General features: G+C 40.1%; 3 protein-coding genes and 1 long non-coding RNA gene across 8 annotated transcripts; 3 read left to right on the top strand and 1 right to left on the bottom strand.

The window, feature by feature from the left end:
* Positions 1 to 27,113: 27,113 nt before the first annotated feature.
* On the top strand, positions 27,114 to 89,685 carry npr3 (natriuretic peptide receptor 3). The gene is made up of 8 exons (XM_023344021.1): positions 27,114 to 27,414; positions 55,363 to 55,485; positions 65,792 to 65,967; positions 74,018 to 74,153; positions 78,870 to 78,964; positions 79,073 to 79,199; positions 79,297 to 79,381; positions 89,060 to 89,685. Exons 1-8 carry the CDS (start codon positions 27,114 to 27,116, stop codon positions 89,169 to 89,171), a joined length of 1,155 nt encoding a protein of 384 aa, XP_023199789.1. The 3' UTR covers positions 89,172 to 89,685.
* On the top strand, positions 67,723 to 68,934 carry LOC111610278. The gene is made up of 5 exons (XR_002753565.1): positions 67,723 to 67,738; positions 68,031 to 68,228; positions 68,353 to 68,489; positions 68,611 to 68,683; positions 68,775 to 68,934. It is a non-coding gene; the product is annotated as an uncharacterized LOC111610278 (long non-coding RNA).
* Positions 89,686 to 96,950: 7,265 nt separating the features above from the next.
* LOC111610312 lies at positions 96,951 to 108,377 on the top strand. 4 transcript variants are annotated; one of them, XM_023343812.1, is made up of 11 exons: positions 96,951 to 97,885; positions 99,556 to 99,862; positions 100,152 to 100,234; positions 100,366 to 100,418; positions 100,998 to 101,040; positions 101,176 to 101,249; positions 101,465 to 101,566; positions 101,680 to 101,990; positions 102,607 to 102,776; positions 103,520 to 103,734; positions 105,743 to 108,377. In XM_023343812.1, the coding sequence occupies exons 2-9, from the start codon at positions 99,571 to 99,573 to the stop codon at positions 102,618 to 102,620; spliced, it is 972 nt and encodes a 323-aa protein (XP_023199580.1). In that variant the 5' UTR covers positions 96,951 to 97,885; positions 99,556 to 99,570; the 3' UTR covers positions 102,621 to 102,776; positions 103,520 to 103,734; positions 105,743 to 108,377. The 4 variants fall into 4 exon arrangements, with proteins under 4 accessions (XP_023199580.1, XP_023199577.1, XP_023199578.1 ...); XM_023343809.1 differs by having other exon boundaries at positions 102,146 to 102,776; XM_023343810.1 differs by lacking the exons at positions 103,520 to 103,734; positions 105,743 to 108,377 and having other exon boundaries at positions 102,146 to 103,145.
* A 22,793-nt stretch (positions 108,378 to 131,170) lies between these two features.
* Positions 131,171 to 134,814, bottom strand: sub1 (SUB1 homolog, transcriptional regulator). Of its 2 annotated transcripts, none has more exons than XM_023343142.1 (5): positions 134,719 to 134,814; positions 133,823 to 133,895; positions 133,429 to 133,545; positions 131,633 to 131,741; positions 131,171 to 131,521 (listed from the first exon to the last, which is right to left on the bottom strand). In XM_023343142.1, exons 2-5 carry the CDS (start codon positions 133,889 to 133,891, stop codon positions 131,442 to 131,444), a joined length of 375 nt encoding a protein of 124 aa, XP_023198910.1. In that variant the 5' UTR covers positions 133,892 to 133,895; positions 134,719 to 134,814; the 3' UTR covers positions 131,171 to 131,441. The 2 variants fall into 2 exon arrangements, with proteins under 2 accessions (XP_023198910.1, XP_005813526.1); XM_005813469.2 differs by having other exon boundaries at positions 133,823 to 133,892; positions 134,719 to 134,805.
* Between the last annotated feature and the right edge of the window lie 6,727 nt (positions 134,815 to 141,541).

The raw sequence follows: 141,541 nt of genomic DNA, 5'->3' as shown, positions 1-141,541 counted from the left end.
TTTATTATTTTATTTGGAAATATATGTTACATTAACAAATTTTATATTCAAAATCCCCAAAAGGTAAAAAAAAATAAACAAACAAAACCTACTTAAACTTAAGTTAGTTTCTTAAAATGGAGTCAACATGGAGGTAGTGAAAATGTAACAGGTACAATAAACTAAGTCTGAAGTATTCACCAGTCTATGTTACCACTTTAAGCAACAGTCTGAAAAATTTTGTGCTATCTGGTTTTATAAGTCTCACATTATTGAGAGGGCATTTTACCCTGCACTTCTTTCCCAAAATAGTTTAATTTCTTTGAGAGTTGCAGAGATTTATCTACAAGTTTACTCCTGAGGTCCCAAAGTGTTTCAATCAGGGCTTTTATTTAGCCATACTAACATTCATTATTTTTATTTCGAGCCATTCTGTTGCAGATTTGCTGCTGTGTTCTCGGTCACTGACCTGTTGCTGAGAGAGCTAAAGCCAATATTTAGCTGTTGGACTGCCTTAGAAATACAGGCGGATAGAATGAAAGTTGACTCTGACTGCAAGATGCCCAGGTTCTGTGGTTGCAAAACAAGACCAAATCATCATCCTTGCAGCAAGTTTCACTGTTGGGATGAGGTGTGTCTGGTTAATTATTAATTATGGATAAACATCTCAATATTTGTGTCATTTACAAATCAACATTCTTCCAGTCATTTTGTAGTTACTTTAAATCAGTCTTTCTCAAACTGTGGTCCACGAGGTACTGCATGTAAACGACAGTTTATTTGCCATGATGTGAGCTCATAGTGTGATGCTAGCTTACCAAAGGATTGTTTGAGAATAATGATGGAAAACTGGCTTAAAACCGGGTTACTCAAAAAAAAAAAAAACTCCAGGTACCAGTGGAAAGAAAACGACTTCAGGACTGTATATCGTCAGGGAAAGCTAAGTCATAGCTGCTGAGTGTTGATGTGCCCTTCACTAGCGACTGGATTACTTTGAATGCTTAGTGGTAGGAATCACTCCAGTTAGTTAGAACTGTTCTTTGTTTTTTACCACTTTGCTTGGTAATGAATGCTGCTCTGCTAACAATTCAACAGCTATTGATAGGCAATTGATAGAAAGGGGTAGGTTACATGATATATTAAGATGTGCTGTCATGGGGGCAATTTCAGGTTAGGTGGTCCATGACTGTTTGTTAAATGAGTTAAATGGTCCTCAGGCTGAAAAAGTTTGAGGAACACTGCTATAGGACAAACCCTAAATAACTTTAAATCGCAGACTGGATAGCCTGGGTAGCAAACAGCTTAAACTCTGATGTAATATTTGCTGAAATAAACTACAGCCCCCTTTTACTATGAACAGAACTGTGTGGAGCCAGAAAAAGAGTGTGTTTCATTATAAGATGTCAATCTCACAGTAGAACAGCACAGTGCAACATCATTAACATGGAGCAGTGGCACAAAGCCATGATAGCACAGCCATGATGATTATTTAATAAGACATCATCTCAGCTAACCTCTGCCTGTGTGTTGAGATCAAACAAACTGCTGCCAGCAGAAATCAAATCAGGGGGGACCAGACAGACTCTGTCATGCTCTTTTATGTTTTAAAGCTCAAGGAAACCAGGAATCTGTATGAGCTTTTATAGAGATTTCGAGACATGTTTGTTGAAGTATTATATAATTAAAAGCCCCCAAACTTCCTACTGTCAACAAAATGCAACAGTTTTTTTTTGTTGTTTTTTGTTTTTAAACAGCTGTAATATCCTACAGGTAGTCACTTGGTGCCCTGGAGAACCAATTAAATCACCCACAGGTCATATTCTAAAAATAGAATCTGTTGCCATGGAGCTCTGTGGGAAAAATATTTTATGTGAGATGTAATTTGAAGCAACAGTTTTTGTAACACTAGTACAGCTCATAACATTAGAATATTGTGGGAAAATTTTAGGTTAACTTCAAAAAGTGAACATGAAATATTTTTAGTCTTTGTGTTATGTAATATTGATAATTATGGTTTAAAGATGAAAACAAAATTCTCTCAGAAAATAGTATTGTTAAAATTTTATATCATGTTCATATAAAGTTGAATGGAAGGAAAAAGTGTGGCATAAAAAGGTGCAGCAGAAACAGGGATAACTGCAGCCTTGAGAGGATTCTCAAGAAAAGTCCATTCAGCTTCGAGGGAGCTTCACCAGGAGTGAACTAGGGTAGTCAGCGAATCAAAAGCCATTATGGGCAACAAATATCAGATTCCTTGTGTCAAGCCACAGAGAAAACATCAGAAGAAGCTTACCTGAGTTGAGGAGAAAAAAAACTAGACAGTTGCTCAATGGTCCAAAGTCCTCTTTTCAGAAAAGGTTCAAGTTGGCATTTCATTTGGAATTCAAGGTTCCAAGGTGTGAAGCAAGACCTGAGAGCACTGAATCCATGTTGCTGTATGTCCAGTGTGAAGTTTTCACACACTGATGATTTGGGGTGCCATGTCACCTGCTGGTGTTGGTCCACCAGGTTTTCTGAAGTTAACAGTTTATAAAGATGAAAACAGAACTGTTACAATGACGTTAACAGTTTATACTGTTAACTTCAGTGTTACAGTTGAAACAGTTGATTACGTATTTTAAACCCAGATTCTATAGAGTATAGGTGCAGCCAGGAACCTAGGGGCCCATGACAAAAAATTAGATTGTGGCCCCCTCGCGCAGCTGGTGTTACAGTTTTTTGAGTCTATTTGACCCATGAAATCGTCAAAATTTTAAAGGATTGCAACTGCCTTGCTTTCTTTGGTTCAAGACTGATAACTAGCACAATATTTACTGCTCATGAACAGTGAGCTGTATGCAACAGTCCGCATACAGTATGCAAATAGGTTGGTTAATTTTTTCTATTAGTTTTAATAGAAAACTTAGTGAAATGTCTCTCCACACGAGCAACAGTCATAGGCAACGTGCAAAATATGCACGAAGCAATCCAGTTTTTTCAAAAATGCTATGTAGTTGCATTTTATTCAAGCTGCAGAATATAGATTTAATAAAAAATATGTTTTCTCCATATTTGTTAAAGTTGTCAGCATGTCGTGCCAGTTTGCTATGAGACAGATAGTCTGTGTAAACAATCAATCTCCTCCACCTCCTCCCTGAGCTACTATTGCTGGCTAAAGTAATGCAACGTTCCAGCCTAAACAACTAATCAGAACCAGTAGGACGCTCTTAGCAGTATCAATCAACTTCATTCTAATGGTGGAGAAACAACTTATTATTACAGGAAAAATGTTTATCTGCTGTCATTGGTAGATATGCTAACTATACTGAACATTCACAACAGGCTGCGCTAACTACAGAATAGCACAGAGTAAGGGGAGGGAGGATGAGCAGCCACATGAGATTGTGATTGACAGCACTAAAACTCTCCTGCCTCTGATTGGTTGTTTCTAAATAGCACTAGGAGAAGGAAGAGGAAATAGATTTTTCACAGATTATCTCTCGTGCCATACTGTGACAACATAATGACAGTTTTAACAAATATGTAATATACACAGTACTGTATATATATATATATATATATATAAAAAAAAATAATAATAAAATTCCCTTCTCACCCACCGCGGGTGGTTCTTATCCTCTGAGCTCGGGTCCTCTACCAGAGGCCTGGGAGCTTGAGGGTCCTGTGCAGTATCTTGGCTGTGCAAAGGACTGCACATTTCTGGACTGAGATGTCTGATGTTGTTCCTGGGATCTGTTGTAGCCATTGGTCCAGTTTGGGGGTGACTGCCCCGAGGGCCCCGATGACCACAGGCACCACTGTGGTCTTCACCTTCCAGGCCCTCTCCAGTTCCTCCCTGAGGCCCTGGTATTTCTCTAGTTTCTCGTGCTCCTTTTTCCTGATGTTGCAGTCGCTTGGTATTGCTACATCTACCACAACGGCTTTCCTCTGTTGTTTATCCACTACGACAATGTCTGGTTGGTTCGCCATTACCATTTTGTCTGTCTGGATCTGGAAGACCCACAGGATCTTAGCTCTGGCGTTCTCCGTCACCTTTGGGGGTGTTTCCCACTTTGATCTCGGGGTTTCCAGTCCATATTCTGCACAGATGTTTCTGTACACTATGCCTGCAACTTGGTTATGTCGTTCCATGTACGCTTTCCCTGCCAGTATCTTGCACCCTGCTGTTATGTGCTGGACTGTCTCAGGGGCCTCTTTGCACAACCTACACCTTGGGTCTTGTCTGGTGTGGTAGATCTGGGTCTGTGCTGTCCTTGCTACTCAGGAGTAGGGAGCCAAGATGGCGGCTGGCGTTTAGACGTTATTCGGAACTTTCCTCCAACTTTATTCTTCTCCTGTGGGAACAGATATATTTGTAATGTCTTCATCCTCTACAACAAAACGCAAAACTGAAGGTCATCTAGTACTTACTCCTACGAAGTCACTGTCTACCAAGAAAGGTAAAATGGAGCAAGCCACAGCAGAGAACGTGATAGCGGTGCTAAAGCTAGCTATCGAGGAGCAAGGGACATCTGTTGGGAAATCCATCGATGACTTGAAGTCTACTATTAATTTTCTCTCCGCTGACATACAAGATATTAAAAGCACACAAGCACACCACGGTCAGCCGAGTCAGCAAAGCTGAGGAAAGATTCAAGCATTGGAAAACAAAGTCCTGGAGCTAACACGCGAGAAGAAGCGGTGGAATCTGCGGCTCCGCGGCATGCCCGAAGAAGGGACGGAGGATGTAAGGCTCAAGGTGGTGGAGGTATGTCAGAAAATAATCCCAAACTACAAAGAGAAGATTCTGGAGGTGATTGATTCAGTATATCGGCTAGGTAGAAAACATCCAACCAAGTCACACCCTAGATATATCGTCATCCAATTCTCTATGCAGCATTTCCGCAACATGATCTGGAAAATGGCAAATAATTCTGGCTACTTGAAGCAAAGAAATCTCCTGTTCAAAGAAGATCTTTCTGTGGAAGACCGCGAGAAACGGAGCCGGCTGTGGCCAGTAATCCAACAAGTCCGCAAGGATAAGAAGATTGCGTACTTTGTAGGAGGACGAGCTTTTGTGAACGGCAAGGAAATTGAATAACTGTTTCGTCGGATCCCATTCAACCTATTAAGGAGGAAAAGTTCTATGTTCGCAGTTAAGTTCGACTAAAACTCAGACACTTATCTTATTTGTTTTTTTTACTATGTTAAAGTTCTTCTCAGTTAATGCTCGAGGACTGAGGGATATCACTAAAAGAAAAGCCTTATTTCTATTTGCAAAAAATTGTGGTGCTGATTTTTGTTTGCTTCAAGAGACTCATTCCATTGATAGTGACTATAAACTATGGAAAGCTCAGTGGGGAGAAGATTTGTGGATGGCCCATGGAACTCACCGTGCAGCAGGTACATTAACTTTGAAACACAAATTTAATAGCAGCATCATCTTTACCGAAACCGACCCAGCTGGACACTATATTCTCACAGTTATCAAATGTGATAATTCTTTCTTTCTTATTGGTAACATTTATGGTTATAACAACGCCAAGGAAAATGTCATGCTGTGTGAAACTTTGAACTCCAGTATTGATGCTCTTGTTAAAAAATTTAATGATATTAAGATAATTTTAGGAGGAGATTTCAACATTACTGTGAATGATGAGGTTGACCGATGGCCTAGCAGGCAAAGAATACATTCTCAGATTGTTGATTTTATGAATGAACAAAGTTTAATAGATATTTGGAGGCTAAATAATCCAAACACAAAAATCTTTACATGGAAAAACAATGCTGGTTCGCAACACTCAAGAATTGATTTTTGGCTAATATCTGACTCCTTACAACATTCAAATTGCAAAGCTGAGATTATTCAAGCACCTCTTACTGATCATAAAGGCATTTTGTTAGAGGTTTGTATTTCCCCTAATAAAACTACTACCCTGCATATTGGAAGATGAATAACTCCCTTCTTAACGACAAATTTGTCTGTTTATCAATTAAAAACAAAATTGCAGAGCTCTTAAAACTAGCACAATTTGAAAATAATTATGGACGTTACTGGAAGCTTTTAAAATATGAATTAAGAAAGATCTTAAGTAAAGCTGGAGCAAATAGAATAAAAAATAGCATAAAGGAGGAAACATGCTTGGTCGCTGAGTTGATTTCATTATCATCTACTCTTCCTGAAAATCTATCTGAACAACAGAGTTACGAACCCTTCAGCTTAAACTTGATCAAATTTATATTAATAAAGCAAAAGGAGCTTTTATACGTTCATGGGCCAAATGGTTAGAAGAGGGGGAACAAAACTCTAGCTATTTTTCAAACTTGAAAAGCAAAGACAAGCAAAAAATGGAATTACTAAACTTAATTCAAATGGCACAATTATTGATGACCCCAAAATGATTGCCAATATATGTGAAACTTTTTACAAATCATTGTACGAGTCTAGACATTCTCCTGAGGAACATGATTATTTCTTTAACTCCGTAAGTGGTATAGAAACAATTGGTGACCAAAACAAAATATTATGTGACTCTCCAATCACACCTGATGAAACTAAAGAAGCTATTCATAGTCTTAAATCAAATAAATCCCCTGGTACAGATGGACTTACATCAGAACTTTATAAGACGTTCTCAGAAGAACTCACTCCATTTTTACATTCTGTATTTATTGAAAGCATTAGGAATGAAAGACTCCCCCCATCACTTTCTCAAAGTCTAATTACTCTAATCCCAAAACCTCAGAAGGGTGCATTAATTTTGGATAAGTGGCGTCCTATTTCTTTACTTAACAGTGATTACAAAATCTTAGCCAGTTGTTTGGCAAAAAAAATTAAAACAGTTCTTAGTGGTATTATAGAGGAATCTCAGAATGGCTTTATGACTGGAAGGCATATTATTGATAATATAAGATTGGTTCTTGATATCTTAGACTATCCAGAAATGGTTTCAGCTAACAGCTTTATTTTATTTTTAGATTTTCAAAAAGCATTTGACTCGATAGAACATGAGTTCATCATCTTCAAAGCCCTCAGCTTATTTGGCTTTGGAGAGAATTTTCAACAATCAATCCGCACTCTTTATGCTTATGGAAATAGCTCAATAAAATTACCCCATGGAACTACCAAAAGATTTAAAGTGGAACGTGGGATTCGTCAGGGATGCCCTGTATCACCCTTTTTGTTTCTTCTCCCTATGCAAATTCTAGCTACTTTTATTAAAAATAGAGATCTCAAAGGCATCTCAGTTGCAGGAAAAACTATACTATTGAGTCAACTAGCTGATGATACGACTTTGTTCTTACAAGATAAGTTTCAAATTGATGTTGCACTTAAACTTTAAAATACATTTTCTGTAGCCTCTGGTCTTAAACTTAACTTCTCTAAATGTGAACTTCTTCCAATCAATAGTTGTAATGAATTATCTTTGTCAGGAATTCTTGTGAAGTCTGAAGTTAAATCTCTTGGGATAACTATAGTTAAAGAGAAAACAGCAAGAATTAATAAAAACTTTGATCCAATTATACCCTCTTGCCAACAAAGATTTAATCTATGGTTACAGAGAGACCTGACCATCACTGGTCGAGTCCCGCTGGCCAAAACCGAAGGTCTTTCTCGTCTTGTCTATGCCAGTTCAGCTCTTAATGTCCCAAACAGCCTTTGCACTAAAATTGATAAATACTCTTTGATTTCATTTGAGAAAAAAAGCCCCATCTTATTAAGAAGAATGTTATGATAAATAGACTAAGTTCGGGTGGTTTCAATGTTCTGGACTTTAATACCCTACATTCTACATTCAAAGTTAGGTGCATCCAAAGATATGTGAAAAATCCTAACTCAATGTGGCATTGAATTCCTACACAAGTCTTTAAATCCTTGGGTGGCCTAGACTTTTTAATAAGATGTAACTACAAAAAAGAAAAAAAACATGTTTATTTATCTAGCTTCCACAAACAATTACTTTTATCCTGGACATTGGTTTATAAACATAACTTTTCCCCTCACAACTGTTTTATTTGGAATAACCAAAATATTTGCTTCAAGCATAAATCCCTATTTCTTAAGAACTGGGTGGATAATGATATTCTATCTGTAAAACAATTGTTTAATGAGGATGGTCAACTGTTTAATTATGGTGAATTTCTTTGTAAATATAAATTCCCTGTGACCCCTAAAGAATGTGCTGTTGTTTTTGATGCTATTCCAGCAGGTTTGAAATTTCTTATATCAACCTCAGGTACAGCCCATGTCCAATATCCCAGATTTCCAGAGTTATTTATTGGTAATTCAGATCCTTTCCGTAGTATTAAAACTGGAAATAAACATATTAGAGAAATAATCCAGATGAATACTATTGGCAAACCTGCTTCAATCTTTTTTTGGAACAATCTCTATACAGATACTGATTGGGAACAAACATGGTTATTGCCAAGAAAGTTTTTTGTCTCAAATAAAGTACGAGAGGTGTCTCTTAAAATTCCCTGTGCAAGTGTACACAGGGAAGCTGCCGAGTAGAGTGCCAGAAAAGGACCAGGGGATCAGGGTTGTGCTTGAATTGACAGTTGGACTGAGGGGGCACAATGTCACGTGACAGTTTTTTCACCTCCTATGAACTTGGCTACAGGCTCCTAAAAAGGAAGATGCCAATGGTTGGCACTGTTAGGAAGAATAAGTCTGAACTCCCCCCTGCACTCCTTGCAACAAGAGGCAGAGAGGTTGTCTCATCAAATTTTGCCTTCACTCCCACCACCACTCTTGTTTCTTATATTCCAAAAGGGAACAGGAATGTGACCCTGCTGAGCACACTGCACAAGATGGTTGAAATCAGTGATCGTAAGGACTGGCCATCATCCTTGATTATAACTGCAATAAAGGAGCCATGGACAACCTTGACAATGTTATTGGAACATGATCCTGCAGAAGGATGACTGCAGGGTTCTAAAATCCCATTTAGAGTTTTCCAGACAACAATGGAAAACACCAAAACACGCAAAAATTACTGTTTTTTCCCCTCTTTTTTTGGACTGTTGTAACAAACAATCTTCCCTTCAGTTCAACCTTATAAGTGGAGATACATACTTGATGTTACCATTGTAAAATAACTTGCAGTTAAGCAAGAATTGGCAAAGCTCAATGTAATTTCTATATTGAAGTGGGGGGGAGGGGGTTGTCAGCAGCTACTGAAAGTAACTAAAAGTTACTTGTCTAACTTAGTTACTTTCCAAACCAAATCAGGAATCTAGGTTAGCTTTTCAAGGAGTAATCAGTACTCTTATTAAAGTTACTTTTTCAAAGTAACTATGCCATCACTGATCAAGGCAGACTGAAATCATGACACTCATGCCTTTGTTTTTTATATAGATCAAATGTGTCCTCTTTTACGCAACTGCCATAATATAAGACCTATGCAGTTTATTTGTGATTGTAGAGACATACACTTTCATATTACAGTTTTTCTCGATTGCTTTGAGTGAATGCTTAAAAGAACTGTGTGATGGACCGATTTAAAAACAGGAGGAGTCACAGGATATATTAGAAAAATAGGGTTTCTTTTATTTTAACTCAAAGATTATAAATGGCAAGATTAACTGAGCTCTTAAGAGGTCAAAGAAACAAAACTGAACTCAGGTAAAAAAAATGTAAACAAACTGGCTGCACAAACAAACTGTCAGGTCTAAATACCTATTAAACAAACACAGGAAAGACAAGAGAGTTAGATTCTTTGTTTCTCGTGAGGAGAGCAGACAGAGATGTGCTTTCAGTTACAAATCTCCAACCTGCTCTGAAACACATCTGTCTGTTCCTCTCTTTTATTGCTCTTGGGAACCCTCTCACACTGAGCACTGCAACTCTATGGGGTGGGGTCAAAGCATTTTAGTTGCAGTGCTAAAAGACAATCACTAAACTAAACATATGTTATCTACAATCTAAATCCTTCTTGCTCCAGGCACGGCGTCGAATAGGACACGTTGTATAGCTTCAAAGCTGGCACAGAGCAGAGTTTATTGCAGGACTGTAAAACTCTGCTGGGAGCAACTAACACCTCTGTCTTGTAGGAAGTCCTGCAGGGCAACAGCTGCTGAGAGTAGCTGTCACCTCTATTTCCCAGGGAAGTCTCAAGAAAGAATCAAAGTTATTTAACACACAGAAACATTATCTAAATGTAACTACAAGGCTACATGATACAACAAATATTTGATAATTACTAATAATACAATTTACCCAACACAAACATAACTGACCTAACAAAGAAATGGCAAACAGGGGTATATATACTGGCTGATCAGACTAATTAAGACACAATAAGGGTAACTAAACAGAATACAATTACAAATAACACAAAAACAAATAACAGTACAGCTAAGTTTGGCTAAACTAAAGGTCCAAAAATGAAAATCAAAAATATTAAACTTTAAATACTAATATTTACTTAAATACAAAATTTATCTAAACAAATAAACTACAAATTCCCCCTGCCAGCAGGAACTAGTGGTGCAGTCCAATCACCACTTAAGCCTGCTGAGCCCTGGCCCCCACCTTTTGTCTGGCAACTCCAAGGCAGGTAAGTACTGGCAGGAAAAAACAAAGAGTTAATCTTAAGCAAACAAAATGAACTTTAAGTTAATATAAATACATATGTTTTTTGTAACCAAATGTGCGCACTAACAAATAGTTGATTTGGATGCATTTGTTCTAATAAATGCTTTTATTGAAACTCAAGTGTTGTGTTTGTATGAAAAAATTAATTATGCATAAAAAGAGTTACCGACATAGGCCATGGATTTGGCCATCACAAACTGGCATCCACTCAGTTCAGTTGTCATTATCACTTATTATTATAAGACACCTCTTCCAAGTGTATGAAGCAATTTTCATTGGTATGACATGTTTTTCTTGCAATTTAAGCAGACCAATCTCCATTGTTAACTACAATCACTGAACAAAAATCAGATGTTCCTGACTGTCAGAAATCTACATCAGTACGAATCTACTGAAGCATCTGTTTCACTCTTCTTCCCGAAAATCTTAACTTGGCTATCAGTCTGCTCCGATTTTCCCCTGTACGACAATCTTAGAATGTTCAGTTCAGAGTTCTAAGATTGTCGCTTGCCAACCGGTCATCCTGTCTGTGTGGTGTGTTATGACTGATCAGGTCCAGTCAGTAAAATGCCAGCATCGCTCCGATCTAAAATCGGGGATATTCAACATGTTGGTTTGTCTTGGCCCGATTGTCACAGCGTGTGGGGTTTTCCCTGACTAGGAGCGATAAGGCAGCCCGTTGAATGTGACAGGCTGGCCAATCGGAAAGCATGGTGACGTAATCACTGAGGGGAATCCCAAACAGTTAGCATGGCGCATGAGATTCCAGTGGACATCGGGGATGATATGTGGAAACAACTTCAATGTTTATTCAACACTTTGCACAATAAATATCAACAGAAGTGATGACGAGTGGAACTGGAGCAAAATTGCTACCCCAATTGATATACCCAGTAACTTTTCAGCTATCACTAACCTAATATAAGATGATTATAATAAATGTATTCATTCAGACAGGGCTTGACGCTGACACAACATGCATTGCAGATAGATTGTAGTTATGACTAGTAAAACACATTATTTTGTACTAAAGCCTGGTTACACGGTGGGATTTTGAAATTAGTTATCCGTTATTTTGTGGTCATTGTTTTATATGTAAACATCAAAACAGTAAAAACTTAATCATTTAACTAGAAAGTGTGGATTTCCTATGAAAATGCAAGTGTGAATGCTGAATGCTAAATGCTTTTGGTGAAAATGGCAAAAGCGTTTGAAGCCAACTGCTGAAGACTTGCAGAAAGGTAAGAAATAGTCCATGCAGTGTAAAAAACCCAGGTAAAAGCCAAAATTAGCTAAAATACTAATGATAGCATCTAGGCGTACAGAGTCCTCCAGGGCACATGGGGAATATTTTTCTTTTGTGTTACCTTGCAAAACCTTTTCGTTCCCTCACATAACTTTTGCATTCCCTCGCAAAAGGTCTTGCGTTCTCTCGCAATAATACTGATTTTCAGTCAGTTTTTTTGCACCAAAGAGTTAATGATAAACATGTTTTATTATTATAAAACACGGCAAACTAATGGTGGTAGAGGGTTGCACTGTGTAATGGTTCACTAGAGGGACCCAGAAAATCAGCCACGACACAGGAGTGAGCAGAAAACTCTGATATTTATTAAAAGGCAGCTTAAACCGGGCACGCAGGATCGTCCGCTGCAGCACTGCGAAGGGGGGCGGAGAGGAGAGATCGGTGACTGGACAAATAGCAACAAAAGGATCTGTTACTGCGTGTGTGTGAAGGGAAAACTAACCTGGCTTGGCGATCAGCAACTGAAGTGATCGGCTGAGGAACCAGGAGGAGCGCGGATGCTGCGCTGACGCAGAGCTCGGCAGGAAGTGCCTGGGGAGGGAAGCGCTGATGCAGGGCAGCGTACAAACTAGTTAGGCAGCAGATCCGAATCCTTAGTCAGACGGGCCGAGGTCATGCACGATCGGGGCTAGGGGTCGAATCCGTGGGAGTGGGCGAGAGCGGTGTAACTGAAACAGGCGTGGGTCGAGATCCAGAAGGGCGATAGTAACAGTCCGACAAGGGCAAGGCAAAAGGGGCAGGTCCGAGGAACAAAGCGTGGTCGTAGCTATGAGGGCGAGGTAAGAGTGCTGGAAAACTACTTGCTGAAAGCGTTCGATAATCTGGCAGTGTGGTTGCGACTGAGAGAGGCTTAAGAAGGGAGACAATCAGGAAGCAACACAGGTGCGAGGAATAACGGAAATGAGGGGCGTGACTAGGATTGGCTCAAACAGAAAACAGTACAATGTGAACATCACAGTACCCCCTCCTCAAGGTCCGGCCCCTGAAGGACCACCAGGCTGGTCGGGGTGATCACGATGGAAATCCCTGATGAGGGTCTTGTCCACAATGTGGCGGGACGGAACCCATGAGCGCTCCTCCGGCCCATAACCCTCCCAGTCCACCAGATAATGGGTGGCACGGCCCCACCTTCTGGATCGGAGGAGACGTCTCACAGTGTAGACGGGACCCCCAGCGAAGAATCGGGCGGGAGGAGGGGGTTTGGAGGGGGGCACGAGTCTGGAAGTGGCGACAGGCTTGACGCGTGAGACATGGAAAGTGGGATGGACCCTCAGAGAAGCAGGCAGCTGGAGGCGGACGGCCACAGGATTCACCACCTTGGAGATGGGGAACGGTCCAACAAAGCGTGGAGCCAATTTCTTGTTCTCTACCCGAAGGGGAAGGTCCCTGGTTGACAGCCACACCCTCTGACCTACAAGGTAAGCAGGAGCCGGGATCCTGTGTCGGTTGGCTGACCTGGAATACATGGCAGACGTAGTTAAAAGAGCCCTGCGGGCTTTTCTCCATACCCTGAGGCACCTCCTGGCTGAGGCATGGGCAGAGGGAACCATGGCAGACCGCTCCTGCAAGGAGAAAACAGGTGGCTGGAAACCATAAACAGTATGGAAGGGAGACAACCCAGTGGCACTGGAGGGAAGTGAGTTGATGGCATGCTCCACCCAAGGCAGATTTTGCACCCACTTGGTTGGATCTTGTTCACAGAGCATGCGAAGCTTGATCTCCACTTCCTGATTGAGACGCTCAGATTGGCCATCCGTCTGCGGATGGAAACCTGAGGAGAGGCTCACCTGGATCCCTAGCTGCCTACAAAACTCTTTCCAAAAACAAGAGACGAATTGAGGACCACGGTCAGAGACTATGTCCATGGGAAGTCCATGAAGTCTGAACACCTCCCTGGTGAGAATCACACCCAATTCCTTAGAGGAGGGCAATTTCATCAGGGGAACCAAGTGAGTCATTTTGGAGAAGCGATCGACTATCGTGAGTATGGTAGTGTACCCGTTGGAGGCGGGTAATCCCGTGATGAAATCCATCGAAATATGTGACCAAGGCCGGTGGGGAACAGGTAGAGGGTGGAGAAGCCCTGCTGGGGGTCGGCGAGAAGGCTTAGCCTGGGAGCAGACCCGGCAGGCAGAGACAAACTCCTTGACATCCTTGGCCATGTTCCTCCACCAGAAGCGTGACTGGACCACTTTTAGGGTCTTGACTACACCGGGGTGACAAAACAATTTAGACACATGGCAAAGTTCGAGTACCTCAGGGATAAGACGGTCAGGTACGAAGAGGCGGTGGGGAGGACAGCCCGGGGGGGGGCGTTGCTGTTGGTTGGCCTCCCTGACCCGGTTCTCGACCTCTAGCCGAGTAACAGCCAGCCGAACAGACCTTGGAAGAATAAATTCTTCTGAAGAAGTCACTGGTTTGTTCAGGGGTTCATGAATCCTGGACAATGCATCAGGCTTCACATTTTTGGAGCCAGGCCTGTAGGACAAAGTGAACACAAAGCGAGAGAAAAAAAGGGCCCACCTGGCTTGCCTGGTGTTGAGTCTTTTGGCTGACTTGAGGTACTGGAGGTTCTTGTGGTCAGTCCACACTAGGAAGGGTTCCTTAGCTCCCTCCAGCCAATGTCTCCATTCCTCCAATGCTAGTTTAACCGCTAGCAACTCTCGGTCCCCCACATCGTAGTTGCACTCAGCAGAGGAGAGGCTTCTAGAAAAGAAGGCGCATGGATGAATCTTATCATCCTCATACCTCTGGCTAAGAATCGCGCCAACACCAGACTCCGAGGCGTCGACCTCCACAATGAACTGTCTATTCAGGTCGGGAGAATGGAGAACTGGTGCAGTAGAGAACAGGTGTTTAAGTCTTTGAAAAGCCTCATCTGCTTTAGGGTTCCACTGAAAACGAGACTTGGGAGAGGTTAGAGCATGAAGGGGTGAGGCAATAGAACTGTAATTGCAAATGAACCGCCGATAGAAATTAGCAAACCCCAGGAACCGCTGGAGCTGCTTACGGTCCTGAGGAGTTGGCCAACTCAGCACAGCAGAAACCTTGCGGTCCTCCATGGATAGCTGGTTGGGGGAGACTAGAAAGCCTAAGAAGGAAGTCTGGGACACATGAAATTCACATTTCTCAGGTTTAACAAACAGGTTATTCTGTAGTAAACGAAGAAGTACCGAACGAACATGGTTGATGTGTGAGGATAGATCCTTAGAGAAAACCAGGATGTCATCTAGATAGACAAAGACATGAAGACCAATCATGTCCCTAAGGACATCATTCACGAGGGCCTGGAAGACTGCTGGAGCATTGGTCAACCCAAATGGCATCACTAAATATTCATAATGCCCAGTAGGGGTATTGAAGGCAGTCTTCCATTCGTCCCCCTCCCGAATACGCACCAGATGGTACGCATTCCTTAGATCTAATTTAGTAAAGATGGTAGAGCCTTGGATGCGTTCAAATGCAGTGTTTGTGAGTGGGAGGGGATAACGGTTCTTGATGGTGATGTCATTGAGTGCTCTGTAGTCGATGCAGGGGCGCAGTGAACCATCCTTCTTTCCTACAAAGAAAAATCCTGCGCCAGCAGGGGATGAGGAAGGACGAATGATTCCTGCTTGGAGGGCCTCCTTTATGTAGTCTCGCATGGCTTGGTCTTCAGGGACTGAGAGTGAAAATAGACGACCCTTGGGTGGGCAGGTGCCAGGAAGCAGGTTGATGGCACAATCATAGGGGCGGTGTGGAGGGAGAGAAGTGGCACGATGTTTACTGAAAACCTCCTTGAGGTCATGGTAGTCCTTGGGGATCCCTGAAAGGTCAGGGTCCTGAACTGGGGGACCCAAAGGGACTGGCCCCGGATGATTAGCAGCTTGAAGACAGGTGGACAGACAATGAGTGCTCCAGCCGAGGACCAAACCATGGACCCAGTCAATATGTGGGTTGTGTAGTCTCAACCAGGTGGCACCCAGAATTACCGGGATGTTAGGTGAGTTGATGATAAGAAAGGAGATGGATTCCTGATGATTCCCTCCCACGATCAGTCGGACTGGCTCTGTCTCCAGCTTGACCTGGTGTAAAACATGACCGTCAATAGCCTGGACTTCAGTCTTCCGAGTACTTTCTTTTAATTTCAAGTGGAGTGAGCGGGCTAGCTCAGCATCCATAAATTCAGTGTCGGCTCCAGAATCAACAAAAGCCGCTAGAGAGTGGGAGCGACCACGCATAGAAATCTGAGCACTAATGGTAATTAATGAAGATTTGGTAGTAGTATGTTGGTTAAGTAGAGCACTACAGACTGAAGGAACTAACCTCTTTGAGGGACATTGGCGAAGTTGATGGTCCTCACTGCCACAGTAGAAACACAGGCCCTTCTTGAGCCTGCGCTCCCTCTCCTCGGGCGTCAGCCTGGAGCGACCAATCTGCATTGGTTCTGGTTGGTCCTGGGGGGGGAAGGAAGGTGGTTTGGGCAAAGGTGACCTCATTGTGAGCCTGGAGGGGACCCCCAAGGATGTAGTCGGGTATAGTCGGTCAGAAGCCTTCTCTAGCCTTCTTTCATGCATCCGTTGGTCAATCCGCGATGCCATGGTTTCTAAGTCAGCCAAATCCTTAGGGGGGTCACGAGTTGAGAGTTCATCTTTAATATTTTCACTCAGACCTTGGTAAAAGGCGTCACACAAGGCTTCATCATTCCAATCACTGTCAGCAGAAAGGGTATGAAAGTCAATGATATATTCATTAATGCGTCTCTTGCCCTGTTTAATTCTCCAGAGCCCTCGAGCTGCCTCTCTCTCAGGGAGGCAGGGATCAAAAACACGAATTAGCTCTTTGGAGAAATCATTAAAACTGTAACAGATGAGCGAGTCCTTCTGCCATTCAGCTGTACCCCAAATCTTAGCCTTGCCCAATAGTAGAGAAATCAGGTAAGCGACCTTAGCTCGCTCGGAGGGAAAAGAGCTGGGCTGAAGCTCAAAATGAATTTCACACTGGGTAATAAAGGGCCGACATTGGCTAGGCTCACCACAGAAAACCTCAGGAGGGGACAGACGGGGCTCCTGGGGAAGAGGTAACCGCACCTGCTGAGGAGGAGCTTGTCCTGGCGCAGCCGAGGCACTGGGAGGCGCTGTGGGGACTGTCAACTTGGAAAGCATAGACATCATTTCCTGCATATTGACCTCCAATTTGGAAATGGATTTCTCTACAGCAGTGCGCCATTCCTGTGCGTGCGATGGGTCCATAGTGGCCAGATTATACTGTAATGGTTCACTAGAGGGACCCAGAAAATCAGCCACGACACAGGAGTGAGCAGAAAACTCTGATATTTATTAAAAGGCAGCTTAAACCGGGCACGCAGGATCGTCCGCTGCAGCACTGCGAAGGGGGGCGGAGAGGAGAGATCGGTGACTGGACAAATAGCAACAAAAGGATCTGTTACTGCGTGTGTGTGAAGGGAAAACTAACCTGGCTTGGCGATCAGCAACTGAAGTGATCGGCTGAGGAACCAGGAGGAGCGCGGATGCTGCGCTGACGCAGAGCTCGGCAGGAAGTGCCTGGGGAGGGAAGCGCTGATGCAGGGCAGCGTACAAACTAGTTAGGCAGCAGATCCGAATCCTTAGTCAGACGGGCCGAGGTCATGCACGATCGGGGCTAGGGGTCGAATCCGTGGGAGTGGGCGAGAGCGGTGTAACTGAAACAGGCGTGGGTCGAGATCCAGAAGGGCGATAGTAACAGTCCGACAAGGGCAAGGCAAAAGGGGCAGGTCCGAGGAACAAAGCGTGGTCGTAGCTATGAGGGCGAGGTAAGAGTGCTGGAAAACTACTTGCTGAAAGCGTTCGATAATCTGGCAGTGTGGTTGCGACTGAGAGAGGCTTAAGAAGGGAGACAATCAGGAAGCAACACAGGTGCGAGGAATAACGGAAATGAGGGGCGTGACTAGGATTGGCTCAAACAGAAAACAGTACAATGTGAACATCACACACTGGGTTAACTCTGGGAATCTCATCTGTCCGTGTATCAATCAACTCCAGATCACTTCTTTGTTCTGTCACAATTATCAATTTAATTCATTTTGATTATCATGCTCCAAACTTTGCAAGGACTGACCACCCTCAAAGCCAGCATGCCAGTAACCTTCCCATTCATACTTAGCGACAGTGACGCACACATCGACACACTCACCACCCAAGTGTCAAAGCCTCGTGCTTCTGTCATAATTACTTATTTCATCCATATGACTTTTACAGAGCCTCAGTGAAAATGTCCATCCATCCATCCATCCATCCATCCATCCATCCATCCATCCATCTTCTTCTGCTTATCCGGGGTCGGGTCGTGGGGGTAGCACCTTCAGAAGGGAGCCCCAGACTTCCCTCTCCTCGGCCACTTCTTCCAGCTCTTCCAGGGGAATCCCGAGGCGTTCCCAGGCCAGCCGAGAGACATAGTCCCTCCAGCGTGTCCTGGGTCTTCCCCGGGGCCTCCTCCCAGGGGGACGTGCCCGGAAGACCTCACCAGGGAGGCGTCCAGGAGGCATCCTGACCAGATGCCCGAGCCACCTCAACTGGCTCCTCTCGATGTGAAGGAGCAAGCGGCTCTACTCTAAGTCCCTCCCGGATGACTGAGCTTCTCACCCTATCTCTAAGGGAGAGCCCAGCCACCCTACGGAGAAAACCCATTTTGGCCGCTTGTATCTGCGATCTTGTTCTTTCGGTCATGACCCAAAGCTCATGACCATAGATGAGGGTGGGAACGTACTGTAGATCGACTGGTAAATCGAGAGCTTCGCTTTTTGGCTCAGCTCTCTCTTCACCACGACGGCCCGGTACACCGCCCGCTTGACGGCAGACACTGCACCAATCCGCCTGTCGATCTCCCGCTCCCTTCTTCCCTCATTCGTCAAGAAGATCCCGAGATACTTGAACTCCTTCACTTGGGGCAGGACACCCCCCTGACCCGGAGAAGGCACTCTACCCTTTTCAGGCTCAAGACCATAGCCTCGGATTTGGAGGCACTGATCCTCATCCCGGCCGCTTCACACTCGGCTGCGAACCGCTCCAGCGAGAGCTGCAGATCATGACCTGGTGAAGCCAAAAGGACCACATCGTCTGCAAAAAGCAGAGATGAGATCCCAAGGCCACCAAATCGGATCCCCTCAACACCTTGGCTGCGCCTACAAATTCTGTCCATCAAAGTGATGAACAGAATCGGTGACAAAGGGCAGCCCTGGCGGAGTCCAACTCTCACCGGAAACGAGCCCGACTTACTGCCGGCAATGCGGACCAGACTCTGACACCGGTCATACAGGGACCTGACAGCCCGTATCAAAAAGCCCGGTACCCCATACTCCCAGAGAACCCCCCACAGAGCTCCCCGAGGGACACGGTCGAACGCCTTCTCCAAGTCCACCATACACTGATGTCCATGCGATATTGCAGAGTCGCGTCAGCCAACACAACCCTACAACATCCAGAGCCTTAAGGAACTCTGGGCGCATCTCATCCACCCCTAGAGCCTTGCCATCGAGGAGCTTTTTAACCACCTCGGCGACCTCGTCCCCAGAGATTGGCGAGCCCAACCCAGAGTCCCCAGGCTCAGCTTCCTCAATGGAAGGCATGTTGGTGGGATTGAGGAGGTCTTCGAAGTACTCTGCCCACCGGCCCACAACGTCCCGAGTAGAGGTCAGCAGCACACCATCCCCACTATAAACAGTGTTGGTGCCGTACTGCTTCCCCCCCCGAGACGCTGGATGGTGGAACAGAATTGCCTCGAAGCCGTACGGAAGTCTTTCTCCATGGCCACTCCAAACTCCTCCCACGCCCGAGTTTCTGCCTCAGCAACCACCCAAGCAGCATGCCGCTTCGCCGCCAGTACCCATCAGCTGCTTCTGGAGTCCCACAGGCCAAAAAGGCCCGATAGGACTCCTTCAGACTGACGGCATCCCTCACCGAAGGTGTCCCCCAACGGGTTCGAGGGTTGCTGCCGCGACAGGCACCGACAACCTTGAGGCCACAGCTCCGATCAGCCGCCTCGACAATGGAGGCATGGAACACAGTCCACTCAGACTCCATGTCCCCCACCTCCCCCGGGACGTGTTCGAAGTTTTGCCGGAGATGGGAGTTAAAGCTCCGTCTCACAGGGGATTCCGCCAGACGTTCCCAGCAGACCCTCACAACACGTTTGGGCCTGCCAGGTCTGACCGGCTTCCTCCCCCACCACCGGAGCCAACTCACCACCAGGTAGTGGTCAGTGGACAGCTCCGCACCTCTCTTCACCCGAGTGTCCAAGACATACGGCCGCAGATCCGATGAAACGATGACAAAGTCGATTATCGAACTGCGGCCTAGGGTGTCCTGGTGCCAAGGGCACATATGGACACCCTTATGCTTGAACATGGTGTTCGTTATGGACAATCCATGACGAGCACAGAAGTCCAACAACAGAACACCGCTCAAGTTCAGATCGGGGGGGCCATTCCTCCCAACCACGCCCCTCCAGGTCTCACTGTCATTGCCCACGTGAGCGTTGAAGTCCCCCAGCAGAACAAGGGAGTCCTCAGGAGGAGCACTCTCCAGTGCCCCCTCTAAGGACTCCAAAAAGGGTGGGTAATCTGAACTGTCGTTCGGTCCGTAAGCACAAACAACAGTAAGGACCCGTCCCCCCACCCGTAGGCGGCGGGAGGCTACCCTCTCGTTCACCGGGGTAAACCCCAATGTACAGGCGCCGAGATGGGGAGCAACAAGTATGCCCACTCCTGCCCGACGCCTCTCACCTTGGGCAACTCCAGAGTGGAAGTATGTCCAGCACCTCTCAAGGAGACTGGTTCCAGAACCAGACCCATGCGTCGAGGTGAGACCAACTATTTCTAGCTGGAACCTCTCGACCTCACACACTAGCTCCGGCTCCTTCCCCACCAGAGAGGTGACATTCCACGTCCCAAGAGCCAGCTTCTGCAACCGAGGATCGGACCGCCAGGGTCCCCTCCCTCGGCTGCCACCCATCACACAATGCACCCGACCCCTTTGGCCCCTCTCACGGGTGGTGGGCCCATGGGAGGGGGGGGCCCATGTTCCCTCTTCGGGCTGAGCCCGGCCGGGCTCCATGGGTAAAAGCCCGCTCGTCATTGTGTCCCCCCTCCAGGCCTGGCTCCAGAGTGGGGCCCCGGTGACCCGCGTCCAGGCGAGGGAACACGAAGTCCAATGGTGCCGTTCATCATTGGGGTCTTCGGGCTGCGCTTTGTCTGGTCCCTCACCTAGGACCTGTCTGCCTTGGGTGACCCTACTAGGGGCATGAAGCCCCAGACAGCATAGCTCCTAGGATCATTGGGGCACTCAAACCCCTCCACCACGATAAGGTGGCAGCCCAAGGAGAGGCAGTGAAAATGTGTTTATTATTATTAACTCTTTGGTGCAAAAAACTGATTGAAACTCTAGTTAACTGCATGTTTATGTCTATGTAAGGCTGAGATGGAACTGCACATGAAAACGGCCCTGTAGACCAGGTTCAAACCAGAGACACAATTAAAACTTGGTAATAACTCAGAAATAGTCCAAATGGTTTAGATGTATTTTTATTTATTTCCTACTTAGGGCAAGTGTCTGTTTATACCATAGATTTGTGGTGCATTTCTATACTAAAGAAAAATATATAAAACTTAAGATATTCCATAACGAGATATTAACATTCATGGAAAAACCTTACATAACCTTGTATTAAGGCAGAAACTTTGGCGGCCCCATAAGAAAGACTTACAGTATTCAATTATACCGCATGAACTGATCAGTACAGTGTTGCGAGAGAACGCAAAACCGTTTGCGAGGGAATGCGAAAGTGAAATAGTAATAAAGTTTAATAATAGTAATGATAAAAATAATGAAGAATAAAGAGAAACATTAGTGTGGAAAATGTAGGAACTAAGTAGGAAGTAAGTTTATGAATGCTATGGGCATTCACACTAACTAGAAAGGGTGTATTTCCTTGGAAAATGCAAGTGTGAATGCTAAATACTTTTGGTGAAAATGGCAAAAGCGTTTGAAGCCCACCTGAGACATGAACTGAAACAGAACGAATATTGAATGCTGCAAGCATTCACACTAATGCTGTAAGCATTCACACTATTGAGTTCCACTTTTCTGGTTGCTCTGTAAATTTTGCCGCGCTTCTTCTCCTGCATACTTTGTGCTATTTTCACTGTTCAACTTTTATACTATTCAGCTTGCTCTCCTAATGCCTGCTATATCTCTTGGTATTCGTAACCTTCATACATTTTATAATCAGCTTTTTATGAATTTTTCACCCAATAGGGGAAACCGCTCCATCTTGTGGTAGAATTGAGAATTACAATTCTCAAAATTGAGAACTACAATTCTCAATTCTGAAAAAAGAGAAACAGGAACTCAAGAGTGTAATAAAGAGAAACAGGAAAACAGTGTGCCTACAGCATTCACATTAATTAAGCGGTGATGCTAAATGAAATGGCAGAACAGAAAACAATCCAAACAGGGTAAAGAAAATTATTAACTACGAAAAAACAGAGTAACTTGCATCCTATCATAATGCAGCAATTAGAGCCGCTCCTGCTGTGTTCTCCGATATTTATATTTAATAAAATCTTGAGGCTACATAGAAGCATGCGTGAGACATCTCCATCTTAGCAGGTACTCTTTTATTCTGCCCCGCCCCCAAACACAATACAGCACAAAGGTTCCTATCCACCGATAGCCTGATACTACATCCCCCTTTCTAAATGGGATTCGTTATGAGGGTCTATATAAGAACATGTAGAAATGTAAACTTAAATAACACACCAGAAAGATGCATCCCGTGGAATACCCAAGATTAATTCAGTATCTTACTAGTACTTTTTCACAGTACAATGTGCTAGAACTTTAACTTATTACTTTATCTATTTTACACCAACAGTGCACAAACTTAAATCTCTTTCCAGTCACAGTTCAGCATTAGAACTGAACTGTGAGTCCAGTACAAATGCTGAACATATATAATATATATATCTCAGAATATATATAATGTTCTTAGATATATATAAATCTCAGAACATTAAAGTAATCTATAACATTTACCTTTAGCTATTAAGAGGAAGGGGTGGACCAAATCCTCTATCTTAGGTGTGGGGATTATTCTGCCCCATGCAGGAAACTCACTCAGTTCCTATAAACAAATATAATCATCCAGATAGGCTGGGGGTCTCCTGCTACTCAGTGAAACTCAACTCTCAGGTGGCGGAGTCTGATGGCTAACCTTCTGCTGGTCTTCATCTGGAACAGGTGTGTGTGGAGAATTGTGAAGATTTTCTTCTGGTAATGTCTCATGTGGAACAGCAGAAGTTTCAGGTGGAACAGCAAATGTTTCAGTTGCTCCAGGAGTGTGTAAAAGGTGGTAGCTATTCCTTCTCAGCATCCCTCTGGGTGTTTCGATGACATAGGATCGAGGTGACCCTGCTCCAGACAATACTGTTCCTCTGGTTTGCATATCTGTCACCCACACCTTCTCACCTGGATGTAGAAGTGACATGTTGCGGGCCTGGTGCCTCCGGTTTTAGTTTTCTTTGTTTCTGCGTATAGTTGTTTTCTGCATTCCTCAGCCTTCCATATCAATATTCTTTGGCGCTAGCTGCGACTGAGTAACAGGAACAGTTGTCCTTATCCTCTTTCCCATGAGAAGCTCAGTCAGACAGAATCCATTTGCTAATGGAGTGGAACGGTAGGCCATAAGAGCAAGATATGGATCCCCGCCTTTTTAAGTAGAGTCTTGATAGTTCTGACAGCTCTCTCAGCCTCCCCTCGGCGTTAAGAGAGAAAGGCTGCGCATCTGGTGACAGAACAATGTTTTACTCGCCCTCCATCAGTCCTGGTCCTGTGAAAAGTTTAGGAAATTCCTGCTTCACAGCATCAATCAAGTCCAAACCTATTTGGTTTACCCTGGCAACCAATTTTAATGCCATTGCAGAACGCCCACTCAGCAATGATGTACATAAATCCTTCACAACATAAATGTCCTCCTCAGTACTAACACTGTTGTTGCTGAGTGTTCCTGTAAACATGCCTCTCACTTTTAATCCGCTGCCTTCTGGTCCCTGCAGAATTTTTTTTGGTTCATCTAATTTGCGAAATTGGTATTGAGAATACCATGTTTGTGGGACAGCAGTGACATCAGCTCCTGTCTCTATTTTAAATACAGTCTTATCCACCAGTATGTCCGTCATCCACAGATTGTCTTTAACTTCTGCAGAAAGTGATCCCAGAAAAGCAACATCATTGTCTGTATCTGTGCTTTCTATTGCAAACCCAGCGTTCACTTCACATATTTTTTTGTTTCTGCAGACCCTAGCAAAATGTCCCTTTTTCCCCACAATAATTGCAGGCTCCTTGAGAAGCAGCCTGCAATTATTGTGTCTGTGTCCTTTTGTGTCCCCGCATTTTCTGCACTGTGCCTTTTTATTCTGTGTTGCTTTTGTGACGACATATTTGTGCGGCACCTTCAGTTGTCTGGAGCGCACGCTCCCACTTGCGTGAATGCGGTCCAACTGTGCGCCAGCACTGTCTGACTTGAAGTTAGCATGAAGCATTTCCTATTGCTTTTTCACTAGCTTGCTCTGACGGGCTCTGTTTTAATGCTTTCTCTAGCGTCAGTTCAGCATATTTTGGCGCTGTGGGAGACGGCTGCCTCTCCAGTAGCTCTACAGTTTTTAGTTTTTAGCTTTTTTCTTAAACTTCTTAAGTTGCTGTGTGTGCTCTTTATTTATCCCATGGATAATTTCAAACCAAATACGCAACCAGGAGACTTTTTTCTCACTTATTCAAGAGAGGAACTGCTGGACTGGAGAATAATGGGACAAGCCGGCATAAGGCACAACATTCCGGTGGAGCTGAGGAGGAGACCGAGGGGCTGCAAGGCTGGGGCTAAACTGAAGGCCAAGCTAGCGGACAATAGGAGGCTATACAAGCCATCGATTCCCACTGTGATCATGGGGAATGTGAACTCGCTGCCGAACAAGGTCAATGAGCTGTCTGCACTGAACAACCAGCGGATCTACAGAGAGAGCAGCTTGTTCATCTTTACAGAGACATGGCTAAACCACCTCATGCTGGATGCTAACGTGGACCTGCCAGGATTCACCGCTGTGAGGGCTGATAGGGACACGAAAGCGAGCGGTAAAAGAAAAGGTGGGGGACTCATCATGTATGTGAACAACCGATGGTGTAACCCAGGACATATCACTGTAAAGACTGTTTGGTGTTGCCGGGACCTCGAGCTATTAGCCGTTAGCCTGCGGCCATACTACCTGCCGAGGGAGTTTAGTCACGTGATCTCCATCTGCGTTTACATCCCACCGAGAGCGGACGCTACCACTGCATGTGAAAAAATCCACTCTGTCACAGCAAGGCTACAGACACAACATCCTGACGCTTTTATTATAATTTCTGGGGACTTCAATCATGTGACTTTGGACTCTACTTTGGCCACTTTCCACCAAGCTGTTGACTGCCACACTAGGAATAACAGGACAATCGACCTCCTGTATGCCAATGTGAGGGATGCATACAGAGCAACACCCCTGCCCCCACAAGGGAAGTCAGATCACAACCTCATTCACTTACAGCCACTGTACACCCCCCTGGTCCAAAAGCAGCCTATAACATCCCGCTCCATCAGGAGGTGGTCCCCTGAGATGGAGAGTGCTCTGAGAGACTGTTATAACACCACGGACTGGGATGCACTGTTCAGCCCGCATAGCAAGGACATAGAGGGGCTGACACACTGCCTGACGGACTATCTGAACTTCTGTGCAGATGTGGTATCCCCTGCCAAGACTGTCCGCTGTTACCCTAATAACAAGCCATGGGTAACGCGGGAAGTCAAAACTGTCCTCAATAAGAAGAAGGCTGCCTTCAGGAGAGGAGACAGGGAGGCTATGAAGGCACCACAGCAGGAGGTGAAACAGTGTGTGAGGGAAGCAAAAGACAGTTACAGGAGAAAGGTGGAGCAGAAGCTGAGAGAGAACAACATGAAGGAGGTCTGGGAAGGTGTGAGGACCATCACTGACCTCAACACAAAGACCAGAGTCGTTGGGGGAACAATGGAGAGGGCAAACGAACTGAACAACTTCTTCAACAGGTTCAACCAGTCCATGGCCCCCCAACCCCCTCTCTCACTGCAGCCACCCCTGCTCCTTACCACACACCTCCCCCCAGACAACACTACACTGACAACCCCCCCACACACCTCAGCACAACCCCCGCCCCACTTCACTACAGACCAGGTCAGAGAACAGCTGAGGAAGCTCAAGCCCAGGAAAGCAGCAGGGCCGGACCAGGTGTGTCCAAGGCTGCTGAAGACCTGCGCTACTGAACTGGGAGAGCCACTACAGCGGATCTTCAACCTCAGCCTGCAGCTAAGGGAAGTGCCCACCCTCTGGAAGACATCCTGCATCGTCCCAGTGCCCAAGAAGAACAGGCCCAGCGAGCTGAATGACTTTCGGCCCGTGGCACTTACGTCACACCTGATGAAGACGTTGGAGCGGCTCTTCCTCGGCCTCCTCAGACCCCAGGTGGAACATGCCCAGGATCTCCTGCAATTCGCCTACCAGTCAGATGTTGGTGTGGAGGATGCCATCCTCTACCTGCTGCACCGGGCCCACTCCCACCTGGATAAGGGCAGCGGCACGGTGAGGATCCTTTTTTTGGACTTCTCCAGTGCCTTTAATACAATCCAGCCCCTTCTGCTCCAGGATAAACTAAACAGCATGGGAGTAGACCCGCACCTGGTCACCTGGATCCATAGTTACCTCACCAACAGGCCGCAGTATGTCAGGCTGAAGGACACCGTGTCTGACACTGTGGTCAGCAACACAGGAGCCCCCCAGGGCACAGTGCTGGCCCCTCTTCTCTTCACCCTGTACTCCTCTGACTTCCACTACAACTCGGAGCTGTGTCACATACAGAAGTATGCTGATGACACAGCCATAGTCGGATGTATCAGGGACGACAGAGAGGAGGAGTATCGCTGTCTGGTGAGGGACTTTGCTCTCTGGTGCCACACAAACCACCTGGAACTCAACACTGCTAAGACGAAGGAGCTGGTTATAGACTTTGGGAGGTCCAGACCAAAGCCGAGACCAGTCGCATAGAGGGAACTGAGGTTGAGGTCGTGGACTCCTACAAATATCTTGGGGTGTGGCTGGACAGTAAACTGGATTGGTCAAAACACACTAGCCACCTGTATGGGAAAGTGCAGAGCAGGATGTACTTCCTGAGGAGACTGCGGTCCTTTAACATCTGCAGCAAACTGCTCTGGATGTTCTACCAGTCTGTGATTGCCAGTGTCCTCTTCTACATTGTGGTGTGCTGGGGAGGCAGCATATCCAAGAAGGACACGTCCAGACTGGACAAACTGACCAGGCGTGCCGGCTCTGTGGTCGGCATGAAGCTGGACTCTCTGGTGACGGTGGCAGAGGCGAGGACACTGAACAAACTGCTGGACATCATGAACGATAGCAGCCACCCTCTACACGTCGTCATCAGCAGCCAGAGGAGCCGGTTCAGTAACAGACTGCTGCTTCCCAAGTGCCGGACCAATAGATTTAAGAACTCTTTTGTCCCCCATGCCTTCAGACTGTACAATTCCTCATTGGGGGGGGGAGGTGACACAGGACAGAGGGTGGAAGGAGTAGTGACCCCTTGTATTTTTCTCCATACTTATCAGGTCAAACCACATAGTGCAATACGATATCACTGGTCAATCTATCCGTCAAATTCTTATATTTTTTTTGTGTTGTATTTATATTTACTTATATTCTTATATTCTATATTCTTATTCCTTGTTTCTTGCATAATTTAAGGTTTTTCTTGCATAATTTAAGGTTTTGGTTACTCACATTTGGTGTGTACCTTAGTATTTAATTTGTATTTTGTATTCTTTTGCACTTTTGCTTACTGTGTGTTAACTTTGTGTTTTGCCTGGGAGCTGCTGGTAACTTCAATTTCCTGAGGGAGTCTTCCCAAAGGATCAATAAAGTACAAGTCTAAGTCTAAGTCTAAGTCCATTTGTAGCTGTTCTGATAGTCTTTTATCTCGCAGACCCACGACGAATCTGTCCCGCACCATCTCATCATGCAAAGTCCCATATCCACAGTATTCAGCCAAACAGTGTAACGCGGTGTGAAAGCTGTCAATGGACTCACCCGTCTCCTGTTGGCACTGATTGAATTTCACCCGCTCAAGTACAACATTCCCGCGGACTATGAAGTGAGCATCCAGCCGTCCCTTAACAGTCTTGTACTCACTTGCTTCTTGCGGAGTTAGATCTAGGGAAACCAGTATATCTTCTGCCTCGTCCCTCTGGTGTATATCAGTGTATTTACTTGGTTTTCTTCCGCTTGTGTCACCAAACCAGAAGCGATATGAAACCTCTCGAAACACTTTATCCATTTTGTCCAGTCTTCAACTCTGAAAGTGAACTTTTCTGGTGGGGCAACTTGAAACTGGTTCATAATGTTGTCGTTCAAATTTTTTTGAGCCGCCAGTTCTCACTTGTTCTCTCTCTCTCTTCGCTAAGTAGTCTATACTTCTGACACCATGTTCTGTTCTCCAATATGTATATTTAATAAAATTTTGAGGCTACACAGAAGTACGTGTGAGACATCTCCATCTTAGCAGGTACTCTTATTCTGCCCTACCCCCAAACACAATACAGCACAAAGGTTCCTATCCACCGATAGCCTGATACTACACCTGCCGTCCTTTATCTAATGCCTTTTCTTTTTGTTACGTCTTTTATCACCTAAAATATGAGACCACAAGCTATCACTATTGTTTCCACATCGTGGAACATGTTTGTTTACTCTAAATTTAATTATGCTATATTTGTGGTTTACAGGATTTTCTTCTGGAATCGGGATGTTCTTGAGTGAAATTGGTTCATGTGTGGTGTGTTGCTCCTTTCATGTGGCTGGGCACACGAACCAATCGAAAATGGTACCCTTAAAAATTTTTATCAGCTCATGTGTGGTCTTCGGGTTTTGAAAATTGACCGACAATTCTAAAATCATAATCATAAGACTCTTCTCTCGTCTTGACCACTGCCCGAACGCTCTCTGAATCTGTACACTATGGTAACATTTAATCATCCCTTCAGAATAACTTACAGATACGCCACAAAAACAAACATTTTATTTTCATTAAAAATTTAATTCAATGACAACAAATCAATGGGAGCCTGAGCTTTTTTTTCTGTAACGAGACGGTCCCACCTGGGAGTGATGGGAGACAATGACACCCGAAGTGTGTTGCTTATGCACAGGGTGAAACAGTTTTGAAGGCTTCATTGTCTCATTAGCGACCGACGGCAGCCATTTGGAATGTGGGAAGCACTTACCGGGTGAAATCAATTCTCCTGTCTCTTCACAGGGCCTTTTCCCCGTCGCAAAGAAACTTTCCAAAGACATCTGTTTCTTCCTCATTTTGATCTCTTGTAGGCTCACTGTTGGCGCGCAAGACGAAATCGAGAGAATCCGCTTAAAGGATTTTCAAAATAAAAGATCCTTCAGACTCAGACAATACATAAAATGGAAATATTTAATTATTTCTTCTGCGGCCCGGTACCAATTGGTCCATGGACCGGTACCGGTACATGGCCTGGGGGTTGGAGATGACTGCTGTAAATGACAAAGCATCATATGTTGTGGTGATACAAATTGTAAGAGCTAAAGTAATGGACATCAGTAAAACATGTATAAATGGAACAGTAAGTACAGCAACAACTAAAAGTTAACAGAAATATAGCAACTACACCAGTGATCCCCAACCTTTTTATCACCGCGGACCGGTCAAGGCTTGGCAATGTTACTGCGGCCCGGGCAGACGGGTGGGGAGGAGGTCACATGACACAATTTTTTGCCCCGATTTTCCCCTAATGGCAATCTTAGAACATTCCGAGTTCTAAGATTGTCGCTTGTGATAATCGTACGATTATCCTGTCTGTGTGATGTATTGCGTGGTTCATCAGACCGCTCCCATCTAAAATCGGGCATATTCAGCATGTTTGATTGTCTTGGCCCTTTTATCGCAGCCTGTGGGGTTTTCCCTGACTGGGACCGAGAACGCAGCCTGTTGAATGTGACAGGTAGCCAATCAGAAAGTGTGGTGATGTAAGAACGGAGGGGAATCCCAAACAGTTGACATTGCCAACTGAGAGTCTGGTTTAGTGCATAGTGCAGCAAATAGAGCGGCTGCTCCCGCAGTCTTTTATCCAACGTTTTTTTTCTTCTTTTTGTTTCATCTTTTATCGCTTAAAATGAGTCCACAAACTATCACTATTGCTTCTACATTGTCGGGCATGTTTGTTACTCTAAATTCACGTATGGTATGTTGGGGTTTTTATGGGATTTTCTTCTGGAATCGGGATGTTTGTGAGTGGAGTCGGTTCATGTGTGGTGTTTTGCTCCTGCCGTGTTGTGTGTGGTCACAGAGGTTTGGAAAATCGGCCGAAAATTCTTAAATCGTGCCGTGGGAACCAGACCTAAAACTCACAAACCCTCTCCTCTCGTCTTGACCACTGCCCTAACACTCTCTGACTCTGGTCGCTATGGTAACGTTTGCATATCCCTTCAAAATAAGATACAGATGTGCCACAGAAACTGTTTGACGGTCATAAAACAGAAATATGTAATTATTTCTTGTGCGACCCGGCACCAATTGGTCCACGGACCGGTACCAGTCCGCAGCCCAGGGGTTGGGGACCACTGAACTACACCACAAGTGTCATACTCCAGTCCTCAAGGGCCGGTGTCCTGCAACTTTTGGATGTGCCTCTGCTGCACCACACCTGAATAGAATAATTAGTTCATTAGCCATGCTCTGGAGAACTTACCTACACAAGGAGGTAATTAATCCATTTCATTCCAGTGTTTTGTACCTGTGGCACATCTAAAAACTGCAGGACAGCGACCCTTGAGGACTGGAGTTTGACATCCCTGAACTACACTACACTATTGTGGAAAGATGTTTCTCACATATTGAAAAATGTCATGTTTCTTTAAAAGAAAAAAAATCAATAAATCAAGAAAACACCGAAAAGAACCAAAATAATAAGTCATTATAATATTATACACCCAGGCAGCCATGGCTGCTTGTATCCAAATCATACTACGGACTAATAAACAGTTTATGGCTAAAATATGGGGACAAGAAGGCATTTTTTTTCCCCAACAGCAAACACAGCTTTTGGGGGATAGGGGAGTACTAAATTCTAATGGTGTGGCGGTGAGACACAATCAAGTACTTGTCCATGAAACCCATTAAAGTTTATTGAAATTTGTTTAAACACACATTGAGCTGAAATGAAAAACAGTTTGTGTCCGATTTTACACATTTCTAGGCCAGAGAATGTGTATTTGGCTCCATCATGGGCCAAATGGGATGACTACACTGGCAGGATGGTTCTCTTTGGTTAAATGGATTTGTATATGGGCAAACATTCAAAAGGTTTCTAAAATGTGGTAATTTGCACTAAAAGTCTGAAAATTTTACCAAATAATCAAACTTGCATCTCATTTGGGGCCGAAACAGTCTGATAATCAACTTCTTTACTATTTTTAAATTGCATTTTTATTTGGAGCTATAAAAGTGTCATAATCTCCAAAGAACCCTTCTGAAAACCAAGAATAAAAGGTGGATTCTCCTTACCAGATTTCAAACTATATTACTGGGCTTCCCATTTATCCATTCTGGCATGATGGAAGAAAGGTCCACTCTTATTCCATGGTTCCTGCTCTGCCTGGTTACCTTTGGTTATCTTATTGTATTATGTCCCTGACTGCCCTCCTTAACAGTCCCATTAAAGTCAATAAATCAATTTATGATAATAGTTTTGTCATTGGCAGCACTATAAGAATTTGGAAGCAGATATATATAAAAGCCCCAGAGGTTTATTTGATGCTCCTATTTATGAAAATCACTCTTTTGCTCTGGGTCTCAGTGACGCTGTCTTCTGGATGTGGAGAATGAAGGGCATCTGTATGATAGATGATTTATGTATTGACAGAACCTTTGCATCTTTTGCACAGTTATGCTATGAATGTAAGAAGAACTGTCTCCCGTCAGACCTGCTGTAGGCCTTCTATCACTGCTCCATAGAGAGTGTGCTCACGTACAGTCTGTGTGTCTGGTATGGCAGTAGCACATCCGCGGACAAGAAGGCGCCCCAGAGGGTTGTTAGGGCAGCAGAGAGAACCATATTCTGCCCCCTCCCCACTATGGAACAGATTTACACTTCCAGGCTCCACAAGAAAGTTTTGGACATTTTAAATGACTCTTCACACCCTGGCCATGGCCTCTTCCAGCTGCTGCCATCAGGCAAGAGATACAGAGCAACAAAAACCAGGACAAATCGCCTAAAAAACAGTTTTTACCCGATGGCAATCATAGCACTAAATTCAAAGGCATAAGAACTTCTGCTCTTGACACCACTTTGTTATAAATGTAAATTCTGTTGCGACACCTCCAGGTGCTGCAACCATCTTCTGATGTCTATTTATTTCTCATTTTGTACTATTTATTTCGTTATCTTTTTTATGTATGTATATGTATATTGTATATTATGTATATATACATAACCTGCATTTTTAACTCGAGTCAAGCAAATCTCAATCTCGTTGTAATCTGTTGATGACAATGACAAATAAATCTTATCTTATCTTATGTTCCCCTGTCAAGTTTTTTTCCATTTTCTACAGACCTGGGACTATGATAGGAAAAATTTATTTTTGAAGCTTTAACCAAGCACAAAACTGTAGAGGCAATAAATAAATTCAATTCTATCAATCAGGGGGCAGTGTATTATTTTTATAAGATCTTCAACAAAATGCATGTAGAAACAACCAAAATAAAGAAAGCATGGGAACAATACCTTTCTGGTTGAGAACCAATCAGGCTCCACTACTTGATGGAGAAGCTGAACACTTTCTATGCAAATATGTCTCCAATTTGTAATTGTTGTAAAGCTGCTGTTGGCAACTTGATGCAATCATTTTGGTCATGTGTTCAGCTTCACCCATTTTGGAAGAAAACCTCCCACTATTTTTTAACAACTTTTGAAAACAGTGAAACCTAGAACCACTTATTGCCGTTATCGGACCTTCTAATTCTTTGCCGTTAGCCAATAAAGTGAGAAAATGGCTATTTTGTTTAGCATGGTGATTGCTTCAAGATTGATTTTGAGATTTTGGAAGAAGGACTTCTTCATTTGATCTGTGGTTGGGGGAACTGGTAAATACGCTGCACCTGGAAAGACTGAATTATTACAATGAAGGCAGAGTCAATGTGTGAGAAGATATGGGACACTGTACTAAAATTTCTTAAGCGAAAAGACGACTGACCTGCCAATGCTTAGTAGTACATGTGCCTTTTTTCTTGATATGCTTGTGGAAAGACGTGGCTCAATTTGGGGTGTGTTTATCCCATGTTGTCTTGACTGTGTAGCTCTTGTTTAATGATTTGCTGATTTTGTGTGGTTAATGGAGGGGTGGTAATTTGATCTATGATGTTAATGTCTGCTAAAATGAAAACTATACAATAAAAAAAGATCCCACTTGGCAAAATAGAATTTTGAATAATTTAATATTGCAGCTACATGCAAAGCGATGTTTAAAAATCAACTGCAATAATTTTTTTTGTTTCTTCTTTAGCGTATATAGTGATTGGTCAGAGTTAATCCGAGGGGGCAAGATTGGTTTTGTCTAATGCAATCTTATTAGCATAATAGCTCTCCGGTGATAAATAATCGAGGCCAAAGACTTTTGCAGAGCAGCTCATCTAAATCTTTCTAGGAAACCTTGCCGATATCAGTTTTGTTAATGGGACTTCAAGTTTTAGAGTTATAAGTTGAAACACAAATTTTCTACCATAGTACCACCCACCTACCAAATAACAGTTGTAATACACATATTTTTGTAAAAGTTACATACTGCAGCTTAGCTGACATAATGACATGATGTCCTCATGAACCCATTAGCTCACATGTGAGCATTTCAGTTCAGATGTAAATATTCTAAATAAAAATGTTTCCAATATGTGCATCTCATGTGATGCACATTTGAGAATTGTCATCTGGGAATCATTCTAGAGCTGTCATAATTTTGTTTCATGTTTATCCAGCTAATAAAATTAATAAAGGCAACTAGTGCCCCAAACCCTTAAGAAAAATTTGAATACTACATTTAGCATGACCATATTTGCATCAAAAAATGCTTATTATGGAATTCTATATCACAAAAATAGTGCAAACCTAAGTGCTAGAGCATTTTGGCATACTGTCGCCATTAAGCCAAGATTTGACATGGGACATTGTTTGACATGTGTACTGATTAGTAATTTTTTATCATTTGTGTTCTTAAAATATCTAAATAAGTAACCATCTTCCTTAAATAGACATTAGCAGAGGTGGGAACTCGAGTCACATGACTTGGACTCGAGTCAGACTCAAGTCGTTAAAATCACGACTAGAGACTTGACTTGAAAAAATGCTCAAAGACTCGGACTTGACTTTGACTTTCATGCCATTGACTTGGGACTTGACTCGACTTGAAGCTGTTTACTTGAAAAGACTTGATATTTTTTACTCAAAGTCTTAAAATTTAAAACACATTATTTATAAAGTGGCGTCATTAATTAATGTCACTCATTCCGTATGAATATTCGCAGACCGTCACTATGGTTTTCTTCTCTCCTTATGTATGTATGTGTACGTAGCTGCAGCACAACCAATCAAATTAACAGGATTTGGACGTTTAAAAAAACGCGGCAAAGCTACAGAGCTCAGGGAACGAAATACGAAATAACCGCTCGAATATGCTTCTGCGAGTAATTTCTTTTGGCTACGTAGGTTATGAACTTTCGACTAAAAAACGAACTGCAACTTGTAAAACATGCAAGAAGAGAATATCGGATGGAGATGCCACGACGTCCAACTTTGTCCGGCATTTGAAGCTTCACAAAGATCGCTAGGTGGCACTTTTCTTTTGCTGTAAGATAGTTGACTTTAGCTAACTTCGTGTTAGCATGTGTACTCCGGGTTAAATTGGTGATTATTTACCATAAATCCGGTCCTTCAAATGCCTCCACAAATAATGTGCACCGTGTTAGCTCAGGAAGCCGGTGGATAGTGAGCGGGGCTCCGGAACAGAAAGCAGATTCTGGACCTGAACACAGGGAACAGAGTCTCTCTGTCCCATCATGATGATGAGCCGGGTCTAGTATCATCTAAGGATGGTTGGTGTATTTGAAGACATCTACGTTGGGAAATTATATTGACAATATATTGTTTTGACAGGTCAGAGAAAAGAGGAAAAACTGCTGTTATGGTTCTTTGTATTGTGCTGTGGAAATGTCAGCATTTTCGTCTTTTTTTATTGAATATCAAGTTTAACAGAACTGGGCAATAAAGTGGTCCAATTTAAAAATGTTTTTTATACTTTGTGTTCAGCTACACATGTTCTATCATTTGAGATAAATACATATTTTAAAACGAACAAATGGTCTATTATTTGAATTTTATGTATAATTGCAAATTATTAAAAAAAATAAATAAATGAAAACGACTCGAAATGACTTGAAATTAAAGGTTCCTGACTTGAGACTTGACTCGACTTTTGCCTGTCTTTACTTGAGACTTGACTCGGACTTGAGGACAAAGACTTGAGACTTACTTGAGACTTGCAACACAGTGACTTGGTCACACCTCTGGACATTAGTATTCTGCATGGGTCAAGACTCTCCAGCACAAACATCCATTTCAAGACACACTCCATAGACAAACTCACACACAATTATTCTTCTGTTCTCCACCAGAAGCTCCCTTATCTCAAATCCACGTCATTTGTCTTTGCTGTTGTAAGTCTGAGTATATGTTACTTTGTGCGTCAGTGTGTACTACTTTTTCAGAATAGCAGTTCTAAACCCTCGGGTTGGTACCAGGGAAACTCATAGCATCTGTCTTTAATTAGTACACACATGCATACACATGCACACACGTATGTATAGATGCCTGGAGGGATGAATGAATGAATGAATGAATGAATGAATGAATGAATGAATGAATGAATGAATGAATGAATGATGCCACTTGTGCAACAGATCCAGTCATGAAATTTCCTTGCTCCTAAGTATTCCACAGTTAACTGTCAGCTGTATAATCAGAAAACAGAAGTGTTTGGGAACGACAGCAAGTCAGCCATGAAATGATAGGCCATGTAAACTGACGGAATGGTGTCGGAGGATGCTGAATAGCATATTGGGAAGAGGTCACCAAATTCATTGTCCTTATCTGTTAAAAACCAATAAAAAGGCAGATTAGAAATTGTTTTTGTAAGGGTTGTAAAGATTTGCAGGTCTTCTTGGGGATAAAATAACCCTTTAGTTGAAACTGGTAATTTTATTCCTTGTGAGGAAAAAGTAAAATAAATAAGTAACAGTGCTGCAATGACAAAAACAGCATGCACCTGAAGGAAAACCAGAGGTGGGTAGAGTACCCAAAAAATGTACTCAAGTAAGAGTAACACTAATTCAACATATTTTTACTTGAGTGAAAGTAAAAAGTAGCCTTCCAAGAAATTACTTAAGTAAGAGTAAAGTATTTGGGGAAAAGTCTACTCAAGTACTGAGTAACTGATCAAATTATCAATTGTTGAATAATTTAAAAATTACATCATCAGATGGACCAAAATGCAAATTTAAGTGGAAATGTTGGTGTTGAAACCAAAATGACCATAATTCATGCAAGTAAAAAAAAAAAAATCAGGTAAAAGAAAATTTTCCCAAATCAGTTTCTTTATATATGAAACTTAGGAAACTTTAGCAAAAACTGCAGGTGTGTGTCTTTGTCTTTTGAATTTCTGTTTAAAACATATTTGTTTTTCATTCACTGGGTAGGGAATCCAGAAATTTTATTCAAGTAAGAGTCGCAATACTTCATAATAAAATTGCTGAAGTAAAAGTAAAATGTACAGTGCAATGAAAATACTCCTAAAAGTAAATTTTTTCAAAAAGATAATTGAGTAAATGTAACTAAATACTACCCAATGCTGAGGAAAGCCATGGTCTTTCTACTTTTTCCTCCAAGTTTTGGACTTAGGTTAAAAAATGTTCCTTAGTTTGTAGCTCAGCTTGTAAATTGTAAATAATTGCTGACATTTTCTTCATTAATGGTAGTTATTCAGGTGAATCAGGAACAGCTGTTAAACAGTAGTTCTAAGGATCATTTTTCCAATATTGCAATCCCCAATTGCAATATTGAGGATTTTATTCTTTGCGCCATGTCAGACTATTGCCAATGTATATCCTATTGTGCTTACTAGTATATGATATATGAATAGCTAGAATCAAAAGCAAAAATGTGTTTGTGTGAATATGTAAAATACAAAGTTGGTGTGAAATGTTGACACTGAATATGGGCTAGATAAGTATGGAGAAGTTACCTTTAAAACAAAGTACAAAAAGTTGAAAGAATCTCTCCCCGGTCTAAAAGAGCACCATTTGCCCCACCATTTTTGAATTAATTTCTTACTTACATCAGAGCAGCAGCAAAAGGATAATTTAAACTTTTTGAAATATTACTGGCTGTAAGCACTGCCTCATGGAACTACCTGCAGAGCACACAAGCTAGTAGTGTGTGCAGAGTCCAGTGTAATTAAAGGGTGCTATAGTGCTGGCAGGACTGAGGTGAAGTTTGTCCCACTCACTTGAGGGATATTTCAGGAAGCATGTTTAAGTGACAGAGTTATGAGGAATGTTCCAGTGAGACTCTGAATCTTCCTTATTAACAGGAACTCTGGTTACTGTTTGTTCAATTGCGGTCTAAGTTTGTGCAGTTACTTGTTTGTTGGTTTGTTTTTAATCTATAAGCAAAGAGCTTACATCTATCTATCTATCTACTCATCTACTCAATTCACTAACTGAATCACATGGATAAATTTGACAGAAAATGCTTTTTCAAGCTTGTATTTCTTTTAATTATGATTCTTTTTTCTGTTTCACCTAATGAAAAACATTTAGGATATTACATCAAACCAATAAAAAAAACTATCTTAAATACAGAAATACATGCTTAATACATTTAATACCTGCTTGTAAGTTGTTGTTTTTTAAAAGAACTCTTGACAAACTAATCTAATCAGAATGCAGAATTTTTTAAACTCACAGAAAATGACTGTATATGGGTTGTGTGTGGCTTCAATTGAATTCACTTTATTTTTGCCTATAAATTTAATGTGTTTGTCTCCTAAAGAGTTTTGGTGCCATTTGTTGTAAACTGATGCCATAAAAATAAAATGTCTGTGATTGACTGGCAAGCAGGCAAGGGTGTTTGTCTCTGAGGTCTGGGTTCTAAATGGCTGTTTTTGACTAATTTTGAATTTACCTTTATATTTTCACCTTAAAAACTATTTACCTTGCCTTGTTAGGTATCATTACTTTCATCAGAACCTCAGCTTTCTGATTTTATAGTGTTTGTTTCATTTTGACAAAATGTATTATCACAGTGGACCAAAATAAATCACACAAAAAACTAAATCCGAGTAGAAAAATATTTATATTTTTAATATAAAATTCAAAAAATGTTGAACAAATCATTTATCTAACCTATAATGAAAATTTATAATGTAAATTTTAAAAACATGTGTAAAAAATTTAGCAAAAAACTAATTTAAATACATGTTTTACATGTATGTTTGTGTGCAATTTCCCAGGTTTTTTGTACAGCTATTTACAAAATGTGTCACAATGTCTCCACCACAAATTTCCACCAACATCACAATGTCTCATGTGTTTGTATTTTTCTTTTCTTACAACTATCTACAAAATGGGTGTCCCAATAGGTCTGCACACAAATCATTTGTGCCACTCATCACAGCAGTTTCTGTCAAGGAGAAGGCACAGTGACCCCTACAAACTTTGCTGCAACCTCAGCTGCGAAAAACAACAACAAAAAAAGGTCCCATTTGGTTTGTAGGGTTTCATAAGATTTACGTGGTGTTCTCCTGGGCTGAAAACGGTTTCCAACAGGGGCTGTCAGCGTCCTCTTCCATGTTCCACTGCCCATCGTGCGTTTCTGCTGCCTTAGCCAACGGGGTTCTTGATCTGAGCACTCTGTGGTGCCTTTTGTGGAGTGGGCCACACCCGGTCACTGAGGGTGGGATCTCATCTTTCTCCTTTTCATTCTCCTCTTCCCTGAAGAAAATGGAGTATCATCTACCTGGAGATGGAATTTAGCTTGAATAATCTGGTGCAGTGTGCATCTATTCTGATTAAAATATTTCACTGTACACATTCCATGCCAAATAAACAAATAAATAAAGATAAAAGCAAACAAACAAAGAACAAACCTCATTGTCAAAATCAAACTGAATGGTCCGCCAGTGCGCCGTCTCCTCTTTCCTCAGGCTCGTAGAAGTACTGCAGTCATGTAGCGACACCTTATTTTGACAAACAGACTAACAAAACTACTACAAACACTGCACACACACTCATGAACTCTAACTATCACACTTATAGTCTAAAAAACTCATCCGAAACACTCCTAGTAAAATCCAAAACGTCACTGCGCTCCTTTCTCTTCCCGTCTCCAAAACTCTGCCGAGCCTTTCGCACCAAGTGTCTCACTCCCCTCCCTCTCCACCCCAGCATACAGACAACACCTTTTCATTGGTTGTTTTAGAAATGTGGTACATTTGAGGAAATTGGAAAAATGGATGTCATATTGCATTCAAGCATTTCCTGGTCACAAAACATTCACCATGCGCACAACATTGTGGTGAAATGATTGATCATATTTCTGGTTTTATTTGGAAATAAATAAAAAACAAAACCAATATAAAAACACTACTTTCATAAAGTTTGAAGTCTGTGCTGTCCTCCAGAGTTGAAATGAACACTCAGCATGCTGTCAGTTTTGTTACAGTAGCCTTTTAAATGCGTCACGTCCATGCCCGCTGCAGAGCGGGTACCAACCTTAGAATTAACATGTCTTAGCTAATGACAACTGTAAATATTGGATAAATAAACTGAATAGAATTCAGTTGAATTCAAGTTGATCACTGGAAGAGATCAAGTCATGTTAGCTTGGTCAAAAGTAGCCAATTTTGTCTTACGCTCTTTGTTTTATCCAGAGGGTCTGGGTTCTCAGGTATTAAGAAACGATTGCTTCTTGGAGGTGTTGACGTCGAGGTTTTAAACTTTACCCAATCTCTAATGTTTGTCTGTGACATATGCAATGCACCAGTAAAATGCTATGAAGCTTACCAGAAATTGTCTGCACTGAAGAGAGAAGTGCCAAGTCGAACAAGTTGTTTGTTAATGTTAATTCAACATTTGGCAGCATGGCCAATACAGACTGAACAGTGCCATTGCTAAAACTACTGAGAGACTATATTTTAAAAAATGAGCACAAAAACAAAGTTATTGTTCTCAACTTCTTCTACTGTTTGATGATTGGCCCCGTAGAAAATCTACTGGAGGAATCCAAGCTAATGGAGGCAACCCATACTGTTCAGAAGGACTCAGGAAGAGATGTACCAGGAACCATAATTTCCAAATCTTGTACACCAACAGGATGCTGTCTTGATAAAGCATCAGCATCAGCATTCTTGTTGTCTCTGCCAGAACAGTATTTGATTTTCAAAGTCAAATAGTGCCAGCTGGGCAGCCCAACATGGCTCTGTTGCTCCCAAACTAGCCAAAGCCAAATGACTTAATGGATTGTTGTCAGTAAAGACATTTATGGCCCAAAAGGTAATCCCGAAATTTTTCAGTCATAGTCTGAAAAAATTAGACTATGACTTAGCTAAAACCTCCAGTTTCATGGAACTATAATTCAGCATGTTGCGTTCTGTAGGTCTTAAACTACGGCTTGCATAAGCTATGGGCCTCACCTTGCCTTCTTGCTCTTGTGAGAGAACAGCCCCCAAACCACTTGCATCTACCTCCAAGATGAAGGGAAGGGAAAAATCTGCATAATCCAACACTGGTGCCTTTGTCAATCTGGTTTTCAGTTCTTCAAAACTGTGTTGACTGTCCCATGTCCAACCCTGTATGACATTCTGGTCTGGCTGTCTCCTTGATCTGGTGCCCCCTAGCTCTGCAACCAACCCCATCACAATCCCTAGCAAAGTGGCCAGCTTTCTGGCAGCGCCTACAGATAATAGAGTTTCGAGAACAGCCCCTCTGACTGGGTTTTTGCAAGCGAGCCCATACTCTGGGTAAGTTAATCAAGCTGCTACTGCTGTTGCTACAACAAATTCCAACAAATGGCTCGGTTCAGAGGCGTGATGTGAACCAATCACCTCTTGAGAGCATCTTTGCACACCATACTGAGACCCAAATGCTAAAGGGACAGACAATTTTAAACTGAGTACACTACTACTCAGCCGCACCTCACGCTCCCAGCGAAGTGCCGCTGCCCTGACCTCAAGCAAGGTAGCTGTTGGCTTCCTGCGCACAAACTGCTTTAACTCATGACAAAGAGCCCCATCAATCATGTGCTCAACAAATTGATCACGCAGCAGTGACCTCTAAACATGGGACATTTTCTATCACGTGGCACATAAACGAACCTCTCCAAGGCAGAAGGACTTGCATCAGAAGATGACCAAGTTGTAGGTTGTGCCGCACTAGGTCCAGGTCTGGCTGCCGCCTGTTCCTGGCGCAGCTTCTCATTTTCAGCTTCTCAACTGAACAGTTAAGCTTTTCAGGTCCTACATTTCTGCCTCCATAACTAAACCCTGGCATGTGAAGCGGCACTACAATTATACCAGACTCCCAAACAGAGGAAAAAATGTTAAAATTCCACTAATTAACCAGCTGCTGCTTTGCCTGAAAAGAAACAATAAAAACAATTTAAAAACAAATTCTTAGACAGGGAAAAAAATACTTGAAACAGTCTCTGCTTGAAATTGCAAAGATCCTGCCAACAACGCCATATGTGGCATTCAGTGATTTGACTATACAATTAATTTTATTTATTGGTTGCCAACAACGCCACCTGGGATTACCACACAGGAAATAACAGTAAAGGACACAGGTCCGGTTTTGCAATATGCCAGAGACATGGTTTCAAGACAATAATGATAATTAATTATCATAATAGTAATAAAATATGTATGAACAAAATGAAAATTCACAAAATAAGTTCAACTAGGCTCAATGGCAGGTACGGCCAGGCCCTGGATGGTAGGCTCCAAAGCAAAGAAATCAATACAAACACCTGTGAAGTCACACTCACTCTTTGAAATTCCCTCCACCTATTTGTGTTGCAAACAGCAAACAACAAGTGTCAGTCTGTAGCTTACCTCAGCTTTTATACTCCTGTCTCCCTTGGTTCATCACCAGACAAAGCGCAGCATGAAGACCTCTTATGACGAGCAAGATCATTGGACTCAGTGTTCCCTCGCCCGGAAGTGGATCACTGGGGCCCCACTCTGGAGCCCTGGAGGTGGGGCTCGCTGGTGAGCAAATAGTGGCCGGACTTTTACCTATGGAGCCCGGCCGGGCTCAGCCTAAAGAGGCCCGAAGAGGCCCCTCCCATGGGCTCATTTGTGGGAGAGGCCAAAGGGGTCGGTGCAGTGTGGGATGGGTGGTGGCCGAGGGCAGGGACCTGGTGATCCGATCCTAGGTTGCAGAATTTGGCTCTTGGGACGTGGAATGTCGCCGCTCTGATGAGGAAGGAGCCTGAACTGATGTGTGAAGTTGAGAGGTTCCGGCTAGAAATAGTTAGTCTCATCTTGTTGCATGACTCAAGTTCTGGAATCAATCTCTTCTCACATAGTGGAAGAGTGTCCTACACTATGGAAGAGTGTAGGACACTCTTCCATAGTGGAAGAGTGTCCTACACTCTTCCACTATGGGGTTGCCATTGGTGAAAGGCGCTGGGCAGGAGTGGGCATACTTGTTGTCCCCCATTCAATTGAATTCAAGTTGATCACTTGAATAGATCAAGTCATGTTAACCTGGTCAAAAGCAGCCCCTTTGTCCTACGCTATTTGCTTTAGCCAGAGGGTCTGGGTCCTCAGCTATTGAGAAACAATTGCTTCTTGGAGATGTTGACTCTGTCGAGGTTTTAAACTTCATCCAGCAGACTGCAGCGGCTTGAGGTGATGAGGGAGCAGGATATGAAACCAGAGCAGGTGAGTTAATTGAAACTTGAGTCTTGATGGCAGCAGTGGATGAGGTGTTCTGTGCCCAGGCTGAAGATTTGGGATGGATTTGAGTCTGAAATTTCTTGAAGCTTGAGGCTAACTGAGGATCGTGAGTTTGACGGTTGAAATGGGGAATTTTGAAACGGATAACTGCTCGTGGTGAGTGGCAAATGATGGAATATGTTGACTGTTTCTTTTGAATAAATGAATCGTAAATTCAAATACTATTTCCAACATGATAGGATCATTTTTGTATTGATGGGAGAGCTGAATGTCATCTGATTCAGTGAGAGAGTCCAGGAAAGTGTTGTTGATAGACTTGCCAATGGGGGAAGCTGTTAAAGTGTTGAGCCTGATCACTGAAGAGGCAGAGGAGATGTTGTGGAGGTGGTGTAGCCGATCTGCTGGGTCCCCTTTGTCACATCCTAATGTCATGATTTGTGGTTGTTGAGGTTCGGACCCAAAAGCAGAGAGGTCAGGCGGCAACGTAGATGATTTAATGAATATTTTGAGCAAGTATAAAGTCCAAAGTAACAAGAACTCAAACACTGGTAGCACTGGTAGTGAAACAACAAAACTTAAGACAGCAAAGACAAGGATCTGATGGGAAAACACAGACACAGCTAGGAGCAATCAAGGACAGACAAGATAACACAGGAACTAAATTGACACACAGAAAAAACAAAAAATAGTCACAAAAACACGAGTTTAGGTTCTAAAAGAGCTGAGCTGTGCAGCGGGTCTAGCTCATCATACCAATGTCCAATGTTGAATGAGACCTTGGGCAGAATTTGATTTAGGATGAGGGGCCCTCTTGCATCAGCGCCACTAACAGTATTTCACCATGGATTTAGTGAAATCTGAGAGAAGGGGCCTAGCTTAATTGACCGAGCAGTCAAATGTAATTGTAGTTTACTAAGATGCATAAATGAACAGCTAAAAATCTTTTACAAAGTAAACTTGCCAGCTACTTAAAATCTAAAAGTTTAGATGTTAAACAATTTATAATCTTTTAATTTATCTATGCTGAAACCATTAAATAAAATTTAGCAGCATAAATATTCTCTTAGTTCATTTATGCCTTGGGAGGATTGTAAATGTGATCTGCTTTACATCATGTTTTTAGATCCACTAACTGATGACTTAATTTGGATTTAACAGAAGTGTAAATAATTCATATTTATTTTAATTGCATTTGTTTGATTTGTTGTTTTTAAGATTCTGTAGTTGTGGATTTTAGTATTGTCGGCACTGTCTTCCAGTAACATACAGTACAGACCAAAAGTTTGGACACACCTTTCTAATTCAATGGGTTTTCTTTATTTTCATGACTATTTATAAGGCAATAAATCCCACTTATTAACCTAACAGGGCACACCTATGAAGTGAAAACCATTTCAGGTGACTACCTCTTGAAGCTCATCAAGAAAATGCAGAGTGTGTGCAAAGTAGTAATCACAGCAAAAGGTTGCTACTTTGAAGAAACTAGAATCTAAGGGGTATTTTCAGTTGTTTTACACTTTTTTGTTTAGTGCATATTTCCACATGTGTTATTCATAGTTTTGATGCCTTCAGTGTGAATCTACAATGTCAATAGTCATGAAAATAAAGGAAACTCATTGAATTAAAAGGTGTGTCCAAACTTTTGGTCTGTACTGTAGTTACCCACTAATATTTTATGTTTCCTGTCAACTTAACATCTTTTAAAACAAAACCCCAGTGGACCTCCTAGGTGCCCTGACCACCAGACTTAGGGTTTCCCCCAGAAAACGTTCTGCTATTTATAGGATCTCAGTCATCAAGGACATGGAAAAGCTAAAAACGGTTTAATAATAATGATGATTTAAATAACACATTTACATAACTTGTATTGAGAGCCACTACAACAAATCAATATTTATGAGGAATTTTATCATGTGGAGTTACTCATAAAAACTTATTTAGAGCCTTAATTTTTCTGTGAAGGTGTGCCATAGGTTAGATCAGTGACACTGAACCAAACTCGTATCTAAACAACATCTGAATTTTATTTTGACTTCTATGGATCTCAACAGTTTGTTTACTGAGAAATATACATTTGATGTGCATTGCCACTTACTAGTCATTTTTGGTCTTGCAGCTTGAACACATTAAAAACTTTTTAAACCACATTTTACGTTACATTTTGCTGTAACTTTGCCAACTCCCTCCAAAATTGCTCATAAGACATTTTCTTGTTTATTGTGCCCCCTCTCCCCCAATAATGAAATGGGATTTCCTCCCGTGATCTGAGCAGAGAGAAGATTTAAGCGCAAGGAGGAAGGTTTCACAAGGCACAGTGAATATTTGAAAGAAAGTAGATGTTTTGAGTACAAGCATTACAAGTTTTGAGAAGAAAGACAGAAAGTCCTGCTTTTAGACTGAAAATATGTGCTCTCGACTCATGGAAATAAAATTTCCCCATAAAACGTAAACAAATATGGCATTGAAGCAGAGGAAGTTGTGAGCGATTTCAGAGAAGATTTGCTAACTAGACTGATAATTCCCATAGGCTATGTTAGCTGCAGTGTAGCAGAGAGCAAGGGTTCAGGGGGAAGGGTGATCAGCAGCTCCACATAAGCTAGTGACTGAATGCGCTAAGACCCACTTCTTGGTCATGATTGATTTACTTCTAGTCAGCACTGGGAGAAGCAGAGGAGCTTGATTTTTCCATAGATCTGTCTAATACCATACTCTCATACTGTAACATGGTAACAGTTTCAACAAATACGTAAATAAATATTTTTAATAAAAGTTACATACTGCAGCTCTGAGTAACTTAAATCAAATATCCTCTGAACTCATTTAAAGGTTATTTATACACTTAACATATTTCCATGTGCATGCTGGTTATTTATTTATATTCAATATTATATTCAATAATATTTAAATTACTTACATCACACTTATGTCACTTACATATATATGTAAGTATTTTGTACATATGTATACACAGAGAGCAAAAATATAAAACGTCCCATGTCAAATATAAGAGTTTTATGAACATTTGGGTCACGCAATATATAGAGAAACTCAAAATATATTTTCAGTAATTACTGATCTTAATATTGCCATTGATTGACAGTCCTTTGATCATGATAAGGATCAAGTTGAGGAATTAGATTTTGACCAAGTTGGCTTCTCGTAGGCGGTTACGGACAGTCTGAGGTGTGATGCGTCTATTGTGCAGACCAATAGTCTTATCAGCTGTGTGTGTCGCTGGTCTTAGCTGATCCTACCGATGGAGGAGCCAAATGTGGCGATGTTGTGCTGGAGTGATCACACGTGCCCAACGATGAAGAGCTCAATTTGCAGAAGTGCCAGTCTGTTGGAACCAAACTCTTAATGTATTTAATATATTGTTTAAGAGTTTGTTTCCAGTCTGTTGGTAACAAACTCTTAAATGGCCTATGGTCCGATAACGGACATTGAGCCGTCAGCTACTGCTCTGGTGAACATCCCTGCATACAACATGCCAATGGCACGCTCCCGCACAACTTGCTATGTTTGAGGCATTTGTGACAAAATTTGACATTTAGGGTTGGTCTTTTTGTGTCCCCAGTCCAAGGATTGTTGCTAATTTTGTCTGATCACCCACTGGACATGCCCCACCCATGCACTGAGTAAAAAAAAAAACTCACTGAGTAATCCAAGTTGGATTAAATATTATGCACAAATCAAGAGAAATATTACTTATGTACAATAAAATGTCAGCAATTATTTATTTTAAAAGTAGTGATAAATGGAGTACATGGCCTCAAAGTGACCTATGTGTCAAAAACAAAAGAAAACCATCTGAATATTAACCAAAACTTAGATATTTGAAATTAAATCAACCAAATACCAAAAACTTACCTCCTTAATTAAGAAAAAAAACATGAAACAACTAAGCAAGCATAAACGACAGCTCACTCCTTCAAACTCAAAAAACTTTTATAAGGAAATGACAAACATTGCGGCTGGTTGAGATGAGCTGAGGATGCATGGCAGGAAGTCTGCAACAGTGTCTTTTATATTCGTCACCTCTGGCAGGCCACCAATCGGATGTCTCCACAGTCTTCTGTGAGCCAGCCAGGCACCTGCACACTCATGTTAATTTTTCTGTTAACTAAACACTTTAGTTAATTTAGTTGTATATATTGTTATTATTATTATTGTGTGTTTGCTTATTTATACTGTATATATTTGACCTTTTGCACGGGAGCTGCAATGGAAATTTCGTTGAATTCTTTTCAATGACAATAAATGCTATCTATCTATCTATCTATCTATCTATCTATCTATCTATCTATCTATCTATCTATCTATCTATCTATCTATCTATCTATCTATCTATCTATCTATCTATCTATCTATCTATCTATCTATGTTTGCACAAGTAACCTATATACGCCAGTCGTAACAATATATATACAGTACAGACCAAAAGTTTGGACGCACAGTTGTGTCCAAACTTTTGGTCTGTACTGTATATATACAGTTCCATGCAAAAATATTCGGCCCCCTTGAACTTTTCAACCTTTTGCCGATTTTCAGACTTCAAACATAAAGATCTAAAATTTGTTATTATTTTGTGAAGAATCAACAACAAGTGGTACACAATTGTGAGGTGGGACAAAATTTATTGGATATTTTAAACTTCTTGAACAAATAAAAACTGCAAAGTGGGGCGTGCAATATTATCCGCCCGCCTTGCGTTAATACTTTGTAGGGCCACCTTTTGTTGCAATTTTAGCTGCAAGTCATTTTGTACATCATTTTGTACTGTCAGCAGCAGCAAAGATTCCAGAATGAGATTGAAGCTCTGTCCCACAACTCTAAAGTGAGTCATACGAGCTCTATCTATGTGTTGGATCCTGTTTTGAAAGATAAAATTTTAAGAGTTGGAGGCCGGCTTCATAGAAGTGCAATGCCAGAGGAAGTAAAACATCTTATAATTCTGGCCTAAGAACAACACATTTCCAAGTAAGGGATAATGTAATTATCCCTTATTTGGGAGTCCAAATAAGACTCCCAAATAAGGAATCTTATTTGGGATAAGACTCCTTATCCCAAATAATAAGGACACTTTAATACACTATTAAACCCATCCCTTGATAAGAAAACAATATCTAATTATAGATCAACCCTGAAATCATCAGAAACAATTAAACAATATATGAGTGAATTTGGCCTTGGTGATAGTTGGATATCATTACATCCAGTCTCCAAAGAATTTACTTTTTTCTCTTCTGTCCATCATTCCTATTCACGGATTGATACGTTTCTAATAAGCAATTCCCTAATGGGAAACATAACATAACATAACTTCAATTTCCTGAGGGAGTCTTCCCAAGGGATCAATAAAGTACAAGTCTAAGTCTAGTCTAAGTCTAAGTCTAACAAAAACTACTATACACTTGATTGTGATCAGTGATCATGCGCCCATATCTGTCTCTTGGAATGTAGAAAAACAATCTCCCAAGTTTTTCAGTAGATGGCGCCTTAATCTATTACTATTGGAAGACCAAGAGTTTGATAAATATATAAAAAAGAAAAGGGCGTCCTTCCTCAAGATAAATGAGTCACCAAATACTGCAATAAAGTTGTGTTAAGAGGCAGAATCATAGCATATGGAGTCCATAAGAAAAGGGAGGAAAGTGAAAAACAAACTCAGCTAGACAGAAATTAAGACTTTAGAGGAAATAATCATTTCAACAGAACAAACTGAAGAGAAAATATGTCAGCTAAGATATGAACTAAATAAGCTCATAAACAAGACAGCTAATTTTTTATTCCAGAAACTTAAACAAGACAACTTTCACTGTAGTAATAAATCTGGTAAATATTTGGCCAATCAACTGAAAAAGAACAAAAAAATATATATATATGTATATTTCTGTTATTAAAGATTCAGCAGAGACCCAGTCAATAGAAGAAATAAATTATGTTTTTCAAGATTTTTATACCAAACTGTGTTCTGAAGAAAAAATCCTTCCCAAGAAGAACTTAACTCTTTTTTTTAAACACTCTCACTAATAAATACAGATAAGAAAATTATCACTAAGGCATCTCATCCTTCATTCATCCAGATCAAACTGGTTTCATTAAAAATAGACACTCATATAATATGCAGAGATTGTTGAACTTAAATGCTTTAACAAATAAACAAGACTCAGCCATTGTAACTTTGAATGCTGAAAAAGCATTTGATAAAGTGAATTAGTCATTTTTGTTTCCATTATTAAGAAGGATTAGATTTGGAGATTCTTTTATTCACTGGACTAAGTTATTCTATACATCACCAGCAGCGACTGTTACCACCAACAATATAATTTCAAAGAATTTCATTTTACAAAGAGGCACAAGACAGAGTTGTCCACTTTCTCCATCCTTTTTTTCCATTTTCATTTCCTTGCAGCAGCAATTCGTCAAACTTCTCATATTAAAGGTATTCCAATTAACGCAACAGAACATAAAATTTGTTTATATGCTGACGATATCCTTACTACTGTAGAATCCATATTCTTCAATGACTGAAACAATCAGATTGATTAATCAATTCTCAAAAATATCCAATTACTCAATAAATTTGAATAAATCTGAAGTTCTTCCTTTAAATTAGGGGGGGCAAACTCCAGTCCTTGAGGGCCGCTGTCCTGCAACTTTCAGATGTGCCTGTGCTGCACCACACCTGAACAGAATAATTAGGTCATTAGCAAGGCTCTGGAGAACTACACAAGGAGGAGGTAATTAAGACATTTCATTCCAGTGTTTTGTACCTGTGGCACATCTAAATACTGCAGGACAGCAACCCTTGAGGACTGGAGTTTGAGACACCTGTGCTTTAAATAATTTAAAATGGGATGAGATGATCCAAACTATACGTATTGCTTTATGCACAACTTATATTACATACCTTGGGATTAAATTATCTCCTAAATTGTCAGATTTGTTTAATCTTAATTTCATAACACTTCAAGAATCAATACAAAACAACTTGAAACAATGGATAAATTTACCCCTTTCACTTGCTGGTTGAATAGTGACTACTAAAATGAAAATACTTCCTCAAATTAATTATCTATTTTCTACACTGTGTTCCAAATTATTATGCTAGTGATATTTTCTCAGATTTTCTTAAATGGTCAATGCAAATGATGATCAGTATAATTTTCAAGTCAGGAACTATTACAGTATAAATGAAATTTTACTGAACAAAGCTCCCCATAAGAACAGTGTTTTTTGTTGTTTTTTTTTTAATCAAAAACTCAAAATGCACCGTTCCAAATTATTATGCACAGCAGATTTTCTAAACATTTTATGGATTATAAAGAACTGCAAACGGTCATTCTTTGAATGTGCAGCAATACATGGTCACATGTACTAAAATCAGTGTTGTATAAAGTACTGAAATCTCAGAGTCAAGTAAAAGTACAAGTACCTCTCCAAAATACGACTTTGGTAAAAGTCGAAGTCACTGACTGAAATGTTACTTGAGTAAAAGTCTTAAAGTATCTGAAACTTCTTGTACTTAAGTATGGAAATTACTGTAAAAATGGATGTACTCAAGTAATGTAATGAAAAGTACAAGTAAAAAGTAAAACAAGGCAAGTTTGAATGACATTTCTTATATTTTGGTAAACTTGTCAAATACACTTAAAATAATGTACCCAACCAAGTGCAGGCAAAATGAAACCTGCTAATAAATTGTTCCAGTTTTAAAGAGTAGCACATGTTAATGGTTTGTGGTTTTGAACTTGCATGCCTTTCCTATATTCGTTAAATTTAGTCTAAATTGCTATCGCTATGGCTTCTGTCCCCCATTGAACTAGGGTGACCAGACGTCCTCTTTTTCCCGGACATGTCCTACTTTTCAGACCTAAAAAGATGTCCGGGGGGAATTTAAAAATTGTCCGGGATTTTGGTCAATTGCCTCAAAACACATTACATAGCTTACAGTGCATTATAGGGCACGGCGCTGCGTGTCACGTAATCCCTGAGCCACGTCAGTGCAGGCAGCACTCTTCTCTGTTCGTCCCCCCACCCGCCCGGTGTAAGGTGTTCTGATTTCCCCAACAATGGGAGAAGCGAAACAGGTGTATCCTATTGGAGGTGATGAACAAGCCCAGGCAAGCAGGCTACGGACTTTGTTCGGTAGCCTGCTTGCTACTTGCTAATCAGTAGGTGGGGTCAAAACACTTGCGTTTCTCTTTCTCGCTTTTTTGTAACGAGTAACTAAACCACACATTGAAAATGTATCGGAGTAAAAGTACGCAATTAAGTTCGGAAATATAGTGAAGTAAAAGTGAAAGTCATCAAACATTTTCATACTCCAGGAAAGTATGAAGTACTCCAAAATATACTTAAGTACAGTAGTGAAGTATTTTTACTTCGTTACTATACAACACTGACTAAAATCAAAAGCTATTTCAATCAAAAACATCTTAACAGACCGAGTTACATGTTAACATAGGACCCCTTCTTTGATATCACCTGCACAATTCTTACATCCATTGAACTTGTGAGTTTGTGGAAAGTTTCTGCTTGAATATCTTTGCAGGATGTCAGAATACCTTCCCAGAGCTGCTATTTTGATATGAACTGCATTCCACCCTCAGCTCTTCTGCTTGAGGAAACTCCAAAAGTTCTCAATAGGGTTGAGGTCAGAGGAAGATGGTGACCACACTATGAGTTTCTCCCCTTTTATGCCCACAGCAGCCAATGACACAGTGATATTCCTTGCAGCATGAGATAGTGCATTGTCATGCATGACGATGATTTTGCTACGGAAGGTAGGCTATTCTTTTTGAACCATGAAAGAAAGTGATCAGTCAGAAAGTCCATATACTTTGCTGAAGTCATTTTCACACCATCGGGGACTTTGAAGGGGCCGACCAGCTCTCTCTCTCTCTCCCCATGATTCCGGCCCAAAAAATTATTCCACCACCTCCTTGCTGATGTCACAGCCTTGTTGGGACGTGGTGCCCATCCACCATTAATCCACTACTGCGTCCATCTGGACCATCCGGGGTTGCACAGCAGTCATCAGTGAACAAGTCTGTTTAAAAATTAATCTTCATGTAGGGCTGGGCCCACTGGGACCGTTTCTGCTTGTGAGCTCTGGTTAGTGGTGGCCCAATAGTAGGTTCATGCACCACAAGCCTCTGGAGGATCCTCCACCTTGAGGTTCCAGAGGCACCAGCAGCTTCAAATAACTGTTTGCTGCTTTGTAAGGACATTTTAACAGCTGCTCTCTTAATCCAATGAATTTGTCTAACAGAAACCTTCCTCATTATGCCTTTATCTGTACAATCCCATCTTTGTTCTGAATCAGATGGAGATTCAAATCTCTTCACAGTTCGATAACGCTTCAGTTTTCGTTAAATATCTAATGTTTTCCTTGTCATACGGCACTACACTATCTGATGATTTTCAGCATCAGAGAGATCCTTTCTCTTTCTCATATTGCTTGAAACCTGTGGCCTGCTTCCTTCTTAAGTAGATTTCCTTTAATTGAGCTCACCAGACAAACTAATCAACCAGCTCTCTGAAATTAATTATAGTGATTCAAAGAGCCTTGACACACAATACTGTCTATAAATTTAATAGCACAACAAAAAAATGTATCTTTATGACACTTAAATCCAATTTGCATAATTTGGAACACAGTGTATGTTACCCATTCAACCAACTAAAGAATTTTATTGGAAAAACAAGCCACCAAGAATAAAGTTATCAACTTTACAAAATTCAAAACAATATGGAGAGTTATATGCACCAAATTTTCATTACTATTATTTAGCCAATCAGCTACACTACAAAATTAAGTGGAACCAAAACCAGCAACACGATGATTTAAATGAATTAGAACAATCATTTTGTGGGAAAATGCAACTATCGGATTTACCATTCATTAGTCAAGCGATTAAGAAACATGGTTGCTTTAAATCACCAACTATTAAAGCCACTCTTTGTTTGGTAGAAATTCAATGATATTATCAACTCAAATATTACCACCTCGAAATACACACCACTTTGGAACAATCCAGATCTTACAATAGATTTTTAAAAAACTCCTTTTTTTTGTTTTAGCTTGTAGGTCTCTAAAGAGATGACACACTTTGAACATATTTTTAAATATAATAAATTCCTGTCAGGGCTGCACAGTGGCGCAGTTGGTAGCACTGTTGCCTTGCAGCAAGAAGGTCCTGGGTTCGATTCCCGGCCGGGGTCTTTCTGCATGGAGTTTGCATGTTCTCCCTGTGTATGCGTGGGTTCTCCGGCTTCCTCCCACAGTCCAAAAACATGACTGTCAGGTTAATTGGTCTCTCTAAAATTCTCCCTAGGTGTGAGTATGTGTGTGCATGGTTGTTTGTCCTGTATGTCTCTGTGTTGACCTGCGACAGACTGGCGACCTGTCCAGGGTGACCCCACCTCTCGTAGCTGGAGATAGGTCCTGACCCCATTAGGGACAAAGGGTGAACAGAAAATGGATGGATGGAAATTCCTGTCATTTTCAGAATTAACTAAACAATATAAACTTGATGCTACTCATTTTTTAGAATATCTTCGATTAAAATATCTAATGCAAAGTAAATATGACCTGGAACAACTCATTACAGAATACACAAATTATGGAACTATTTAAAATTGCATCTAGAAAGAAAACTCAATTGATCTACAGAATTTTAAATAGGATTGATTCATCAATATCCATACCTACTTTAAAATGGCAAATAGATCTGAATATAAACCCAGACTGTGAATCCTGGATTAAAATTTGCAATAATATCTCATATATGACAAAAACGCTAATCTTCAGCTCATTCGATATAAAGTACTTCACAGAATCCACTATACAACTCAAAGAATGCATAAAATGGGTTTGGCACAGTCTGAATTGTGCAGAAATTCTTCACAAAATATCTCTGATACATACTTTCATGCTTTATTGTTTGCAAACCTGTTCAACAAATTTGGATAATAGTAACTACATTCCTCTCCAGTAGGTTTGTCTGTCTCATCCCATTATCAGCTTCTCTTTGTTTATTGGGAGACACCACAAACCTTATTAATGATGTTCCAAATACTAAACAACTACTTATAGCTTTAGCCATTGCTAAGAAAAAAATTCCTATGAACTGGAAAATAAGGATCGCCATCAGTGTGACACATTAGAAAAATTTATACATTGGACACATTTCAATGGAAAATAAAATAGACCTTATATGATTCTGATATATACTTTAAATAAAGTGATTTATGTATTACGGTCATTGTGTCCGCCCTGCTTTGCTCTTTTTCGGCATCATTTCTCCCTTCTCATTTCATGTAATTCCTATATGCAATATAACAAATTTCACTCAGTAGAATTAATTTATCAATTCCATCCGTCATATGTCTATATTTACCTGTCTTTCATAATTCATTGTTGTGTTATTATTGCTAGTATTAATATTTTTGTTTTTGTTGGTTTGTTTGTTTTTATTGCTCTACATACTGATGTCATTCATATTACCATTTTTGCTCACAAACTCTCATACACATACAGTTAATAATACTCATTCTTTGCAACACAATGCTCTGTTTTCTTTTTTGCTAGCTCCGTGATTATATTTTTCTTTCATTAACGGAACGTATCACACCATATGTTTTCTATTTTACATTAATACATTGACATTAATAAAGTAAAAAAAAAAAAGAGATAATTTCACTTTTCCACTACAGATGTTGTATTGAGCACTGGCTGCTGCTACCATTGCATTTTATTATATTGTTATCCTTTTTTTAATTTTTGATGGAGCCTATTACCTACATGTAATCACATGAAATAAAAAGCTGAAATAGAAGTCTTGTATTTTAAAAATGCATGACTAATTCATATTTATTCACCTGCACACTGAAAATTTCAGGGAGTGAGGGTGCCTATAAAGCAGGGGTCTCAAACTCCAGTCCTCGAGGGCCGTTGTCCTGCAACTTTTAGATGTGCCTCTGCTGCGCCACACCTGAATAGAATAATTAGGTCATTAGCAAGGCTCTGGAGAACTGATCTACACAAGGAGGAGGTAATTAAGCCATTTCATTCCAGCGTTTTTGTACCTGTGGCACATCTAAAAACTGCAGGACAGTGGCCCTCGAGGACTGGAGTTGCCCACCCCTGACCTAAACGGTGCATGTACACAAGTGCTTTGTAAATTTTCTATGATAATGTTCTTTCAAAAGAATGTTTTCTCATGAATAATTACTATTTGTGTACTGTAGTGTTCTTGCAAAAATTTTGACTAAATTGTGACTGTGATTTTTCTCCAGTGGTGATCATGTGCGCTGGAGCAGACAGGATTCGAGAAATCATGCTTGCAGCACACAAGCAGCAGCTGACCAATGGCAGTTATATGTTTTTTAATGTTAATCTCTTCAATGCCTCTTCGTATGGTGAGTTCACATCATGTTTCTCTTTAAATTAGTTGTTTAAAAAGTTAACAATTAGTATTAATGTTTATGACCTTACTGGAGGATAAAAGGGTAGAGTGCACATGTCTGTACCATGGGATACATTTTGCCTTTTTTTCTTAGATCTACTTCATGTGATCATTTAAAATGACAAATTACATCCAAGAAGTAACATGGACATCAGATTAAAAAACTACAACAGTGATATTATGTTATTTCAAATTTTTTTTATTATTACAAAGCTTGACTATGTAATATATCAGCACCACTTTGCTGACCTGGCTGCACCCTTTAAAAAACAATTGGTAAAAGAAAAGTCCAGATCAGCGTGAATATTAGGATAATCGCCAACAAAACATAAATCCTGTTTATTATCAAGCTACGCCATGAAAAAGTGGAAAAGTCTCCCTTCCATGAAGGTGAGAGAGAACAACATTGTTACCTTAGAATTTAACAAGTGTTTTCTGTAGAACATCTGCATCTGTTTGATTACAAAATAAAAAGCAGTGGTGAGGAAGACACTGGTGGACTTTAATTCATTAAAGTCCTCTTCTGAAGTTGGTTCTACTGGATCCATGTTGTAACTGTATTTCTTAGCGAACCTCACCGTGTTACTCTTGGTCGGGTCCTTGTGTCATGATTTGCGGTTAGGGATGGTGAGGAAGACGCTGTGGACCCAAGTTGAAATGAAGAAAATTATGATTTAATGAAGTCAGAAAAATAATAATCTAAAATCCAGGCAGCACAGCGTGAGCGGAAGGCTAAGGCTGAAAACTGGTAGCAGCTGTTAACGTAATAGACATCTGACAACTGACCTGACAAGACAACTAGACAAGGACTCTACAAGGAACAAGGAACACAGGTGGGATTAAATACACAGAGGGTAATCAGGGAAACAAGACACAGCTTGAAACAATCAAGGGGTAGACAGGACAACACGGAGACTCAATAGACACAGAAACCTAAATGAATACACAGAAAAAAATAAATCCTTACAGAGCACTTTTTATTATGGCAGCTGACAAAACACAAACTATGTGGGACGTTATTGCGCCCTCTACTGCGCATGTGGGACACTTTCAGGTCGTTTGAAGTTCACACTGGAGATCGCATACAAGTTCCATATATTTGGAAGTGTGATGACCACACCAAAAAAATTAAATTTGGCAAAAAAACCAAACAAACAAAAAAAAGGAAATGGTTCACTTCAGGTTCCTTTGTGAATGCAGTGGACTTTCAAATCCAACTGGAGCCTACTGCTCATCCTAAACCTGGTCTGTAAGCCATGATTTTGTGAAGGTAAGACAGCAATTTTTCTCATTTTGAAAATGTGTTTACATCTAAAGCCCACTAAGCTTGTTCTAGATGCTTTTGGCTTTTATTTGGGCTCATATGTTTTATCCTCTGCTGTAGTCTCTCTCTTTTTACCATTTTCCCATCAAACAGTTATTTGTTGGTAAATGCTCTGTAGGAATATTATGTGACAAGAGGTTATGAGTTGAAAAACAGAGGGATAGATGCGTCTCCATCTTACTGCAGTGTTAATGCAATAAGCTGAATTTTGTGGGTGAAAATTGCAGAAAAATTTGAAGTAAACTGCAGAAGACTTGCAGAAATGTACAAAATGGGCAGAAGCAGTAGAAGAAAGCAAAAGCCGGCAAAACACATAGAAAAACTGTTGAATAAAAGTAAAAACTTTCAGACAATGCAAATGTCCCACACAAAGACTGTTAGAAACCGGTGCATAATACTGCTTTCAAAACTAAACTGTAAGGTTTCTGCAGTTTATGAGGTAAAATGAGTCACAAAGCTAAAGCTAGCTGATATACAAATAATAGCATGGAAGTTATCACTAGCAAGTTGGCCCATGCAGTGTGAAACAGCCCATGTAAAAGCTAAAATTAGCTACAAAGGTAAAGCTGGCTAACCTACCAATGACAGGATCTAGGTTAGCACTAGCACATTAACCTACAATAACGTATTCCATGCTGTCTGAAAAAAAACATGTAAAAGCGAAAATGAGCTAAAATGCCAATTGATACCATCTACTCTAGACAAGCACTAGCATGTTGACCTACAGCAACATATTCCATGCAGAGTAAAAAAACCTATGTAAAAACTAAAACTAGCTCAAAAGCTAAAGCTAGCTAAAATACTGACAGCTATCACTAGAATCTTGATGTATAACATACTCTATGCATTGTGATAAAACCCATGTAATAAATAAATATAGCTAAAATGTAATATTAGCTAAAATGTTGTGAATTGCATGTGAGGTAGCACCAGCATGTTGACTAACATTAACCCACTCCATTCAGTCTGTTAGGTTTGGCTCATTATCAAAATTTAATGTCTACTAATCAAAAACCTTAAAGTTATTTCCAATAAAAAGAAACCTGGTATAATTTAAATATTCTGAACTTAATTACCACAGCTAATATTAGTTGTGGAACACAAAACTGATTTATAAACTTGATTTTGTAAACTAAACTATAAATCTGAAATACAGCTTATATACAGGTTTTTCTCTAATAAAGGATACATCTGTGCCATCTGGTCCTCCATGGGTGAAATCGCTGTGGTAATGAGACGATTAAACAAAAAACGCAAACACGCAATAAAAATGAGTTAATGTTGATCCTCTTTTAGTCTGATCCTCCTCGGTTGTCAACCTCAGGTTTCCACCTGAGCGTCCGTCGCTCACTGAAAATTGAATTATTATGCCAATTTAAACAGCGAGTTTTAAGGAGAAGGTGAAATCTCCTTGTGAGGAAACTGCATCCTGTGACATCACCTATCACAGGTTGTTAAAACAGACATTGCATCATCAACATGAGTTTCATTAGCATCAGAAACATATTTACAACATTCTTTAGTGTCATCTTCATTAATGTCAGCATAATCAAACAATGGCTTAAACTTAAAGAAAGTAAATTTGGCTTTGTCATTTTCCATCAGGGGAATTACTTTAATCCTTTTTATCAAAGAACGCAGAGTTTGAATGAGACCACATCCGCAGGGCACCAGGAAAACAGTTGCAAAGCTGTAATGACAAAACAGAGATCAGATTCTCCAAAGGCATCATTCATTTGTGTAGTCATCACAAATATCTTCAATTCACTGTGTCCAAGTGAATTCTCCACCGCTCGTGGCTCTGTGGCTGCTATCGTTGAAATAAGTGTGAAACCGCTTCTCCAAGCAGTCACACTCTTCCTCAGAGACAACAGCTTTTGTTGTAGTTCAGAGTCAGGCTTGGAGCTCAGAACTCCAAGCCAGTCTGTATGTAGTAAGCCATGAGCAACTCATCACATGAAGCCTTATCTCCTACTTGTCCAGTTCTGCTCACAGATACGTTTTCTTGAATGTTGTTTTGGATGATTGATCTTGCATTCTGCTGAAGAAGTAGGGGTCTTGGGAGGTTCAGCGGGAGGACACAGGGGACTTCTTGACACAGGCTTGAGTAACGAGATGTGAAAAACAGGACAGATCTGCAGACTGTCTGGGAGAATGAGACGGCAGAAACAGGGCTGAGGACAGACTGAATCTCAAATGGACCGATGAACCTGAGGGGCAGTTTTTTGCAGGATCCTTTCAGACGGATATATTTGGTAGAGAGCCTTCTGATAAGGATTGTATTCTGAGGCCGGGACTCTTTTACGGTTAATCAGTTATTGATTCTGTTCACACATGCGGTTGAGGGCAGCGGAGATGGTTCGAGGTATGTTTACATCTGCGGATGAAATGTTGGACTGAAGTGACAACCGCCTCCCTTTCCTCTGAAGGAAAGAGTGGTGGTTGATATGCCATGGAGGCCTCGAAAGGGGACAGACTGATGGCAACAGACATATGGGTGTTGTGGGCATATTAAACCCAGATCAGTTGAGTCTGGGTTGGCCACCAGGCTCAACTGACTTTGTGTGGGTTGAATGCACTGATGCAGCGCAGAGTAGACTAATTCCTGGTTCATTCTCAGTCTGGCCATTAGTTTGTGGGTGGAACCCAGAGCTGAGTGCCACCTTGGCACCAAGAGCATTGGATAAAGCCTTCCAGACTCTGGATGTGAATTAGGGGCCTGTCAGACAGGATTTCCCGGGGGATGCCATGCACCTGGAAAACGTATTTCAAGAGAAGCTGTGTATTCACAATGGTAACTTTTTGAGAGGGACAAGATGACAAGCCTTGGAAAACTGGTCGACTATGGTGAAAATGGTGGTAAACCTCTTGAAAACTGGTAGGCCTGTGTTATTACGGAGGCGTCCACCTCCACAATAAACTGGACTTAGGGGTCTGGTTAAGATAGAATACCAGCTTAAGAAAACTTCAGGTTGAGGAGTTCGAATGCCTTATCTGCCTGGGGTGACCATTGAAACCATTGTTTAGGAGAGGGGAGTTGTGTGAGAGGAGCGACGGTTTGGCTGAAGTTTTTTATAAAGTGGCGGTAGAAATTTGCGAAGCCCAGACTTGCCTTCACCTGCCCACTCTCAAGGACATAACCCAGGAAATTAATACATGTAACATGAAACTCGCACTTCTCTGCTTTGACAACTAGTTTGTTCTCTAACAGGCATTGGAGTACTAGATGCACATGTCTCTGATGTTCCTCTAACTACTAGAAAAATATCAGAATGTTTCTCAAGCGAGCAGAGAGTCTGAACAAAAACTAAGTATGAGCGTGAGGAGAAGTTTTGAGTACAATCTTACAAGTTTTGAGAAGAAAGATATGAAGTCCTGCTTTCAAAATAAAAATGTGAGCAAAAGTATTAAAAGTTTTGAGAACAAAATATCTGAAATCCTGCTTTCAGACTGAAAATGTCTGATCTTGGATTATGACAGAAAAAATTCTCCATAAAGGAACAGGTGATGTCAAGAAAGGATTACCTGTGCTCCATTGCTATTCCTGGTGGTCAGCGGGCGCACCCTAGTGGTCCACGAGGTACTGCATGTAAACAAACGTTTATTTGCTAGCTTACTAAATGATTGTTTTAAAAATAATGATGGAAAACTGGCTTAAAACCAAGTCACTCGTAAGAAAAGCTGCAGATACTGATTGAACGAAAGCAACTCCAGGACTACTTATATGATCAGAGGAGGCTTACTCACAATCACACCTTTGCATAATGAGATCTCATATAAAACAGCAAATATTTTAGTTCTTTAGAAGACGCAACTTATTAAACTGCTACTGCCAGCATTCTTGAAAACAACTGGAGGAAACATAATGGAATCTCAAACACAAATTTTCTAAAGGTCTTATTGGCTCTAGCGCCCTTTATTTGATAGTGAATCGACAGGAAAATGGGTAATGAGAGAGGGAGAAGCAAAGGTCACAGGCAGGGACTCGAACCTGTGAAGACTGCGTCAATTACTAAGACCTCCATATGTGGGTTGTGCTTTACCCCTGTGCTATCACAGCACCCTATTAAACACACATTTAATTTAAAAAAATTTAATGTTTCTGCTGTCTGTAGCAGGGTTTGGTGAGGTACAGTACACCGTGCTTGGACAGGCCACCAGCCCATCACAGACCAACACAAAAACACAGGACAACAACCATTCACACTCGCACCTAAGAGCAATTTCGGGTAACTTTGGACTGTAGGAGAAAAGTGGGATATGCAGAGAAAAACCCTGCAGCATGCAAAGAGAACATGTAAACCTGGCACAGAAATTTATCTCCACATAACAAGATAATTATCTCTTCATAATTTACTTAGGTCATTTTGTCTGATGTTTAAATTAACTGACCTTGAAACAGCGGTGAGAAAAAGAAGAAATCTATATGGGGCAAATAGTTTTTAATAGCACTACGTGTAGGTGTTAACATACAAGTTTTCTGCTGGTGGTTAATATCACGTCACAGAATTATTAAGTAAGAAACTATGAACAATCAACACTAAAATGACCTTGTTCTAAAACCTGTTTTACATCTGTACCCCGAGGAGTAATATGCTTGGAAGTGGCTTGGTGAAAATAATAAGGATTGCCCAAGGGTTGGGACTTTGCTGCATTAATTTTGATTAATTAATTACATAGATTTTAACATGTTAAAAATGTTAATGCATTTAATCACTTTTTTCATAAAAAGCTGGTACAACCATAAATCTGATGCACAAGCTACAACACCAAATATGAAGCAACAGCCGCAGCAGGACAGGTAGACATAGTCGATACTGTTGGCCAACTGGGTGTGTAACACACAAGGGTGAAACAAATATTAAAACGTAATGAAAGTAATCATTCTGTCATAACTCTGAGAACAGAATGGAGAATGCAGAATAGAGAATGCGGATTATCTGGAGGATCCAGTCCAGAGGAAGTATAAGCCTGTGAGATAGCCTCACACAACCAGTGAGAAAGCATGCCCCACAGCGTTGTCTCTGAAACGCTGAGAGCAACGCAGTGCAGACGTTCACACCATGTAACATGAGAGCATGCGCACGGGGCAGAGGAGATGAGATGCAGCTCCCTCCTCAAAGTTATGAGGAGGAGGGTAAAAGACCTCCAAAGATATCTCCCTTGATCTGAACAAGCTTGTGATGCTTTTAGGAGTAAAAACAGGGTTGGGACGCAGCACTGCCAAGCTACCATCGGCTCGTATTCTGAGGCAAGAGGGAGCAACAGAGAGTGCGGATAAATCGCTCACTCTCTTAGCAGATGTGAGGGCCAACAGCAGAGCAGTTTTAAAAGACAGGAACTTAAGGGGAGCCTGATCTAAAAGCTTCAACCAGAGCATGCTCTGTCAAATCTTATAGAGTACACCTCTCCGAAACCATTTCATCAGTGGGTGGTTGAAGACCATTCTGTCACCAAACCCTCATGCAGGAGGAAATAGTTGCAGCATAAGTCTTAATGGTGCTGAAAGCTAAATTTCTGTCCATCAGCTGCGGGAGAAATGACAGCACGCAGCCTAGAAGACATGAAATAGGCTCCACTCCCTCTCCCACGCACCAGCATTGAAAGGCTGACCACTTTGATGTATTTAATGTTGTAGAGGAAGCGGCTTGTGCGCCCTGAATTGTGCACACTACGTTCTGGGGGAGACCGAGCCTCTCTAGACGCGTCTGTTTAGCCACCAGACCCAGAGACACTGGGGCATCTATCTCTGGGTGGCTCCTGATCGGTCCCCTGGCCTTGAGGAGTGCATCCTCCCTCCATGGCAGCTTCCACGATCGACCTGACAGCAGCTGCTGCAGGCTGGGAAACCACGGCATGTTTTTGCGCTCGGTTGCCACCAGCGCAGTTCCAGAGGACAGCTGTTCCTCTGGAACTCGGTCCAGGAGCCGTGGAATCAATGGAAATGGGGGAAACGCATGAAGGAGCATTTTTGGCCACAGGCTGTGGGCGAAGGCGTCCACTACTAATGGTGGATCCTCCCTTGGGTTCAGTAAGAACCACAGCTGGCACTGTGCATTCTCTCGTGTGGTGAACAGGTCCACTGCCTCTCTGCTGAATCTGCTCCATATTTGAGCGATCAGCTCAGGATGGAGTCTCTAATCCCCATGGCGAGGACCGCCCCTGGACATGATGTCCGCTTTCCTGTTCAAGACGTTAGGGATGTATACTGCTCTGATGGAGAGCAGGTATACTCACACACAACACAGCAGCTGTCTGGCACTGTCTAACAACTGAGTGGAGCGCATACCTCCCTGGTGATTTATGTAGGCTGTTGCCACTCTGTTGTAGAGAGCAAAGTGTTGAGTCACCATCAGCAACGTTGAGGAGCTCCAGCACGTTTATGTCAAGAGACATGTGGTCTGGCCACTGTGCTCCCACCACCTGAGACAGACATGTTCCTCCCCATCGCGTTCTGCTCTGGAGATGATAGGACCATCTTAACAATCCCCCTGAATGGCAGAGGGCTGGTTCCAAACTGCAGTGTGTAACCCCTGTTGACCCATCCACCTCTCCAGGGAACATGTCCACCGCCACTCTGAGTACCATTCTGAAAGTGGGCATGCATTTATGTGAGGTGCTATGGTCTGCATGGACTCCAGCCATGTTAGAGCCCCGACCGCCATCCCCTGCCTCGGAGAATCTCTGGGATGACCCATGGGGGGCTCAGGCAGAAAGGGCTGGCTGTTAGCCTCCATGCTGCGAACACAGTCACATGCTCCATGTGACTGTGCTCATGCAGAGCGAGGGCGAACCTGTGCGCTTCCTGAGGGAGAGTCAAGGTACTTGAGACGCAGTTTTGGCATGGACTGCAGCCGGACAGATGATGAGCCTTCACCACTCACAAGGTGAGATGAGTGCGAAGCGGCAGTCGCAATCCCAGTAGGCTCTGACAGGTCACAGAATTCACTCCTAGATTCAGACTAGGCAGAAAAAAATCTGTGTTTAAACCACAGACCTGTGGCACCTCCTAAACAGCTGTTTAGAGCAGGCATGGGAAATGTGTGTGAGGAAGTTGCTGTGAGATCAGCTGATCTGACAGGCGAGTTGGAACTTGAAAGAATTTTGTTCTCAGTGACATGTTTGTGTTTTATTTCAAAACATTTCACATCACACACATTCCCCCCAGCTAGTAATTTCCTAGCTTGTCTGCTCCATGGTCCCAGCGGCTGGCCAGTCCAGGATGGACTCCAGGTCCTTCTGGAGCTTCTCAGCCATTGATGGTGATGGGCAGAGCCAGGTGGTCCCCTGGATCAGAGTGGCCCAGGCAGCAATCCGTGAGGAACAAACCACTGAGGTGGTGCACAGATGGAGTATGGCGTCAGCCACCTTACAGAGACAGCCCTTCAGCTCCTCTGGCAAGGCGGCTTCCTCCACCCTCTTGGAGATGCCGTATGCCAACATAGCAGCATTATTTCTGGCTGCCGTTATCTGATAGGAGCACTGATGGACCCGGTCAGAGAACCTGGTAATCAGTTGATCATGCTTAGAAGGGGGCACAGGCCGCTGGTCTAATTGTATGTCTTGGCCCCAAGCATGTCAACGAGGCCCAGATCCACAGGGGGAACAGAGGGAAAACTCCACTCTGTGAACCTCTCCACCCTGGTGATAGGTGCATAGGTGGAGACAGGCGCCCTCACCATCGCGGGGTCAGCTGCTATCTCAGCTAAGTATGTCTTTATGGCGGGAAACTGAGCCCAGATGGGGTGCAGGTGACGATTTGAGGTGGAGCCAAATCGTCCCGCCAGATCGTTTGAAAATGGGTTTTAAAGAAATTTTCAATCAGCGCATTCTACAATATACTTATCACTTTTGTAAAATACATTGCCATGTTTGTACAGTATCACATTTATACACCCATCCATCCATCCATCCATCTTCTTCCGCTTATCCGAGGGGGTAGCAGCTTCAGAAGGGAGGCCCAGACTTCCCTCTCCCCAGCCACTTCTTCTAGCTCCTCCGGGGGAATCCCGAGGCGTTCCCAGGCCAGCCGAGAGACATAGTCCCTCCAGCGTGTCCTGGGTCTTCCCCGGGGCCTCCTCCCGGTGGGACGTGCCCGGAACACCTCACCAGGGAGGCGTCCAGGAGGCATCCTGACCAGATGCCCGAGCCACCACATTTATACACATTATATTTTATTTTTATTTTATTACTTTATTATTACTCAGTGGTGGTTGTTGTGTGTCTTGTCTCTATGCTGCTGTAACTGCGAAATAATTTCCCTGCTGGGATGAATAAAGTAATTCTATTCTATTCTATTTATAACATGATAGTGTTTGATATTCTTTTTCCTTTGTGACAGCAATACACTTCTGTATTTTTACAAAGAGGTTTAATAGAAATCAAAAAATACACAAAAATTGTAGAGCATAGCCTCTACATGGGCTTTATTTTATTTCCTCAAATAAAAAAAACGATCTAATGGAATCCTGGACTAGATTACTGTTGTGTCCAAGTAGTGCAAAAATGAGTTGGCCAATGGCCAAGGCTATTCAATTCTTAAGTAGTATCTCAATGCTAAATATGTTGCAGCACAGACGTCCCCAATGCTAATGTCAGCATCCACAGTCCACGTTTCTAAAGAAGTAGTAGGAGTTCCATAAATGATCAGGGGTTCCTGAAACACTTTGAAAGCTTCATAGATTATAGTAGCAATTTGTGCCAATCTGATGGTTTAATAACCTTAAATAATAGATTAAAAATAATAAATATATTTGTTGTTGAGCTATGTCTTTCTGACATACGGGTTCAATGTCCAATAGCTCATCTTGACTTAAAAAAAAAAAGAGCTCAGAATTTAATTACAAAATTATTATTTTTGCAAATTATCTAATAATTTTGCAAAAGGGGGGAGTTTTCAATTAAAATGTGATTAATTAAACATTAAACATTCCAGGCAATGGCTCTTGGAAGAGGGAGGATGAGTTTGACGACGATGCCAGACAAGCCTATGCCTCCCTAAACACAGTGACACTACTCAGAACAGTCAAGCCAGAGTATGAGAACTTCTCCATGGAGATGAAAAGATCCATAGAGGGACTTGGCCTTCACGACTGCAATGACTGTGGAAATGTATGTATCTCTGCCTGTTGCAAATAAAACAATTGTTCACATTCTTTTACATACAACTGATACTCATGTGATGACAAAATTTGTAAAAATGTTTTATTATTTTAATGATGATTACCCCTTGTCCTCATTTTTGGCAATTATGTTTCTACTACTTAAGATAATAATTTAGAAATTGATTATTGGGATTCATCTTCCTGATATACTCTAAGATCTTTGCTTTTTTTAATCGTGGCTCACTAGTCCTTGGCCTCTGTTCTATAGCATGCAGTCTAAGGGTGATGAAATGAGGTAGATGACCGAGCAGTAAAAAGGACAGTCAGGAACAAGTTGAACTTAAAAAAAGGGTAATAGGGTAATGAGTAATAGGGTTTCTTTTATTTAACCCTATTACTCAAGTTGTATGATTGAACATTACTCCATCTGTGTGGCTATAACTGTAGCCATCACATTGAGAGATTCCTTTTCTTAACATCATTGGGATCTTTCTACGCATTTGTTCAAGCTATTGTAACTCCATGTCATCTTTTGATTGGTAGCACAAATGTATTGATAACTTTGACTTTGTTTCATTGATCATGTACTTATTATGTTATCTAGATTGAAACTTGGATGACCTTGGGGTATTATGGGGTAATATACATTGAAGCTATAATAACAATCATAACAGGTTTTATTTACCCTACTGAAAAAATTATATACTTTAATATATTTCAAATATACTTACATTTGTGAAAGTACCTTTAAAGTATACTAAGTATTAAGTATACTTAAGTATAAGTATATATCTATAAATATATACAAAGTATACTAAAAGGATTCTTGTACCAATTTTGACATAACTTTAAACACCCTTAAATATAATTGTATCAAAATACACTTTTAAGAAATATATTAAATAAAAGTATACTTTAAGGGAACAAAATATGTATTTGCTCAAGTGAAACAATATGGGTTTTAAACAAATTTTGTGTATATTTTAAAATATATGCTCAAAATAGAATTTGTTCAAATTCACTTAACGCTTACTTGAAAAGTAAACAACTAAATACACTGGAATTTTAGTATGTTTTAAATTACCCCTCAGTATATACTTTAGGCTAATAAAGTATGCCTTTTTAGGTGCCTTAATGATCTTTTACTATTTTTGTTCAAATATCAAGGAATAAAAAAATAATAATCCTTATAGTGGAACTTGATGTAATGTTGTTCACCAAAGTAAATAATGCGTTCATGCCTCAAAATATCAAACATTGACAGTTTAGTGACGGAGGTTCTACAAACAAAAACAATACTTGTCGTTAACACTAAATGTTGCAAGTATCTTCAGTTTTACATCTCTCCGAATATGATCTGTTGTTTTCAGTTTAACTAAAACACAGAAGCTGTCTTTACCCAATTGATTTTCAGATGTATGATGTAAGATCTATTAGTGAACGGCATTAGCTCCAGTTCACACTCCAGACCAGATGGTGGCGGTAATGCACACTTTCAGCTTTTTTGACAAGCGTCATAAAAAGAACAGCCACGAAGCCAGTGAAGGTAACAGATGGTGTTCAAATTCATCATTTTTACTGACATAATATTGCCTTAAAATTAGAGAGGACCTTGATAGCAGTTAGTAGTTTTGGTAAACTCAAGCTTGTGACGTCCTAGTCCAAGTTAGACGACAACACAACCGGACAAGAACTGGATGGAAATGAAATGTGGGTCACAAAAGGAACCTGAAAGAAACCCGAAGGGACAAAGGCTGCTAAGTTGTTGCCATCTGGTGGTAAGTTTGCTTCAAAATGCTAATTATCTTCGTTTAATTATAAACAGTGCAGTACATATATAAAGAAACTTATGTTGGTTTCAGAAATAGATCTTTTGTCAGTTTTATTGTAATTTTTATGATTATTATTATAACAATCATTCAACTTCATGGAGGCTGTTTGTTGCAACTTGATATAGTCTTCTTCATAAACTCAACCTGGTTTTAATTAAGCTCATTATGCGAAAGAGACTTTGATATTGTGAGGCTGTTATAACTCATCATTGTTTTTATCTTCAACATATTTTTGCAGTCTAAGCAAATTAAGATGAAAGAGGAAGCCAGTGAACAAGAATTAGAAAACCTAAAGACTTTCCTGTCTCAGAAGAGGCTCTGGCTCCACCAGATCACCAACCAGTTCTGAGGATGAACCTCCACATCGTCTTCCTGGTGGAAGGCTCTTTGTTTTTTTACACTGAGCAGCTGGCCACATTTTTAACAGCAAAAACTGGTATGTAACCAACACTAAGTTCTTAAATAAACATGATTTGATTAAAGAGCAATTGGACAGAATTTATTCCCCTTGTTAATCTACCATTTCTCTTTCATACATTATATTCATTGTTATCTTTCAGGGCCCTGTGATGGACTGGTGACCTGTCCAGGGTGAACCCCGCCTCTCATCTGATGACTGCTAGAGACGGTCACCACCAGCCCCCCTCACCACCATTCAAGGATCAACGTGTTCAGATCATGGACGGAAAATTGTAAGGTAGTTTGTCTCCTTTAAATCCACTTAAAATAACTTCATAACTTAAAACAACTTCATAACTTCCCAACATCAACTGATTTTATGATATTGCTGACTATTTATCTGCTTTTAACATAAACAGGCAAAGAAGACCCCCAATCATGATCAGTTGTGATGAAGAAACATACATAGTGAGTCCACAACATCTTAAAATTGTAAGTCATACTTTTTTCTTTGCTGTTTTTCTGTACTCTTTAAAATACAAGTGCTTTCTCTGTTTAATTGCTCTATTGTACTTTTTTGTAGGTTTCCGTAAAGTGCAGTGGTCCAGTGAATGGGAATGTTCTGCTGATCCTCACTGTTCTTAGAAAGGAGAAATGTCAGTTTGTCTGGAGTAATACTGGAATACTGTGACATTAAATTAAAACAATACTCCTTGGTGAATCATTTTCACATTTCCTCTAAAGTGTACCTACTGTTTTATTGTGCTAATTTTCTTAAGCATGTTGTCCATAAACTTTGAATATACTGACAATTTGTACAATTCTGTGATAGTATGTTGGCAATGTACTCTTGAAAAATGTCAATATATTGAATACACAATGTAATTTGTTTCACCTGGAAAGTGTGTTGTAGTTGATCCTTCTGTGTTCTTTTAGCCTAATATGTTTGCAGTACTGTAGTGTGTATGAAGCATGTAATGTACAAAGTGGCAAAGCAGAATAATAAAAGACATTAAGTAACTAAAATTTAAAGTGTTATTTTTCTAATCATTTTAATATGCTTAGTATTTGATATAAACAGATACGGAATACTTCAATATACTGAATACTGGCCATAAAATTAAAATATCATAAAAAAGTTTATTTAAATCAGTTATTCCATTGAAAAAGGGAAATTTGTATGTTATATTCATGTATGTTATATTCATTCATTACACAGACTGATTTATTTCAAATGTTAATTTGTTTAATGTTGATGATTATTATTGACAACTAATGAAAAACCCAAATTTGATATTAGAAAATTTGAATATTGTGAAAAGGTTCAATATTAAAGACACTGAGTGCTAATTAATTCAAAACACCTTCAAAGGCCTTTAAATGGTCCCTCAGTGCCTAGTTCCGTAGGCTACAAAATCATGGGGAAACTGCTGACTTGGCAGTTGTCCAAAAAATGACCATTGACACATTGCACAAGATGGTCAAGTTACAAAAGGTCATTGCTAAAGAGGCTGACTGTTCAGAGCTCTATGTCCAAAGACATTCATAGAGAGGTGAAAGGAAGGAAAAGTTGATAGGAAAAAAGTGAGATCCAAGGTCAACACACCCATCTTCCAGGAAGTTTTAGAGCATTTCATGCTTCCTGCTGCTGACCAACTTTATGGAGATGGAAATGTCACTTTCCAACAGGACTTGGCACCCGCACACAGTGCCGAAGCTACTAGTACCTGGTTTAAGGACCATGGTATCCATGTTCTTAACCCTTTCATGCATCGCGGTCACTACAGTGGACAGCTATCTAAAAGCCATTTTCTTGTGTATCTTGTGGAGTTTTATTTTATAAATGCATACCACTAAAGTGGACACTAGTGCATCAGGCAATACACTGCCAACTACTGTTCATCTATTGCAAGTGCAAGAATTTTTTGTTAAATCCGATATGGCAGACGGAAGCATATCAGACTAACTCGGGAATATCCCGTCCCCCCTCCTACTGTGGAAAACTCTTGCAGGTAAAAAAAATTATTGTGACATCAAGAAACCCCTAAAAATGTATACTACTGATGTATTTTCTAAATAACAACCTGTCACCAGTCCACTAAAATGGACGTCAAGAATCAGTGACAATATTTTGACGGGTATTGATATCAATACTCTGACTATAGATCTACAATATGTAATATTTCCATCAAATATTTTGACTGTAAATAAACAGAAATATTTTAGTTCTTAACTTGATGTCCATTGTAACAATTAAGAAGTAAAGTTTTTATACATTACTGGCCAATTGTAGCTGCAGCTACAGTGGAGATGACGATGATGAAGAACCTTTGATCACTATGGTAAATCAAGATGTTGAAGGACATGAAATACCGGTAATTGGAAATGCAGAACCTACAGAATGCAAACCTGTATGCATTTAAAAAAAAGAAAATAAATTCTGGCCTTAACAGATTAGTAAGTGAAGACATTTCTAGTAATAAATATGAAATCATGTCATACCTCAGATACCAAGGTCAAGAATGTATTGATCATCAGAACCAGGTCTTCTTCTTAACATCACACTAAGTGTTTTTTCACTTCTTGGAGAAGGTGAATCTTTTACATTTCAAGGAACCTGTAGCTTGTGTGCTAATAAATGAGGATTCCATTCAGACACACTCAACAGTACCAGTGCCATCCCATCATCGTTGAAACGCAGACGGGTGTCTAAGCCAGTGGTGTCCAAAGTTGGCCCTTGAGGGCATCCTGCATGTTCTAGTTCTCTGCCTGGTGGTAGTAACTTCCTCCTCAGCATTTCTCCTAAGGTCTTCTAATGAGCCACCATTTGATCCAGGTGTGTTGAACCAGGGAGAGAACTAACATATGCAGTGTTCTCCATGACTGATTTTGGACACCACTGGTCTAAGACACCCCATGAGACCCACGAAGTCTGGAGAACACTGGCCCTACCTCACTGCAACCAAAAATATCAACATGCAATGATCCAGCCCACAGATAAAACTAAATACATCTGGATCCAATGTGTTGTTTGCAACCTGGGTGCTTTGCGTGTTTCCATACAAGTTAGCCTTGCTTTTTATTAGTCTGAAACTGAAGAGACAGTTCTGTTATGTTACAGAAAACAACAGAATGGCTGAAGTGTTATATTCAATGTTAGTTTTACAAAATTAAAAATGTCCATAATAAAATCTTAATGCTTGAGAAGGAGCAAAAATAAGACTAAAATGAGATCAAGCGGTTGAATAAATTAAGGGATCAGATAGTAAGGAACATTAGACTAGAATGAGAATTGAATACAATGTTCTATATTTATGTATTCTGTTAACTAATGTCAAAATATATTCACATTATAATATACAGCATTTTATTAGTTGAAAAGACGTAAGCGCATGTTGTCCACCTAAGTAGACACTTAGACAAATCCTAAAAAAAATAAAAGTAATTTACAAATTTTTTTTCCCTACTTTATTTTTATGCCCTGGGAAAATCAGAAATACTTTGGAAAAAAAATCTTGACTTACTGGATCATAATTCATACATGAAAGGGCTAATTAGCCAGCAAACTCGTATGACCTTAACCCTATAGGACACATGTGTCAAACTCCAGTCCTCAAGGGCCGCTGTCCTGCAACTTTTAGATGTGCCTCTGCTGCACCACACCTGAATAGAATAATTAGGTCATTAGCAAGGCTGTGGAGAACTGATCTACACAAGGAGGAGGTAATTAAGCCATTTCCTTCCAGCATTTCGTACCTGTGGCACATCTAAAAACTGCAGGACAGCGGCCCTCGAGGACTGGAGTTTGACACCCCTGCTATAGGAAATCTATGGGGTATTGTGAAGAGGAAGATGTGATACTCCAGATTTAACAATTCAGAAGAGCTGAAGGTCACTATCAGAGCAACCTGGGCTCTCATAACACCTTAGCAGTGCCACAGACTGATGGACTCCATGTCACGCTGCATTGCTGCAGTAATCTGAGGAAAAGGAGGCCCAACTAATTACTGAGTGCTGTATATGTTCATACTGAAAAGCAGTACTTTTCAGTTGGCCAACATTTAAAAAAAAAAAAAAACTTCTTTTTGTTTTGTTCTTAAATAATATTCTAATTTTCTGAGATACTGAATTTGGATTTCATTAGTTCAGTAATAATAATCAACATTAACCCTTTATGTCTTAAAATAAAATGGATATAAGAGATATTCTTGCTTATTTTAATTATATGCAGTTCTTTAAATGCATACAAAATACAAATATGAAATATAAATATGAAAAGATTCCTCGAATGATTTGAGTACCTCAATTATTAAAATTCCTCGAGAAAAATTTACCTACCTCGAAGCTTCATTAATTTATGTTTTATTATTTAGCGCACCGTGTTCCAGCCGGGTCATTACTTGCATTGCGCAGAGCTCTGACTTCCGCCTCTGAGTTGTTGACGAATGCTGAGTGTTAGCGGCATAACGTCCAATTTTCAAGATCGGCCCATGGGGATTTTATTTATTGATGATAATGCCCGGGTTTTCATTGTTTTCGGGGGACCAATAAGCATCCTTAAAATGACTGGCGCGATGACTGGAGTATGGCATCCTTTCTCCTCTGGGAACTGCTGGTTCAGAGCGAAAGGCAGGAAGAGTGCTGCAGAAGTATTTATACAGGTGAGCGGATAGACTGAACACAAATGTGGAAGTCGGCAGAAAAAGACGAAAATATAATTTGAGTCTTGTTTTATTCTCAGTCTCTTCCAATCCATGCCAAAAATAGAATGAAGTACAACCGTTGGTGTCTTCTAACCTCACCTTCTCCCCTTCACAATAAAAGTATACATTCGGGTGTAAAATATGTATATTGTATACACCACAATAAAGGTTTTTACTGACCTGTGAAGTGTGATCTCTTTGGACCTTGCTATGTTGCTAGTGTTGACAATTAATATCAAAACTTTGCATTCCCTTCTCAGATTCTTTACTTGATTGTGTCATTTCCCCAACCACCAATATTCCTGACTCAATGCAAAGCAACAGCGCATGTGGCTCACTGCCAGGGCTTGCTCAATAAGTCACGTGATGTCCAATCCACAAGATCAATGAGCGGACTTGCCATTTACGTTTTACAAAGGAATTTTAAAAAGCATTACCTGGCTGTTAATGCTTCGAACACAGCGAGCAGCTGCTGCCGGACACAGATGCAAGTATATAGAGAAAGAAAGGGGCAGGAAATATTGGTGGGGACTGTCTCTTTCATGCCAGAGTTGGTGGGAACATGTCCACACCAGTCCTTCAGGAAGTTATGCCTATGGCTCTGTTTAGGACTTGAGGTTTAAACAAAATAAACATTTGAAATATATCAGTCTGTGTGTAATGAATGAAAATAGTGTACAAGTTTAACTTTTTCAATAAAATTGCTGATCTACATAAACCTTTTCATGATTTCATGAATTATATGGCCAACACCCATGTGGGCTAATATAATTTGGAGTGCTTGTTTTGTGTGTCTTTACATTATTCATCAGGTTCCTGTCTTCAGTTAGGGTTCCATTAAAAGGAAGGCTAAGGTTATGTTTGTTCTTGGTTAAATGGAAACTTAGTTGATCTTTGCTGTTGTCTTACCCAGCAGTAACAACTCTTACAGGTTCATACATGGATGACAAATATTAACTCAGAACACAAATGCAGGAGCTACACTAATTGCAATAATAATTGCTGTATTTTCAATTTTTACTGTATTTACTTCCAGTACAGTTAAGTATTTGAAATAAAGTCTTAAACTAATCTATTTAGGTAATCTCCTGTTTTTGACTTAGCACATCTTCTATCCTGTCAGGTTAACATGTTTGTTGAAGGATTCCATGATGCCATGGTGCTATATTCCATTGCGTTACATGAAGGCATGAAGAATGGATACTCAAAGACAAACGGTACTGAGATAACCTCACACATGTGGAACAGAACTTTTGAAGGTAAAGCACACTACTCTTAAACTTTCAATAAAGCTGATAAGTTTATACATAATTCTATTTTAACAGTGTTCTTCTGATGTTTTGCAAGTCACCTGGGATGTAGGAATTTGCACACTGATCTTTAGGTCTTTCTATAGTTTTTCAATTAAATATTTGTCAGGCAATTTGATTGGGCAATTCTAGAAATTTTTCCTTGGCAGTGTGTTTGAGACTTTTTTCTTACTTACCACACTTGTGAATTATGATTGTTATATGATTGAGTATTTCTTAAGAGCCTTCTAGCCATGATCAGAAGTGAAAAAGAATTTTACATGTGAGGTTATTTTTCCAGTTGCCTTCTATTTAAGCTATTATGATTATCATGCCCTTAATGACAGGGAATCTACACTAACAGTACTGACTGTCATTCTTTTACTCTCATTTTTGTTTGCAACTTATATGAAACAGCGTAATATCTTATTTAGTGAATGTTGCATTCCTAAGAAAGACACAGGGGCTGATTTTAATGATTATTTAAGTGCAATCACTATGAAGCTGTTAAAATGTGTTCATATAGATGAATTCCAATATATATTAAATAATTCTATGGAAAGTGAATCATCTTCTAAGATACATCATGTTTCACTTGATGGCAGGTAGTAGGCATTGAATGAGTGCACTGGCTCCAGATAGTGTTATCTAAGTAGCATGAGGCTCACCTTCACTAAACACAATGGAAAGAATGAACTTCTTTTTTTGCTTTGGTATAGTATGTAAACCAAACCTGTTGTAAAACACTACTTCATATTCCACCTCAGAAGACATAATGATGGAGCGACTTCTGTGTTCTGGTTAATGTGCAAAAAGTGTGAAGACCTGACTTAAGGCTCTCCCATACTTCATCTGACGCTGAACAGTCGATGCGTGGCCATGTGGCTGGGGGACATTGGTATTTGCACACACTTTACATACACAGGCCACCTGGAAATCCCCTGGCGACACCGAACCTGCTTCAGTATGCATATCAAACCCTTAAGCAAAGGTAACAAAAGAGTCATGGAGAGAGAATCGCATCTTTTTGCAGGCCATCCTCCTCCATGGATAATGACTTTGCAATTTCCATTTTTAGCCATTTGACAATTGTTGTAGGTATTTTGTGAAGAATCGTACAAAATAGGGTTCTTCACAAAAGAAGAATAGTATTTCCTCTTTATCAGATGCTCCTCAAAAAGTATTCTTGTCAATTTTCAAGATGGTGGCTTAAAGTGCAGTCATGCTTAGGAGTGCTGGCATGCCATTTCGCTTATTTTGCCCACAAATAACCCACAAATAATGTTGGAGCACAGACATTTACTATCAGTAGATCATTTGTGAAATGATTATTTTGTCCTACAGCAGTTGCCGTACAAGTATGCATGGAACGCCTCGGTCTGAGGTACTTGGTATGTGCAAGCTGTTAGCTCTGTAGCTAACAGCTTATCACTAAAGACACCTTTTCAGTGAATTCTCTCCCGGTTGTCTGTTTTACTTTTTATTACAAGGAGCAAGCATTTATATGGTGTCAGAAAAAATTGTAAAACTGTCACTCAAAGGCTTTTTTCCTCCTTATTTCTGCTCTTCCATCGGATTTCTTTTCTTTCGCCCTGCATCGTCAGTCTATGCCGGCTGCCTGGAGCACACATGTCCTGGATATGATGGTTTTCACAGACCGGAGCCTGTGGTTTTCAATGAGAATGTGGCAGAAAACTGTCACATTTTCGAACGGGAGTACAGCATTTTTATTGCTGCTGCACACCATGACAAGCCAGCTTATATTCTTTTCAACATTACGGGTCCAGATGGCATCGAGCGGGAGCGCTTGTTTGTCTACTCTGCTGCTGTACATGATGAGGATAGAGCCATCATCACACCAGCATAATCAGACTGTTTGAAACGAAAATTCTGTGAAATTTGCAACCCCTTATGCAACAGAACAGTGGAGAGGCACAAGTTTCATCCAGAAATCAAAGACAGGATGACAGCATTGAGTCTTTTATCAGCAATTTAAAAATAAAAGCTAAAACCTGCAATTTCAGTGAACTTACTGACCATCTCATCTGCGACAGGATAGTTTGTGGCATCTCAAGTGACTCTCTCAGAAAGGCTTTATTAAGAGACAGTGATTTAATTCTGGTAAAAGCTGTTTCAATCTGTCACATTCATGAAATGACAGAGGAGGGAATCAAAACATTAGCTAGCTAAGCTAACGCGGTTGATCCTGTAAAATACTCCTCCAGCCTCCACCGCAAACCTCTTCCATCTACCTTCAAAAAGCAACAATGACCTAGGCCCCAGTCACATATTATAGCTGACTGCAATAATTGCAAAGGCTCTCACATTGCAAAAAGAGAAAAATGCCTGGCATTCAGACAGCAGTGCCATTAGTGCAGGAAAATTAACCATTGCAAAAACTGCTGCAAAAGCAAACCTCAAAATCCCTATAAGAAGACATACAGACAGCCAGTACATGAAGTTGCCATTGAACAGTCAACTGTAGGTGACACTTTCTATGCTTTGACGTTGACAGCATCACACCAAAAGTTGATACAAAGCAGGAAGATGCCACCATCCACACTAATTCTGCTTTCATTGAATTTAAAGTTGACATAGGAGCAAAATGCAACGTGTTATCCCTCCACACATTTAAGAGAGTAACACATGGGGAGCAACGTACCAGCTGCGGAGAGCCACCTAACCTGGTTGCATATGGTGGTAACAGGATTCAAACTAGTGGTCTGGTCACACTGCTATGTGATTTCAAAGATCGACATCATTCACTGAACTTCTTTATAGTAGACAAGGATGTACAACCACTACTTGGTTTTCAAGCATGCACAGACATGGAAAATGTCAAACTAAGTCCTGAAGTTCATCATGTTGATGCAGAGTGACAATACCTTCAAAAATAAAGTCATCTCACAATACAAAGATTTATTCAGTGATGAATTGGGAGAGCTCCCTGTAACATATGCCATGACATTAAATCCAGATGTGACAAATATTGTGAGACCAGCGCACCACATCCTTGTGGCGATGCAGGATACAGTTAAAGATGAACTCAACTGGTTGGAAAACATAGGTGTAATAATGCCAGTCACAGAGCCCACTGACTCTGTGACTGTTTGTGGTGCACAAACAGGACTAACAAGAAATCAGGCTCTGCATAACCCTCAAAGACCTCAACATGGCCTTAAAACACCCTCACTATCCCATGCGGAGCGTTGAAGTACAGGTGCAAACATGTCTGGAGCAACCGTGTTTTCTGTGCTGGATGCCAAATATTCATTTTGGCAAGTGCCAAAATGACAAACAAATCATCACTGCTGACTACATTTTGGAATTAACTCAGCCAGCAAAGTTTTCTAGCGATCCATGTAACAGCTGTTTACTGGGCTTCCCTGTTCAGTCATTGTGACTGACATCATTATCGGTGGTCGCAACCTGGCTGACTCAGCAAAGTACTGGAACGTGCCAGACAAGTTACCTTGAGACTGAATCCAAACAAATGCAAGTTTTGTTTGAGTGAAGTGCACTACGTCGGTCACATCTTTACAAAGGAAGGTCTCAGCGCTGATCCTGCAAAGATCACTGCCATCACCAACATGTCTGTCCCAACGTTTCCTTGGCAGTGACGTTGCCAAGAAAACGTTGCCAAAAAAGGGGAAGCAAATGTATTTACTGTAGATGACACACTATCGAGCGCTCCGAACCCTTTCACCCCGCAGAATCCATTTGAAGATGAAACCTTCGATGTCATGTTGGTGAGTTACATTTCAACAGCCCAACTGTAAGAACTCAGGGAACACATGGCAACTGACAACATGCTTAAAGCGCCTAGCCGTCGTCATACAGAAAGGATGGCCAAACAAAGAGAGACAATTGGAGCCTGCTCTGCACCCATTCTTTCCCTACAGAGATGAGCTAATTGTGGAAAATGGCATCATAATGAAAGGCCAGAAAGCTGTTATTCCACATTCTCTACACAAAGACATACATAAGGACAGCTAGGTGTTGACGCAACAAAGTGGCATGCAAAAAGGATCTTCTGCTGGCTCACATTGTGCAACGACATCACAAGAGAGATTCTGTCGTGTTCTGTCTGCAATAGCACCAATCCCCACCATCAAACGGAGCCTCTGCACCCTCACCCAATTCCAGATCTTCCATAGTCTGTGGTTGCTGTTATAAATCCTCTGGCTTCAGTTCCTCGTCTGGCAAAGCTCCGCTCCTCTCACTCCTCATCGGCTTCTAGATACCTGTCCACCCTCAAACAATCAATCACCCTGCAGCTCCTTGAAGACCACTCCATGGAACCGTTAACTCCCAGCTTCTGGATGCTCCCACTCAAATCAAGCTCCACTCACCTCCCTCTGTCACAAAGAATATTATTCACAAGATTTATTATCAGACTCCACCCAGATATTCACCTTCTCCCTGCTTCACTTTCAGTTCTCCAGTTACACCATTTCCTGAACCTCAGACAAGCTGTAGAAGCCATTATTCTTTTCTATTTTATAATAAACTTTATTATTCTTTCCCATCTGGTTTCCTTAAGTTTTCTGTGTGTGAGCAAAAAGCATTCCAAAAACCATGACATATATTTTGAAGTAATTAAACGTTTTGGCGCATCAGCAATATTTTAGTTAATTTTAACACTAAGGTATTTCATATGATTTATTTTTTTATGGTGATGAATAGGAATTGCTGGCCAGGTATCCATAGATGTCAATGGTGATAGAGTCGGCGATTTCTCTTTGATGGCTATGACCAACATTGAAGCAGGTAGCTATGAGGTAATTAAAATATTAAAAGTTCCCTAAAAAGTAAAGTACCTTGTATCAGTCCTTAGATATAAAAGATTGTAAAGGTTTGTGAAAGTAATATAGATATCTGATTTACAGGTGGTAGTCAACTACTTTGGGGAAAATAAAACTTTTCAGCTGTTGCCTGCCTTCAACACTGATCGTTTCACTCTGAAAAGAAGAAAGGAAGTCCCAAAAAAAGAAAAAGAAGTGGAAAATCATTCATGTAAACATATTTCCCTGTTTGAAGAACTCATAGAACTTTCAGCTTCATTGACTTGATAATGTGTATGTTTGCGTTTTTCTCAACTTCTCATGATTAGGTGGACTGGGAGTATCAGCCTTAACTGGAGTCATGGTTGGAGCTGTTCTTGGAGCTCTAATGCTGATAGCATTCTACTTTTTCAGGTAACAATACTTCAGCTCTGCCAGCTGCCCCAGCTTTTTTGAATCACTGCAGTAACCGAAGAATATTTGTCTTCCTTCAAATCAACAAGTTAATGTGTGACAATAGTTTTGGTTTGGCTATGAATAGCAATTAATACATGCCATCGGCAGTTATTTGTGACAGACTGCTGACCTATCCAGGTGACCCCGCCTCTCGCCTGGAACGTCAGCTGGAGATACGCACCAGCACCCCTCCCGACCCCACTAGGGACAAGGGTGTACAGAAAATGGATGGCTGGATAGTTTTCTTGGTTATTGTTTATGAATACCCGTCTGATAAGGACGGTATTTATGCACAATATGTGGCTTTGAAGCATAGTATATGTTTGGATGTTCAACACAAGGATCGCTAACAAGTTCATCCGCCAATATTATTTTGACAATGATGATGTCCAGGTTAAACTTTAAAGTGTCACTGGCAAGATCTTGGAACTTTGCATAAATTGTCAGTATAAATGTAAATAATTCACAGAGTTAGAAGTCAAATGCTAAATTCAAACATGGTTTGAAATGTTTTAAACTTACCTCTGTGTTGTGCTAACGGGACATCTGGCGGTGAAGTAATCACTAATTACCCCAGTGAACAAGCACGCCTGTTCTCATTCCCTAAAACTAAAAATCTTCAAGATCAATAGACAAAGCAAATATAGAGAACAGATGGCTTCCTACTCCATCTTCTGTACTTTAGTGATCATTTCACTGCAGACAGTCACACAAAAGTCCCAAAAGTGTTGAAAGTATGTTGAAAAACAAGATTATCCATAAAATACAGAGGGATTATTTGTTTGTAAATATGGTGAATGCATGAGCAACCTGACGTCTAAAAAGCCAGCCTGCATTAAACTGTCACTAGTTGCCATGGTTACCCATGGCAACTATGGCTTTTACCCAAAGAAAATGATGGTTACCCATCATTTTCTTTGCTGTCTTAACAGTAGCCAGAATGTTGTCAGAGTGCTACAACTGTTTACCAGAAGAGAGATTCTGGTAGAGTCAGAATCTCTGGTAGAGTCCAATATTCGGACTCTACCAGAATCAGAATTACTTTTATTGTCATTGTGCACAACAAAATTTTAAAAATAGCAACTGTCGAAGGCAAGTTAAATAATTGAATAAAATAATAAGTATATCTCAAGAATATAGTAGAAAAACACAGAAACAACTGGGATGTGAAGGAAAACAAACAAATACGTAAATAAATAAATTGGCTGTATTCAGTACAATAGCTCTTGGTTAGAAACTGTTTTTTAGTCTGTTTGTCCTTGACTTTATTGCCCTTTATTGCCTCTGTTGTGCCTTCGTCAGGCACAACAGACTCAAGTGGAGTTCCAGCTCAGGTCTTCACTAACGTGTTTTGTTATTTCATCACAATGAGACTGAGAGACTGAAGAAGCTCAGGAGAGGTCTTAAATTAGCTAAGCGAAATATGTATTAACCAGTTACATTGTAAATAAGAACAAAACAATTTTATTATGAAAATAACTGGTTTGGGGAAGAAATAAGCATCAACTTCCACAATAAAGTGTTTACTGGAGTCGGGCTGGATGACAATGGGTGATTGGGAAAACCAGACTTAGAATACTGTACGTATATGAAAATGTTATCCAGGTAAACAAACACAAAAACATTCAGAAAATCACATAGAACGTCATTTACAGGGGCTTGAAAGAAGGTTGGGGTGTTGCAAAGGCCGAAGGGCATAACGAAGTATTCAAAATGTCCAATAGGAGTTTTAAAAGCAGTCTTCTATTCATCCCCCTGGAGGACGAAGAGAGGGTGTTTACTGGAGGTCAAGTTTTGTGAAGACTGTGGCACCATGAACTGGTTTGAAAGGATATGGAAACCCCTCAAAGATCCCAAAACCCCAGTTCCCAACAAAAGGTGCTTCATGAGGTTCGGTTTGTTTATTTGTATTAGCTTACTGGCAGATGTGCCACATTCAATATGGTGGACATTGTGACATATCGCAGGAACAAGCTGACCCACTCAATAAGGCATCTACGTATTAATGTCTATGCCTTAGCTGTTCATCTCTGAAGTCATTTTACATTTTGTAAGTTTAGGAGAAGCAAATAGGAGGCATGAAAATGAAAGGATGGTACAGAGCTTGAAGAGTGGTTTTAAAATAAATTAGTGAAAACTTTTACTGTAAGGAGCAGGTTATGCAGTAAACAGAGTTGATATTGTATGAGATGTATAATGTATACATCTGGAAATCAGTTGTTAAAATTCTCAAGTATGATACTTATTTTATCTTTAGTTAGTTCATATTGTACACTACTACATGTACCGTCTGTTGTAAATATATTAATGTTATGCTATCCACTTGAAGAGGAGAGTTAAAGTGAGGGAGCAATGGGAGAAGACCAGAAGGTGAGACAGGAGCACATAACAGTAGATATTTTAATTGAAAAGTTTGTGGCTGAAAATGAAAGAAGAAAAAAAAACTCTTTTGCCCCAGTCAGAGTTTTTCAACCTTTTGGCTCATGGCTCATGCATGGCAAGTTATTGAATTCAGGGATGGAAAGTGAGGTGGCGATGAATTATTGTCACAATTTGGCAGTGGTAGAGTGGTAAGGTAGACGCAGTAAACCCAGGTTTGTAGAATGACATGATTTAATGATGAATAAAGCACACAGTCCAGGCAGCACAAGTGAGCAGAAGGCTAAGAGCTCAGAACTGGTAGCAAGTGGAAACAAATGGCAGAATAGACAAGACAAGAAAACAAGAGACACAGGTGGATTTAAATACACAGAGGGTAATCAGGGAAACAAGACACAGCTGGGAGCAATCAAGGGTAGACGGGACAACACGAAAACTCAACAGAACACAGAAACTAAATAAACACAGGAAAATCAAGAAGAGTTCAAGAAGAACAAAACTTGTTTTTTAGACTTTGTTTTTGTTGGTCAAACTACTGTATTCAGTTTAAAACTACTGAGTCAAATTTTACTAGCTGTTTTTAATTTAAGGTTTTAGAAAAAGGTAAAACTAGTTAAATTGCCAGTCAACCTACGTATGTAAATGCAGGTTTGACCAATAGTTAGATGTATTTTGACAAATAAAATACATCAAAATCTAAGTAAAATGACAAATATAGTAATGCAAAGTGACTTGGATAAGTCACTTTAATCTGATTATTGGATTATAGAAAGTAACCCCTGAGAGTCCTTGGTACTAAAAACGAGGGGTCAGATTAGAGTAATGATTTACTAAGTAAAGTGTTAGTATTTACAGTATTTTTTCACTCCTTGTCCGCTCGTCTCACCCTCCATTCTGCACATCACGTTTCTCCTCTCCTTCTTCCTCCCTCCTGACTGTCTCAGTGACCAATCAAATGGCAAAATCAAATAAAATATACAGTGCATTTTACGTCACACTAATGCTTCTTTCAATTGCGATGTTTACGTAAAATAATGCTCTTAGTCGATTTACAAACAATACAGTTTTAATTACTAAGTAAGCAAATTACTTAATAGCTACCTTTACCTTTTATATTATTTAGATATTAAAGTAAAAAAAAATACTAGTGTATTTCTTTCAGAAACAAGACTATGAAATCCATAGCTGTCACCAATGCTATGCAATAGTAAATAAGCTTTTATATCTTTGTGTCCTGTCTTGAACTATGTAAGATTTCTATTAACCTTAACATACAGTCATTACAGTAACCTCAGTTTACCACAGGGCTACACATATAAAATGAAATTCATATTTAGCATGCAAAGGACAAATAAAATATGATCATTTATACTTATTTTGGTCACAAATAGCATTCATTTTGACTACATTGTTCAAGTTAATTTTTTCTGGCGGGCAAAATAAAAATAGATAATAGTTTTCAAAGAGTATTGCAGTGTTTGGTCACTGTTACCCTAATTTACACTGCATCGGGCTGTGCTCCGCTCCACTGTGAACCGCAAAGGTGTATCAAGTCACATGTGCGGGAAATGAGAGATCACGCAGTAAAGTATGTATTTACTATTATTGTAAATACATACAATAATAGTTCACAACGTCCAAAATTAATATTTTCCATCCATTGCTCTCCCACTTCATATGACACTTGACTTATAGGTATCAGAATTAAATCATCATGTTTTGTGTGTATAAATCCATCCATTTTCTTTACACCCTTGTCCCTAGTAGGGTCGTGAGGGGGGCTGGTGCCCATCTAGAGCGAAACATTTCAGGCGAGAGGCGGGGTACACCCTGGACAGGTCGCCAGTCCATCGCAGGTGTATACATAGAATGAAATAGAATATACTTTATTAATCCCCAAGGGGAAATTGCTTATTCATTGACAAGCTACTCCATCTGAGGTATTAAATATCAGTAATACAAATATAACCATATGAGACAAAATGTATTTTATATATATATATATAACTAAAAATGATGAGATAGTTAAATATGACTAAATATAAATAAATAACAAGCATGAACATTTATAGATTATTTATTATTCAATAAAAAATTGAATAGATAGATAGATAAATCTTTATTGTCATCGTCACAAGAACAACGAAATTTAAAAGGTGCCATCAGTCAGTGCATATGCTTAAAAACAAAAAATAACTGTCTCACAATTCACACACAATGTAAGAATTAACAAATAACTGGGGGAAAAAAACAAAAAAAACTAATAAATAAGAACAGCCACATTCTCACATACATCATTCATGATGATTAATGGTTGTTTTTGAATGCATTTAGTTTTGTTATTGCTATCGGGTAGAAACTGTCTCTGAGACGGTTGGTTCTGGTTCTGATTGCTCTGTATCTTCAGTAGTGTGAACAGAGAATGTCCGGGGTGAGAAGTGTCTTTTGTGATGTGTTGTGCTTTTCTTAGACAGCGGTCGCTGTGCAGGTCCTCCAGTGAGGGGAGAGGGCAGCCAATGATTTTTTGGGCTGTATTCACAACCCTTTGGAGAGCTTTCCTTTGAGCCGTAGTGCTGCTGTTATACCATACGCAGATACAGTAGGTCAGTATGCTCTCTATGGAGCACTTGTAGAAGGACACCAGCAGCTTCTCCTTGATGTTGTTCCTCCTGAGAACCCTCAGGAAGTACAGTCTTTGCTGGGCCTTTTTTATCAGCTCGAAGGTGTTCATGTTCCATGTGAGGCCCTGCTCAATGTGGACCCCCAGGAAACGGAAATCAGCTACCCTCTCCACACATTTCCCCCCAATGGTTAGTGGTGTAATGTCCGTTTTATTCCTCCTGTAATTTATTATGAGTTCTTTTGTCTTTGAGTTGTTGAGGAGCAGATTGTTCTCTACACCAACAGCCGTTCCACCTCACCCCTGTAGGCGGACTCGTCGCCTCCTGAGATGAGCCCCACCACTGTGGTGTCATCAGCAAACTTGATGATGGTGTTGCTGTGGTGGGCAGAGGTGCAGTCGTATGTGTACAGACAATAGAGCAGGGGGCTCAGCACACTGCCCTGTGGAGAGCCAGTACTAAGGCTGAGGGCAGTGGATGTATGTTTTCCCACCCTTACTCTCTGCTGTCGGTTGGTCAGTAAGCTCAGAATCCACATGCAGGTGGAGTGAGGGAGGCCCAGGTCCCCCAATTTGTCCACCAGTCTGTGAGGGAGGATGGTATTAAAAGCAGAGCTGTAGTCTACAAAGAGCATCCACACATAGCTCCCCTGCTGCTCCAGATGTGACAGAGCAGCATGGAGGGCTGTGATCACAGCATTCTCTGTGGATCTGTTGGCTCTGTAGGCGAACTGGTGGTGGTCAAAGTCAGGAGGGAGAAGTGCTGTGATGTGACCCCGGACCAGTTTTTCAAAACACTTCGTTACCACAGGGGTTAGTGCCACTGGCCGGTAGTCGTTGAGGCAAGAGATGTGAGGTTTCTTGGATATGGGGACTATGGTGGAAGATTTCAGGCAGGATGGGACTGTAGACAGGGCTAGGGACTGGTTGAAGATCCTAGTGAAGACTCCAGCCAGCTGATCGGCGCAGTCTTTCAGGACACGTCCAAGGACGCCCTTGGGTTGACAGCCCGCAGTGTGCGCCTCACCTCGTGCTCCTCCACAACGAGGAGTGTGGTGTTGTGGGTCGCTTGGTGTAGTGTGGCTGCCTCTGTTGGCTTCACCTCAAAGCGGGCAAAGAAGAGGTTCAGCTCCTCTGCCAGCGTGGCGTCGCCTTCCACAGCTGCGAGGTTGGTCCTGTAGTTGGTGAAATGCTGGATTCCCTGCCACACCTGCCTGCTGTTGTTGCTGTCAAGGTAGCCCTCTATCCTCCTCCTGTAGTCAGACTTAGTCATTCTGATGCCGCTCTTCAAGTTAGCTCGGGCTGTACTGTAGACGGTCCTGTCCCCAGACCTGAAGGCGGTATTCCTGGTCTTTAGCAGTCGCTGGACCTCCTGAGTCATCCAGGGCTTCTGCTTTGGGAAGACCCGGATGCGTTTAACCACAGCTACAGTGTCAATACAGTTCTTGATATAGCACAGTACACTGTCTGTAAAAACCTCCAGGTCCTGATGTTCAAAAACATCCCAGTTTGTCCTGTCGAAACAGTCCTGCAGCTGCTGTGTTGCATCCTCGGGCCAGGATTTGATGGTTTTGGTGATGGTTGGAGCAGTTTTCCTGAGGGGGGCATAAGCAGGAATTAAATGCAGGGACAGGTGATCGGGCTGACCCAGGTGAGGAAGTGGTCTAGCCCTGTAGCCTAGCTTGATGTTGGAGTAGACTTTGTCCAGAGTGTTAGCCTCTCTTGTAGCACACTTTACATGCTGGAGGAATTTGGGGAGCGCTGTCTTCGAGTCTGCATGGTTGGGGCGTGCTGTGGTGGTGCAGGGGGTTAGCATGCCCCACGTTTGGAGGCCTTAGTCCTGGACACGGACGTCGCGGGTTCGACTCCCGGTCCCGACGACCTTTGCCGCATGTCTTCCCCCTCTCCTCACCCTCCTTCCTGTCTGCCTACTGTTGAAAAAATACTAGCCACTAGCGCCGCAAATACTCTTCGGAGACAAAAATGGAAAAAAAAAAAGTCTGCATGGCTGAAGTCCCCCGCTATGATGTGCACAGCATCTGGATAGGTGCTCTGCAGATGGCTAATGCTGCCATGCAAAAGTCCAATAGCTGTTTTAGCATTAGCATCCGGTGGTATGTAAACAGCGGTTACCATGACTACGGTGAACTCTCTGGGGAGGTATATTGGTCTACATCTAACAGTCACATACTCCAGGTCTGGGGAGCAATGGCTGATGACAGTCGCTGTGTTAGTACACCAGGTGTTGTTCACGAACACACAGAGCCCTCCTTCTCTGCTCTTACCGGAGTCTTTTGTTCTATCGTGGCGCTGTACTGTGTAGCCTGCTAGCTCAATGGCAGAGTCCGCTACGTCTGGATGCAGCCAGGTCTCCGTGATCAGAAGAATACAGCTGTCCTTCACTGCGCTGTGAGATGCAGCCTGTAGTCTCAGTTCATCCATCTTGTTTGCAAGGGATCTGGCATTCTAGAGAAACAGGCTGGGGAGCAGTGGTTTGTGTGGTTGCCTCCGTAGCCTAGCTAGCACGCCGGCCTTGCAGCCCCGCTTCTGCCTTCTCTCTCTACGCCGCCAACGCTTCCTCCCTGCTATGATGGTAATCCACGGCGCGCCGGGGCTCCACGCTATGTCCCCCGGAATATTGAACAAGCGTTGAAAATCAGCTGTAACATCTAGTTCATAGCGGGCACCGATCGTCAGGAGATCGTCCCGACTGTATATTTTGTTTGTCCAACATGACGAGTACGGAACACAAATCAACACGTACACAAGCAGCCAAACATAGCACCGACCGAGAGAGCAATGAGCCGCTGCAACTGCGTGCGCCCCCATCTTGGGGAAAAAAAAAAAGAATTATAGATTATTTATTATTCAATAAATAATAAATAGCTCAGACTTGGGCATTGTAAAGCCTAATGGCAACAGGTAGAAAGGATTTTCTGTGTCGCTCTGTGGTGCACTTTGGTAAAATAAGTCTCTGGCTGAAGGTGCTCCTGTATCCAGTCAGTGCATCATGAAATGGATGAGACTCCTTGTCCAAGATGACCTGAATCCTTCTCTCACAACAGTCACTGACACCACAGTAAGAGAGTCCAGCAGCACTCCAACCACGCCGTTGGCCTTGTGGATCAGTCTGTTCAGTCTGTTGGTGTTCTCCACTTTCAGCCTGCTGCCCCAGCACACCACAGCGTACAGGATGGCAATGGTAACCACGGATTCATAAAACATCCTGAGCAAGGTCCAGCAGATGTTGAAGGACCTCACCCGCCTCAGAAAGTAGTGGCGACTTTGGCCCTTCTTGTACACAGCATATTTGTCACCATATGACAAAGTTGTCCACAGCAGCCCTGTATTCAACCTCATCACCCTCACTGATACAACCAACCACATCTGAGTCATCTGAGAACTTCTGGAGATGACAGGTTTCAGTGCAATAGCTGAAGTTGGATGTATAGAGCGTGAAGAGGAAGGGAGAGAGGACAGTACCTTGTGATGCCCCTGTGTTGCTGACAACACTGTCCGACACACAGTGCCGTAGGCGCCGCGCACGAACTGTGGTTTGCCAGTTAGATAGTCCACAATACAGGATACCAGGGGGAATCCACCTGCATCGCCGTCAGCTTCTTACCCAGTAGAGTCGGACGGATGGTGTTGAATGCACTGGAGAAGTCAAAAAACATAATTCTCACAGTGCTCGCCGGCTGGTCCAGGTGAGCGTATGCGCGGATCAGAAGAAGATGATGGCATCCTCAACTCCAAGTTTGGGCTGGTAGGCAAACTGCAAGAGGTCCAACATCTTGGAGGCCGGAGCTGCTCCAAGATGAGTTTCTCCAGGGTCTTCATGATGTGGGACGTCAGCGCCACAGGCCAGTAGACCTTGGAGTCACAGGTCTTTGGTACCAGAACAACACAGGATGTTTTCCACATCACAGGAACCCTCTGTAGATGCAGGCTGATGTTGACGACATGCTGGACGTCTTCAACATGAAGAGCTGGATAGCACAGGCTTTGAGCATACACAGCTATAACATGTTATACATGCTGACCGCAATAAATATGTATAAATATCCCCATATTTTCTTTAATATAGCTTGTATTTCAAGTAAATCTAGTCTGTTTTGGTGAATTACTTTGAAAATACGGATACTGTACTTCTGCAGTTTCTTGTTGGAACAGTATAATCATTGAAGAGCGACTCCACACTTGCTCTGTCGTCCTACAAAAATACACTACATAATTTCGGACATAGTGCAAATGCTCTCATTGACTAGAATGAAAACTGCAACACTTTGCAATACCATGGAATTTAAAGCAATATTTACTATTAAAAGCTTTTGTGTAGACAGAATGAAAGCACAGTATTTTAACTTTTTAAATTATGTCTTCATATTTTGTGCTAAGCACAAAGCAGCCAAGTTACACACCTTGTGTTGATTTTATAAAAAGACAGCATTGCACCACTTTATTTTTAAACACTCTGTGGGCAGTGGCATCTCAAACAAAGAAAACCAATTGAAGCAAAAACTTTTTTTACCTTGTGACTTTAGCTTGACATTTTTTTTAACGCATTTCATTACATCATGTTTAAACCAGCATAGAAACATAATAAATAATCAAATTTGTTTTGCCTGGTTCTGCAGAAAAAACTACAGGATAACTATTCAGCGGCGTACACGTGTTGAAGAGCCTGAATCCATGAAGCACCATCAGTTACGAGAGGACTCCATAAGATCAAACTTCTCAGCAGCTTAAGGACGAGTCCTGACAGAAGATTATATATGTGAATGTGGATAAAGTTTTTACTGTATTTTTCAGTGATTCCATATCCGCTGCAATTTGACATTTTTTGTTGTATTTAGGACAGATTTACTTTTTAGAACCTGGGACTGTTTTGACAGGTACACACCACAGTCACCTTAGACTTTCCTTAAACACACAAAGATAAAGTTTGTGTACTGAAGAGTGCTCTATGAAAAAAAGGTTTTCCTTTTGTGTATGTGTGTGTTTTCCATTGCTCAGGTTTTCAGTTTATGATATTATTAGAATTTCTTTCTCTCTCTTATTCTGGTGTATTGCTCCTGAAATATATTTTATAATACACAGATTTATTCTCTTCAACTGACTGTTTAATAAATTAAAATTACACTGCCTGTTTCAAACTACAAAATGTCTATATTTATTTATTTGCTTATAGTAAAACTGTATTGGAACTAACTTGGTTACTTTATGGACCTTACCAAGCTCCGCCCACAACCGACCCATTGTCATCAAGCAAGGAACAAGTAATTTCTTTTCTTTTCTTTTTTTTTTTTTTTTGCTTTGCTGATCCAACAGTTAGACAGATGCCCTAAACTACAGATACAGCAACACAAAAATTGCCATTCTAGAAATAAAAATTTAGGAAATTGTGGTTTGTACAAAGAGAAAATTATGCAGTAGTTGTGCGGTCTCACAGTATAAGTGTTATTAGCTTCAATTTCAGAGAGTGGCATTTATTGATTCTCCAAAGCTTGTTTGAGTGTTCTCCGGTTGCTCCTGTTAAACTATGATTCACTTACAGTTAAAATGACCCCAGTCACCTAAACCCCAGCCCTAACAAACCTCTCTGAAGAGTTATTTTTGAGTCATACATAATAAATTTGTGACTCAAAAATGTGGTGAATAGGCCTGTCACGATTAATTGCTGAGCGATTAATTGTCTCAAAAAATTATTGCGATAAATGATAATATTGTTTGAAGACCTTTTTACACTGATGTAATGGAAATGACGTAATAATGCATGTGATTTCCTGCCAAAGATAGATATACTTTATTTTCAAAAGAATATTTAACACTGGAACTGATAAACAAAATAAACAAAACAACCAAAAACAAAATGGATTCTCAGTCTCCATTAACAAAAAATGTACTTGATAAAAACTAAACAACATAAAGCCAAAGTGGAAATAAATACTGCATTCAACCTAAAGACTGTAGATTATGAAGTGTGTATATTATGTTGCCCTTCAGTAATATTTAGATTTAAATAGAGAAGACGGGCACATCGACTACCTGATGCAATAGTTCACACTACATGATTTTTTGCTCCTATTTTTCCCCATACAACAATCTTAGAACGTTGGTCTTTCTAAGATTGTGTGGTGTGTTACGGTAGATCGTCGTTGCCGCTCCGGTCCAAATCAGGGGTTTTCCCCGACTGGGAGCTTTAACGAAGCCTGTTGAATGTGACAGGTAGCCAATCAGATTCTCCTCGTGCTTTCTGAGGGGAAATTACGTCGGGGAATCCCAAACAGCTGACACGGCGCTACCCGAAGTCCAGCGGACATTGGAGATAATAGTGGAAACAACATTAATGTTTATTCAACATGCAAAGAATATAGAAATGACAAGAGGAGGAGTTGGAGCGAAATTGCTACCGCAGTTGATAAACCCGGTAACTTTTCAGCAGTTCTTCGTTAACGTGACGTAAATAGGTTCTAATGATTTTCATTCAGTCAGGACTTTACTCCGACACTAGCCACATGCATTGCAGGTAGACTGTAGTAAAGCATTGATTAATGCCTGATTTTAAAATTAGTTCACTGAACTTGTAGCCATTATTTTGTGCCCATTGTTGGACACCACATGGCAGGAACAAACCCGATCGAACCTTTATACCTAGGATTTCTGTCAGCTAATGTGTGGTCTGTCAGGTTTTGAAAATGGGCCGACAATGGGCCGACAGCTCTAAGATCGTAGTGTGCGCTGGGCTTTACACTAAGGAAATGAGAAAGGAGGGTCAGTGGAGAGCACCGGAGTTGAGCCTTTTTTCATTCGGTGTCATCAACAGAAAGAGAAAAAGGCCGGAAGAGACGATAATGCCGATAATTGAAAATGACGTCGATAGTTTTAATTTATCGTACGATTAATTGATTTATCGTTTATCGTGACAGGCCTAGTGGTGAAAAAAGGCTAAATGATGGAGGAATGGTACAAGTAATCAAATATAGCGTTTTGTATATAACTGATTATTGTGTGTAAATTACTCTGTTTTTCTTTGTGGTTTGCAAAAGTATTCATACCCCTTGAACCTTTCCATATTTTGTCACATTGCAATTACAAACATAAATATAGTTCATAAACTTATACATGATTCAAGACACTTTTTGCAAATAAAAAACTGAAAAGTGTGGTATGCAAACGTTTTCAGTGCTCCTGAGTCAATACTTTGTGGAACCACCTTTTGCTGCTAATACAGCAGAAAGTCTTTCAGGGTTTTTCTCTCCCAGCTTTGTGCATTCTTTTTGAAAATAAGTTCCAGGTCAGTCAGATTAGATGAAGAATGTTAGTGAACAAAAGTTTTCAGATCTTTCCACAGATTGTCGATTGAGTTTAGGTCTGGACTTTGACTGGACCATTCTAACACATGCATATGTTTTGTTTTAAACAATTCTATAGCCCTGGCTTTACGCTTAGGGTGAACCTACACCCCAGTCTCAAATCTTTTACAGACTGTCATGGAAGAAATTTCTTTAACAAGTATCTGGATGAGAAGAAATAAGAAATTTATTAAAACTTTGCAAGGTGACAAGAGAGTCAACTGGTAGCAACTGGAAACAAATGGCAGAGTCAAAGGAGTCTGTCAAGTGCTCTGACTAATTGTGGATTCTGGCTTCCTTTTATAGGTTCTGCCCAGCCGATCATATAGGCGGTAGGTTGTCATGTGTTGTTGCGCAACACCCCTCCGCCCCCTTCTTTCTCTACTCTCTCACTCTTGTACTTCCTCTTCTGAGAGGGGAGATGTGCTACCAGCTCTCCTTCTAACGGGTTAATTGAGTTTCCTAAATCTGCTGGGATTTACCCTGTCCAGAACTGAAGTAAACTCTGTTTAAGCTGGTTTCGAGAAACGATTCGCCTGGTTTCTGACGGCGTACATCCAGGTGTCCCAACCTTCTTCCCCCTGTGAATTAGCCAGACTGAGCAGCCTGCAGCCAACTAGTTTCACAGAGCACACCTCTTAACGGTCGCTCGTTCTCTAAATTACAACTTGCATTTGTTATTAAACCAGGTAGGTTTTAGTGACTCGGGCGAGTCCCAAGGATGATGTTTTACATTTGGGCTACCAGCAACCTAAAAACATTTTCCACTTTTTCCTCTCCAGAATCAAACATCATAACTATTTTACAACCATTAAAGAACTTTAAGGTGACTCATTAACTGAATGTCCACAACATCTTTTAGATTTTCTTTATGCTAAATATTTTATTAGTAAGTGTTACGACCCGGCTCGGCCAGGGGAAAGGGAAGTAACATTAAAGAAACCTAGGTGGTAAGGTTTAACAGTTTAGAGGTTTTATTGTTTGGGTTCAACAAAAATAAAGGGGGTACAAATTAACAATAGTCAAAATGTAGAGACTAACAAAAGGGTACAAAACAAAACCCCAAAACAATCAGTTGTAAATCAAAGAACTTAACCAAACAAAAATAGACTTTCAGAACAGGGTACACAAAACAAACTACAAATCTCTAACAGAGAATCAAAGATCCCACACAGGGACAAAGTGAGTGACACAAGCTATCCAAGCTAACAAAGGTTGTCAGAGCTAACAAAGGTTATCAGAGCTATCAAAACAAGTTTACAGCCGTCAAAACCCCTAACAAAGTGGCAAGCTGTCTAAACAAAGAAACAGCCGCGCCTTCTCCCAGGATGTCCTTGGTTCTTAAAGGGAGGCCTCAACAGTGATTGGTGGAGCCGGCAATTGATGACCCAATCACGGTAGGCCTCAGGATGTGACACAGGACAAGCAGGGCAGCACCCACTTCCAGGTGGAGTCAATCTGATTAGCCACTGAAAAACAACAAACACAGAAAAAAGGCCACTGGCCGTAACAGTAAGGCATTTTTGCAAGGGTCAGTACAGCTTCATTCAGTAGCAGAAATAATCAAATAAGTAAAATCAATCACCTAGTTTATCTTTCCCTACTGCTGACACTGAGAACTAAAAAAGGGAACCTTTGAGAGAGACGGACGGAGTTTGGCGTTTGGAACCCCAGACCTGGCCTGATGATGAAGAAGGTGTTGCGGCAGGAGGAGGAAGTTAATCGATGAAGGCTGGGATCTCTGTAGGTCTGATGAGCTTCTTCTCCACATAGATGGTGAGGTCACACAGGACTTGCAGGAAGGAAGGCACCAGTTCTTCTTCTTTGCCTTTGTTCTTTGTCTTTGCCTTGGTCTTTATCTTCATCTTTGGGCTCTGAACCCAGCTGATGAGAGAAGCGCGATTTGAAGCCACAGGTTGTGGGGCTGACGGGTTGATCCCCATGCACAGGACAGTCTTCGGCTCTGTGGCCCCGGCTCTTCTTCAGCTGCAGAGTTCTTTGTCCATCTCGATCTTGGCTCGAAGCTGCCTGGAGGATCCAACCAAAGGTTCCTCTTTTGCACCCACCTTTTATAGGGTTTATCCACCCTTTTGGTGCGTTTGCATTGGCTAGCACTGTTGCTGTACTTATTTCATTGGCTGACTGCTTAGACAGATGATCTCATATCCATCACTGTCTTAGAGACATTTCCTGATGTCTGTGCTAATGTGAACCTCCTATGTCCCTTGCCTGCACGACCTTTTCTCTGAAACGTCTACGTTGTTCAATCTGTTTCTAAATAAGGCACTGATCATCTCTGCTCTCCTGTTAGTTCCCCTTTTTCCCTTAACCTTTCACCTACCATCTACCTCCAACATATCAGTGATGTTTAATTGCAGTTACACCTTTTTACACCATTTCAAGTTCAATGTCAAAATCACATTTATAACTTCTTTAGCTTCTCTGATTTAGCATTCATTTGTAATTTTATAACCATACTCATAATCACGCTTATTATTATGTGAGTTATTACATATGTTTTCTGAAAAGAAACCAAGAATAATCCATGATTCTAATTATTTGATACCAAAGTTAGTTACTTGTTTTTCTTGTAAGTGTTCCCACAAATGTAAGTGTAAGTATTATTATAAGTAAATCAATAGTAATATAAGTATTTTACTTTGAATCTTATCAAATTACTCAAAATGTTTAGATTTCATTCTTTAAAACTTTCATCTTTAAAATAAGGAATAGTCTCAGCTATTTTTATAAATCTGCAGGCTGGAAACTTACTTCCTCTTTTTCCAGGAAACCTGCTTTTCCTGTTTCATGACTCTCTCTGACTGACTATGATTTCTTATGATTAGATAGAAAAAAGTAGAATTAAAGCAAAGTTTGCATGAGACAAAAACAACACACACAACCAGATTTATTTTATTGACACTTAAGTCTACTGTTGGGCCTTGATGTCACTTGAGTGATTCATTTTAAAGATAACTTTATTTATTATTACTGTTAAACTAAAATCTCCAGCATGGGGAAGTGGGATGAGCTCGGATTTTCTTGACACCCCCTCCACGAGGTCAGACCTTTCACATGCTGGGAGTCCATCACACTCCTGCAGTTTGCCGTCCCCATCCCCTGGAAAGAGAAGAGGTTCGTCTGGGCTGTGAAGATGCAGATTCTTCATCCTCAGTTGTCACAGAGGGCTCAGTGTAGTCATCAAAACTCCACTTCTCTTGACACATGTCACCATCTCTGCGTGTTTCCCAGTGGTGGAGAAAGTACTCAAAAAAAATGCACTTAAGTAAAAGTACAAATACACAGACAAAAATGTACTCTAGTAAAAGTAAAAGTACAACATAAAATTTTTACTTGAGTAAAAGTAAAAAAAGTACTGGCTTTTGTAAATACTTAAGTATTAAAGTAAAAGTACTTACTGAATGCATTACCTAATCGCTAATACAATATCATTAAGTGTACCTATCGTATTTAATTTTACTACATCAGTGATGTGCCATTTTAACGAACAATGCCACAGATAAAGCATGTTGTTATTGTGTTTACTCTCTATAACATAGTTTAGACTTAGATTTGTGATTCTATGCATCATAATTTCAGGGATGGAAACATCTTGTCTCCTGTCCCAATACAGCATGAACTTCACTTTTTTTGCCACTAGAGGCATTTATTTTGAAAGAAATCCAACAGAAAGAGGATGAAAAGAATGTGGATGGGGGAGGACATGCAACCAAGGAGCCATGTAGCAGTGTTGTAGTCAAGACCACCTAACCCGAGACCAAATCAAGACCAAGACCAGCACCCCGCGCTACATGACACAATAAAATGAAGTGTACCTATCAAAATTGCTTCTCAAATTGATCTGAAAAATCCACATTGCCATAAAAACACCTAGATATTAAATACTTAGAGCTGAAATAAATTTAACCAGTATCATTCTCAATTCAAATTCTTCATTCTGCTTTGCTTCCATCTCTCTGCCACAATCCGCAGAAGTCTCCTGCCAAAAGATAACGCCCTGGGTGGTTGCCCATGTCAGAAACCACAATTGTCTGCACCATTAAACATAGCAATTAAGGCAAAGCATTAACGGTAAACAATGCTCAACTATGAACACTGTCCAAGGCGCAACAAGCAAGAAGTAACCACGCTGAAGGAGCACCATGAGTGTTCTCACCCTGTCTGCCACCATGGCAGGTGATGAAAACAATCAAAGAGCAATGAACATGCTCTGCGTTCTTACGTTCTTGTTTTATTCCCCAATTAAATAAATCTATATATATTTCAATTAAATATTAATAGCGACTGAAAGTGTATGCAGAGCATCACAAGAACAAAAAACGGCTCTCAGTGAGGCTTCAGTCCTATAGAACCTAGTAAAGATTCGTCCAGAAGAATTGGATCGTTCATGACTGTTATATCACTATATAGCAGACTTTGGTCACAGCTTGTCCCATATATGCGACACCTCAGTCAACACCTCCGCACAATAATGGACCTTACCAGAGGGGCCGCTTTTCATTGGCTGATGCCCATTCTACGTGGTCACGTGCGTAGCCATCTCACAAACACATGTTTCCCGTTAGCTAAGTACAGCATAATGGCAGTACTGATACAACTTCTACACCCTGAAGCCTGTCTGCTACACAGTCTTACGTTAGCTAAACAGATCAATATGCAATGTGTCTGTATCTGACATACACTAAAGATTTTATTTTAGCAGAAAAGGCTTTGGATTAAACTGTTACTCGTGTTAGCCACTCTAGCACCAAGTACAGCTAGTCAATCAACCATCGCTGTGTTCAGGGAAGTGTTGATTAATAATCGAGAAATAAATATCAAGCCTGGAAACTTGATATCGTAACGGACTGAATGTTATGTTTTTAATGTAATCTTTGCTCGTCTTGCGGGGCGCAGGCAATTGCCACGGTAACAGGTGTGCTTAAACTACAAAGAGAGAGAGAGTAAAAAGGTACGAGTGGTTTTGAGTTGATCACCTGTTCGGGTTATTTTACCTTTGCTGTGGCGCATTACAGCCGCTGTAGCTTCTAAACGTTGGACTAATTACCTCATTCGTTTGTGAGTTTACGTCATTCAAACATCAAATTACGGTGGCCCTGAGGTGCAAAGCACAACAACATTAACGAAGCACAATTACAAATTCAAAAACACAACAACATTAACGAAAACACAACAACATTAACGAAAACACAACGACATTAACGAAAACACAACGGAAAAGGTATGTCCCAGTGGGAGACCTAAGAAATCGCTGATTGGACTACAGCTCGTTTTACTTTTGAACCGGAAGTTACTCTGTGCTTCGTTTTAATGAGAAGCGGGAATACGGTCACGTCGCAATGTTTTGCCCAAACTGCGCAAGTACACCTCGCTGCAGCAGAGGTCCTTCTCAAACTGCGGGAAAGAGCTGGTTGAGCCGTCACCAAACTTCTGCAGCAATTGTGGCAAGAGGCTTCAACTTCAGGAAATATTTATGGAAGATACTCCACAATGTTCAAGTAAGTTAATAAGCATAAAGAAATATTTATGTTTCTTATGGATGTAGCAACTTGCTAACGTTAGTGGTCTCCAGACCGTGTCCACTGTCATTTAGTTGTTCATTGTAAATGCAGTTAAAAGTACACAAACTCGATATAATACAGCAGCATGGTATTAGCCACATATAGAAAAAGCCCATCTAGGGACAAGTGCTGCGAATTAGCTGTTGCTATTGCACTATGACGTAAACATGAGACTGCTGTTTTGTTCAGTTTGTCCATGTCGCTGTATGTCTGTCCCTACCAAATAAACCAATTAAATTAAATTAAAAATAGTAAGGTCCGTTACAGCCTTAGGCACTGCTTAAGGCTGTGGTCCGTTAAGGTCCGTTACAGCCTTAAGTAATTTGGCTGTAACGTAATACATATCGTCTGTTTGCATGAATGTGATTTTTTCTTTACTTTACTTCTAGCACAATAGCCTGTTCCATCCTGCCCTGCACCAGCCCTCAGCACCTTCCTTGAATACAGAAAAAAGAAAAATGAGGAGCGACAAAAGTATTCTCTTGGGAAAAAGGGGTTAAATCAAAAGGAAAAGAAGAAAGTTCGGGTAGGTCCGGTTTTGTTCCGACCAAAAACAAGCAGCTTTTAAGTAGTGATGGGATTTTCGGCTCCTTTTCGAGATGCGGCTCTAATGGCTCTTCTTACTGTGGAGAGCCGGCTCTTTCGGCTCCCAAACGGCTCCCCATATATATTTTTGACATTATTAATTAATTAATAGCTTAAACCTAATTTTATAATATTTTGTTTCATTATCGACATTGTTAAGTACTTATGATGAGTAAAAATGCCGCATAACAATGCTATAGCAATACCGATGCGTGTGATGTCTGCATGTGCAGGTTGTTTGTCGAGCCTGCACGATAGGAAATGCTGACTTTGCACAGTCTGCACTCTGCACTGGAGCTTGATGTAGCATTAAAATGAGTCCAAATCTTGCTCCGTTTTCTGTCACTCATTTATTTTCACCTATTCAGTTCTCACACTGACTCCCCTTCTTTCTGTGCTTCTTGACGCTGAGTGAGTGTCTGTATGTAGAGCCCTGGAAATATGTTAAGAATTTGATAATGTTAAATTAATAGGTATAATTATCTTCTTGGGCAAGCATTCATTTGATTTAGTATTTAGTTAGAACAATTCATTTGGTTTATGACTAAATATGTGCTCAAACTACTTTATTATTTTTTATTTCATAGATTTCTGTTATGATAATACCCCTTTAAGAAAGACACAATGCATGATGGGAGTAAAAAGTTCATGACCTGCATAGATACGAAAAGAGAGAAAACTACACACGCTGTATGCTGAACCGTGGATTTTGTTTAATAAAGTTGCACAAAAGCGAAGACCTTTGAGTTTTTTTAGTTCTTTTTAAGGGTGCAACATAAACATAAACACCTGCCGACGAATGCTATACAGCTTGGCCAATTGCCTGCCGTTTCCACAAAAAAAATGGAGATAAACTTTTTTTTCAGTGTTTTCCCGCCACATTATTAATTGAAACTATGTGTGATTGGTCAGATGTGTGGAGCACACGCTTGACATGAGGGCAGTGGACCGACCGAGGGAAAAAAACTCTCCGCTCTAGCACTGGCAGAAGAGCAAAACGCGCAAGGAGAGGGAGAAGGGGGAGGAGAGACAGTGGGAGAGACAGCGAGGCACCGCAGGACAAAAAAAAAACGATGTGGGGAAAAACTATCGGCTGTGGCACTTGCAGAGCACAAGCACAACGACAGGGAGGCGGAGAGACAGCGATATACTGTAGAAAAAAACCTGGCTCCCAAATAGGATCCTAAAACGGCTCCCATTGTGGAGCCGGTTCCAATCGTTCACTTCAAAGAGCCGGCTCTTAGAGCCGGATCGTTAGCGACCGACACATCACTACTTTTAAGTACCATAATATACTTGCTTAAAGAAAGTTCCAGGTAGCAAAACTATACAGAATAATTGTTTAACAGTAACAGCAAACTGTCAATTAATGATAAGTCAAAACAGTAAATCATCTACTGATTAATTATTGCATAATAATTTTCCAATCATTGTTCTGTTTGCATCAGTTCAAAAGTAAAAGCTTGAAAATGACTGATAATAGTTAATGGATCTATTTGGATGTTATTGTAACATAATACAGGAGGAATTAAAAACAAAAAGAAAACAACAGAGTATTCTCTAAAACAAAACATTGCTCAGTCTTCCGCATAATTTTTTTTTTGTTTTCAGATAAATATTGGCTTGATGACCATTCACAAGGATGGTCTAAAGCCACAGCGTGGAAAAACCATTTTCCTTGCAACAGATCCAGATGTCTCTGCCACACCTCTGCTCAGTCTTGCTGCTAAAAAAATGAAGGACTTCAACAAAGATATAAAAGATGGACCTTTCCTCCTTCTGTACCCAGATGGGACAGAGGTTATTAATATCCCCAGGACACAAACACAGTTTACTCTTGCAGCTTATAAGGCTGCAATTGGCAAGTCATACCAAAGGATCTCTCTTTTCCTCTGCTTGAAAAGGGACTTTGAAGAAGGTAAGCTCAGCTGTTTGTGTGTATTGTTTGGCACATTGCACTAACTTCAATAAATGTACATTTTAAAACTGTGCAATTAAGCATTGGTGGCATGAACCAATCAAGTAAAAAGTATACATAAATGTAAACTTACTTCCTGGAAACTTGATAGCTAGACACTCAGTTATTAGTTTTTACCAGTGCTGTGTTTATGCTTCCAGATACAATGTAATATAGTTGACCGAACACGGTACTATCACTTAGTAGAAGTTAAATTGGCTTGTTTTGTCTTTTTTTCCTTGTTTATCAGTTGGAAAATTGTCAGACTCGTCCGATTCCGACCCAGAGGTTGTTATTAGAAAAAACTCCGAGTTTGATCTTGCTAATACACTGGTAAGTACAACTTAAAATGTATTTGGTCTTTTGTTTTTATTTGGTTGAGTGACCACAACAAGAGCATTTTACCTAAGCTTCATAGGACTATGCCGATGTTTTTATGTGAAATTGTGTTTCATTTTCTTCAGCCATGGGAACCTATGGATGAAAGCAGTCCTTTGCAAAAGGTGGCAGAAACAGAGTAAGTTATATTTTAGGTACATGCCATAGCATGGTGTGTGTATGTGTATCAAAAGTATTATAGCCTTCAGTGAATTTTCATACAGTATGTACTGGTGACATGTTGAATGTGGATATTTTTAAATTATGTGGTTATGGGAACATGTCCTGGGAAGTATTTGTATTTTTTTTCAAGATGTTTGTTTTTAAATGTTGAATATACTGGCGTGGAAATAATTATTACACTACCCTTGCTTTCTTCAATGTCTTATACATTTTACAAGTATACAGTTGTTTAGATAAATATAACAAAAAGGTTCACAAGAGTTTCAGTAAATAACTTTTGTCATATAGTTTTGCATGTTTTTTGCGATAATGAGTAAAATCACTTTGCTTCTATAAAGATGGCATTGTACTGCCAAAACTGCTTTTAGGCATTCCATGTTTTAAGTTATGTCTGTTTTAGTCAGATGACGGACAGAGGAGTTACAGTGCAATAAAATGATTGAGACATTGAAGAAAACTGGGTGATCCCATAATTTATACTTTGACAGCATATGCTCAAAATACCCATTAATATGTTTTTTCATTGTCCTCTAAGGAATGGTGTTGGGGATCTTGTACTTGCAAATGAAGTACAACAGGTACAAACTTTTTATTATCTCACACAACAATCCACAGATTTTTATCTCAAACCTTTAAGTAAAATATTTAAATATTAAAATAACTGCAGGTTAGTCAATCATTAAGTTTTACTCTTGTCTTTTCTCTGTTTTCAGGTTATGGACTTGGATAACAATGGCAACAATCCAGGCACCAGTCAATGTCTCGCTGTCCAGAGCTCCTGTTACAGGTGTGTAGGGGCTTCTGTCATAAAAAAGAAGTGTGTTTGTAGTGTCATCATGACAAAGTAATACTGATACATCTATTGTAAATTTATGTACTTTGGATGTTGTATATGTAATTTCTGACATAAATTGAATGTTTTGTGAAGAAAAGTTGGAAGTACACCTTTATGCTTTTTTTTTTTTTTTTACCTCATCTATATTGTGCATGTTTTTTCTCCAGAGACTACACCACTCTCTTTGAGCCCATTGTTATTGATGATGATGATGAGATTGAATATTTTACAGAAGACAAAAAGCAGGACCTGCCCCCAGAAGAACATTTGTTAGTAATTTTAATATTTTGTATTAAATTAATCTGCATCCTGGTCCTGAACTTAGCACATAATGCTAAGTGTGATCAATCAACTGTTTTAAAATAAGTTTTTTTTTTTCTAGACAAACAAACGTGCAGCCACATGATATTATTGCAGAACTGGCCAAGAATATTGACCACAAGAAAGTCAGCCGGTTCAACATATGTCGTACTGATGTGTGGGATGGAGCTGTTCGGGGCTTTCAGAGGAGCACATACTCCGACAAGAATGACATGTTCATCAAATTTAACGATGATGCTGGCTGTTTGGAGGAAGGGTTGGACACAGGTGGCCCGAGGCGTGAGTTTCTCACACTTCTTATGGCCATTCTGAGAAATCGTCCTATCTTTGATGGACCCCCAGAAGCTCGTTACGTTGGGTGCAATTCGAGAGGTGAGTCATTTTTGGGTTAGTGAACCTAACTAACCTTAGTTAGTGAAGTGGTAGTACTTCTAAAATAAAAATTTGCAGAAACATGTGCTTATGTGTCTGTCATAAGCAGATCTAAGATGTAATTACCCACAGTAATAATTTGCTCTGTACAACAGCTGCCAGGGAAGATGAGTATTTTTTAGCAGGAAAGATGATTGCTGTATCGATTGTACATGGGGGACCGGCACCACATTTTCTCTCAAAGAACCTGGTCAACTACATGATAGGGAATCCAAGTTTCAGCGCCACTGTTGAAGATGTTCAAGATGAGGAGATAGGGAAAGTTCTAAAGCAGGTAGGAAATGACCTAGGTTTAGGAAATAGATTTATTGTATGCCAACTGGAGATTATTTTCACGTTCAGATTAAGATTAGGAAATTATTATAACAAAATAGTAATTTCGTTTTCTCAAAGCTTGACAAATCTTTTTGTTTTGAAAGGCCTGATTTCAGCCTATCTCAAGAAATGTGAAATCACAAATGCACAAAATGTTTATGCTATTTTTGTATTCATAACGAAGAAGTTGTCAAATTGATAGTTCTGTACTTCTTCTTATAATAAACTGCTTGTTTTATAGGTCCTGGAAGCTGAATCAGATGAATCTCTGCTAAATATAATTTTTCAAAACAGCGAGATGTTCCAAACTGCTGGTTGCTTCAGAAGTGTGAAGACTTCTGAGAAGAAAACTTTTGTAGAGGAGTATCTCAGATGGTACATCCTTGACAGAAACCACAGTGCCATTCAATGGTAATTACTAAACAGTGAGCTATTAATATTATATTATGTTATAAAGATTTTAAAACTATTTTAAAGTTCGATGCTCAATACTCAAGATCAATGACATATTTCCAGTTGTTCACACCTGCCACTGATATCATGATGTTGTAATTTACTATGAAAAACTAATTGGGTATAAAAAATTGTGATCAAATTATAGATATGAAATTACTTGATCAGATATCAAGTTTAACAAGCTTCTTTCCTTAATTGATTTTGTTTTTTATCTTTGGTTGGTAACATCTTTGTGTGTCCTTCTGAAAAATTATGTGAAATGTTGTAATATATTGAGCAATACTTTCCAAATTCTGAGTTTCACCACTTTTATCATCCATTCAGAATTTTATGTACAATAGGTATAATCTTCTTTTGTCATCATAAATATATATATATTTTTAATCATTGTCAGATTAATCATAGGTATGGCACATGAATAATTTTTCAATGTGATTTCTAAAAATATACTGTTGCATGACACAATTTTGGTTTTTTTGCACAGTGAAAACATTTTTTTTTAAGTTTGAAATGATAAATTTTTACTTTTAATGATGATTTTTGAGCACTGTGAAAGGTTAGCTTTATTTTGTATATTTAATTTTCTTTTCTTTTTAGACATATTGTACTACAATGTGGTTCACATTTACACAGGACTTAGAATACTTCATATCTATGCTATGAATAAAGTGCAGTGCGTATGTTTTTATCCTTAACAGATTCAAAGATGGACTGGCAAGTCTGGGGTTTTTCGCTGCACTGCAACAGCATTCCAGTGTCCTGCCCCCAGTCCTATGTTTCTCTGCCAAGGCCCTGACTGCTTCAGACTTGGAGACCATGTTCAAACCAGATCTCAGCCCAGTAGGAACCAATAGGCGGCAAAAGGAGGGCAAAACAATCGTCTTCTGGGCAGATTATTTGCTTGATTGCGAAGGTTAGTAAGGACGGATTGTGTTTTATTCTAAAATTGTTTTTTTTCCTTTGTTTTATTAGGAGGAAAGCATACATAAAAATAAATCATTTGTGCAATGCATTATCTATTAACTACATTGTTATACACACACACACTGCTACTGCAACAAAGACTTGCTTGCTTACTAAATCTGTTCACATATAGGAATTATCTAGCCAGAAAAGAATGTCTCAGAGTAGGTCTGTCACGATAGCAAATTTTGCTCAACGATTAATTGTCTCAAAAATTATTGCGATAAACGATAATATTGTTTGAAGACCTTTTTACACTGATTTAATGGAAATGACATAATAATGCATGCGATTTCCTTCTAAAGATAGATACACTTTATTTTCAAAAGAACACTTAACACTTGAGCTGATAAACAAAATAAACAAAACAACCAAAAACAAAAATAAAATGGATTCTCAGTCTCCATTAACAAAAAATTCACTTGGAAAAAAAAACTAAACAACATAAAGCCAAAGTGGAAATACAGTAAATACTGCATTCAACCAAAAGAGTGCAGATTATGAAGTCTGTATACTATGTTGCCCTTCAGTAATAATTAGAATTAAATAGAGAAGATGTTCATATCCGACTACCTGATGCAATAGTTCACACTACATGATTTTTGCTCCTATTTTTCCCCTTATGACAATCTTAGAACCTTGGTCTTTCTAAGATTCTAAGAGAACACACCACACAATCTTAGAAAGACCAACGTTCTAAGATTGTGTGGTGTGTTATGGTAGATGTTGTTGAGGCTCCGATCTAAATCAGGGGTTTTCCCTACTGGAAGCGTTAACGCAGCCTGTTGAATGTGACAGGTAGCCAATCAGGAAGCAGGGATTCTCCTCAGCACCTTCTGAGGGGAAATTACAGAGGGGAATCCCAAACAGCTGACACGATGCAACCCGAAGTCCAGCGGACATTGGAGATGATATGTGGAAACAACATTAATGTTCATTCAACATGCAAAGAATATAGAAATGACAAGGGGAGGAGTTGGAGCGAAGTTGCTACCGCAGTTGATAAACTCGGTAACTTTTCAGCTGTGACGTAAATAGGTTCTAATGATTTTCATTCAGTCAGGACTTTACGCTGACACTAGCCACATGCATTGATTAATGCCTGGTTTTAAAATTAGTTCACTGGACTTGTAGCCATTATTTTGTGCCCATTGTTGGACACCACATGGCACGATTGAACCCGATTGAACAGTTATACATAGTATTTCTGTCGGGTAATGTGTGGTCTGTCAGGTTTTGAAAATGGGCCGACAATCGGCAGACAGCTCTAAGATCGTGTAGTGTCCGCTGGGCTTTACACTAAGGAAATGAGGAAGGGGGGGTCAGTGGAGAGCACCGGAGTTGAGCGTTTTTTCATTCGGTGTCATCAACAGAAAGAGAGAAAGGCCGAAAGAGACGATAATGCCGATAATTAAAATGATGTCGATAGTTTAAATTTATCGTACAATTAATTGATTTACCGTTTATCGCGACAGGCCTATCTCAGAGGCTTTTATGTTCAATATTAGACAAATTCTCTCTGTTTGTCCCTGTTAACTCTGAGTCCTGAACAGAAGGACCACTGCTAAGGATCCTCTTAGGGTCCAAGAGCCATAGATTAGAAAACTGTGAAGCGAATCTGTAAACATTTAAGTTCTGCAAGGAAGTAAATACATTGTGTTATGGAATTCCACCAACTAAAAATCATTAAAGATTATAACCGAATGATGGGGTTTTAGAGATATAATATGGAATGTTTGGATTTGGTGAAAATGTACATGAGAATTGTGCCTACTGGGAATGGTTTAACTCCCTTTGAAATAGTACACAGCAGACCTTTTAAACTTCCTTTGTTTAAAGACACCACACCACCACCAGATGACAGTGAAAAAGCTTTAGCTGATTACATGAAAGAAATGTTACAGTCTAAGGAAGTGTCAAATGCAAATTCACTGCCAGAAGAACCTCTGTCTTCACAGGACCCCCAGGTGGTGAAACCAGGTGATTGGGTTTTCATCAAGGCCATTAAGAGACAGAACTGGGCCAGCCCACGTGGGAGGGAACTCCTGACTGCTCCCACTGCAGTAAAAATCGCTGAAAGACCATCTTGGATCCACCTCAGCCACTGTAAGTTGCAAGAGAGTGTTGGGAGCCTAGGCGGGGACAGTGGGGAAGTCTGACTACAAAGGGGTTTGGTTTTATAGGACCACTCTTCTCAACGTCGGCGAAGAAACCATCTAACCCTTGTTCCATAGAGACCTGGGTAAACTCTGACATCTCTGTAACCTAGCAAAAATGGGGTCCCCGTGGAGATGGGGCCTTTTGTGCGCTGCGGCTGCCGTGTGTAATGATAGGAACATCATGTTGTACTTATATTTCTGATGCTAATGAAACCCATAACGATGAAGCAATGTCTGCCTTGAAAAACCTGCAACAGGCCATGTCAAAGGACTCAGTTCCCTCACGAGAAGACTTTCTTTCTTGGATTATATCTGGACCATGGTGGCATCTCCTGTTGAAAATAATGATGCCTCTTATTGTTATTCTTTTGTATTTTTACTGCCTGCATAATCCCATGTTTAAAATCAATGATAGCTAAAACTGTTGGAAATGTAATCTATCAGTACCAACTTGTTGCCTCCATCTCCGAGGGAGATTCCAATGTCTAATGTTGTGAAGGATGCATTGAAAATGCGCCAGCAAGAAATGTGTTCCTGATGTTTGTAAATAATATGAAAAACAGGAGGGAATGTTAGAAAAATTATCTAAGTTTATTTAAATTATGAGTTTATATGTTTTCATATTATTATTCTTTTGTGTTTCTTCTTTGACCGCTTTTCTTTTATGGTACATTATTCTGGTTAGGGTATTCTGGTTTAATGCACCTGGATCCAATGATGGCCTAAGAAGAACATTGACATGCTGAAACGGTTGTTACTACCACCAGGGAGAGAACTAAAATGTGCAGGATGCCGGCCGTCTAGGACCAACTTTGAGCACCCCTCGTTTAGAGGATAAAAACACTAGACTTGGAGCAAACCCCAGATGACCCAGCTTTCTACAAGCATGTAAACGCACCATCTACACACAAATCTGGGAGCTCCCAAAGCGTGAAATTAGTCTCAAAAATACTCGTCCACTCGTAACCGGATCTGTGCGTAAATGCAGTTTTGTGTGTGTTTACCAGGTGACTTGTGCATACTTTTTCAACATTTGTAGGCGTAGGAGAAGGCGTATTTGTAGGCGTATTTTATTTTTAAGGTTTACAAATTATGTTTCACAGACACAACTGTCCAAAGTTACACTCAAAGATGCTTACACAAGTTACAAATTCAGTATTACACACGCACAGATGCTTTTACGCACGCAGATATTTTGAGACTATTTTCACTCCATATCTCCCCAGGTCCGTTAATGTCCAGTGTAAAAGTGAAACCACAAAGGCAACAGTCACTGTTCAACTTGACAATCAACCAGAATTTTATTCTAACAATCAAGTGCATAAGATCATATAAATAGCTCATCATAATCTTCAGAAACCAAAGCCACAAAGAAAAAATTAATTACCTTAGAAAAATACAAAAATACGAAGACTCTCCTTCGGAGATCACTGCGTTAAGACAGTTCCCCCCTATTGATCTGACTAGCTGTTTTAGCTCAATTACTTTTATATCAAGGCGTGTTTCTACAGTTTGATGCGTCCTAACGTAGTTTAGAGGTGGTCTCAAACAGCCCATAATGACGTGTTGCTGTTTGCTCGCCAGAGACCATGCAGGTGTTACCAAGGCCAAGGGATGAATTCATCGCTGTCTAAGCTATCCACCATGCGCACTTTCCCAGGGCATGAACAATAGATGTGTTCATTTCATACAGAAACATTTTACTCAAGAAAGTGAGACCAAAGTTTATCAGCTATCCGTGTTTTTCATCCCTTCAAACTGGTTTCTGAACTTTAAAGAACTCTCCTGACCTCTCCTCTGACCCAGTACATCAAACAGATGTACTGGGTTATCAAGCAGATTTTGACTATAAAAATTAGCACACGTTTTATATAATAATTTCAAAATAAAAATGTAAGCAAAAGTGTTAAAGGTTTTGAGAACAAAAGACATGAAATCTTGCTTTCAGACTGACAATGTGTGGTCTTGGATTATGGCAGAAAGATTCCCCCATAGTTCTCTAATTTACATTGTTATTTGTGCAATACCCTGCACTCCTTAACATGCAGCGGAAAGCCTGCGTGTCGCTTTTTCAATTTTATTTTCCGGGGTTGATGGTTGGTGGGTTATAATATTTAATATATAATAAAATTTATAATTCAGTTGAGTTCTTTGTATTAAATAAAATCTTCAGCAAAAGCCTGCAACCTTGAAACGATTACCTTTACACTATTCACGTAGATTGAAAATCACAAAAAAAATAGCCTTTTCCACAAAATAACAAGCAAATGACAGATCTGTTCACTTCACAATGTTGTTAAATGGAAAAACAGAAAGAGCAAGCGGATGTGAAAGCCGTCACTTGGAGTCCATAGTTACCAGATGTTTTATAATCCTTCTACTCTTATTTCTTTTGCTTGTTTACCCATAATTTCTATAAAGCAAATATTTTTTATATAACTTCATGTGTAATGTAGACTTAGACTGACTTTATTGTCATTTTGCATGCACAGGGTGTATACAGAACGAAATTTTGTTGCATACGGCTCAGCACAGTATTGTACTACACATAGTATGTTTTGAACCAGATGTCACCAATGACATATTATGCTGAAAAATGCTCCACTGAACTCTTATCATCCAGTAGACCTAAACAATGAAGTCATCCACATGACAGACATGCAGCCTTAGAAAAGACATAAACTACACAATTTACATATTTTATTTTTCCAACCTGCCCAACTCTGTAGGATACATACTTGAAAAAGGCTAGCACTTTTTCAACTGATTAAATCCAGTCTAGCACTGGTTTACTACACATATAGTAATGTGCATTTGTAGTAATGCACATTACTACAAATTTAATAGTAATGTGCATTCTCAGTATTAAGAATTGCTGCAAAGTGTACCACTCATGCATGCTGATCCAGGAGAAGGAATCCTAAAAGTTAGTAACCCAATCTGTGAGACTTTTTTGCAAATTTGATAGTAATTTGAACTGCACTGCATGGTTTGATATCTAGTCTCAGCTGGAATGCATGTATAATGTGTCTGAATGATTGAATTGACTACCTTTCTCAAAATTTGTTTTGAAAAAAAAAAAACAATTTTATTTGTGACATTTGTAGCTGACATCAGTTGTCCATTAGCACTATATAAAAATTATTTGGATTGACTATAAGGTAGTTCAACTGAGAATTTTGTATCTAGCCTCAAAAGAGGAATTGTATTGAAACCCTTGCTTTCAGAGGTTTCAATACATCTGAAACCTGTATTGGTTTCAGATGTATTGAAACATTAGAAACCAATATGTTCTAAAAAACATATCTTTTAGTTATCTTTAAAAATAATAACGTGTAATTGTTTCAATAAGTTTACATCCCTGCTGTTATTTGCAGTTTTTCAGTAAGTGCTAGGGTTTTTTTTACGCATAAACAGACATACATATTTTTAATTACCCGACATGGTCACAAATTTATTTAAATCTGACAGTGATATTTTTAATAACTGCGTTATATTTCTTCTTCATGTTGAAAATTTAACCTTACTTTTTTATATTTTTACTATTGTGTGAATCATGCTTACACCTGTCACTTTGGTGCAGGTATGTGTGAATTTCCCCAATAAGGTACACTAAAAGACATTTCTGTTTTATTCTACGCTATGCTAAATGCTCAGCTACTCACCCAAGACAAATGAAAGACATGTAGCAAGACCTGCGATAAACATTGTAAGTCATAACGATACAGAATTAAGTAACATGACACAATGTTTTATATAACCAATACTAAAATATTTCAAATGCACTTTGTTACTCTCTACTTTTATCAATTAACTTAGTTGATTTTCTGAGTCAATATATTAAAAAACCAAAAAAAATTAAGGTGATAAATCTACAGCTGTGATTAGCTTCCAAATGTGCTTGTCAGCACTTTTCTGAAACATTTCTTGAAAACAAACCATGTTGAGTTTTGGAGAAATAGATAATAATGTTGAACTTGTACAATTGCATGAGAGGAAAGAGGCGTCCCCAGAGAATTTGGGGATATCTGATGTAAGACTGTTGTAAACATCACAAAAGGAAGTCACTCAATCTCAGCTTTAACAAAGAAAGTTGAGTACAGTCATTTCCTCACTACCGTGTTATGATGCTGATTTGGACATTATCCACATAGCCATCAACTGCTGATTTGCCTGACGTCAAAAACTTATCAGATCTCACACTGTTCATGGTCAAGCTGCAATGGAATGCATCCTCTTTCAGCTTTGGGAAAACTGGCTTCCTTCCGTCTTTGCTTTACTCTTCCTTTCTCTAAGTCCTTTACATACCTTAGAGTTTTATACCTTCATTCTGCCTATCGCAACGTGCCTTGATATGTTTGTTCATAAATTTGAGCATTGATAAGGCAGATATGACAAATTCTTGTCTTGATTCTGTAGTTATAAAAAAATACTAATATTGCAAGCTGTAATCAGCAAAATAGACCTATGGTCATTAATCACTAGGCGTATGTTACGACATGCTGTTGTAATCTTTTGTGCTTTGATCAACCCAGCAATCCTGTTTATAATTCACCAAATGATGTTAAATCAATTTAAAACAAAGGAAATCCTTGATGAAGCCAAACTAAGGGAAAACAGACATCTGCCTCTGCTTGTTGAAATGAGAGGACACTAAGAGGAAAAACAAACTGGATGAAAGAAAAAGAGACAACAAAAACCAATAAACAGTTCTCGGGCCAGTTACTGCAGAGTACACATGCTGCTCTGGAGCCAGAGATACCTGACAGAAGATATGGAGAAAGACAAACATAAACAAGAGAAAACACTGTCATGCAATCAAACTATCAAAAGGTACAAGAGACAGCTGGTAAAAACAGAGTAAAAATGTAGAAGAGCAAAAAGCCCTGCTGAGAGAAAGCACTTGTGTTTGGCATTCATGAGAGTTTTCTTATTGTAGAAACCATCATCTCTCTTAGGTTAATTAGCTACTTTGAATTGCTCTCTCATATGTGCTCTGTGTTACCCTGTGATGGACTAGTGAGCTGTTGCAGGGTATGCCTCACTGCTCACTCAATGCATGCTGGATGTATACAGCCCTACTGGTCTAGTGGCTCATAGCAACAGTGATAAAGAAGAAGGGAAGAGATAACACATGATCATCTGACGAGCAGAATCAGCAAGAGGCTTGGATTTTAGACAATAAAGTCAGAGGTAAGAGTTTGATAGGTAGTAGTTATTAAACAAAGGTCAGTGCTTTATTCAAACTTCAGAAAATTTTGATATCTACTTAAATTCCCTATCAGAGTATACTCTATAGAAAGCAGTGGCCCCACAATAAAAACATAAGAGAACAAAACATACTAGCTGATTTCAGAAGTAATATAAACCTTTTCCCTGGAGACCCTACAGGGATAAGCGGGTATTGTCAATTGATATTTTTTGTGGCATTTATGGTTATGATATTCCATTCTCCGACAGTTGGCTTCAGGTAATTAGAAAGAAGTTGGGCCTGAAAGTGAGGTAGTTTAATTGATCAAAAAGGTTGTTGATTATTGAGCCCCTGCCCCTTTGATGCTCTAAGTGCCCATTTTGAGTCTCCTTTTTTTCTCTTTCAATAATTTATTGATTTTTATTTTAGTTTTTATCTAGAGGGGCACAAACAGGCTTCAAAAATAGTATTTAGCTAAAAATAACAATTCAGCTAAATAAATGAGCCTCGCTCCCCTTGGTCTAATAATGACTGAACCGATTCTCAGTGCTCTTCCCTCTATATGTTGCTAAGACACCAGGGCCATGGTGAGGAAGAGGGGGGCAGAACTCTAACTATCAAATTATGGGCAAGAATATTTTTTTTCCCCCAACATACACTTGTTTGTGAATAAAACCGTAGGTCTGGTGTGGAAGTTAGAAAAACTGTTTCTGTTTATTTTTGTAATTGTCCTTGTAGTAGCTGGAAAGCCCCCTCCAATCCCCCCAACACAGATGATTTGGCTGCAAAGAAAACTTCTGACTTTAATTTTATCAGGCTGCCCCAGTGCTGGACTAAATGCCCAGTTCGCTGCAGGCAGCCTGAGTCGGTCCCATCGCTGTGGGTCAGAATCAGATATCCTGATATAGAGAAACGGTACTGTGTCTGTCATCACAATGCACCTCAAAGTCCCGGCAACCAAAACAGCCTGTTTGGCTCAACAGTCACAAAACAGAAAAGCCTCATAGTCTGTCCCTAGTAGTGCCACATAAATTAAATCTCCCTATTGGTCTCTCCTCTCTTGCATCCAGGAGAGAAGTGCACAGCACAGGGGAGCAGCTCTAACTCAGGGCAGGCCCAAGGTAATATGGGGTCTTAGGCAGAATCTGATTTAGAGCTCCTCTTCCTACTAAGAACATCAGTATCACTAGCAGTGATTGAATATAGATTTAGTGAACTCTGTGATAGTGGGCCCAGGTTAATTAGTCAGCTTAAAATCAATCTGTTATTGGGTATTATTTACTGTGACGTATTTGTGAAAAAACCCAGCTGAAATACCAAGAATACAGATATAATCAGATTGTAGCCTATAGACCTTCAGTAGAAGTTTGATATATTTTCTAGGCAGATCTATGAAGACACTGTCACAGTAATCAACTGAGCTTAAATGCATGGATGTTTCTCAAGATCTTCTAGAATGACAAAATCTAATGAAAATAATTTAGCTCTCAACCTTACAATTCTAGATCTATCTGAGGTGCTAACATTGAAAAATTATATGTAGTTAACCCCTCTGAGCTTTTTCCATTTTTAGAGCAATCTGCAGCCAAGTTTCTATAGAGGCTATACAGTCAGATATTATTAGGGTTTATTTAGTAAAACAGCAGTTATGAAATTTGCTTATTTCATAACTTCATAACCAGTAACCTTCTCTCCTATGGTCTGTTTAAAAACTACAGTCTCAGATCATCACAGCTCTCCAGCTCTGTCAGCAGAAGAAACCCCTCAGCAACATTATACCCATCGGGAAAAACAGACTACATTTGCTTTGCATTGTCCACACATGATGACAATAATATAATATGATCCAGTTAATTATTAGATTCTTGATTGGTATGGGTTGTTGCTATGTTGATGTATGGTGTTTTAAGATCTTGTTCAATGTGCCCCTTTTTAACTTTGAGCCCCTGCCTCTTTAAAAGTCTCTGCACAGCCCTGCCCAAATGGAAGTACAGAAACATGCAAAAATTGAATTTGGAATAATAGTGGACTTTAAGGGGGCATTCATTAAGCTTTTATCTTTAGAACTTATTTGGACTCTTTAAAAAATATCAGGATGTAAAACAAAGGAATGGTATTGCTGACTTCCTGCACTTTCTTTGAAATTCCTCAACATTTGCTCTTATCAGATGATATAATTTTAAAATAACCCTTTTGCAAAAGACAAACCACTCCATTTCCCTGAAGCATTCAGATGTGCAGACTCTGAGTAAAGTTCACATCATCATGCCTACTGGGAATAAAACCTTTACCAACCCAGTAACTGTTTGAACAAAATTGACTGCATAATGGTGGGCTGTCTTGTTAGGGAGGGGATGTTGGGGATTTGTTGACATTTCCCAGACACTTGCTGCTGTGTGTTCTGTATGTGTCTCTAATAAGATTGACACTCAACAAAGCCAGCCATGCTCTGTGGAAATTAAATTTGTCATTGTTAACTTGTGCTTGACTGCTCTGCTCATTCTTTATACGTAAACACTCAAGTGTTAAAGGGGCAGTATTATGTATTTTCCAGGCTCAGTACCATTTTATAGCACAATCTAGTAACTATTTAGTTGTTATAAAAATGTTGTATACATCAAAAATGACTTAAAAGAAATTTGACTTTGAAGAAAGTACCAAATCTCTGAATCACCTGACAACTATAAGCAAATGAATATAACAGAATTGTGAGAGGCCAGGTTAGCTTTGGAAACTACGACAAAAGAATTTTGAGCTTGGAGATGAGCCTGGTAAACTTAAGGGTGCCCAAGCCACAAGATCAATTTATAGCATCAAGTCAAAAACTGGCATTCTCTTAACCAACCTTGCTGACATTGACTATACATTGCTGAGATTCAGAGAGCTACGCCAAGCTATATTCTTCAGAGGATAATGCAACACAATGTATTTTTAACAATTTCTTTCAATCGTTAAAATTAGATTGCTGCTGCCTAAACTGAATAAATCTGACAGGGACTCTTTACAAGGCTAACATTTCTCTTTTTCCTAAAAAGGGAAGGGATAAAACCGGTCCTGCTAGCTTTAGGCCAATTGCACTGCAAAATGTTGATTGCAAGATAATCACAAAAATTTTGGCCACTAGACTGAATAAATGCTTAGCATCTATTATCCATCCTGATCAAACAGGAGTATCCCTGGCAGATTGTCTTTTTTCAATGTAAGACAATTACTTAATACTCTATACCTTCACCATAAAAATACCAATGCCTTTATTCTGGCCCTTGATGCACATAAAGCATTTGATAAGGTCGATTGGCCGTATATGTTTGAATCATTGCGCAGGTTTGGGTTCGGCGAGACTTTCATCTTCTGGGTGAAACTGATATATCAAGAACCCATGTGCTCCATCCTGACAAATAATGATCAATCAGCTCCATTTCGCCTGCAGCGCTCAGTTCAGCAGGGCTCCCCGCTGTCACCAGCACTTTTTTTCTATTGCAGTGGCAATTGCTGTGGCAATAAGGGAGCACCCGCACGTTGAAGGCCTTCAAGTTGGTGGTGTTGAAACACTTATTAGTTTATACGCCGATGATGTGATATTATATTTACATGACAGTAAAATCTGTTCCCTTCCTCCTCAGCTTGATCATATCTTTCAGTAAAATGTCTGGGTATACAATCAATTGGTCAAAGAGTGAGTTGATGCCTCTTTCCAATATGTACCCATCTGGATTTTTACAAAAAGTCCCATTCAAAGTGGTTGAGAGCCATCTTACCTATCTAGGTCTTACTATAGGCTACCCAAAGACTCAGAACTTATATTCAAACTAAACTTTGCAGAGTTTATATCAGGAATAAAGCAAAACATCGAGTACCGGAAAACTTGGCCCCTGTTAATGACTGGATGCATTAATTCAGTTAAAATGATCTCCCTCCCTAGGTTCTTGTATTTATGTCAAAATTTTCCTATTTATCTTACAGCAGCCTTCTTTAAAGACTTAGATTTGATCATTCCATCCTACATATGTAATGGGGAAAATGCTAGAATTTCTAAAGTGCATTTACAGAAACCAAGGAGGAGGGAGGGGCTGGGCCTACCTGTATTTAAATACTATTATTGGGCTGCCAACATCAGAGCACTAATGTTCTGGCAGCAGGGGTTCCCTGGTAACCCAGCGTTCGATACTCCTTTGTGGCTCAAGATGGAATCCAACCTGGTGAATAGTTCCTCCCTACAAGTTATGTTGTTTGCCTGCCTTGAAAAACCAGAAGTCTATCGAAATTTGAGGTTTGTGTTAAAACATGTAGTAAGAATCCTAAATCAGATCAGGAGTTTCCTTGCACTACCAAATACTGTACATCAGAACAGACGCCATTATGTTTTAACCACAGTTTTTTGCCTCCTTGGCAGGACAAAGCTTATCACAACTGGAGGGAAAAGGGGTTGGTGTCAATTAAGGACATGTATATTGGCAACAAGTTTGCATCATTCAGCCTATTGAAAAAAAAATACAATCTGCCTGATTCACATTTCTTTTGATATCTGTAGGTCAGGCATTACATTAAGTCAAAGATTGAGAACTTTGACAATCTTCTGTTGGAGCACAACGTTTTGGACATCCTGGGGAACCCCCCTGACTCTAGGCATCTTATTACAAGAATTATATATCTATTTGGTGACCGCACTGTGGCACACACCACAAAAATCAGGGAGGCCTGGGAAAAGAAGCTGGGGATAACAATCCCTGGACCTTCGTTTAACAGGTGCCTTTCTAAAATCCGTTCTTGCTCAATGAACAGCAGGCATCAATTAATTCAGTTTAAAATTACACATCGGTTACGCTACTCAAAAGTCAGATTGCACAAAATTTACCCCTCTGTCTCATGCTTTTTGGTCTTGCCCTTCACTAACTGGTCTTTGATCGAAAATATTCAATTGGTACTCCAAGGCATACAAGACTCCCTTACAACCTGAACAAGGACTTATAATCTTCGGATGCCCTCAGGTGCCGGGGACTATACCCGCCGCAATGAGGCAGCCACTGGAACTGGGACTCATTGTTGCCAAGAGACTAATCTTGAGAGACTGGAGGTTCTCTGTTCCTCCTTCCTTCCACTTGTGGGTGACGGACATGATGTCCATGATACAGATGGAAAAACTTCGTAAAGGCTCCTAAGACACATTTTTTGTGTTACTGGAATCCCTTCCTGGAACACTTTTCAAAGACCAGACTAAGCTGAACAAACTCTTCCATGAACTCTCCCCTCAGTCACCCTCTAGTGTGTATGTATACTCTTGTATGCGACTATGTATATATTTGTTGTGTGTGTACACCATATGTCAACTGCAATGTTTTATGCTTTGACCTGTGCAAAGCATAAAACATTGCTTTTATGCTTTGCACTTAAAATGCTATGCTGTTTGTTTATCTGTATGTTCTAAACTTTGAAAACTTAAAATAAAATTTATATATATATTAAAAAAAGAGGGTCATGCCATGGTGTCGTAGGGGATAGCGCGACCCAGGTTTTGAGACCTTGAGTCCTCGATATTTCAGTTCACAGTTCATGAAGTGGGCCAATCATAGTTTCAGGACAAAGCACATTTTTCTTCTCAAAGAAACAGCCTAACCCTAACATTCTGTGCTGTTCTTTAGTTTTACCTTATTTAAGTGAGTCCAGAGAGATCTGGAGAATTAATTACAAAACAACACAACAGTCACTAATCAAACTTCAAAAAAGAGCAACGAGAGTAATTAACAAGGTTAAGTACCAAGATCAGACTAACCCATTATTTATCCAAATATTTTGCACACATACATTTTGTACTGAACTACAAAATAATATTCAAATAAATAAAGCCAATGCTGTATACAATTTCCATTCATAAATATCACAAAAACAATTCTAAATTAATTAAGTATTGCATTACCATTTAAAACTGCCCATTGCAAAAAAATCGCTAAGCATAATATTTTGCAATGCAAGTTGCCATCTGAATAAAGGCGCTGATGATACAAGTCTGCCCCCTTGTAGCTGGTTATAAAAAAATCTATATAATGGTCTTTACTGTTTTCTTTAGAGGGTGGTTCTAGACCAAATTTACCACAGGGGACATTGTAGTCAGTGTGTTTAATGGGAAACACTTAAAAAAGAATTACACAAAAAGCATAGCAATATATGATGATGTATATAAATATATTAAGTCAATGAAATCAAAAAGTCACTTGTGTCTCTAGAGACTCAGGTTGCAGATCTCTGACCTAGCAGATGGAAAATTTTAGTAATCGAGTAATCTATCGATTATTCTTACGATTAATCGAGTAATCGGATTAAAAAAAACATAGGTAAATCTAACATAACAGCAGTATTACTATTGCATATCAACATCAGTCCAATTTTTCACATTTGAGTTTTCCTAACAATAACTTTTATGTAGTTTAGAAAATTAACGTGTAACAATAATAGATCACTTTCCAAGTTAACCTGAAGAAACGTTATACAAAATTCTGAAATTATATACTAATCAATAATAAAGAGGCAAGCTCACAAATACGCTTATAAAAAAATTCTATACTCCAGCGTTTATGTATTCATCTTCAGTCAGTTTAATAGATGAACTCTCACCTTGCCCAGACATTTATAGTTTTGTGTTCAGCAATAATAGCAAAGGGATTTGGCACCCTAATCCTAACCCTACCCTTTTTTTTTAGAAAGTGAGGAAATGTCCTGTTTTTTAAATTACCTTCATTGGACCATTAAATTTACAGGCACTAGGGCACTGCGCACAAAAAAATAACCCTTTTTGCATAAAAACAATTTCAGTTTCATATTTAAAACTGCCTGTACAAACAGTACTCAGAGAAATGAAATACCTACTCTGAACATTGTGTCATTCTAGTTCCTCTAGTTTTGAATTTGACAATACTAGAGGAACTAGAATAACACGTTACTCTAATGAGTAATACATATGATTACTATGTATCATATGTATTACATACATTCATATGTATTGAATTCATATTCAATACATATCAATAAGTTCATATGAATACGTTCATATGAATTCAATACATATGAACGTATTGAATTTATATTCAATGAATATGAATTCAATACATTCATATGTATTGAATCACATGTTCAATACATTTGATATGTAATCATCTGACAAAATCAGAAAATTGAATTGATTCTACATTTCAACAAAACTTTCATTTTAACAAAGCTGCTTCACAAACAAAGAACTGCTACAGCTTAAATGTAGTTTTTTTTTTTTTATAGGTCGATCATTCAATGCAAGCCAAAGCCAGTTTGCGTAGAGGAAATGCCTGCTAAAAACTCATCACTGAAAGATTTGTAACTCGTGTAGTGACAAGGAATTCTTAGCGTTTCGTAGCATGTGGCAGCTGTTGGGTAGTTTCCATGAACAATCTCCACAGACAGACTTGACGGCAGATTTTCCCATCCGGTCCAGAATTTCATCATGTCTTTCAGTTCAGGTGGTGTGGCTTTGGAAGAGAACAAAGCCACAATCACATTTTCAATTCTAATTTACCATACATCCGCAACTTATGGATAACTTAGTATGTTTGTAAGACTAAAGTAACTGGAAATATTCAAGACAGTTTTACTTTTTATTAAAATCCACATCAGTTCTGGAACCACATGTTGAGATAGAGCTAGACTACACAGAGAGAACACACAAACATGCATGCAATTCAACTGTTTGAATTTTGAGCTAAGATTAAAACTGAATTGTGAGTTATCACAGCCCCTCCTTGAAGCATACAAGGCAGCCATATTAGCTTAGTAGATTAGCGGTAGCATCTCCTGAAAAATTACACTTTACTAAGACTGCCTGTCTCAGTCTCACCTAAGACAACATCAAACAACCCAGAAAGTCACCACCCATCAGTTTTCTTTCAAGATTCTAGACTTGGCGCAAGTGGTATTTCTTTTTGAAATAAAACGTTGTAAATTGGGTGAGGGGCAGCGGGGAGGGGCTGGGGGGGCTAGGAGGTAGCGAGAAGTAATATGCTAGCACTACATGGTGTAAGATTAACAACGGCCCAACCCGTGTTTTAAATCAAGCTTTAAGATAATGTATCAAACTTCATGCGCAAAATAAAATATAATACAGAAATATGAAAGCATTAAACTCACCGTTGGGTTTGCGGTCGCCTCCATGGTCGCCAGCCTCGGTGACGCTGGTATTTCTTCAAAATGACGGTTGTGTCACATGATTAGCTGGGTCCTGGAATCTGACATCCATTGCTAATGTCTGTGACCTGAAGTAACCTTGCCATTTTTACAGCAAATTTTTAGACGTTGAATTTGAGACAGCGAATTTGAGCAAGTTGAATTGGAGGACACTGAAAATATTGCACTTCAATTTTGAAAAGTTGAATTTTTTTATATGCTGAATTTTTTAACACTGAAAATTTAAACTGCGAAAAATATGTTTATTGAAAATTTGATCACTTTGAAATAGGAATGTGAATTTTTTTAATGAATGAAAATTGCAACCATGTACAAATAATGACACTGAATTTTTTTTTCATGTACAAATAATGACACTGAAATTTTTTTAGGTTAAAAATATATTCTGAATTTATTTTAACACTGAAAAAGTAAGCACTAATATACAATATTCAAATTTCAGAGGGATTTTTTATTCAAATTCTGATGGCACATATTTACTTCCATAAAGTTGATTCAAGTGCAAGATACACCAAATGAGACTGCAACCACCATCGCCAATTACCTAATGGAAACATTGGCAAAAAACAATTTGGCTTCCAAATGCGTCGCATTTACCGGGGACAATTGCAACACTAATTTTGTTGGAACCCGGCGTGATGAAGGGGGGAATAATCAGTGTTGTATAGTAACGAAGTAAAAACACTTCACTACTTTACTTAAGTATATTTTGGAGTACTTCATACTTTCCTCGAGTATGGAAATTTTTGATGACTTTCACTTTTACTTCACTATATTTCCGAACTTAATTGCGTACTTTTACTCCGATACATTTTCAATGTGTGGTTTAGTTACTCATTACAAAAAAGCGAGAGAGAGAAATGCAAGAGTTTTGATCCCACCTACTGATTAGCAAGTAGCAAGTAGGCTACCGAACAAAGTCCGTAGCCTACTTGCCTGGGCTTGTTCATCACCACCAATAGGATACACCTGTTTCGCTTCTCCCATTAAACACAAAGCAAGTCTCGCAATCAGCAGCAGTCACATGGAGGAGGAGACGGAGACCACAACGACTGCAACTACGTCGGACACGGCTCCAGGGGAACCACCAGCTGGTGATGACAGCCCATGGCCTTATTTAAACACAATACACTCTTTCGTGGGTGTTAAAGATTCGTCGTACCGCATGCAGTGTATGTTATTCCTGCCCGAAGATGTGGAAATTCTATCTTACAAAAACTCCCCGTCCAACTTGAAGAAACACATTGAGGTAACGTCTTATTAAATGGTTATAATCCTCCTGTTTCAGTAACTATAGCTTGGTCACTAGGCACTACTGTATTGTGAAACGTTGACCATAAATGAACTTTGTTTGGCATTGTTTCAGTTCCACACGTGGTGTATTTAGCTTAGGCCTAATGTTGACTGTAGCAGGCTACCTAGACTCCTCTGTTCAATGGGGGACAGAAGCCATAGCGATAGCAATTTAGACTAAATTTAACGAATATAGGAAAGGCATGCAAGTTCAAAACCAGGTTTACAGATGCCAATAAGCTGCATTTCCCTCCCAATTCTTTTTTTCTTTTGCATAATGACCAGTTGTGTGCACCACCTACTGACTGTAGCATTGACTGATTCACTGATTTGTGAAGTAGAGTAATCGTAACAGCTCTTTTTCTTCATGTTGGCTGCATTTTCTGTACTATTTATTTTTCTCATTTTCAGCACTGACCTTACTTGAAGGGAAAACTTAAGGCTTACAAAAACTTTGTATTTTCTGTCCTGGAGGGTTTACTAAGAAGCTGGTTCAGTTGTAAAGCAGGTTAAGTTAACCTTGTGCTATAGGTAAAGCACCTAATTTTCTTAACTAAATGATGCCTGCAGGTATATCTATTAGCAGGTTTAATTTTGCCTGCACTTGGTTGGGTACATTATTTTAAGTATATTTGACAAGTTTACCAAAATATAAAAAATGTCATTCAAACTGCAATTGCTTTCTTTTACTTTTTACTTGTACTTTTCATTACATTACTTGAGTACATCCATTTTTACAGTAATTTCCATACTTAAGTACAAGAAGTTTCAGATACTTTAAGACTTTAACTCAAGTAACATTTCAGTCAGTGACTTGGACTTTTACCAAAGTCATATTTTGGAGAGGTACTTATACTTTTACTTGACTCTGAGATTTCAGTACTTTATACAACACTGATAATTTTATTCAAAATGTATTTATTAAAAAATGCTTAACAATTCCTGTAATGAATGAATAGCACAATGAAAGAAATAATGTCTCATCTAAACATCCCTCACTTAACAATAAAAGTTAACAATAACTCCCAACTTCCAATAACATATGATACTCAGCCTCAGTAATGAACGAAATAATGTCTCTTCTGTAGGCTATTGGAAAAAATAAATTAACAAATGAGCTAATTAACAAAAAATACCTCTTGTGTAGCAAAAATAACTCAAAATTACGGTGGCCGACAGGTGCAAATGCGCAGCAAAAGAGAAAACATGCAAACAAAAAAAAACACGCGCACAAATTAAATGCGGCAAGCAAAAAGCAAATAAAATGCAGCAAACAAAAAAAGAAGACACCCCCGAATGAAATGCAGCAAACAAAAAGAGAGACGCAAACAAAAAAGAAGACACCCCCGAATGAAATGCAGCAAACAAAAAGAGAGAAATTTCAGATTTATTTGATAAAGGGATTATGATAAGTTTTGAAGATTTGACACAGAAATTTGACATTCCAACTAAACATTTTTTTAAGTTTATGCAAATCTTAGTTTTGTCTTGGGTACTCAAAAGTCTCTAACATTACCTACTCTTACTTCTATAGAAGAACTGGCAACAAATTACCCTTTGAAAAAGGGCCTAATATCCCACTTTTATAACATCATCAAAGACAGCTCCCAGATATCCTCAGAACACAAAAGAATGGCCTGGTGTGAAGACTTGAAATGTAATACATCAGTAGAGGAATGGCAGAGGGCCTGTCTGAAGGCACAGACACACTATTAATACTCAATTTAAGTTAATCCATTACAAATGGTTGATGAGAACATATGTTACTCCAATATTACTAAATACATTTAATTCCAACATTCCAGATACATGTGCTAAATGTGGAGATAAAGGCAATTTGAGTCACTGCTTTTGGGAATGTCCTGAGGTTCAGAATTTTTGGAAGGAGGTTATGGATAAAATTTCACTTATCGTCAGTACTAAACTTAATCCCTGTCCTAATCCCAGAACCGCCCCTGAGCTGCAGGTCTGTGTCTGGTCAACACATTCTTCATTGATAGGAAGTCAGGTTATCCAAACAGGTAAGCCACGTTAATAAAATATTAGTGAAATAATACATTAAATGACCACTGACCAATGTATTCATAAAATATATAAACATTTCTGAATAAAACACAAAGAAAGTCCTAACAAACATTTTTAATGTTGCAAATATGTATGTACTGATAATCTATTAGCATGATTTGTTCTGGGCTTATTATTTTGGCTAATGCTATTACATATTAAATAAAGTATCATCCAAACTCAATGTTCTAAGCAAATAATCAAACCATTGTAGCTCAATAAAAAAAAACTGATCAATCATAAAATGTTCTGTACCATATCAGGCTCAGGAGATGATTGAGGATGAAGAGATTCTGATGTCTGGTTCTTTAGGCTCTGACGGATCTGCGGTTCCTCTCCTGATCCAGTCAGGATTTCTCCTAATAAGATCTGTTTTTCTCAGTTCTTTAACTAAAACACAGAAGCTGTCTTTACACAGAGAATCCATTTTTAGACATAAATTCTATGTGAACAGCATATTAGCTCCAGTTCCGAGGGCATAGGAATGAGTCTGTCATGGAGGGGGACGCATATCGGAAACCTGACAGATCAGTAAATAGGTTGAGCAGAAATGTCATAAACAATTGTGCCATCAACACGTCAGTAACACGTTACTCTAATCTGGCCCCTTGTTTCAGTAACAAGTATTCCAACACGTTACTATTTACAATCCAATAATCAGATTAGTTATGCATCCACATAGCATAATGACTGTCATTCCAGGACTGAACACTCACTTTATCATTTGCCTCACAACTAGCAAGCTAAATGCTCTGGTAGCACACACAAGCTACCAGATTCTGACATATTTTATTGGTCAAAAGACATTTGATTATTGGTCAAAATACATTGATGCAAGTTAACTGGCAATTGAACAGGTTCTGCCTCTTTCTAAAACAGCTCATAAAATAGGACTCAGCAGTTTTAAACTCAATACAGCAGTTTGAATAACAAAAATAAAATTTAAAAAACAAGTTTTGTTTTTCCTGAACAACTCTCTACATCAGTGCAACAGTTTGATCTACAAAATAAATAAAAATGATACTTTCCACATCTAACTGACTCCTTAGCTCAGGGGTCTCAAACTCCCGTCCTCGAGGGCCGCAGTCCTGCAACTTTTAGATGTGCCTCTGCTGCACCACACCTGAACAGAATAATTAGGTCATTAAGGCTCTGGAAAACTGATCTACACAAGGAGGAGGTAATTAAGTCATTTCATTCCAGTGTTTTGTACCTGTGGCACATTTAAAAACTGAAAGGACTGCAGCCCTCGAGGCCTGGAGTTTGAGACCCCTGCCTTAGCTCCTCACTGATAACTCAGTCTCACTTTCCAGCCCTGCATTCAATAACTTACCAAACATGAGCCATAAAAACACTGAGGCAAAAATCCAAAATGTTTTTTTTTCCTGTCATTTTCAGCCACAAATATTTATCTAAAATATCTTAGTGTTTCTGTCTCTGCCTCCCTCTGGCTCTCATGTCCCTGCATGGACTCATGTATTTACAGACACTACAGTAATGTACAGTATCAGAATGTGACTTAACTAAAACATTTTTTAAAAAGTATGTTTTCATCATACAGAATGAGAATTTAAACAATTTAACAATTTTCAGATGTATATATTATTATACATCTCAACTCTATTTACTGTGTAACCCATTTCTGATAGCAAAACTTTTCACTCATTTATTTTTAAACCTCTCCTCAAGCGCTTATCTTTTCATGTCTCCTAACCATTACCCTAATAGCGTGGAAATAATGAAACAAATATTGAAACGTTGAAAGAAATCAACCTGACTGTCTTTTATCTTCAGTCCTCACCTGTTGTCCTTTCTGGTTCTATTATAATTAATATAATTTTTATATCTTTAAACTCCACCTTGCTCTCCTATGCCTTCTCGTAATAAAATAGTTTAGTTTATTTAAAAATTAAAACCGGTTAATACATATTTCAATAAACTAAATTAAGACCTCACCAGAGCTTCTTCACCTTTCTTCAACATCATTCTAGTACTGCCATTCTGCCAAATATATAATATAATATAATATAATATAATATAATATAATACACGTTAAGTGGTCGAGTATGATCAGGTGTTGTGTAGCCATTGCTCACTTTAAATAATAAAAAGGCTCATTTTGCTGTTGTTTCAGATTCATTCTGATAAAATAAAACATTGTGGCTAGTGTAGCTAACTTTTAGACAAAGTAAAACTTTAGACGTGTGACTATTCCAGAATTAAAACGGCTTAACCAAAAAGATTTAGTTCTATATATGAAAGTAAACTGACAAGATTTTATAAACAAGCGATATTCATGGCAACATCCCCTACAGACTGTTTACCTCATTCATACAGAGTTTCCCACTCCCGCTGCCTCCTTCTGCCTTTAAGCACTCTGAGCCATTCAGAGGGGGAGGAAGGCTGTGCTGAATTTTATATTTTTGAATATAAAAGCACACAAGTGGAAGATTTCAAAATTCTTCGCAACTGCAGTGAAATTATTGGGTGGGACAAATGTGACTGTCTCCAATATTGGGGGGGACACGTCCCTCCCTCCCCCCGGTTCCTATGCCCAGTTCACATTCCATACCAGATAGTAGCAGTAATGTGCACCTTCAGTTTTTTTGAAAACCGCCATAAACAACACTAGTAGAAAAATGGCATCACTGTGAAGCGAGAAGGACCATAGACGTTTATGACTTCAGTAAAGCTAGCCGCCTCTTCGAAGATGACAGTAAAGCCAGCCCCCACTCGATTTTCACGTGAGCCACAGCACAAGACGTTACAGCACCCTAATTTACGAGTTCTTTTTAGAGTAAAAGCTCACATCTGGTTCATGTTTGTATTTATGCACTTACAAAAAGAAATGAAGTATCGGAAATAATTGGGGACATTAAGCAATGCTGAAAAACTCTGGGGGTCGTCCCAGCCCCTGTTCTTATCCAACAGACGTCTGACTAACATCTTAGCTTTGGTGGTGTGTGATAGTATGAACCCCAATGGATCGTACTCAGTGGCCAGTACTTTGTATTTCAGGGGTGTCAAACTCCAGTCCTCAGTCAAGGGCCACTGTACTGCAGTTTTTAGATGTGCCACAAGTACAAAACACTGCAATGAAATTGCTGAATTACCTCCTTCTTGTGTAGATAAGAGTCTTGCCTAATTATTCTATTCAGGTATGGTGCAGCAGAGGCACATTTAAAGTTGCAGGGCAGCGGCCCTCCAGGACTGTAGTTTGACACTTGTGCTGTAGATGGTGCGCATGGTAGGAGCTGCATACTGGACTGGACAGTCCTTATAGCCAAGTATGTCTGCCAAGCTCTCCATCTTACTCTCTGCAAGCCAGAGCTCAGCACTGTCTGATCGATCTTCTGGTAGGTGACTGATGGCACATGACTCTTTGCTGGCCCATTGCTGAAGGACAAATCCAGCCGAAGATAGTAGAGCTCTTAGTTAGTCCACTACTTCTCTGGCCTTGGTGGCTGTTGGCACACTGTGAAGACAGTTATCCACATAAAAACATCTCTCTGTGGAAGTTCTCACCTCTTCTCCTAGCTGACTGTGGTCTTTGGCATGGCGTTGCAGAGCAAATGTGGCACAACATCAGGTGGTGCCGAGGGGTAACCCCTGCCACTCGTACACTGCAGGTGGTTCCTCATGTTGTAGGTTACGCCACAGGACGCGCAGAAGAAGGCGATCTTCAGCTAGTAAACAAACCTGATGGGACAGGTCAAAAATAGTGTATTTGGGGCCTGCCATAGCAATGCATGGAAGGCACCTTTTGTTCTATTACATGGAAGTCACCTCCGTCACCATTAATGCGGCTCGTACCACTGCATGCACCCTCACAAAAGTGGCATCAAAAAGTGCGGCTCAATGCCGAGAAGGGAGCTATGAGTGGAATTCGGAGTTACCATGGCAACATAAATTGCAAAAAATGACGCCCCAAAATCCCATTGTAAGTTAATGGAGCGATGAAAAAAAAAATCCTCAAAATACCTATTTTTGAGGATTTTCTGTGTCGTCATGAATTCACGTAGAAATGCCATTCAAATTTCACTTTTTAGATACGTCCAAGCTCTGTTCAGAAGTGAAGACAGCACATTGATACGAATTACGGTTTGTTCACAACTTGTCTCTAAGCGTACCTAAGTTTTTGATTTTTCGTAAAATTAGAGTGTAACTGACACTCCGCTAGAGTGAGAGACGGAGTGCCATTTTGACCCCAAAACATTTTTTAACTCGTCCTCATGCCCACAAATATCGCCCTATTAGTATCAAAGTCGGTCATGACAGTGATACGCATGCCTGCTCCGGTAAAATGTTTTTGAAATTTATCTAGGGCTTACGGTTTTCTGTCAAGGTGCTTCAGAGCAAAGTCATGCGACAGGACAAGCTCAAGCTCTCAGCCATTGATTTCCATACATTTCTGAAAAATCTCAGAGTTTAGCGTACACCATCTTTCTCTCATCACTGCTATTACTGTGAGTGAGGTACAGATATGAATCGCAGTGCTATCGGAGATGACAAATAGCCCTCTCATACGCTTCAAACAGTTTTCGAATACATATCACAGTTCCCGAACGGGAAGGAGTTGTTCGGACTGCTTTTTTTAGTGAAACTGGCTGGCTCAAACAGATAGAATTCTGTCTCCCACTGTGTGTCTCACTCACAGTTGGCAGAGAGGATTAATTACCACAGCAACAGAACACAGAGCAGGGGAGAGCTGCTGCTTAGGACTACAAATACATCACTGTAGTTCCAACTATGGCAGAACACTCAGTTAAAACAGAGGAGGACTGAGCTGGCATTTAGAACTACTTGCTGTTTTGGGCAGTATATAACTGATTTAACCCAAACACTGTTACTCATAAGATTAGTGTAGCCCTTTAAAATAAAGCTTACTGATAATTTCAAAATAAAAGCCTGAATATTCCTCTCAGGCCTTTGTTATCTTTTTCTCAGGGAGAGCTACAGATATGAATCGCGGAGACGAGAAATAGCCCTCTAATATGCTTCAAACGGTTTTAGTCTCGTGGTTCCTGAACGGGAAGGAGTTGTTCGGACTGCTTTTTTCAGAAAAACTGACTTTGTCTCACAAAGATAGAAATCGTTCTCCAGCTCTCTGTCTCACACGCATGACTGAGTTGGCTGAGAGCTGAGCTCCACTTTAGAACTACAATGGACCTTACCAAGCTCCGCCCACAACTGACCTAGAAAATCCCACGTGGCCACAAGTCTCAAACAAAGCCTCGCAAGCGTTGTTTCTAAGTAAACATGGCATCTTCCACGTCGACTGATTCTCTGCAGTGCATTTCTGACTCGATTAGTGCATCATTTCTACCGGATTTTCACAATATATCAGCTACTACAATGGATAGAGGAACTAACAGGTTCATGTCATCTTTTTTGGATGAGATCAAGGTGTTTGAGTCACGTGATGCCTCCAACATTGTGTACGTCACAGCAAAATGCTTTCGCTCGATGAGTAAAACGGCAGATCCACACACCCTCTACATCAATATAGTTGTGGATAAGATCACTGATGCCTATTGTTCTTGCAAGGCTGGGTAAGTCGGGCACTCATCGTTTTGTAGGCTACTTTTGAAATCAGTGGGTGATTCCTGTGGTTTGTTGGCAAATGTTTGAGTGTGTCTAGGCCTGATACACTGTACTTGGTGCTAGAGTGGCTAACATGAGTAACATGAGTAGGCCTGTCACAATAGCAAATTTTGCTGAGCGATTAATTGTCTCAAAAAATTATTGCGATAAACGATAATATTGTTTGAAGACCTTTTTACACTGATGTAATGGAAATGACGTAATAACGCATGCGATTTCCTGCCAAAGATAGATATACTTTATTTTCAAAAGCATATTTAACACTGGAACTGATAAACAAAATAAACAAAACAACCAAAAACAAAATGGATTCTCAGTCTCCATTAACAAAAAATGTACTTGATAAAAACTAAACAACATAAAGCCAAAGTGGAAATAAATACTGCATTCAACCTAAAGACTGCAGATTATGAAGTGTGTATATTATGTTGCCCTTCAGTAATAATTAGATTTAAATAGAGAAGACGGGCACATCGACTACCTGATGCAATAGTTCACACTACATGATTTTTTGCTCCTATTTTTCCCCCATACAACAATCTTAGAACGTTGGTCTTTCTAAGATTGTGTGGTGTGTTACGGTAGATCGTCGTTGCCGCTCCGGTCCAAATCAGGGGTTTTCCCCGACTGGGAGCTTTAACGAAGCCTGTTGAATGTGACAGGTAGCCAATCAGAAAGCGCGGATTCTCCTCGCGCTTTCTAAGGGGAAATTACGTCGGGGAATCCCAAACAGCTGATACAGCGCAACCCGAAGTCCAGCGGACTTCGGAGATAATAGTGGAAACAACATTAATGTTTATTCAACATGCAAAGCAAGGGCGTAGGTTTGGTCTAAGGTTTGGTGGGACCTTACAACTTTGGAATATTGGTCGTGACATGTCACGACCGTCCATACCCAAACCTACGCCCATGATGCAAAGAATATAGAAATGACAAGAGGAGGAGTTGGAGCGAAATTACTACCGCAGTTGATAAACCCGGTAACTTTTCAGCTGTTCTTCGTTAACGTGACGTAAATAGGTTCTAATGATTTTCATTCAGTCAGGACTTTACGCTGACACTAGCCACATGCATTGCAGGTAGACTGTAGTAAAGCATTGATTAATGCCTGGTTTAAAAATTAGTTCACTGGACTTGTAGCCATTATTTTGTAGCCATTGTTGGACACCACACGGCAGGAACAAACCCGATCGAACCTTTATACCTAGGATTTCTGTCAGCTAATGTGTGGTCTGTCAGGTTTTGAAAATGGGCCGACAATCGGCCGACAGCTCTAAGATCGTAGTCTGCGCTGGGCTTTACACTAAGGAAATGAGAAAGGAGGGTCAGTGGAGAGCACCGGAGTTGAGCCTATTTTCATTCGGTGTCATCAACAGAAAGAGAAAAAGGCCGGAAGAGAGATAATGCCTATAATTGAAATGACGTCGATAGTTTTAATTTATCGTACGATTAATTGATTTATCGTTTATAGCGACAGGCCTACCCATGAGTTTAGTCCAAAGCCTTTTCTGCTAAAATAAAATCTTTAGTGTATGTCAGATACAGACACATTGCATATTGATCTGTTTAGCTAACGTAAGACTGTGTAGCAGACAGGCTTCAAGGTGTAAAAGTTGTATCAGTACTGGCATTATGCTGTACTTGGCTAACGGGAAGCGTGTGTTTGCGAGACGGCGGTAGCGGCGCTAAAAATAGAATGGGCATCAGCCAATGAAACGGGGCCCCTGTGGTATGGTCCATGATAGAATGTCAGAACTACAGAGATGTTGGAACTCTCACTTACTACACAGGAGGATTGAGGTGGCAATTAAAAACTACAATGATGGTGGAAATCTGAGTTACTACAGAAGGAGGCTGAGCAGAATGTTAGAACTACAGACATGGCAGAATGTTTTGGGCATTGTATAACTCAGCGGTCCCCAACCTTTTTAGTCGCGCGGCCCGGTACCGGTCCGCAGCCCGGTGGTTGGGGACCACTGGTATAACCCAACCACTGTTACACATTGGATTAGTTTGGCCATTTAAAATTAATCTTACTGAAAATTTCAAAATAAAAGCCTCAATATTGTTCTCAGGTTAGTGCACCGCCATACGCGGTGCAATAATATTAGCCTGTATTATCTTTTTCTCTCAGGTTAATGCACTAACATTAGCACAAACATTAGCATTTCACTGCCCCCCACTAGTGCATTAGCATTAGCCTTTTCCCTAAAATAAGCCATTAGATATTTTACTTATTTATTAGACATGTTTAACACACTGAATGGAGCAAGTCCATGTAGGACAACATGCTATTGATATCCCACATGCTATTGACAGCATTCACACTAATATTAGCATTTTGGCTAATTTGAGTGGATTCATTCATTTTAATATACTGAAGGGTGCAAGTCCAGGTTAGTTAACATTCTTGTGATTCCCCACATGCTATTTTGTAATTGTTAGCTAAACTTAGCATTGATGCTAATGTTTAGTGTCAGAACACTGGGTTCAAACCGACAGGCACAATTTGGCAGGCTCCGGTTAAATTTCTTCAGGAATTTTCTAGTTTATTACTAATGTGTACCTTGTCATGCTATTTTCTTTTAATTTTCTACAAAAGACTGGAAGAAACAACAAAACATTGGCAGCAATGAATTTTGGGTAATACACTTCGCTGAAATCCGTAAAAATGTGGAATTCGTGCAAGGGCGGAAATAGTACCCAAAATGGGCAGGGCGAAGGGCAGATGTGGAGAATGTGGGACAAACACTACGCACAAACCAGTGGAAAAGGGGCATTAGACCAAGTTCTCTGAAGCAATAAATCACATTAAACCACATCCTGTAACTTCTTGCTCTAAGAGAGCTGGTAATAGGAACAACAACAAATTAAGCTAGTGAATTGTTTTTATTAATCAATACAAAAACATGACTGTAGTCACTAAATTGGTGCACTATGCCCAACAAAGTATAATGATTATCCACCTACTCCTCTCCCCACAACCCACAAGAATAGCTCAAAATAACTTTCACACACAAAGTCAAGGTTTGCACATAATTAAACCTAAAAGTTACAAATTAGGAAATAAATCCAAAGGCTTTACAAAACTACCTAACAAACATGCCCAATTAGTTCAACAGGTAAAGATGAAAGGAATATTTATAATCTCTTAACTGCATCATCAATTTCTGACATTTGTTCTTTTAGCTGGTTCCACTGTTCAGGATTCAAGGAGATGCCTAAAAGCCACAAACAAAACAAAGGAGAATAACCATGTGTGCAAAAGCAATACTAACATCCAATAGTAATAATTTATCTGTAACATAACCGAAACTTTCTGATGGGATTACCTTTCTTCCCTGGCTTCATCTCCCCATCTTGGTTCATCCAGTATTCCCTGATGTCAATCAGGACTTTGCCCTTGAAATCTCGAACGCTGACATATCTCATCTTACCGATCTGCATGTACAAGAATAGAGTCAATCCTGCTTCAGAACTTAAACACGCTTCCTTTTTTAAGTCAACAGTCAAAAAGGGTATTGCATGTTCTGCATGAGAAGTTTGTGATCATGTTAGAGGCCAGGAGTCATAGACATAGATTTCTGTGGAATTATCAGGAAACATCAAAAACCATGAGAGCTAGACAGCAGTAGGAGTCAGCCATCCATCTGCCAAATGTTTGTTTTTTTGTGTTGATCTGCCAGGAAAAATTTGGACTGCATCTTTTCAGGAAAATATCCAAAGCTTTCACTCTACCATCCATCTATTAAAACGGTGATGGATAGCTCTGTGTCTAATTTATTTGGAATTGATGTACAGCTCACAAAATACATCATCTCCCCATATTCAGGGTGTTGTCCTTATTCTGTTTTTTTCTTATGTCTATTTTAGGTATCTAGCATAAACTGATGGCCAGACAGAAAACTAAAAAGACTTGTATTATTATTCATTCAGTTAGTCATGAACAACACAAATAACTAACATACAGAGAACCTTAAAGTGTCACTCACACAAAAAAAAAACTTGATTTAAAAGATGCAATATGTTTTCATTCTGTGTACATAAAAGCTGTTAATAATAAATATTTCACACAGACTGATAAATTCCACTACATTTCAGAGTAGTGTTGTTTCTGTCTATAGTAATCAGGTCAAACGCTGGCGCCGTCTTGTAATGATGGTAAGTCAAAACATGCACAACTAAAGCTGAGTACACAGAAGCGGAGGATGCTGTAAGTTTCAGCAAAGACTTGAGCGATTTATGTGCAGTTCTGGAGGAAGAGGCTGGATGAAGTGATGAAGAAAAAGGAACTGGTTCTAATGAAGGAGTGCAACCTTGTTTATTTGAGCCATATAGTTCAGGAAGAAACAATGACTCCATTTCTGGGGAGGAAATGTTGGAGGTGGGCATCTGTCGCCTCCAAATCACCGAATGGTAATAAACAGATCTGTGTATATAATAATTATTCATCCTTAATTCTGGTTTAATTCAAGTAATCCAGTTACTTTAAAGTAACTGGTACAAGTTCTGCATATGTTCCAACATATAAATGATATTTTTACTTGACCTTTTTAATTCAGGATAGCAGAAGACAACAAGAAGTCATTCTGTATCAAGGATGTACATATGAGACAACACTATGTGCTAAACCTACAAATGCATAACTAATCTGTGTTGAGGCCTTTCTGCTTTTCAGATCTGGCTTGGATACAATGTCTACGGGCTCAGTCTGAGTAAGGTTGATTCTTTAGGTCTAATCTAAACTCTAGCGCACATCTCTCCTGTGAGGCTGTGTGTGGGGGGTCCACTGTAATGGATCTAAACCCAATACTGTAATACTGTGCAAGTTTTAGAACTTCTGTAAACAGGTTTTCTCTATGATTACAAGTTGAATAAGAAACCATGGACCATCACAAAATTTACAATCCACAACCTGAAAGAGTGCATGCATGCTGATGTATTTTTTTCAAAACTTTATTCTTTTGACCTTAGCATACAGGAAAAACTTTAAAATTATAAGGAGGCTCAAATCACCACTTACTACCCTGATTGTGTCAGTGCAACAGTCTGCAGTTTCAGTGGCCATCTTCTTGTGTGTATCAGCTAATATTTGTGTTTTGTAACTTGTGATCTTACTGCAACTCACCTGGAACATGTTGTCTCCATCACCACTGCCTTTGGAGGAGCTACCAGGTTTTGAGCTCTCTCCGCTTTTTTGTTTCTTGGCTGGTTTTTCTGGTGCACTTGGCTTCTTTCTTTTTGCCTAGGAACAGATGTTACCCGTCATTATATCCAAACATAACAACTACACAGAAATTATTTCAAGCTCAACTTGTGCACATTGGTTGAGAAAAGATTTGTCTAAAAAAATAATATTAATAAGAACAGTTAAGGTGACAGAAACTACAAAAACACACTAAACCAACTGTGTATAGATGTGCACATCAGTTATCTATATATACAAACAGAAATACATACACGCACACACATATATATTACATCAGACAAGTTAACAAATAAGTTTGCATTTACGATCAAACCTTAGTCTCTACTTCACTGTCAGAATCACTTCCAGATGTGGATGACAGCACTTCCTTTGATTTGGGCATTCTGCTGAAATAAATTTTAAAGTTCAGATCTATTGCATAGAGAAACACACTTCAGATAGGATTAGTACAATTAAAGTTACCTCTTAATGTATAATCATATTTAACCATGAGTTATATTATAATAATCATACTGGTGGATCTGAGTCTAACTATATCCAACTCTGCTCTCTGTTGTTGACTCAAGGTGTTTGGTTTTAATGTGATCTATGCTGGAACAAACTGCTAGGATGCACCAACTTATCTGAATTCTAAGAATATTTCAGAATAAAAAATAGGAAGGTAGTTGGGAAAAAAAACAACTTGCATTTTTAGACAGGTCAATTTCACTTTGTTCATCTTGTTCCTAAGGTCAGTCATACCTTCAGCTTAGCTCTGTGTGTGCGTGTTTTCTTCCAATCATTTGACCCTGAGCCTGGGTGTGTGCTCCTGGCTCAGACTGATCATAAGCCTGAGTCTGGCTGCGTGATAGTGAGCTCAACCTAGACCTGGCTGGCTGCCTGAGCCCTGTGATTCTGAGATGGTGCCTTGGATCCGAGTCCTGTTCCGCTTCAGATCCTCAAGATATATTGAAGTGACTTCAACGGGAAAATGACTGCCGGGCAGAGGGCACACGGCTGCCAGTTGGCCCCGTAACACATGCTACTGCCATTGTGAACAGGCTAGCCCTGGGAGCTAAATTTACAGCTAGCTTGTCGGGTATTTCACATTAGCGTTCTATCCTCCTTCCCAGTTTTACGTATAAAACTGGGAAGCAGTTTGTTTATCTGGTAAACTTAAAAACAACTCAAAAATATGTGGAGGAGAAAAATCAAAATGTAGAAGCTTACATGATGCGATGTTGTAGCGCGGATCTTTTAACAGGAAACGGAAGTCTGACTTGTTCTTCTTCTTTGCCCTGGCTGCTCCTACGCAGCTATGTCGCCCCCAATCCAGATGGTGACCATCATACAGACCAGATGATGGACGACAACTTTTACTTTTACATATTTTGCCACTTTTTTCATTGAAACTAAGTCTATATATGTTTGCAAATCTGTTTTAATTCGTTTAGATCACAGGTGTCAAACTCCAGTCCTCAAGGGCTGGTGTCCTGCAGTTTTTAGATGTGCCACAAGTACAAAACACTGGAATGAAATGGCTTAATTACCTCCTTCTTGTGTAGATCAGTTCTCCAGAGCCTTAGTGACCTAATTATTCTATTCAGGTGTGGTGCAGCAGAGGCACATCTAAAAGTTGCAGGACAGCGGCCCTTGAGGACTGGAGTTTGACACCCCTGGATTAGATGAGTCAAACTTTTATTGCTTAAAAATGCCAGGTGTTCCCCATTTGTTTTACTGCATAAATCTAATAGACAAGGGTGGGGCATAATCCTCCCAAATTTGGAAAAGTCTAGAATTGTGAAATGCTGATGTCTGATCAAAGTCTGATCAATGCTGAATCAATGTATGCTGTTTGGTCGCACCTATTCATCGGTGCTCTGGGTGGGAGCATTTTATTATTGAGGTAGGGTTATCGCATTTTAAATTAAGCACTGTTGAGAATAGTGGGTTGTGATTCCTTTTTGTACATTTTCTTACTTGTCCATAAAAATTATTACTGACTGTTTGTGCGTGATATCTTGACACAAAAACGTCTACAACTTACTACAAGGAGTGGAGTGGTCCTCCCCCACTATTTACATGACTGGGATGTCCCAACCACACAGCCACCTTGCTGTTGGCTTGTTTGCTAAAGATGTTAATTCAATGTTGAATTATGATCACAAAGGTTGAATTTATGGTTAAGGGTGACCACTGATGATGGATAAACCATTAAGCAATCATTCAATTCTAGCTAATTAACTGATGTTGAAAAGATGTCATTGAATCAATGTTTTGTGGTTGAATTTTAATAGTTGGTTTTGCTGAATTGAAAACATGCAGGTCAGTTTGCCTTGAGGACCAGTGTCTAATTAATTTTGAATCCAAATATGCTATTTGTTGCACCCCTCCTCACCTCCTTCTCATCTCCCCCTACTCCCCTCCCAAACCTTCCCCACTTTTCATCCCCCCCACCCCCACCAGCTCCTCCCAGCCTTCCTCTCTTTACACCCCCCTTCCTCTCCCTAGTCCCCTAACCTTTCCCTCTTTATTTTCCCCGTACCCCCCTCCCTTCCTCATTGGATGTGCCTCTATTCCAGAACAGCTGAGTTGGATGATTGCATGATCTCTTCTGTAGCCATCAAGAACTGCAGAAGGCTGTTAATCACCCACAGATTCAATCCAGGTGTGTGGCAGAAGGGAAACACCTAAAACATGTAAGGCAGGTGAAACACTGATCTAAACCTGCTAAAGACTGATTCAGTCTGTTGATTCCTGGATTGGTAATTGGTTAAACTAAATTGGACTATTACTACTTGTGCGGGATCTTTATCAGAATATGGACATTTTTGAATGAATTTAATCATCAACTTATTTGGAAATGTTTGATTAATGGAAGATTGAACCAGTTATTTGATGGAAGTTTATCCTGTAAATATTATAAATAATTTTTCCAACTACAGTACAAATCACCTTTTGCTCTGTTTTTCTGTCTTTAGTGTGTTAAATCAACCCTGATCCTCTCTGAGTTTTATCTTTAGATCTTCTGATAAACAGCTATTTATTTTTAATATTGATTCCCTCATTTTAACATGAGTGCAACATGAGTTTGAAACTGGAGGGACGGGCTGAGCGTTATGAGTTTATGCTGCAGGTTGATGGATAAATGTAATTGTATATGTCAACTAACATTAAGATAAATATTAATGAATATTCATTAGCGTGTCCTTATTTTAACTGAGTATACATGGGCAAATGTACGGTTTGTTTGTTCTTAGACCTATAACCGATATACTATTTAATATTTCAATGACTTTCAGAACTTTTCAAATGTTTATCATCTTCTTATCGGTGCCTTCCTCACTCTTAATTTTGTGTTTTTCAGCTGCTGCTCTGCAGTTTGACCCAAAGCTGACTGACTGCAGTAAAACTGTCAAGAAGTGGCTTCATTATGCGCCAGAACGGGAGGAAGGAACCAAAGTTGGGTTACCCCAACTTGTCCTGTTTCCCTGGTTCACCCAGTACAAGGCTTAACTTCATGGACGCTGTTCTTCCATGGACAGTAGACTGATATTTGACAGTCAAAGGAGTCAAATATTTTTAAAGATCTATCCCTCTTTTCTTAAATAAAATGTTATCAATGCCATGTTATCATTTTTAACCTTTTGTACACACATTTTTGGAAATATGTCAATGTAAGATAATTTTGAACGACATATACCCATGATACCCATCATCTGCCAATAAACTTGTGTGTTTAACACCAGTGAAGAAACTTTTAGTGGTATGTTATGATGTAGAACTATCAGACCAAAAAATTCAATCAACATTGTTTCCTAACATTGATTCAATATAAAATCAACATAAATCTGCACGCAGATACACAGTCAGATGATGGTTGAATCAGCATTGATTCAATGTAAAATCAACACAAATATGCATGCAAATTGACATACAAAAATGATGGTTGAATCAACATTGATATAGTGTCAGTTATGGTTGCAACCCTAACATTGATTCAACATGTAAGTCACCGACCAATTTCAATTCCGTTTCAATGCCAGGCTTCAACATAGATTAAATGTCTTTGCCTGACATTGTTTCAATGTTGTTTCAGTCATGTTGTGCTATCTGGGTTGTATTTGTGTGAAATTGAGTTTTAACTTAAAATGAGTAGATTCTCGTTGTTGGCCCTGTATATTACTGAGGTTTTTTAGCTTCAAAACGTGTTTGATAACGTTTTACGTTTGATTCTCAATGTTTGATACTCAATGTTTGATATTGTCTAGCAAAATGTTTTGACATCAGGCTACATGGGTACTGCATTAATATATCAATGCATTAAATATTGCCAACTAAGCTGTAGTTGGCAATATTTTGTTTGCTGCTTTGCATGATAATTTATGTATCTAAAACAAACAGTATTTTACATCAACTTCTAAGTTATGCAAAACTTCTCCAATTAAAATTGTTTGAAGGCACAGAATCAATTCGGTACCGGTGCACATTCTCAGATGATAAAGACTCACCTGGTATAAATAAAATTTGTATCTATTGTAATTACACCTAAGAGAATTTAATTTAATCAAAAAATGTCATGAATATGTGTGTGTGTGTGTGTGTGTGTGTGTTCTATCTAAAGTTGGGGTGCACCGATTGCAGTTTTTCAGCCATTCGCCGATTACCAATCTTTAAAAAGCCTGACCTGCCCTTTTTGATTTTGGCCGATACCATTTTTTTTTTGTCTGAAATGTTCCTAAATGTAGCAAGAAAGACACTGAGTTGGCAACAGTGGGGTGAATATTGTTAACTGCACACATGCAGACCTGATCTGGTGGGCCAGTCTGTCAGTCAAACCTCTCATTGCAGAGCAGAAGAGGACAGTGGCTGATTTCTAAAGCTTCGCTGATGAAGATTAGATCAGTGGATAAGATTGGCTTCATTTAAGCATAGGCTGATCACCAATACCCCAAAGTTAAGGGCCGTTAAATCAGCCAATAAATGTATCCTATATTATACGTGGATATAATGAGACATCACTATCAGAGATGCAATAAGTTTATAGTAGGTGTGTGAATAATCTAATAATCTGACTTTTGATTGGAGCCAGTCCACATTATTAGGAGAACTAAAGGGCCCTAAAACCAAATTTCGCTTAAGGTCCATGGAGGCTTGGGCCGGCCCTGCTTTTAGCTCAAAAATGCACAATATATCTATAAATAATTTTGGAGTATTGATAAGAAGTACTGAGGTATTCTGTTTTCCAATGAAAATAGCACCTTTACCGCACAGTGGCGCAGTTGGTAGCACTGTTGCCTTGCAGCAAGAAGGTCCTGGGTTCGATTCCCGGCCAGGGTCTTTCTGCATGGAGTTTGCATGTTCTCCCTGTGCATGCGTGGGTTCTCTCCGGGTACTCCGGCTTCCTCCCACAGTCCAAAAACATTACTGCCAGGTTAATTGGTCTCTCTAAATTCTCCCTAGGTGTGAGTGTGTGTGTGTGTGCATGGTTGTGTGTTCTGTATGTCTCTGTGTTGCCCTGCGACAGACTGGTGACCTGTCCAGGGTGTACCCCGCCTCTCGCCCGGAACGTAGCTGGAGATAGACACCAGCAACCCTCCCAAACCCATTAGGGACAAAGGGTGAACAGAAAATGGATGGATAACATCTTTACCACCTTCAACACAAGCACAGCAACAAATATTCAGAGGATTAGACTCCAAACAAAACTCAGATGACCTAGCTTTCAACCAGTATTGAAATGCACCACTTAAACACAAATCTGAGGCTGTTGGATATATGGAGTGAAAATAGTCTCAAAATCCTTGTGCACTTGTAACCTGATATGTGCGTAAATGCAGTTTTGTCTGTGTGTATCAGACAACTCGGGCAAACTTATTTAACATTTGTAGGTGTAGGAAAAGGTTGGAGTTTGTAATTATGAGATTTGTGAGTTTGAAGTTAAAAAATCTGTGTGTAAAAATTTTATATTTGTAGAAGGTACATTTGTGTGTGTGTGTGTGTGTACTTATATTTTGCTTTCATAATTTATTAATATTTGTGTATGCATACAACCACATATTTACAAGTACCCGGAGTTAAAAAAAAAAATTCTTACGGTTTATAAGTCATGTTTCACATATAAAACTATCCAAATTTACACACAAACATCCTTACACGGATTACAAATCCAGTATTACATATGCACAGGTATTTTGAGACTATATTCTCTCAGCCAGCGTGGGATGGAGTCCATCAGTCTGTGGGACTGTTCAGGTGTTATGTGAGCTCAGGTTGCTGTCATAGTGACATTTTCTGAATTGTTGAGTCTGGAGTCTCACATCTTCCTCTTCATAATACCCCACAGATTTTCTATGGAGTTATGGTCAGACAAGTTTGCTGGCTAAAAAAGAACAGGGATGCCATGGTTCTTAAACACCACTGTGTTAAGCACTGTGTGTGAGTGCCAAGTCCTGTTGGAAAATGACATTTCCATCTCCATAAAGCTGGTCAGCAGCAGGAAGCATGAAATGCTCTAAAACTTCCTGGAGGGGTAGGGTTAGGTGGCTGTGTTGACCTTGAGCCCCAGAAAACACAGTTGACCAACACCAGCAGATGACATGGCACCCAAACCGTCACTGACTGGGGAAACTTTGAATGGACCTCAAGCAACATGGATTCTGTGCCTCTGCTCTCTTCCTCCAGACTCTAGGACCTTGAGTTCTAAAGGAAATGCAAAATTTTCATCAAAGAACATAACTTTGGACCACTGAGCAGCTGTCCAGTCCTTTTTCTCTTCAGCTCATGTGAGACACTTCTGATGCCAGGAGTGGCTTGACACAAAGAATGCAACAGCTGAAATCCATGTCTTGCATATGTCTGTGTGTGGGGGTTCTTGTAGCACTCCAGCTGCAGTCCACTCTTTGTGAATCTTCCCCACATTTTTAAATAGATTTTGTTTCACAATTCTCTTCAGGGTTTGGGTATCCCGACTAGTTGTACACTTTTTCCCTACCACATCTTTTCCTTTCTTTCACCTCTCTGTGAATGTCTTTGGACACAGAGCTCTGTGAACAGCCAGCCTCTTTAGCAATGACCTTTTGTAACTTGACCTCCTTATGCCAATGGTCATCTTTTGGATAACTGTCAAGTCAGCAGTCTTCCCCATGATTGTGTAGCATACAGAACTAGACTGAGTGACTTCAGGAAGAACCGGCCCAGCCACGCTCCACTGCTCATCAACAGCTCAGCTGTGGAGGTGGTCAGCAGCACCAAATTCCTGGGGGTGCACATCACAAACGACCTCACCTGGACTGTGAACACCATGTCTCTGGTCAAGAGGGCACAGAAACGCTTGTATTTCCTGCGGAGGATGAGAAGAGCACACCTGCCCCCGCCCATCCTTAAGACGTTCTACAGAAGCACCATAGAGAGCATTCTGACCAGCTGCCTCTCTGTGTGGTGTGGAGGCTGCAGCGCCTCCGACTGGAAGAACGTGAGGAGACTGGTGCGGACAGCAGAGAGGATCATCGGGGCCCCCCTTCCCTCCATTCAGGACATTTCATCCCAGCGCTGCGTGTCCCGAGGCCGAAACATCGTCAGTGACCCCTCACACCCCCACCATGGACTGTTCTCCCTGCTGCCCTCTGGAAAGAGGTTCCGCAGCATCCGGTGCAGGTCCACCAGGTTCCGAAACAGCTTTTTCCCACTTGCCATCAGACTGCTGAACTCTTAACTGGACTGCACTCAAAAACTGGTCTCCACTTCATACCTTGCACATGTACATAGCTAAATAACTTCTATTTCTTCTACTTCTATATATTGTATTTTATTCTGGAGTAACCTCATAACATTGGAACCTCAAAACATTGTTCTGAGCCATATGCAACGAGATTTCGTTCTGTATACACCCTGTGCATGCAAAATGATAATAAAGTCAGTCTAAGTCTAAGTCTATTTAAAGACCTTTGAAGGTGCTTTGAATTAATTGTCTTCAATATTGAACCTTTTCACAATATGCTGAATTTGGGGTTCTCATTGTCAGTAATAATCATCCATACCAAAAGAAAAACAT

Source organism: Xiphophorus maculatus, chromosome 12 (genome assembly GCF_002775205.1).
Source record: "Xiphophorus maculatus strain JP 163 A chromosome 12, X_maculatus-5.0-male, whole genome shotgun sequence".
Lineage (NCBI taxonomy): Eukaryota > Metazoa > Chordata > Actinopteri > Cyprinodontiformes > Poeciliidae > Xiphophorus > Xiphophorus maculatus.
The sequence above is the reverse complement of the archived record's forward strand: the minus strand, read 5'-3'. Positions and strand labels throughout refer to the sequence as shown.

Bases quoted from the DNA above. Each gene is read 5' to 3' on its own strand.
- npr3 (XM_023344021.1), top strand. From the start codon at position 27,114: ATGTACTTCCTGAGGAGACTGCGGTCCTTTAACATCTGCAGCAAACTG. The intron at 65,968-74,017 runs GTATGTATCTCT...CTATCCTGTCAG, and splicing joins ACTGCAATGACTGTGGAAAT to GTTAACATGTTTGTTGAAGG. The intron at 78,965-79,072 runs GTAATTAAAATA...TCTGATTTACAG, and splicing joins TTGAAGCAGGTAGCTATGAG to GTGGTAGTCAACTACTTTGG.
- LOC111610312 (XM_023343809.1), top strand. From the start codon at position 99,571: ATGACCATTCACAAGGATGGTCTAAAGCCACAGCGTGGAAAAACCATT. The intron at 100,235-100,365 runs GTAAGTACAACT...CATTTTCTTCAG, and splicing joins TTGATCTTGCTAATACACTG to CCATGGGAACCTATGGATGA. The intron at 101,250-101,464 runs GTGTGTAGGGGC...TTTTTTCTCCAG, and splicing joins GTCCAGAGCTCCTGTTACAG to AGACTACACCACTCTCTTTG.
- sub1 (XM_023343142.1), bottom strand. From the start codon at position 133,891: ATGCCCAAATCAAAGGAAGTGCTGTCATCCACATCTGGAAGTGATTCT. The intron at 131,742-133,428 runs GTGAGTTGCAGT...TTGTACATGCAG, and splicing joins ATGGAGACAACATGTTCCAG to ATCGGTAAGATGAGATATGT. The intron at 131,522-131,632 runs GTAATCCCATCA...TGTGGCTTTTAG, and splicing joins GATGAAGCCAGGGAAGAAAG to GCATCTCCTTGAATCCTGAA.